The sequence below is a fragment of the Micrasema longulum genome, unplaced genomic scaffold (genome assembly GCF_059751315.1).
Source record: "Micrasema longulum isolate JH-2025_06_02 unplaced genomic scaffold, ASM5975131v1 h1tg000285l, whole genome shotgun sequence".
Classification (NCBI taxonomy): domain Eukaryota; kingdom Metazoa; phylum Arthropoda; class Insecta; order Trichoptera; family Brachycentridae; genus Micrasema; species Micrasema longulum.
In genome coordinates, this window is record NW_028277489.1 from 12468 (window position 1) to 156646 (window position 144179).

Genomic DNA, 144179 nt, shown 5'->3' on the forward strand with positions numbered 1-144179 from the left:
AAATTTTAAAGAAGGTAATTTAGAAGTCTAGGCATCATTTCATATGTTGATGTTATGAAAGAATTGAAGAAATATAAATGTTTAAATGGAGGTGGAACGGTAAATGTTACACAGTGTGTAATGTGACCACTTAAACCAGCCAATGACAGGTCATAAGCCCTGTAGATGCCTAGACTTCAATATTACCTTCTCTAAAATATGCTTCATCTCTATTGTAATTTCAATTTATTTATTTTAAAAACGTTTATGTACATAACCAAAAAATTCAATGCATACACAAAACGAAAAAATGAACAATAAAATTTAAATATACAAAATTGGTAAAATAAAAAATACCCAGCAATTATAGAGAAAGAATGCAATCCTCTCTGAACTTTTTTTACTAATATGAAAGATGTCAATATCCGAAGAGATACGGTTGAGTAAAGACATTGCTAATAATAACTGTAATACCTTCATAATGAAACAGCTTTTTCCAGAATTGTGGTTTGAAGCCTTTGAACTGAACATAGTCGATATGAATGACATTTTGTATCATTAACTACATAAATTGTTAAGTTACTGGGGAATTTATTATCGCGAGAATAATTTAGATTATATGAATTGTTATATTATGTTCACAAATAATAGTTATTTTTATAAACAATATTTTTAGTTTATTCAAATGTTGTAGACATGAACTGGAGTTATCCGCCTTGGGAGTTTTTAATATGAATATTTTACAAAAGACACGAGGAACGTTTTATGAGAGAGAATATAGAAGTCTACGCAATTATATTGGAAGAATTGTAAAAACATGGGTGTTTAATCTTAGGCAGAATAGAGAATGTTTCAGTGTGTAATGCAGATACTTAAACATTAGTCCTGTAAATGCCTAGACTTCTATATTCCTTTTAAGTTTGTAAGTGAAAATTCTTGATGGAAGTTCATTGTAATTTATTATATAAATAAAACACGAGTGATACTTTAATCCACATATAATATAATTTTACTAATGACTTTTTACCCTTTGTTTTTCAGAAATCATTATTTACAAAACCACACTCACGAAGGATGAGACACCAAAAATAAAATAAAATACTTAAACTCATTAAAATAGCATTATATCAATTTATTAGTTAACCCATAGAAAATTTGTTGATAATGATCCTTAAGATAAAAATAACTTTATTTAGTTTACTTACATATTACTTTGAATTATGTATCCTTACCTCTGTTCTGTATAAATACATTTAACTTTTTAATAAAGATACCAGTCTCGAAGATGTCGTGAAAGCGATGAAACCGGTCACTGGATATTCCAAATTTGTGGATTAAAGTATCATTCGTGTTTTATTTATATAAAAAATTCTATATTCCTTTCATTGAAATTTTCTTCTTATCTGCTGTAATATATTATTAGTTTTATTCCACATTTATAATTTTTACCAGTGACCGGGTTTCATCGTTGATGATATCGTCAGGCTGGGTATCAGTCTCAGTCTGACGATGTCGGTCACTACGTAATCCGGTCACTGGTTAAAATTATAAATAAAAGTGTAATGAAATTAAAAACGTATTTATATTATTTTAATTAAAATTCAGGTCCACCAAGAAATGTCAGTAAAAAAACAAAAATATATTATTATTATTACTTTTATAAACATGTGCTTATTCATATTACGTTTTCTGATTGATTTAATTATTTATTTACTTATTGAGGCAATTAAATTACACATTTGAACTACACTTTTTGTATGATTGCAAACATGTCTTTATTAACATATTTAATTTTTAGGGGGTTTATACTTTATACATATTGCACACCCCGAAATACACTGTCGTAAGTCTAAATGCGGCAGTTTTAAGTTATGAATGCAGCAATTATTATGCTACAGTGTTGTTTTCACATTTTAACAGTTAAATGAGCAAATTTCAAAAAAGGTTAAATGAAATTGTTAAAAAGTTTTTTTACTTTCCTGCAAAATGATCGATATACGACAGTGTACTTCTGGGGGGGGTATCTACTCTCTACAATTCTCACTACTAATAGAATATTATAATAGAAATGTTTCGCAAAAGCAAGGTACCTGATGTGGTCTAGAGTTGTGCGGCGGCACGCCCATCCCGTGATGGTACATCATATCGTGCTTGAGCTGGGGAAGGGCGGGCCCGCCCTGGGGCCCTGGGTGCTTGCCCATGTCCGCGGCCGCCAGCGCCTCCGCCCTCGACAGCAGCCCGTCATTCAGCCCCGAGAATATGTCTCCCTGAAAGCACGCGCCCACCTTCAAACACGCCGTTATTAAGATGGGTTGGTCAGTATTGTCATAAAAATTCACATAAAAAACACATTGGTGGTGTTTAGGTATAAAATGAGAGATTTAAAATCTAACTTAATTTAAACTTTTACTCAATTAGATTAAAAATATTAATAATAGGTTTATGAACATTACAATTCCTATAATCTACTGCATTTTTGCAGTAATAGATTTTTCTGGGTAATCATATTATAGAATGCAAATATTTAACTATAAAATATGTAAGTCTTAATTTGTTGCAACAGAAAAAAAAAAACATTTTCAAGAAGGAAATATGGAAGTTTAGGCATTTACAAGGCTTATACAGCCTGTCTACAAAAATTTAGACATACTTAAAACATTTCTGATAGTATAAATAACAATATTTTGAGTTTGTCCAAATGCTTATTGACAAATACTGTATTTTACACCCCAGAGAGTTATCAAGATTATCATATTACAAGAGAGATGTATGTATAATATTTTTGAGAAAGGAAAATACATTTTGCATTCTAACTGTATATTTTTGGACATCTGTTGTTTTTTGTAAAATGAAAAAGCCTTATAATCGAAGAAATGTGGATGTTCAATTAAAGGCAGAATTGTGAATGTTACTCAGTATGAAAAGTGACCACTTAAACCGGCCAATGACAGGTCATCCATCTCTGTTACTATAATATGTTAATATATGGACTGTGTATAATGTACTGGACAAACCCTCTGAAGAATTTACTAAAATAATTAGTTTTAAGTGACATTTGCAACAATTTAAAAAAAGACGGTGTTCAAACCTTTCATGATTAATAAGTATTTAAAAAAATAAAATCCAGTTTACGATTAGCGGGGAGCAAACCTTGGACCTGTGATCCAAAACATTTAAATGTATTATTATAGCGTTTTTAATAAAAAATCTATTTTATTTGGGTATTTTAAAAATTCGACACAAGTGTGAAAAAACCTCAAGTATCATTCTATATCTCACACCACCAAGAACAAAACATTTAAGAAATTGGAAAATATCTACTGAAAATGTAATAATTCATTTTTAATAATTTATAATGTAATTACAACACTCGCTATGTTTTTAACTATATCAAGTTATTTATAAACTCAAACAAATATTACTAAAATAACTATAAATGGTACTATAAATTGTTCAAATTAAGCATATCACATGTATTATACGAGTTAATCAAAATTACGTTTTTTTTTTGTTAAATAAATCGGCATTTATTCCATAAATATTTCATTATTTATTTTTTACTTTTAGTGCTATTTTTATTTTTAGTGTTATTTAATAATGTACATGCTTCTACTCCCCATTATGTTGTATCCCAACTCAACACAGGGCTTTTAGCCTCATAGAGTTTGGGATACGTTATTACTTATATTTTTTTGTAATGCATAAATAAATATGTCATTAATCCAAAAAATTATATTTAAATGTATTTTTCTAAATAATTTAAAATACCGATGTGTATTTTATTTTAAATTGCAATAATAGAAACATTCGTAAGTTCTGCCTTAACGCGGATCTAAATTCAATTAACATGAACATAAAAACTAAATATTGTACTTTTATGTTGTAAATAACAAACAAATACAAAATAAAATACCCGACAAAGATTATAGCCTAATTCACTAATATTGTAACTAAAAGTAGGCATGTCGGAAGTGTCCGGGTTCTGGATATGAATTTTTAAACGAATTTGCTTTTCCGCTAAGCCCTTAGCGTCCGGCGCTTTGGGATATAATCGTATGCTCACAGTGTGTACATATGAATGTAACCGTTGCAATGTGAACGAATTACAGATGATAATTTATTATATTCTAAATATTAAAAAAAGTGAACATTACGTAATTTAAAATGTCGGCGTTGTGGTGTGGCGGTCAGCGCGTTGGCCTACCATGCAAGAAGTCTCGGGTTCGATTACCGACGTGATCAAAATAAAATAAAATTACACTAGAATATTTCGTAGTCCCTGGACTGGTACCTGAAGCGAAAGACTGAACATCTTACCTTCATGTATCAAAAATGATGCAGTTCCCTATTCATCATTAATATTTACATGAATAAAAAAAATGTTTTTTTAAAAACAATTTTCAAATAACTTTGTTTGCTGTGTTCGAGAAATCTAAAATCATAAATTAAACCGACATTAATTTGGATTTTTTGTTATTCTTACATTCAATTCCAAAATACGTACAAATAACCCCCCCCCCCCCAATTGAAAATGTCAATAAACAACAATGCTTAAATTTGAAATACGCAGCAAACTTCCGTCATCATCACCAAAGTACTTTCGAAACGACCCAAATTTTTACCGGACACGGAGCCATGAAAAGTTATCTATATAGCTTTAAATTAAGAAATGATGACTATTGTCCATGCGATGATATTTCTTCACAGAGTATTGAACATCTGTTATTTCAGTGCCCATTTTTCAGTTTGCAACGCCATAATCTTGAAGCAGAATGCAGGTAAGATGGAATATCCTTAACAGATATCCACACTGTAGTTAAACGTAGTTATCACGCGCCATTGTTCTTGAACTTTGCAACAATGGTGATTGGACTCATAAAGGTAATAAACCAAAATCAGTGATCGAACATCCCATTTCCAAGATAAACAAAATCGATTTTTTCCGAGTACCTTAGCCTTGTACATGACACGTAAGGCTACTAAATACTTTATATATATTTTTTTATATATATTTTTAAAAAATGAAATACAAAACGAAAAAAAACACTGCAAATTATGGTTAAAGAATTTGCGTGCTTTGTCTGAGGTTTCAAGTGGAATCCGCTACAGGGTCGACAAATAACATTTATTTTAAAGCGCGAGACTGATCATCTGATAAATACCCTGACTTAAAATAAAAATCATATTTTCAGTTATAATTGTGATATCAAAGTCTTTCAAAGCTGTTACGAGGACTTTTTATAAACATTATAAATATGTACTATTTCGAAACTAACGAGAACATAATTTAAACGGTATAAGTAAGTATTATAAATGTGTGTAAAATGTTATTATCTTCACTTATTTATCATTCTCTGTTTCAAACTTCAATTTTCCACACGTTTTTGGTAAGAACAGCTCAAAAGCTCTCGATCGAAAATTCTATTTCAAATATAACTTGAATGAATGAGGTGACCACTGGGTCGTACACCTGTTTCATTTCGAGCATATGGTTTGGTGAGCTAACACGCTACTTTCCCCAAGTAATCGTAAAAGAGCCGCAGTCGTTTCAAAAGGGGATGAACAATATACATAAATATGTCATATTTTCGATCATTATCGGCACCAGCGTACTAGATACCTACCTATTGGAAATACAGTTTTTCTCAAACTCATTGCAATTTTAATGAAAAATAAAAAATAATAATTATTTTTAATGAACTATTGGCTATTTTTTAGTAGTACTGTATTTTATCGAAGGATTTTACAAGGTTGGTAAATCTTCTTAAATTTATTTGAATCTGCTAATATTTTCAAAATCTTTAAGGCGATGTAAATAAATCAATCATTTTAGTTATTTTGTTTTCACAGAACGATGAAAGATATGCATGTCTTTTAACCTCAGCGTAAAATTGATTATCTTACCTAATTAAACAACAATTTATCATTATAACAACGTATATTCTCTTCAGTTCTTCTTACGATTTTACACATCGTTCGTTAGTATGAAATAATTATTGGATGTTACACATACAATTTTTTCTTTCTAATAATCCCGACGTAAAATGCCGTTTGTCGTTCATACAGTATTTTACTTTATGTTTTTTTTCTTGGTAAAATATCGTTTGAATATTTTACAAAAAATAACGTATTTTGAGTTTTTTACCGAGACGGTATACTCAACTTCTGTACTGTCTCCATCTACCTCTGTATGTTTTACAGGCTTGTCGTCTCGACATCATATGATCCCGAAAATTTAGTCAGCGGTTAGTTACATTTAAAAAAGTTATCATTTATATTTTCAATAGAGTTATGTGTAGAAAAGTAGCCACTTCAAAGCTATTATAAACTCCGACAAATCCTTCCAAATATGTTTTCTAGTATGCATCTTTGTTAAATTACCTTAACTAAAATACTTTGACTAAAATAAACGAATTTAGTTAAATAAATGAAATAAATAAACTAAAGAAAATATATAATACTTTAAAATAAAGTAAAGAAAATACATAATACTTTTAAATAAAGTAAAGCAATGAATTAAATAAATAAAACAGATGCAATAAATGAAATAAATAAAATTAATAAAATAAAAAAAAATGATTAAAATTAATAAAATTAATAAAGTGAATTAAAACAAAATAAATTAAATAAATCAAATAAATTAAATAAATTAAATAAATTAAATAAATTAAATAAATTAAATAAATTAAATAAATTAAATAAATTAAATAAATTAAATAAATTAAATAAATTAAATAAATTAAATAAATTAAATAAATTTAATAAATTTAATAAATTAAATAAATTAAATAAATTAAATAAATTAAATAAATTAAATAAATTAAATAAATTAAATAAATTAAATAAATTAAATAAATTAAATAAATTAAATAAATTTAATAAATTAAATAAATTTAATAAATTTAATAAATTTAATAAATTTAATAAATTAAATAAAATAAATAAATTAAATAAATTAAATAAACTAAATAAATTCAATAAATTAAATAAATTTAATAAATAAAATAAATAAATAAATAATATGAATAAATAAATATACATCAGTTACACCATCGCGCGTTTAGATTAGTTTACTTAGGCGCGTAATTTGCACCGTATCGGTATATCGACAAATAAATATCGCCAATACATCGGTACCGGTTTCGGGTGCATTCCTAATATATTCAGCATCATCATTTACCTATCCGCACCCATATATTATTTAAGGTAAATACAGTTTAACTTTTGGTAAAGACGATCCCGTATACCCTCCGAGGTGTAATGTGAAATGTGGCAATTCTGGCAAATGTTTTAAATTCACACAGAATCGATACTCGTGTCCTTTTTCCTTAACGTCTTGGGAAACTGAAATGTATGAACCGGATTAAAGGCAAACGCCTAAAGATTTTCATTATTTATGAAGCAGACTCCCTTAGGCAAACAATTTTCGTCCCAAGCGCGCCTTTATATTATTCATTAGGAAAAAAATATTTACATGCTGTGGGCAAGTTCGTCTGCGCTGGAACGGTGTTTATGCGGTAAACGTAAACTTTGAGTATGTTAAGATGTGTCGCCTTAAAAGTCGAATGAACATCCGTATTCATTATTTATGAGAATCAAAAGCATTTCAAATAAGTTAAATAAAAATAATTTAAAGTATGCACTACGTTTTATTTGACGCTATAAATGCTGTTGTGTATTAACAACCTATGCGATCCCAAATATTTAAATATTTTATGTCAAAATACGCGCATGGGAATATTTTCATAAAATGTATGTTTTTCCGTGTGGAGTCAACAATATTTACATTTTTTACCGTCCATCAAAAGAGTAGTGTTACTACCAAAAAACATTTGTGTTGATTATTTAATAAAAAACTAACGTGGTCTCACATATTACAACTGACATGGAGAACATAATTTAGGAGAGATATGTAAGTCGATGCATTTGAAGAAATCTCGAGGTCTAAGAAGAAGTGTATAATATTCTCCTAGTAGGTCAAAAAATCAGTAGAATCTCACCCGTCGTCAAAAAAATTTTCCGCTCTTTTGCTTCGCTAAAACGAAAAGAAGAACTGAAGAAGTATAAGTGTTCAAAAAAAGATAGAATGATGAATGCTTCAGCGTGGAAAGTGATCAAGTGATCTTTCTAAACGACGTTCTGTAGAATGTATAAATTAATATATTTATAAATGTTGACTAAACTCCCTCGGGGGTAGAATCGAGAACTCGTCCACAAACATTTGGATAAACTTAAAATAATGTTGAAACTGTCGTAATTAAGCCATGGGGAAAGCCAGATTGTAAATCTAGTTTTAGAACAGTAAAGGTATTGTTAATAATTATCTTAAGGATAAAATAAAAATGTTCCAGTAATGAATAAAGTTTTCACTAAAACCAGCCTGTGATATTACAAGTCATGTTAAAGCTTGGACTTCCATATTCAAATACATGGATCAAACAGGTTTGTATTTAACAAATCTTTGAAGACAATTCCCGGATTTTACCCCCTTGGGTTTTTGTATCTCATCGTCTTTGTTGAGCTACCTTTTTATCTAGATACGCGATGCTTATATTGAATATTGAAATAAATTAGGTTGGCAACACGTTAGATTCTATTTTATTTTCCTCTTCGGAAAATTCTCTGTCTCTATTGAGATGTAAATCCGTTTTGATTGAATATCCAATTATTAATCAAGTTTCCCTGTTTTCTTGTTAGTACTCGTACAATACAACGTGCGTTTAATATATTTTAGTGAATTAACGCCAGCAATACCCAAGATGTCCATGAATTATTGATTCCGATAATGATATTAACTAGTTTCTGGTAAAGTGATCCTAAACAGAGGTATGAACTCCTCTCGATACGTATTGGCAACATTAGCCGTCTACTCGATAGCATATTCTACGGAAATAGAGGAAGGAAGGGTTATATGACCTAGTCGTTTAAAATGACCCAGTCGTGTTATATGACCAACCTCGATAACATTCGTACTCGGTAGCTACTTGGTAGGTCCAAAAATTCTTGGAATAAAAGAGAAGAGGGGAAAATAGAAGGATAATAATATTTTTATTCTATACACGTATTAATTTATCAGATAATTCAATAAGTTTATTATTTTTTTTTGAGATAATTGGTTTGTTTTTTGTCTTAAAATAAAGCTCAAATTGTTGCTTTGACTTCTCAACACCTGTAAAACTCTTTCTTTAATTTATTTTGTTTTAAATTTGTAAATAAATAATAAGCAGACAGAGCCTGATCTGCCAGGGTGTTTTAATATTCGAAAGCAATATTTGTGAAGAGCAGTCACTGCATCATTGCTTCTGTGCGCGCGCACGATGTCCTGGCAAAACATCACACCATAGATAAATTTTGTTATCCTTTTCTCATTTACTTCTTGATTTTAGTGCTTTAAAAGATTAACGTAGTATATTCCGGCTGTAATTAAACGATATTATTTTTAAATCAATCAACATGATATCCCCTAAATCCAATAAAAAGTTGCCATGACCTTTACAGGTAATATACCATGAACTTTAATTATTTAACATGGGAAATTTGTACTTAGTACTTCAAATAAAAACTTAATTTGACATCTGCCAATGTAAATTTTCATAAAACACAACCATGTAAGAACGTTGAATTTTATTTCTTCTTTGGTAATAGACATTTATTATGAATATTATGGTAACTGAATACGGTGGTTCATTTTTTGCGTTGTACATTCTGGGAGAAATTTCATTTTTATTTTATTAAAAAACTATATAAATAGTTTCAACTTCCAAGAATCAAAAACCGGTTTCAATTTAAACCACCTCTCTCATTATATTTTTTGCTTATATACTCGTTCAGACGTAAATAAAATAATAAATTTAATTAACACGACATTTAACTTTTCCCTGGCAATGAAATAAACACTGAAACAAAACAAATAACACGTTATAAAAACATATCATATACTGGGCATTTATAAGGTTTATGATTTGTCACTGGCTAGTTAATTGATCAATTTTACATACTGTGTAACAAACATTATTCTGTTTGCTCAAATACATATAGTTTTTAATTATTCTACAAAGAAAATATTTTCATGATTTTGTAAATAGATAAACATTTGGTCAAACTAAAAATATTTTAAGGTTAATTTTGACTTATTAAAAAAAATACTATAAGTGTAGTGTATTTTCTGCGCATGAAACACAAATTATATCCAAATTTAGTTTCCTAGGCTAATAATATTATGTTTCGTGGATGCTCTATTGCGATTCGAGACGACAGCAAAGATAAATAAAGAGAAACTAGTATTAAAAAAGAGGGATTTTAATTTTTGCCTTTCAATTTTTTAATTTTTTTTTTAGATATATGTATTCCTTGCGTTTTTATTTCTAGTAATCTTTTCATGTAATTATAATGTAATATAAAACGTTTATATTTATTTTAAATTATAGTCAAGAATTCCAACCGTCCATGCGCTATGTACCCGGAGGACGTGTTGTAATCTAGCTACTATTTGTAAAACAGTTCTTTTTTAATAAAAATTCTTCATTGTCACTTTAAAAATACTATAAATGGAACATTTGTTTTACGTCTGTGGCTGCAAGAAATCTTGCTTCTAATTGCAACTTTAATTTACTATAAATAATAACAGAGAACTAGAGATCCATCCGTACATGCGCTATGAAGCTGCAAGCCGTGTTGGGATATTTATTGCAGGTACAGCGCTTTTTAGGCGATTTTAAAAATGGTTCTACGAATACATTTATTATTTGTAATAATAAAAAATAAAAAAACATGCACGTACCTCATTGTTTGAAATGTAGTAAATGGTTACTTTATTCGTGTAAAGGCAGATCAAAAATACAGTTCTGTCCATGAAATAGAACCGAGTCTTTTCGAATCAATGACCACTCTTAATTTAAACCCGGAAAACTAAATTAGGTTGAGAACAGTAAGCCTAATCGTCTACGTTGCTTGAGATCTCAGGTTTGGTTTCTAGATCTTTCAAAGTTAATTATTTGTTTTTAATATGATTTTACCCTGCAATACTGAACTGTTACAGATGATAGATAAACGCTGCATTTTTTTGTCCCAATACAGTGCCTTATACAACATGATTTGCACATTTGCATTTTTGCATGGCATAATAATCCAGAGAAACTAATTATGTATCTAAACGGCTGTAAACATCTTAGAAAAAGTGTTAATATTGTGGTTAAATCAGAAAAAAAAAATATTTAAGACGCGCCAGATTAAGCCAGGTTACCCTACTTTTCCTATTTAGTATGCTTGAGAAACATGAGATACATGTAAAAGCAATCTAAATAAAACGGGATCGTACTGAAGATTTAAAGGTACCACAAAGCAATTTTACTATGTTACAAGTAAATGTTTGTATTCAATAGGAAGTGGATTTGATAGCCGTTTTTTTATTTAACTGAATGTCAATAGGCGGACTAAAACAATATCGGTAATTTATTATTAAATAGACACTCAATAATATTTTTTAAATTAATAAAAAACGCATGCACTGTTTAGTTCTACTCAAAGTTTAATAGTAAAAGTGTGATAATGTCTTTGTAAATTTGACGAGGCCGGGAGCTGGGGCAGCTCGAATAGGCCCAGAGCTCTACCGCGGGTTGCCCAAATGTGCTCATCGAAATGAACTTAGGTTGTGGGCTCAGAAGCAGAGCGTAATGCTCTGGCAAAAAGCACTTGGTCAGGAACTACTGAAGGGGTACTCTCAGAGGTTTACTTTCAACCTGACGAAACTTATCCGAAACCGAGTGAGGGTTATCACTAGAGACCTTAATTGCAGATTGAATAAACACCTTTCTAGAATGAACATTCTAGAAGACGAAACACCAATACACATTTTACGAGAATATGATTCTGTATATCACAAAAGATGTCGCGTCTTTGGGGTACCACTGGTCAAACCAGAAGATATTAAAGCATTTGCATAATACTCGTAGCTCGATACGTTAAGACCCTATTCCTCAATTAAAAACGCTACTTTCATTAGTATATACCGAGACGGTCTATTCAACTTTTTTACTATCTGTATCTTCCTCGGTATGGCCAAATTTTATCTACCGACATGTCGATACGCGTTTTTATTATGTCATAAAAACGAATTTAACCAGTAAGTGACGCTTAAACTTTAAACCGCGTTCAATATAAAATTAAAGTTTCTCTCTCTCGTATTTTTCATAAGCTCTGTGATAAAAAGTGACCACTTAAAAATGTTAGAAATTCAAATTAATCGAAATTAAAGCAAAATATGTTATCTTGAAGATGACTTCTTTACAAAATTTGACAGTTTCTAAGATGGTATAGTTAACTTTTAGTCAATCTCTATCTACCCACGTATTACAATGCCGGCTGTATAGATATATCGATTGATTGATACGTGCTTCCAAGAAGATATAATATGTGCAGGTTTATTTTTCATCTTCGCAATATTTTAACAAAATCTCAAAGATCACGTGGTCCCACGCATGCGCTGTAATTATCCGGAGTTTTCAAATTTCACCGCTAGTGGCGCTGTACTAACTACCAAAATTTTATCAAACCTCAATGAGATTTTAAAATTTTCGTATTTCTCTTTCGTATTTTAAAAAGGGTTTTCAGAAAAAATGTCGCTACCTCAGAACGATTTTTTTTAATTTATATAAATCGTAATATAAGCAAATATTGCTCAATATACCGTGGGGCATTTGAGCCCTCGGTACATACCGATGTACTCACCCCAAAACTTAAAGAAAAACGGTCGGTCGTATATCTTCGTGATCGATCATTTAGAGAAAGCGGAGATATATATCTACTTTCACAGATGGCAGAGTTGAAGAAATATGGGTTTTCAAACATAGTACATTTTCCATAGTGTGCAAAGTGGCCACAATGACAAGGGCAATGGGCTGTGGTCCCGTGGCTAGTGTTGCGGACTCAAAATTCGAGCAAATTCAAGCAAAAAAATTCTAGCACTGATGCATGATTCAAGGTTTAAGGAGATTCTTAACGAAAATATGAAACGTATTGTTCATAGATGGCGCTTTTATCATTGTTTATTTATAAACAACAATATTTTGAGTTTGTCCAAATTTTTGTAGACGAGGACTGGATTCAACTCCCTGGGGAGCTGTTTATATTAACATATTACAATAGAGAAATAACATATAAGAAACGTTAATATAGAAGTCTAGGCATCTACAGGGCTTATGACCTGTCAATAGCTGGTTCAAGTGGCCACTTTACACACTGTGTAACATTCACCATTCTGCCCATATTTGAACATCTATATTCCTTAAATTCTTTCATCTGTTGATGTTTGTGAAGTTAACGAGCTGAAACTTTTATTTGTGCGGGTGAGAGTCATCTAATTGAATTATTTCACCTACATACTAGGCAACGCCTGAAAATGTTATTTTTTTCAATTTTTATACTTCTTCATGGATCGGTGGATTTATCAACATAAATCCATCCATTATAAGATAAATATTTTTTTGTTTTGTACACCATTTTGTGAAAATAACCTAAATTATATTGTTATGGTATTTGCTACAATCAATATAGTGTAAAGTTTCCGCAAACCAAGTTTTGTAAAATTTTAATTGAAAATAAACGTAACAATAGCATTTTTCAATAAAAAAATATAATATTCATAATATATAAAATTTTCGTTTAGAATCACCTTAAGAAACTATTGAATCCGATGGAGAATGCAGCTTGGCAAGCATTCAAAAATGTTACTGACAGTTTCCAGGTAAGTCAGAATGTTTAAATATCGTGCAGTTTAGAACGGAGAAAGTATTACATTTTTTGAAATGATAAATGCCTGCATCTTGGAAACCTCGCGTGATGGGGGAAAACCTATTTCTCATTTTAAATTCAGGAGAACAAATACTATCAGAATAATTTATTTTTTTCTAAGACAAAAAATGATTTTTTCTTTGCTGCTTTGTGTAATATTGCTACACTTCAGAAGAATATATTTTTATTATGTATTTAAAATATTCTAATATTTTTTTGTGGAAAATCCCAATTTTTATTTTAAAATAAATAAAATTAGATTAAAAACAAATTTGACCAACGAAGCGACAAGCACCAGACATGAGGCAGGGAAGCGGCTGGATAGGGGAGCGGTAGGGGTTTGTAAAAGGGATGCTAGTCTGTGATATTAAGAATTTTCTATAAGGATCTTATTAAAAGTTTACCATGAGGAATGTTCCTCTAAACTTTCGCGGTCTGGACGCCGACTTAAACACCGTATACTCGTATATGCTTATAAAAATGTTATCTAACTCGTTAAACAAACTTTGTTGATAAAAAAGTTTAGTTTTTTTTTTATTTCAATTTTGAGTTTATTGAGTTGTTTTAATTTAATATAATCGTTTACTTAAAATAATATCACGAAGTTCTAAAATAAAACATAAACGTACCCGTGGGCAATTGAAAAAATACATATCATCACCGAGTGAAACTCGTAACTCCCGATTTTGCATAAAATTAGATTTGAATGCCATTTAAAAGTTAGAACTATTATACATCTTCGTTAAAAACCTGGAAAATGAAAAAACAAACCTTCAAACTCCTTCACGTTTTTAAATCAAAATGTTATACTCTTAACTCCTTTTTTTTGGTAATTTTGGATTGAAATATGTCAATTTTCGCGCGTTTTGTTCATTGCTACTGCTTTAAATCGAATATTTTTTTACGTTTATGACGTCCAAATCAACTTTGTCTGATTTTTATGCAAATGGTTGATGCAAATCAATTATCTTCATCAACATTGTCAAATGCACTCCAAATAACAAAAACTCGGGATGAAAAAGATGAGTGCATTATTTGTGTTGCACATAAAATAAGAAATTTATCACAATATCTCGATCTAGATTGACAAACTTGGCATTTTTGTCAATCGAAAACGCAATTGCAAAAAACATAAACTATAATATTTAAATAAAACAGTTCGTTGATAGAAAGGCTAGAGAAGTAAAACTTAAATTTAATTAAACCTTGCCTTTTTTCGTATGGGTTTAAAAGGGTGGAAGATCGGGGGCACCTTAGAAATCCCGCCCAGGGTGCTGGTAGTGCTAAAACCGGCCCTGGTCTACCATTATTATTCATTATATACAGACAGCCTTTGCTGATGCGCCTATATCTAGTGTACTGCTTTTTGTCCAAGTTCTTCTTTAAAAAAAGCGGGTTTGGAAGTGGAATGGACAACTAAATATCTAAATTTAGTAAATGGGGTCTAGAATTTCAACCGTCCATGCGCTCAGTAGCCGCAAGACTTGTTGGTATCTAAATTCAAATTTTATAAATTTGCTTTTTATTTCATTTTTAAAATATCACTTAAACTCTAAACTTCATTTTCAAATAAAAAAAATAAAAATAAAAATGTAAATAGGGGCTAGATTTCTTATTGTCCATGCGCTCTGTAGCTGCAAGACGTGTTGGGATATTTATTTATTGTACAGCGCCCTTGAGGTGATTTTCACAAAAATGGCGCTATATAAATTATCCAAACATTATTATTATTATTATAATTGGAATTTAATACACAAAACCAAAAAAACATTAAAGCTCGAAGCAAAAAAGAAAATGATAAAAGTAATTTTAAAATATTTTCGCCATGGCCTTGCAAGCTATATTGTTGAGTCCTAAATATAATGTTAACTATAAAACAAAGTTAATCGTGCATAACAAAAGATGGTCATTGTTATTTATGACACGAATCAAAAGGTGCCCTAAATGCCGAAAAGTTTGCTTCAATTGTATTTGTTTTTTAAATTAATAAAATATCACAAGTATGCCACATGAAAGCAATAAGATTATGTAGTACAGTGATGGTTGTATGTACCAAAATGGAAGCTTTCTAATGTCTAATGCTCTACTCAATGTGGCCATGACTTTCCAAATAATAATTGAGCAGACATATTTGGAAAAGGGGCTCACCCAGATGGAGGCCGATTCCATGCATGCCGCTATAGAAAAACGTTTGAATAAAAAAACATCAAAATTCCAGCAGAGTACTACGATATCCGTAAGACGGCCCAGAAAATGCACAGCTTTATGATGTTCACTATTTAAACCATGATTGAAAAATCTTTTTAGACAATACAAGTTTAACAATTTGATTCGTATTAGGAAAAAAGGTTATTTTTTGGTTACCAATATTTCTGATTTGTAGTATACTCTAGATGGAAAAATCAATTTTAAGAGTCTTTATTCAATAAAATCAATTTTGTTGAAAAAAAAATAATTCGTGTCGGGAATCGAACCCGAGACCTCTTGCATGGTAAGAAACGTGCTGACCACTATGCCACGAGGTCGACATAAAACACGGCTTTTAAACCAACAGCATCATTTTTAACAAACTGTACAATGATCGCAAGACGAATCAGTGGATTGGAGAAAGTACTAAAATTTTTAATGTAGGAAAAATAATTGCGGAGCTGAAGTGGAATTGGGCGGGTCGTGTTTTTCAGCAGATGGACAAAAAAATATAGACTGGAGGCCGAGAACAGGATACAGAAGCGTGAAGAGGCCCCAGAACAGATGGTCAGACGACATCGGAAGAGTCACAGGTCCAAAGTGGCAGAGGGTGGCAGTTGACTGGGAATTGAGGAGGTTCAAATGAGAGGCCTTCGTTCAACACTGGATATGAGAAGAAGGCTGAGAAAGTTATCAAGAACAATTTAAATCGGGTTATGGTCCCGTGGCTAGTAGTGTCGCGGATTCATGGATCGAAAGCCCGAGGTTCAAACCCCACTCTACCTCAACTCGATTACCATTTTCCAATAGTGATAACTTTGTTGACACGAATTGGTTTGTAGCAGAAGAAGCGTCGCGAACTCACGGATCAGAGGTCTGAGATTCGAACCACGCTCCATCACACTTTATTTCCATTTGCAAGCATATTTATCTCTGGCAAGTTGAAAATGGCACCAAAATTAAAATGATTCACGCAAATACATTTTTTTTAAAATACCGATACCGAAAACTATTCATAAAATGTGTGTGGGATTTTATTCATGTTATGTTTTTGCAGTATACCGACTTGTTTCAGCGTGTTAAATTAAGCTCTTGAATTACATTAACAAGCCGGTACCCGGGTGTTCTTCACGGTTCACCCATTTAATATTGTCTATCTCTACTAAGTGAGAAACGTGTATAGTGGGTGGAATTAAAACAGACATTTTAATCCTTCAACATCCGGGGTAAAACTGGAAAGTATTCACCCCGAACAAAACCCGTAGCGCCTCTTCCGGATTTACCCGCATTATGAAATGGGAAATTCTGTTACGCTAAAAGTTTTTTATTTTTATAAAATGACGCTACATTACCAGGCCGGGAAAGTTTTCAGGGAAATAAACTGGCACGTACTGCCAGAGATGAAACTTGACGCGGAAAAATGTGGTACCAACTTTTCTAGAATTCTGTCTGGACGCCGCGCCGCGACGCCGCGCGTCGGGACGCCACGCCAAGATTCGAGTCTCAATTCAATTAGGCTTAGCTAGCTATCGCTAAAGTGTTCCGGGGTCTTCTTCTTTTGAAATACTTGAGAGATTTTACACAGACGCTTGATTAATCATTTAGGATTTATAAAATAATTATTTTATTTTATTTATTTACTAAATTCACTAAATCAATTTTTTCAATACACGTGATAAATAGTTAGGTATTTTTATACTGACATGTTTAAATTTGTTTTTAATCATTAAAAAAATCAAGTTAAATTTGAATGACAACACTACACCTTTTTTAATGTTTCAAATATTCTTAACTATAAAATAATCCTAAAATAATAATACTACGATTTTCATTTTACGTCTTTGAGCCGATTGAATTCATAATTTTTGCATTGTGATTTTATGGTAAATAAATAAGTTATTTGACTAGGAAGATCAGAAATGCTCAAAAGTTTTAAGTTTTTTGAAAATGTGTGTTTTTTCTATACTTGTTGTAATTTTTTTAGTAAATAAATATGTTGTAATTTGCATGATAAATAAATCTAAAAAATAACATTTATTTTTGTCATCTAACCGTGCATATGATAGGAAAGGTATTGAATCGGTACAACAGTTGCAGAGCGTCTCGATAATTTTTTGTTACACGAAAGTCTTACGTTTCAGGTGTCTATCCGGGGACTATGAAATGTCAGTGTTAAAACCGATAAAATAAAGATCTCATCGGAAACCGTACCGAGTCGTCTTGCATGATCGACAAATGCGCTATCCACTAGACGACTAAGTGTAAAAATGGATTTAATCATTGCAGATAAATAAATGATATTGAAACAATTTTAAAAGGAATAAATTTTATGACATCAATAATTATCTTTAGGACGGAATAAAAAAAATAAGTATGAAAATTTATTCGTAGATTTGTCATAATAAAGTTTTTTTTTCCTTATTTATTTATGGTTACATGAAATAACTATCTTGAACCATTGAAAAATCGCGAAGGAGATTCAAAGTGCTATATTTATAATGTTCTCTTATTTTGAAGCGTAGGCGTGGTAAGCACACGATCAACAAAAATAAGTGGCTTTAATTGATTCGCTCCCCTGATCTTATAAAATGGCATTTGGAGAAGACAAATCGCTGAATAATTAAAACCCCCATTTAGTGGGCTTTCGTACATTTTCCTCACAGAATTGCCACAAGTTTTCCATTAATTAATCGATAAAATAAAACAGCTCTATGCGAATGAGCTATTGGTGTATTCAGAGTAACCGGTTTGGGGGACATAGAGGCACAACTAAGTTACTGCTTACAGCCCATTAATAATGCACCCTTCGAATTTTCCAGCGTGCGTATTTATAAAAGCCTTTACTTATTTAGATGTAGTACCTGAATTATGTGTTTGCATTCGGATACAAGTATTTGAATACTCGCACGTAAACCTAGAACATGTTTTAATATCTCATTCATAAAATATACTGCAACACAATATTTGTTTTGTACTGTGTAAGTATAAAAAAATCCAGAACTGTATTCTTCACCCGCCTAGAAATACAAAGTTTAAAAATGTTGATATTAAATGTATAGTTTAATAATAATTTTATGAGTTTTATAAGGACATTAATGTATTATGATTTTTGTACTATTTAAAGATCTAATATCTTATATAAAAAAATGGATCATTTATGTGTGTGTAATAGAACGTGGCGTAGTGATCGATGCATTTGCTTACCATGTAAGAGGTCTCGGGTTCAATTGCTGATATAGTTGACATGAAATATTTATTTAAAAGGTGTTTTTACACTAGAACATTTCATAGTTCCTCGACTGACACCTGATCTATAATATTTTGAATATGCCCATATGTTTAAAGACAAGCTGGTTTTTGTTCCTAGGGAGTTATTTAGATCTAAATTTGTTGCAACAGAGAAGGAATACATTTTTAGGAACGGAATATGGCATTAACATGACTTTTCATTGGCTGGTTTAAATGGCCTCTTTACACACTGTGTAACATGGCGTCGCCTACTAGGTGAAATAACTGCCCAAAGCGTCGCACTCACATTAATAAAATAGATGTAAAGCTAGGGTTTCCTAGGACAGCGGTGCCCGTATCTTAACGGCCGTAGTGAACGGTGATGCGGTGGACAGCCGTCGTAGTGGTGACTAGAGAGTGGTTTTATTTTTTAACGGTGATATCAACACCATTTTTATAGGAAACCACTCTCTAGTCACCGTTACGACGGCTGTCAACCGCATTAATGTTCACTACGGCCGTTAAAATACGGGCACCGCTGTCCTAGGAAACCCGAGCTTAAGGGTTGAGGAACGGTGGATATTTTAACATTGGCAGAATGGCGAATGTTAGACAAGTCATAAGCCCTGTAAATGCCTAGACCTTCATGTGACCTTCTTGTAATTGTATACCTTTTCTATTATAACACAAATAATTTAGATATTAAGATCTACTTATTTTCAACTTAAGAAAGAGTTCATGGGATTGCGGGTCTTTCAGATTAATAGGAAAATTTTATTACGTATAATTTTAAAACAAATATTTCTATGTTTTTAATATTCAAACCATTAACTTTGTGGTCAAACATTTTACTAAATGTTACTAAATATTTGTATATAACCACTTAACGACTTTTCTATGTCTACAGGTTTCGAGACGTACCCGTCTCTTTGTCAGGGCACCAATTAAACCAACATACAAACCAACATGCAAAACCCACTATACACCTTCACCATAGTTGTTGCACAAAAATATAAAACCAACACGATATGATTAGGACAAAATAATAAGCACATGCACTGATTAAACTATAAAAAAAATATTCTGTTGTTTGAGAATTAATAAAAAAAGTAGAGGGGATGTCGTGTTGGTTTTATATTTTTGTGCAACAACTATGGCAAAGGTGTATACTGGGTTTTGAATGTTGGTTTGCATGTTGGTTTGATTGGTGTCCTGAAGAAGAGACAGGTACGTCTCGAAACCGGTAGACATACAAAAGTCGGTAAGTGGTTATATACAAATCATTAATAACATTTAACAAATATTTCTACCTGAACTTGATTTCTCCATATGATTAAGCAGAGAAGATGGAACTCCACGTGCGCCTTTTATTTATTTAGGCTTTATTAAATTATTTCACAACATCTAAAAAACTATAACAAATGTTTAATATTGAACACTAAAATTTACTAAGAACGTATTTTCAGAATTTATTGGAGGAATTTCAGTAGTCTTTTTTATTTTTTGTTAGTAGACTATTAAAAGAAGACAAAGTTTTTTATTTTTATGTATTGTGTTATCTGTACTACGATTTTTACGAAGTTTTGTTTTTCTGAAATTACTCCGCGTGTGACAACTCAAGTTCTCTTCCGCTTTTTCTCGGTAAATTTTGCCGGCCGAAAATCTTCCGCAACTCTCTTATCATTAGTTGATTCATATGAACCAGTCATTCAAAGTAGTTTTATATTTTTTTCGTACGTTTTCAAGAAATTTTGCTTTATAATAAGCTTGTGCCAATGTTTGCTTATATTTTAATTTTCTTTATTTGCATATTTTTTACCTTTTTTTATATTCTGCAAACAGATTATCATAATACTATTTGCTTTGCAATAAGCGCCAATGTATTCGGCACTGAATTGAATTTAATGTTTTAATTTTTACGGTGCGTAAGAAAATATTTTTTGCTTCCAATTTTCCGTAGGACTGAAATATTTGATTGTTTTTTTGTTGGTGAATGCAAAAAATTGTTTTCAAAATTAATAATCAATAAATTGACATTTGTGCAATAGTTTTTTTATCCTCGAGTGCATCGAATGAAGAACAATACTAGCCGATCATATTAATTTATTGTAGGTCTACTTTCGTGCCACTTTAATTTACCTCAAAATAAAAATAATAATTATAATATAATCTAACTGTACCTACCTAATATATTTATTTTTTGTACACTTTAATATTGTAATTATTTTCTCTTGTTTGAAAGAAGAAAGAAGGGAGGACTGATAGCTCCGTATTACTCCGTATGGATCCGCCGGCGAATGGATTTTTAAGTCAGAGTAAACAAAAACTTTTTTTATTTTATTATTATTGTCATATTTTATTTTTATTTTACGCGTAGAATGGTGCAGAGTGGCTATTTCATTCTACGATTTTTTTCTTCTTTTTTGACATTGTATTTAGTAATGTACAGAAAACTATAATTGGCTTATAATTTTGGTTTATTTGTAAATATTTTTTTTTTGCAGTATTAGGCTTTGGTTTTATTTTATTTAATAAAAATAAATACTTCCAACCATACGCAAAGCTGAATGATAGTCCGTTTTCTCAACTTTCACACATCTTATCATACATTAAACCATCAAATAATAACTTTTTTATTTGAATTTCTGTAAAAGTTGAATATTTTAGATAACGTGGGGACTTTTAATATACATAATATATGTTAATACATACAAACATTTTCGGATATTAAAAGTATATTTCTTAAGATATTATGATCTTAAGATATGAATCCCTGAGAGGATTGTTTCTTTTGAATCTACCGGTCTTAGTTTTATGGTTTCCTTGTTGACGGAAAATCCGATTTATTACAGAACTTTCTTTGATATAACTCATTATATTACATAAGCCTAATAATCGTAAATAATAAATTGTACTTCAGTGCTCTTAGTCAACAACAAAATTTTGTTTATTTTTGTACAAAAATGTAAAGAAGCATTAAAACAATAATGTTCAAATCTTGTTGCGTTAACATTTTTTAAAATAAAATCCAATATTTTCATGGTGTGCTGTAAAATAGAATGAGTTTTGTTAATATTTGTATATTTTTTTATTTATTCATAACTTTTAAAAAACCGTAAGGGTTATATGTTTAAGCAGTAGTATAAAGTCTTATCATGTTATGTCACGTCTGGTTAGTTTAGTCGTCATGTACTTTTTCAGGTTGATTTTCAATTTGTCTCCAATGTAAATTTTAAAGTAGTAAGGTAAATCGTTGTAGTGTTTAAGTCTATTTTGCAGTATTTTAAATCGGGTTGTGGTCCCGTGGTTAGTGTTGCGGACTTACGGATCAAAAGTCCGAGGTTCAAGCCCCACTCTACCCCAACTTGATTTCCATTTTCTAATAGTGAGTTATTTACAACTCGTTGAAAATGGCCACCAAAATTGAAATATTTGGGTAAATTATAAGAACGCTAATATTACTAATATTTTTGAAAAAAAAATTTTTTTTTTTTAATATTCTGCGTTTTTTTTTTTTGTGATTATTTACAAAATTTATCACGGAATAAATGCCGACTTTCCAAGTTATTTTACACGTTTGTGCGATGGGTTTTTTCGAGTAAGTTAGATAGGATTATTTTACAGGAAAACACCTGAAAAGTTGCATCTTTGAACATTGAACTACGTATGTATGATGATAAAAAATATTAATTCGACCTGTTTTTAAACACTTGTAAATTCTTAACTGACCTACTGCCATTTTCTTTCAATCGGTCAATATGCATTACTCAATTAAAAGTTGAATTATTACAATTTCAAACATGTACAGATTGTAATTAAATACCCACCTCACAGCAAATTAGCTTTGAAAGTATTAACATAAAAATGCTATTTATTTGAAACTACGTGATGTCACAAAAGCGCAATGGGCAAAACACAATACTTTAAACATATCGATATCGCATTCATGTGAACAACATGCATTTGTTTCCAGCAAAGTAGTTGAAAACGTTAATCTCTAGGATCACAAACGAGGCTATGCTTTCATTAGGATTACGCTAACAGTTGAATTATTGTGAATGCATCGCTGTTTGGTTGTATCGTGGTATGTACTCGTATGTAGGCATATTTGTATATCAACAGAACATGCAGTCATTATCATTACGCAGCGCTTCGTGTGGTAACATTGCGCAATTAATTGGTGATTTCGCATTTGGGTTCAACCCAAGTCATTAAAACGTATATGCTTAATTGGGTGGCTGAATAAGAATTCGATAGTGCTTTGATTGTATTAAACGAATGTTTTGAAATATATAAAAACAATAAAAGAGAATTATGTATAATATAAGATGAATGAAATGTTAATCATCAAATAATTTAATTATACATTTAGTATGTAGCAGAACGCGGTGTTTTCAGAGCACACTGCAAACATTCAAAAGTATGAACATTATTCTTAAATTCCTAATCAAAAATAAAGTTACAACTTCTTTTTTGTGAAATTTTTGACAAACATCAATTGTTTTCAATAATTAACTAATATTATTTTTTTACAAATATGAATTAAGGAATATTATTATTTATATCACTACAGAGATGGGTAGAATTTTTGTTTCAAGATTATGGATATTCGAGCGTTTACAGGGCTTATGACCTGTCATAGGTTGGGTTCAAGTGGCCACTTTTATGTAGAATTCTACAACATTCCCCATTCCGCTTATTAGCGAATATCCATATCGGTGACATTTTTGGTTTTAGTATATATGTCATGAAACTAAAACCAAAAATGTCACCGATATGGATATTCGCTAATAAGCGGAATGGGGAATGTTGTAGAATTCTACATAAAAGTGGCCACTTGAACCCAACCTATGACAGGTCATAAGCCCTGTAAACGCTCGAATATCCATAATCTTGAAACAAAAATTCTACCCATCTCTGTAGTGATATAAATAATAATATACCTACTCCCCCTTGGGATAAAACCCAGAATTGTGTGTGTATAAATATGTAAATATATATACACATACCAAAAATAATATTATGAATTAAGGAAATTGTGGCCGAGTTTTTGTGACAAAATCTTAAGCACCCTGTTAAATTATTATGCTTTCAGTTGTTTCGCTTTAATTATCGAATACATATGTATATAAACATCGCTAAAATACACCTCAAATATCGCACAAAAATACACAAAATGCAATAAGTAAATTTAATCGCAAAAGCACTAAATAACAACACAATTAATTTATTAATTTTATCGATGAACAAACTTTGTATTACGACAAAACATACAAATGCCTTTGAATGCACTCCTGGTTTTATAACAAAGTTTCTTGTCAATGTTTGTTCATCGATAGTTCCTTTAGTATGTACTTACATTATGCCTTGGAGACCAAGAATTGCACATCAGGGACGCATCTTCTAAAATTCTGGTCTGAAAATAAAGGTTGATTATTAGTGTTTAATTTAATTAACATAAAAAATTGGTCACGCAAAAACATCATATTCGTACAAGTAATATTTCAATATATATTATGGAAGACATTCGCAAAAATGCAAATAAATGTATTTAGTTTAATATTGGATAAAATAGCTTAATTAGATTTTGTAAATATTTTTACATTCATAAATATTTATTTGAAATCATTTTTAAAAACATAAAAAAATATGCATTGTCAAAGGAATGTGACATTTGATATTTCATAATAGTTTAAATGACGGATCAAGACGAATGCAAGTTCCGTTTTTTATTTGCAATATTAATCAAAACGTTGTATTTAAATATTTTTTAATCGACAAAGGCTAATGACGTTTTAATATACGTCAGCGGGCCACGCTCTAAATTGTATCATTTGATCAAATGTATTTTATGAGAATAAATAATGATTAGACTCAAGCCGACTCATAGAATTATGATCTTAGAGATGTCGTCTCGGTATACAGTACTTTATTGTGTGACGTTTATTAGAATTTCGCTTGAATAAGATAATTAAAAATTAAGTATTAACAAGACTAGTTAACAGCGCGGCAGCCGGCAGTATCGCTGGCTGCAATTTGCTTCTCATACAAGCATGGAGCCGTACAATGGAGTCCCTGGTCATATTAAAGCTCCAGATTAGTACATGTCAGATTATATCCAAAGTCAGGTCTTCTTCGTGTTAGCGCCCCCTCTCTTAGTACATAGACATTCCCTTTGTGAATTTCATTTCAAGCGCGAAATTATAATGATAATTATACAAATTTCATTAAAATTGTTTTCCTTAAAACAACAGCCCTGCGCGTTGTTTTAATCCTAATTTAGCACACCGACGCAAATATGTTTATTTTGTTTCCTACTTTAAAAACATATTGTCTATATACATTTACAATACCAAAATGATTATAATGTTCACTCAATTTCGTTCGTTTTGCGCGCAGTTCACCACACATATCCTATTATAAAAAACTAACACGCTTTAAATAAACTAACTATTTTTTTAAATATTGGAAGTAGTTTATGAACAGGTATTTGTATCACAAAGCGAGTGATTATTTTATTGTTATTACAGCCGCTATCGTATAAATTAAAATACCTAATTTACTACTTAAGTTCGTTTGAAGAAGAAATTTCCGTTTTCCAGTATCTTAGTACGAAATTGTAGCATCAGTTAAGTAAGAAGCGAGTAGGTGGATGAATTTTCCCCCATTTCTTGCGAAGAGGGGTAATTATTTTCATTGCTTTTATGATTCCCGGAGTGGATTTACAATTATGTATTTGTGAATATAATTCAGAGGCAAAAACAAAGTCAGAGGTGGGGGCATTAGTACTGCCGAAAGGGAAAGAGTTAAATTCAAGTACAAGATTTCAATTAACGTCATCACAACCTCGCCTTCGGATGGTAACTAGATGACGAGATTTACATTTAGAAAGGATTCCTCTCCACTGCTCTGAGGAATCGTTAAATACGTTTTAAGAGGCACGATCCTCAACGCGACTCGCAATAATTTGGAGATTCTGCGATGGGATGGTATTATGTTTTATTCACTTAGGCTACTTCTATTTTTTATTACCTCTTAGGTGTACTCACGAAGCTTAATAAGCTCGGATCGAGAAACAACTCTACTGAGTCCACTTAAGCAGAAAATTGATGGTTGTTTGTTTTTTAACAACGTGAAAAAACATAATTATCATTCCTGTTATAAAACCCACAATTATATTCGTATTACCCACATGTATGTGTGTACACAACGAATTCCTTGACAACATGGATAATTCATTTTAAATTGAATCAACATCTAAGGTCTCGTTTTTCCGGTGAAAAATAAACAAGATGATTGATACGAGGTAGTTACAAGTATTCAAATAATATGTTGTTTTCTTAAATACGTTACATTGATAGTTCGCGATCGATTTAAGAAATATTGACATAACTACGAATTTTAAGCCAAGAAGGTGGGGGTCGGAATCAAATAATTATTTCACCCTTCCACCCATCGGTTCTGCAGGTACCTTATACTTAAGCTAGGCTACACCTACCCTCATAGAGCATTAGGTACGTATAAGGGTTTGGTTGTAAAAGGCAATGGTGGGGGGGGAGGGTGGAAAGAGATTATGGTAATTGAAAAAGCTTAGCGTAATGAGCAGTGGATGAGAGTTTTAGCGTTTCGCCATTCCTTTGTACGGGAACTTAAAAAGAGAGCACTTAATAGCTTTAATCCATAAAATGTTTTTGGATCACTAACGTTTGGTAAATCGTTTCTTGGATGAACTGATCGAAAAACCAACGTTCCTTTAACAAAACCCTAAAAATGTACATTATTTTATTCATCCTGAATTCGAACATTTCATTTGTTCAGTATGTTAATATGTAGATATTATATTAGTTTGCTGGTAAACTGAACACATTGCTTTAACTTTAGTACCAAACGAAATTATAAAGATTTTTGATATTAGCGGCTTTAAAATAATAAAGTATTTACAGACAAATAATTTCATGGAAAAATGATTGTATCGTTCAAAAAGTTTAAATTTATTTATCTACCTAATTATTGTAATAACGTCTGAAATTAATGAGGTCATTGATCATTATTTTACAGTTCAAACTAACTAAATATTCAACATTAAATAAAACGATTCTTTCAATTTGAAGTAAGACTTGGAATTGATTACTATTATCCATTTTTATACATATCATATAAAGCCTTTATCAAACTTAATTTTGTATTTTAACATGTCCTTAGAAGACAAAAATTAAATATTTTTATTCTTATTCGAACATTGAAACTACTGTTATATTTACAAACTTATTAGTTTTCCAAAAATGTATGCCTATTACTTCATCTCACTCTTAACTATTTTGTGAGAATTTTAACTTTCTTTTTCAGACTTGGCTCATACTGGGTGGAATATGAAATACAGTTCTGCTAAAGAAATGGGATTTGAATCCTGGACGAATGTTTTCAACTCTATGATTTTTATACGATTTGTCTTTGATTTCACTCTATTAGCATTTTGACGATATTTTTGCTAAAACATCACGCGTGAAGCGCCCTGTTCGATTCCAGGCAGTTAGGAAGTTCAATGTATTTTTAACTTTGTTTATTCGTTATTAGGTTATCAAAATAAAACGAAAAAAAAACATGATTTTGACAGCGCTATGATTTTTTAAAGTTTTGTGGTTTTATAATTACTCCGCCTGTGATGTCTCAAGTTCTCTACGATGAATTGTCCTGATTGGTGGGTTGGCTTCCCGATTAATGCAAACGTATCACATCACTCTCATTGGTTGATTTCGGAGAACCAGTGGCGCTTATTCATACATTTTCGAGAAATTTCGCAGTACAATTAAATGCTTTAATTTTTAGTGCGCTTATGAAAACATTTCAAACATCCAATTTCCCGTTGCACTGAAATTTAACATTTAAACCTGTGGCTTTAAATTGCAATATACAAAACTTAAGACCGATCATCTTACTTTCACGTAGCAGGTGATTGGGACTTGCTTTTTTTAATTTTATTTTTCCATACATATAATTACATAGAACTTTCATAATAAGAATACACTTTAAAAATACATCTTAAATTTAGCTAAACCGTAATTTGGAAAAAATGCCCGCTTAAACTTCGGCGTTCAGACGTGGGCCATTGTTTTTTTAATAATTTATACATTTATAGTGAATAAACATGGTATGACATAACCATGAGAAGAAAAACAAGATTAACAGATGCTTTCATTACAAAAACATAATTTATTTGCAGTATATAAATACATATATATATATTTAAAGGTGTTCATCTGTTCCTACCATGCTAATCTAAGAATTCAAACTTTCTTTAAACTGTATCAGAGATTTAATGTTTTATAATTCCTTAGGTAGTAGATTGAAGGATCTTGGACCAATGTGTAAAGAGTGCCTCAGTGCGAACTAAGTTCTGCTTCCTGGAACTGACAGTAAACTATCGGATCTATTGCTAATCCGATTTTAAGTATTGCTAAATAATTCCCTATTTATGGGAACATATTTTTCAGGCACTGAAATAAATGTAATTTTCTAAAACTAAGCAGTCCGCTCTCTACATATTGTTCATTACCAGTCCATGTTTTTTGTAGATGATCTTAAATAAACTTTTCTGTTCAATTTCTATTCTTAATTCGGTGTATCAATGCAGTGCCTTATGCGGACAATGCTGATGAATAAAACTTCTGGGTTCGTATGTCATTATTTTTATACATATTTTTATACCACGTAATATTCTTTTGTATGTGGTGCTTCTATTTTAGTGTTATTTGGTCCCCGAAGTCATTATATTAACTCCAACATCCTGAGTCAGTAACGGTTATAATAATCGTTAAGGTCTACCAACGGGTTTTAAACTCGTGAAATTGGCTGCATCCTAGAGTTAATGCAACCCTTAATCATAAACATTTACTGTTATGTCCGACGTTGGGCCTTCATAAAACGGAGGACCGTCAACTTGCAATACTGAAAAGAAATTGAGGTTTTTATTAGGCGACTACACCTTTTTCCAAAATTCATTCAATACTTTTATTAAAAACATAAGAAAATATAACAAATTTTATTAATTACAAGATGCAAATTATTTATTCAACCCACCTTAAAATTGTTCACAAAACTTTACTACACGTCCTTTAATGATTTAAAGCATATTGCAATGTTTTTTTTTTTTTATTAAAACCCGCAAAAATGCTTAAAGGGTGACATTCAAAACCGAGTCTTATTTGACCCAACACCGTCACGTACATATTTGTTTGACCCAGCGGACTTTGAGTGTTAAATAAGAATGTTTTTTTTTATATTACCTGATTTTTGTAATCGGCAATTATATACTGACAGTGACTTCTAACATTCTGTGTCCCAGCGGATAGTACGAGTATTACGTACCTTTAGTTCTGAGTGTGAAATAGAACCAGAATCTGAACAAGTGTTTTCGACTCGCTCGCGACTCTCAGGTAAAACCTTTCAAAAAAGAAATCGAGTGGAGATAAGTCCGCCTCGTTGTTTAGTGGTTTGCGCGTTCGTTTATCACTTTTCAGATCCCAGGTTAGATTTCTGGTAGGAGTACGTGTAATATTGGTGATTAAGGTAGTTCAGTATCTCTCTGGGCTGGCACCTGATGCGTAAGACTGATAACCTAATATTCCATGTAACTGAAAGGTCGCACATTTTCGATGTGTACATATTTTCCGGTTTTACTGAATTTCTGTTTAATCGAAACCTCATCTGTTCCATCAAATTCGCTTATGCGGGACTTTTGAGTACTATAAATATTGTTATTTAATCAAACTAGTGTGAGAAGTATAAAATGTTCGATGTGTTTTCAGGCATTGACTTAGTAGGTGTAATAAATTTTAGTTCGCAAAAGTTGACAAATGAAAGAATTGTATAAGTATGTTCCAACATAACAGGGTAATGTGGCTACATAAAACAGCCAAACTCCCATATTCCCATTGGGATGTTTTTCATCTCTGTTTTAACTGCAGCTCGTGCACCAACTGCCGTGGCCTAATAAGCCGGACACGCAGCGTCACATGCAGACGGGTGATGGGCGTGAATCTATCGTCGATGTCAGACTGTCTAACTAGACTCCACGTGGTAGCGATCAGACCATCTACCGCGGAGGAGTGCAGTCACTATCAGTTTTAAAATTTATGAATGCTGTAACGAAAAGTGACTTTTGTGGATTTTGGTATTGAGGTAGTTTTGTGGATGAAAGTACATAAGTCTTGTGAATAGTGTAAATATTTAAGTACTTTATATTTAGTTTACGTGTTTAAATAAGGTGTCGAGGTAGTTTAGTACGAGAAATAGTAGGATTAGTTAGGATAGTACTCGACGAACTTCGATGAGGCTCGCAAACCATCAAGTCACTCCTCCCGAAGAGGAATACTGTGGAAATGAATGTGAAATGAAAGAGGACGCAAATTTTATCGTTGTTTAATTTAATTACTAGGTATGTATTATTAGGTAGAGAGCGAGCTCTTTAACGTTCCTAATAGCCCGATACTTTACGGATCTGGGCTTGGAGGAGGAGATTTAGCAAAATGCAAACTCTCGCCTTCCACACAGTAGCCAGGCTCTTTATAGAGGGCGAGAACTATTCACGAGGACCCGTCACAATAGATCTTTACAGTTCGTAGTGACGTCAGGAGCTTGCACAGTACTGACCCTGACCTCTAAGAATAAGAATAATATGCAAATGTCGAGATCGATAAGAAATTAGTTTTACGTTGTTTTGGACATGTAGGCTAAAAAAAGGCTAAAAAAAAAGAAAAAAAGGCAAGAGAGATATAAAAATTCGACATATACTTGAAGATGGACATGTCAAAAGTCGGAACGTGTTGATGTAGAGGAATCGAGGTAGGTATGCAAGGACAGATTAAAGTGGCATTCTATCAAATAGCTTGATGGTGTGTTTGTTTTGTTACGTAAATCCATCTAGTTACATAAAATAGATTGACATTTTCTCGTTAAAATTATTTAAACGATACTTTTACAAATAAAACTATTCAAAATTTACAACATATAATTCAGCACTGACTATTTGGAAAACAAGTGTTAGTAAAAACGTGTTGAAAATTTAAATACTAAATATTAGAATCAAATTTTAAAATTAAGCGACAGTTGTTTTGTACTGTTAATGTGGTGTTTTGTACAAAACAAATCTAAACAACAGTAAGAAGAATTGATTCATTTGGTTTCGAGTGTATAAAAAGTGTTTTCGTTTTCGTGAAATTAAAACGATTTAACATTCAATAAACGATTAAAATCAAAAGAAAATTATAACTAATCCGACTTTTCATATCATCAACAACATTGTTTTATTATCGTAACAATATTTAATCCATTTTTAATCTAACTGGTTTGAAAATGTAGGGTTTATAATAATAGTATTTAGTTGTAATTTTATATTTTTTGTTTCGACCACAACATACCAGGAAGTCTTATCACAGCAGTGTGAATTACAGCACCTAGGTTGGAGAAAAAACGCGCTTTATTTCACTGATTTCACCTAGAGTAAAACTCGGGACCACAGTGCGAGAGGCAAGCGTCTTAATCATTACACCACGCGGGCCGACGCGCCTATTTTCATGTGAAAATATTTATTTATTTTATTAAAAGGTTATTCTTATTCTAAACAAACGAACAAACCATCACGTCGTTTTCCCGTAGGGGTAGGCAGAGAGGACAGAACGCCAAATCACTCTATCTTGGCATACAGATCTCGCTTCCTCCACATACATACATCTTCTCATGCACGCACGCCGAATATTCCTACTTTTGACGTGTCCATCTTCAAGTATTTGATGGACTTGCTCTTGCCTCGGCCTTTCTCGTTTTCTACATCCATCAACATTCGCATCGTAGATCCTTTTAGCCGTTATTTCGCTGTCCATTAGCTCTACATGTCCAAACTAGCGCATCACCCCTTTCTTGACGCTGTCGATAATGCATATCTCAGCCTTACACAGTTCACGGATCTCGACATTTGTGCACCTATCATACATCGTTTTGCCACACATTCGCCTGAGGGATCGCATTTAACCTACATTTATCATCATTTTTCCGATTCCATACTTTGCTCGCATACATTAGAGTTGGCACTAGAACTCCGTTGTGAACTGCTAGTTTATCCTCCTGAGATAAACATTTGTTTGCCAAAGTAGATTTCAGTGAACTTGTGTATTCTTATTCCATATCCGTCATTTATAAGTATTTTATGTCACCATGAGCAAAAGCCTAACTCTTTTTGGTGAGACACTATCATATTGTTTTCCCTCGATTTAGTATTGATTTCAGTACCTAGGCATTAAGAAAGTTTTTGTTTAACAAAAACGTACATTTAGAAACGCTGTTTTGTCGTCATTACGTACTTAATTAGTATGTGATAGTTATTATTTGTAGAAGAGGCGAAAGACGCTCACTTTTTCATCAGCAGTGTGTAATGCTCGCCTCAGGCATCGTAGCACCAGAATGGCTCCCCGTGCGCCAGTAGCCGCGTAGCCCGCAGTCGCTACTAGTGACGTGGCGAAGATCGATAATCCGCCTGCTCTCATTGGCCGGGGGGCGGGACCAGCGTGACAGAGGGACGGGAAAGAGAGGGCGCGAGGATCGAGGCGCGAGGGAGAGAGAAGGAGAGGCAACCCCTTGCAAAGTGCATAAGTGGATTCGGCTGTTCGATGTGATACGAAATTACAGCGATTCGGTTTTCAAACTTGATTGTGGTCGTTGCAAAGGCCTCTTTTATTGTCATCTTTACTTTCCCCCGACTGAAAGGTACTTGTAATACCGGAAGTTGCGTGTCATATGATTACCACGTTTTGACAGTATTGATTTTTAACCATTTCCACTATTGAATGACCGTTACATGAATAATAGGGTTATTGGAAATTTAATTCTTTTGATTTGTACGAGACACGCACTTCAATTTGGTCCAAAATAATTCCGTTTTCAATTTTCAAATGTTTCGGATTTATTTTGGGATGATTTTTATGGCTGTCAAATATTTATATTTTAAATTAACATTAAATCGACTACTGTTTTCTTATTGCACTAACAACCTGATTAATCTTTAAAAATGTTTTAAAATGCTTCAATAATACAAAGATTATTGTTTTGAGTTAATCTCCATCATTAAAATTAAAGTTTATTTTTTCTTCTTACCATTGTTTGCACCTTCTGATGTATAAAGCAATGTATTATTTATTTAAAACAATATTTTGAGTTTGTACAAATTTTTGTAGCCAAGGACTGGATTCAACTCCTTGGGCAGCTGTTTATATTGACATATTACAACAGAGATGAATAACATTTAAGAGAAGGTAATATAGAAGTCTAGGCATCTACAGCGCTTATGACCTGTCTTATTATATTTCCTTCTCTTTGATGTTCTTCGTCTCTGTTGTAATATGTTTATTTATTTAAAATATCAAGTACATGAATAAGTGCGCTTTGGCGGACTTATTGCTAAAAACAATATCTTCCAGCTAACGAAAAACAGATTAGTCAAGAGACAAATTGAGAGACTAAAAACTGTAATAGCATTCGAACTGTGGCCCTTCTGACAAATTTGTTACATTAATTTAAAAAAAAAATTAAAAAAATACACAAATTATCAGTGACACAGGGAGCTATGGAAAGAAGAATGCTGAGTATTTTGTTGATAGACAGAAAAACCAATATATAGATTAGAGCGAGAACAAAGGTCACCGATGTGGTCCATAGAGCTGCCAATCAGAAATGGAGCTGGGCCGGTCATATAGCCAGAACAACAGACTCTAGATGTACCAAAAAATCCTGGAATGGCGATCCAGAACGGGTAGAAGACAAGCAAGCCTCAGACAAGGTAGTCTGATGACATAAGATGAGTTGCGGAAAGTGGTTGGATGTGGTAGGCTCAGGATAGGGAGATATGGAGACTAAAGAGGGAGGCCTATGTTCACCATTGTACGAGAGACGGTTGATGATGATGAATGTAAAACAATTATTCTTACGCTTTAGATCATTGATATGTAAAAAAATGACACGGTATTCTTTAAATTTAGCAAATATTACAAAGCCCTCGACAACCCGGCGTTATAGGGCTATTGGTTAGATGGCCATGAGATTGGCGTCTTGGGTTCGATTCCTGCTAGTTGCAAAAAATAAACCGCAGAAGATTTTCTCTCAATCTGCCTGTTTTTGTGTTTTTGATGTTTCTCTCAACTTTCTAAATCCCCACATTTCCCACCTGTATTCATATTTACAACTTGTTTTCATCTCTATTTTCTATTTTATTGTAAACCCATCGGATTCCTCGTATACCGGTACCGATAGGGGCAGGTATGATGGTTATAAAAACATTTGTTTTTAAATGGCAAAAACGTATGATTTCCTAATTTTGCGTGCGTTTTACCAGACTACAGCCTTAACTTTTAACATAATTCAGAACTGGCATACAGTAATAGGTTAGACCCCTATCGATTTTTAGCACCCTGTGCTGAAGGGAGCCATATAATAAACTCGTTATCCATCCGCAGTTGTTACAGAGTTCAGAATAGTAAATTGGTGCAAAAAATAAATATTAAAAAAAATAATTGCTGAATATTAAATTAACGTATTACGGATACTTGAAGTCAAATTAAAAATCTTTACAATATTCTATCTCTATTCTCGTAAATGATCAAGCGCTTTATCCACTACACCACCGGGCAATTTATTTGTTTACACTTGAATAATATTCTTTAGATCGGGGTTGTGATAGTTCGATTCGGACATTACTGTTAAGTTTGGTTCGTGAGATTTCGGTTGCTTGATTCCTATCGGCCCTTGTCGGCACGCTTCGGCCATTTCCGCGTGGTAAATGATGTACTTCCGGAAGTAGCGCACGCGCCATGCACGTGTGTGATTTAGGGGCAAGTACGAATAACCCACCTCTCACGGAAGCGCATCTGCCATTACTAACTGGTCGACAGGTGTTAATGACAAAATCTACCTGTTTCACGTATACATATTATGCATATTTCATTTTCTATTATTTTAAAAACGTCGTTAAAGAATCGAAATTTACTGCGTGATACTTATGTTTTTTTTTATTGGTGTATTTGTCTAAAAACTTAGCTAGAGTATTTAACAAAACTGATGTATTGAAGAATAATTAGTGGTGTTAATCATTTGTCATTTGACTAATGCATTTCTAACATTTTACTATATCGCATAGTCTTTGAATCATAGTGTAGTGATTGGCGCGTTTTCCTACTAAACTTTAGGCCCAGGGTTCGATTCCCGGAAGATTTAGGTGAAGTATTGGTTTTCAAGGGCGGAAAGTGAACTTTGTATTAAAAGTAACACTTGGGCATAGAATTAAGAACGGTTCAGAAACCGCATACGCGCATCAAACAGAAGGTAACGAAATTACTCTTAAAGGAGTAGTTTTACGTTTTAACCCATTAGTTTCTTTGTAGACGTCGCCCAGTACGGAACTCCCAATTTGAATTTAATTATGCCGTATTGTGTCGTTTTAAAGTGTGTAAAAACTGCTGGGGTCTTAAAGAAACAGGGTGGGATCACATTTTATGTGTAAATAGCAAATGCATGTGTAAGTAGCAAATGCATTTCCCAAAAATTTTTTTTTTTTTATATCTGTCAGATTGTCAAAGAAATCAAGATAGACATTTTGTTAGTGCTGCCCTTACTTATCTACGCTGTTGTGTCAATCAATGATTCCGAGAATACAATAAAATTTTTGAGAAATTAACAAACCGTTTTTTTTTTAATGTAATTATCATACATTTGTGTTTTGATTATATTTTTCTCGGTCTGGCAACCCAAAGCAGCGCACGCATGCGCGCGGCAAAAGTGGGGAAAAGTGGGGTTTTTTTGGATAGCGTCCGATGTATTCAAATATGATTCTACGCTACTTCTGGACTATTCTTAATTCTATGCACCCGGTCTTTAATGTAAAAAACTGGTTCAATGAATTCGAGCATAATATTACGGATTTATTTTGATACGACGCCGACGGGGTAAAAGGAGAGAACAGTGTATGGGATTTGCACAGTTCAACATATATTTAGAATAATATACTAACGAATTATTTTTAATATAATATTCAGCAAGTTTCATAACTTATCACTTATTGTTGTATGATTGTTTCCGTCAGACGGGCCAGAGGTCCGAGGTTCAAACCCCACTCTACCTAGACTTGATTTCAATTTTCTAACAGTGAGTTTTTTTTTAAATGGCCGATAACATTGAAATATTTGGGTAAATTATAATAACGCTAATATTTCTTTAAAAATACTTTTTTTTTTACTTTTAAAACATTTTACATCGATCAAGTAAGATATTTCATGTTCTTTTTTGTGAGTATTTTTTATTTTGAATTGTTAAGTCAAAAATAAAAATGGTATATATTTACGAGTAAACGTTGTGGTAGTATCATAGTAATTATTTTATTGCGTTTTCTAATTAAACGTACATTATTCAAAAAAGCAGCCAGTCATAGAAAAGTAAAACTGAGATAATAGCTTTTTTGTGAAAAGAATCAATAATCAAATCTTCACAACAATAAGAATATTTTTTTACTTTCGAAAACAATAAATAATGCATTCATTCGTTTTTTAAAGTACAAAAAATAGCTTAATTATGTATTGTATTTGACCAGATTTAATGATTTTCATGACAGCATGATCTAATATTTAATGAAACCCCATACAAACTCTAAATGCTTGAGGTGACATTAATTTTCATGACATTTTTACTTCATGAAATTTTCAGAAGGTGATTTTTTCAGTTTTTTTGTGTGAAAGCGGCCGGTTGTTTTAAACAGAACAAAGAATTCACCCTCTTGAATTCGATAACACCAATATTAATTGTTTTCAAAATTATGGACTAGCTGCTTTCTGCATAGCTACGTTCAATTGAACGGTGCCGTTTTATTTGTGCTTTAAAAATACAATTTATCTATTTAATTTAAACAAATCAACAAACAATTTAATTTAAAATGAAGAGGGGCATTGGAGCATAAACTTAAGAAACAACTGCACCCGTGTAAAACCAGTTAATTCTACTGGAGTATTTGCTCAAAATATATAATCCGGGCAAACACGTCGTATGATCCGGCTTATAGTATCAATTATTTATTCACGAGTGATTGAAGCTATCACCTATTATTACTAAGGAAATAGATTGCGTTTGTGTAGTTCTAATATTTAAATATTAATTTATTATACTTATAAAAATTCGCATATAGTTTTATTCCACTTTTATTTATAAATTTTTACCAGTGACCGGATTTCGTCGTGACCGACATTGTCAGACTGGTGGGAGACTAAACAAGTTTCCATGTTATATACAAGTGCAAACAGGGGTTGTAAATCATGGTTTAATGTAATTATGGAAATAAAATAATTTTAATTAAAATCATTTAAGTATAAAGTAATAACAGTTATAAGAATATAAGTTTTGTTTGAATGTATATAATAAAAACTGGTGTAAATCATATAATGTTATAATGAAAATGTATTTGAATGGTATGTTGTTAAATTTATTTAAAACTTTAACATATTATACTGTACACATTATAACATATTAATAAAACATATTTATTAAAAAATTGTACAAATTGTATGTTAAAAATGTTTTTTTTCGAAGGACTTTTTCAGTGTACAATATAAAATTAAAAGTTACAGATTACACAAACATCACTCTGTCAGAAGCAAAATTTACACTAAAAACGCATTATGTAACTTAGTTGACATTATAATAATAAATATGTACATCTCCCTTCCCCTCCTTATCCTTTCTTCAAGCATTCTTGTCCTAATCCCGCCCAATTTACAATAACATACTGTTCCCAAAAAATATTTGATTGTTGAAAAATATTTACGAGTACATGAAAATAACATATTTATATATATAAACTTATATGAATTTATTTTATAAGTAATATATTTTCTTTACTAACTTTGTATACTTTGTGGAAATCTGTTATTAATTCTGAGTTTATCCACTATATCTGTTTGTTTCGGTAATTTTAAATTAGGTATTTCAGTTGAAGATATTAATTATTCATACTTAAATCAATATTTAAATGTACAAATATTAGAAAATAGAATAAAACTGAATGATTTGTTATTTTAATTAAAAATATTATATTCAATTGTTCCGAACTGTTACAACTGATTAACTTGCGAGTTCCGGGCCGGGTTACCCGATTTAATAAACTATTCTATGTAAATGTATCTACAACAAACTACAGTGCATTTTCGCCAATAAGGAGAATTCGTACATTTGCAAATAAATACGCAAATGACGTAGATATATTTAATATAACACTTTCGAACTTTAAAAGGCAGCGTATCAATTTACTATCTTCAAATTGTAATACCTAAATAATACTGTGTTGATTTCAATTGTTTACCGTTTATTGACTTATACATGTATTCCAAATAAGTATTTTTCTAACTTCTTCTAATTTTAAGATTATTTTAATACAACTTATAAGCAAAAATGTACTCCTGTTCTCCACTGTAATACATGTATGTATTATTATATATCCTCATATATTTTCGACGAATATGTAATGATTTTTTAGATTTTTTTTTATTTAATTTTTATTTTTCTTCCTCTTCTTAATTCATTTTTATTTTTGCTCCTTTCTTTGTATACAATGAATTTCTGTCTTCATATTTAAAAATGCACTTCTGTTCTTTCCACTTTTATACTTATGTGTAAAAATGATTTTTTGATATTTTTCTTTTTCTTCTAAAAATCATTTATATATTTTTTGCTACTTTTTTGTAAAATACATGTGTGTCTTTATTTGTATATATGTATGTAAAACATGTTAAAGCTTAAAAGGCGTTTAAATAAATAAATAAAGAAATGTCAGTAGAAAAACTCAATATATTATTAATTTATTATTTACAGCAGTAGGTGTATGAATAAAGTACATAAATAATGTCATGTATCCAAACTACATGAGACCACAACCCCTGTGTTTAGGAATACAATAAAGAAAGCACACAATAAAATAAGTACATAATGTAAATTATACATTGGCGGGCATATATGCCAGTTTCTTCCAAGAAAATAACAAAAAAAACGTTAAGACATAAAAAAATATAAAAAACTGTAAGTTCTAAATATGAAGCACTAACTTTGTGGTTATTCATTATACTTAAATAAAAAACAACTTTGTTTTTAACCATTTTTTTTTCACCTGCCGGTTTCGAAGCTAAACAAGCTTCTTTCTCAAGGTTCACTTGGCTAATGATTTCTTTCATAAAAAAAAAGTAAAAAAATAAACAATATTTCTTTTAGTCCACTCCCGTCTAGTTGCGAACGTATCCAGCTTACATTACCATCCTTTCAAGTTAAAAGACCCGATTTTTTTGTTTTGTTGAGCTTACTGATAAGATAATTTATTTATTTTAATAATGCATTTGTTACGTAAACCTTGAGAAAGAAGGTTGTTTAGCTTTGAAACCAGTCGGTGAAAAAAATAATAAATAAGTGGTTAAAAACAAATTTATTTAATTAATTTTATTAGAAATAACTGTATTTAAATCAATACTAATGACTAAATGGAAAAAAAGGAATAAAAAGTAAAGGAGGAGAGATTAAACAAGAGAAAGGAGACGTTTCTTCAGACGTGATTTAAACAGGGATACTGTAGTAACATCTTTGATGGTGGATGGAAGATGATTCCACAGTCGAGCCGCATGGAAACTATATGAGTTAGAGAAGAAAGAGGAATTGAATCGTGTGTTTCAGAAACATCACACAAGCCAGCTTTTGGGGTCTCAACTTAATGTTGCCATCTTGTTTTTTTTTAAACCTAGACGCATCTTTTCATTAGTGAATTAAATTAAATTTAATTTAATGTAAATCACTAATAAACAGATGTTTGTTATTTCTGCTCAGAACGTGCGTCTAGGTTAAAAAAACAATAAGGCATCATTAAGTTGAAATCACAAAAGTTAGCTTGTGTGTTGTTTCTGAAACACACAATTCATTTGTGGATGGGTATTAAGAGGGTCCTTTAAGAAATGTATATTTTTATAATTATCCAAGTACTGTAAGTACCCCAATTTGTCAGCCTTGTGGTATAGTGGTCAGCGCGTTTGCCTACCTGCGAGAGGTATCGGGTTCGATTCCCGGCATGGTTGATTTAAAATATTTATTCAAAATGGTGTTTTCACACCAGAATATTTCATAGTATCCGGACAAGTACTTGAAGCGTAAGACTGATCACCTCACTTCGTGTAACCAAAATAATCAAGATACGCTGCGATTGGTGTATTAATGCAGTGCCCTATGCACCATTGGGTGCGGATAAGGAATGATGACCGTAAGTATCCTGATGTTTTTTCTAACATGGAATTTTTCAATATAAGTAGGTACTATTCAAGAGGAGGTTCTTTGGTTTTATTTTATTTGTTAATAGACCATCAAACTAAGTCCAAATTTAAAAATAAAAAAAATATGTATCGTATTATTAGCGCCATGAATTTCAGAAGTTTTGTAATTTAGAAATTACTCCGCGTGTCAGAAGTTCTCTATTTTTTAAAAATCCTACAGACACATATACAGACACAATTTTTCATAATTCTTCAACAGAGAGGGAAAAACATTTTTGAGAAGGGAATATGGAAGTCTAGGCATTTACAGGGCAGATCTGTTATTGGCTGGTTTAAGTGGCCACTTTACACACTACACTCCCTAGGGAGTAAATCCAGCCAGTCTGCAAGCATTTGGACATACTCAAACACTGTTCCAACTGTTGTTTAGAAATAATAATTAAGTATTTTCACAAAAGCGCAATAATCTCAGTTTCACTTTTCTATGGCTGGCTGCTTTCTGCATAACCGAGTTCAATTGTTTATGTAAACGTATTTATTTTTAAGTAGGATTAATATTCATGTGTGTAAACTTCACCAACAAGCCACATAAAATGGCTTGATGAGGTTTTTGTATTTATTAGGGGTATTTTTTTTTTTTTTAACTTAATTTTTATTCGAGTGAACTTTTATAATTAATGAAAAAATAAAATTTAAAAGGCAAAAAAATGCCAGCAAGTGGAAAACATCGATCAAGGGTTCGGGGTCCGTATTACAAAGGGAAGTCAACATTTGCCACCAATTTTATCTACAAAGTAAAATTAAGTTTTCAATCATAGGTGTCCAATGAAGATACTTTAAATGTTCATTAAAATATACTTAATTTCGTACACAAATATAATTTTTTGTATATTGACAGTCTAAGATAACTCTGTCAACTTCCCATTGCAATCGGGGGCCTGGTCTCATCTCACGCACATAAGATTCGGCTTTACTTCTGCAAGCATTTGTTTAACGTAAAGACTACGTTGGTTACTACTTTTACTATTAATATGTATATAATTGTACTTTTATTTTTTCAATACACTGTTTTATCACTTATGTGTATTGTAAATAAACAAAAAAAAAGAGAAAAAAGAAGTGTTTAAGTGAAATTTATTGGCAAAAGTATTTAATTAATTCCCCCTTGTTCCGTTTTTTTGTTGCTATTAACCAATTACAGTAAAGACCCTAATGTTTTTTAGAGTCTTTTTCTAACATGCTAGTTTTCATAAGTGAAATCGTATTGCATATTGGAAGGACAATAATTGAACTCAACAAAATGTTACGTTTTACCATATCATTATAACCGCTTTACTCTCCCCACGGCGCGGTGCGGCAAGGCGAAACATACTGGTTTAATATGCATGCGACAGTACCTGTACGAAAGGGACCCTATTAACAAATTGCGTGATACAGGCAGAACTAACTCAAATTAATACATATGTTTATCTCTAAAACGTATAAAAATAAAGTTTTTAAGTTCACGAACATAAAATATGATAGGAGTTATATATGTAATTTAATAATCAAACATAGTTCCCAGGATATAAATATGATATTTCTATTTATATAAAAGGGAACAGTTATCAAGTAAATGTATAATAACGATTCTAATCATTACTTCCATCAAAATATTGTATGGGTATTGTGGAAACCAGGGGCGAATCGTCAAAATATGCGATTATGCACAGCTGACCATTACATTTGACTTTCAATAATAATGTTTTGTAGTAAATACATTTATTAGAAAAGAAATGAAATAATTGTTATTTATTGTAGATCGCCACAACCGTTTATATCATTCTACAAAAAAATATCTATGAAGCGCCTAGCCCGTCCTCAGTTTCCGATGAAACCAGCCGATTACCTCAGCTTATTCCTCCATACAAAAAAAGGCACTATGTTTTACGTCTTTTACCCAAGCTTTTTCTCAGCTTTTTTAGTACTAAAACAAATATTATTTGAAGATTCTTTATTTGGAAACAGGTATTTCGAACATTTTAGCCGAAGGACTATTTTTCTTTGATGGGATTCCATTGACATATTGTGTGTGTTCGCAGTGGCTGTTTTTGGCATTATTCATTTTATAAGTAATCGGCCAGTGCGCAGTGTTGACAGTTTAATCATAACGGAAATATCTGCTGAATGTCATTGTGGTATTTGTTTATAAACATTTGTACAATTATTATATTGAAACACTATAGAATAAAGCTACGTATATCACGTGGTTAATATTAATTGTTTTTTTAGTTGATTTTTATAAAACCACAAAAAATAGTCTTTTATAATTATATTACATACATATTATGTACTTATTTGCAGGTACAAATGAATAAACATTTTTTGTAGGTTACTTACAAAATTAATCACGGCTTGCCACTGGTAGAAACGCAATAAATTTGACACATATTGAAGAAACCATAAACACATTTAAATTGATGTAAGTTATTTTTAGAATTGTATGCTCAGTTATGAATATACAAATGCTCAAAAATAATCCATCAAGGAATTAGAAAAATCTAGGTCTTATTTTTCCTCTAATTTAAGTAAAACACTGTTTATTTGGTACTCAAAAATATTTTTTCAAGCCAGGGTTTTATGTGCTGCAATTTACTGTTATTATTGGGTCATCTAGCCTGTTCTAGTGCAAAAAAATAGACACGATATTGATATATACCTAGACTTATAACTGTTATTCCAATTTGAATAAAATAAAAATTGGTTTATAGGTGTAATGACAAAATTTGAGGGGTTCCACCTCTTTCTAATTTTTCTCTTTCAATTTAAACACAAATATTCAAGGTCCTATTCAAAACATATTGTCATGATCGTAGGACAACGGTGCATGTAATTTTCTTAAGCTTTTTATGAGAGCGGTTCAATTTTTTTTTACACTTTACATTTGTCACAACTTGATATACCTAGTTGTGGTTGTTATTTACTTGAATAACATTTGAAACATGTGTTAGTTATACGAGTATATTATTAATTATTTTTTAGCCTAAAATATAAACTCTTTGCATAACGTAAAAGAATCCATAGTTGTTCGACGATCACTACGATATTAGTAAAACAACTTTAATATATTGAGTGTTTCTACTGACATTTCTTGGTGGAACTGCATTTAAATTATAATAAAAAATTAGTCTCCCACTAGTCTGACGATGTCAATATTTAAAGTGGAATAAAACTATAAAGTATTTTTTATAATTATAATTAAAACAACTTTGGCTAAGAGGCATTTCTCTGTGGTAGGTCCATGGATCTTAAATTTACTGGATCAGGTGACAAAGGAGTCTTAAGTCATTTTCAAAATTCAAATTTGGTTTGAGTAATTGGTTTGGTCGAACGGGAATGTAGTACTACAATAGAATGTGGAATAACTGGTAAACGGCCAATATAGATGAAAATATCAAATGTAATAGGTAGTATAATGTAAAATGTATAGTATATAATGATGTCTATAAATTTAATATGATTGTTTAAAATATAATCTGAATATGTATATGTGAATTTTTATGTTTAAATGTATGTTTATGAATGCACTACAATAGCCCCTGCTCAACGCGGATTTTGTAGCGAGTCGGGACAAGTTCACAGGCATGAGTTGTTTCTGATTTTGTCGTTATTAACTCGTCTCTGCTCCTAATAAATTTATGTACAATGTGATTATTAAATAAATCAATAATGTTATCTAACACTATTTACAATGAATATTATTGGTCCAGAGTACGAACATTTTGAAAGGACCCTTCGTACAATAAATAAATTATTTGAATCGGGGCCGTGAGGTACGTAATAAATTGACAAGTTTCATTCTTTAAGCCAACAAGTTCGCCAATCAAAAGATATTAAATTTTGTTTCTACCTTAATTAACTTCTTTTCTTTGAGCCAAAATATCGGTAGCGTGTTAAGGAAAATTTTACCGGATTCAAAGTGCCCCGAGAGCTAAACGTAGTTTAAAATTTAATCTTAATTATGGGTTCTATTTGTATAAGAAAGTTTGGCTTTCCGCATAGTGGATTTTCACCCGAGGCAAGAGGTGAGAAGCTTCAATAATTAAAGCTTTCGGGAGAGAATTCAATAGGCCGAGCTACCTGAGGCTGCAACCTGCTGCGGTACCCTTGTTCCACGCCGCTTCGTCCACTCTCATGGTGGAACTACGCCGGAGGAGTATTTACATTAATTAAGGAAGAATACCGGAAAATCCAATATAGATTTCTGGATACTACGAGTTTGTGCCCTGGGTGGAGCTGTTCTAACAATGGATCTCGTTAAATACTAACATCGAACCCTTATCCGAACGGAAAAGTGCAATGTTATTACATCAATTGTTACCAATTTTGGTAGCTTGTTGCATGTAGGTAAGATTATCAGTATACTTTTCCAGGGGCAATAAAAATATATCTATTACAATCAAATAATATATAAGTCGACCTCAGCAAGAGTTGACTCTGAAACTCGTGCATATTGCCTAACCAAAACCAAAGTTACTAAATCAACCTTTTTCTGTAGTCACGTCTTTTTTATTTATTTATTTTATTTTACAATACGCCTGAGGGACTTGAGTTGTTCCTTTATTCTTCTTCTTTCCTTCCCATCCGGTTTCCTCTCTTCGTAGTATAGTGTAAATTTTTTGTTTTTTTTATTTTCTTAATCTTCGTTTTTAATTTTCGGATAAAATTATAAGGTTCAATATGTCCATATACTTGCAATTTTCTGAAACTGAATGGTTTTGGTAGGTTGGAAGAAATTGACTAAAGGTAAAATGCCCGCCCTTATATGTTTATAAACTGTATATGTATAAAAAGTGTTAAATAAAATAAAAATAAAATAATAATCATATCCAATGTTTATAACCACACGACACAGATTCCAGTATAAAAGGAATAAAGAAGTTATTTTAAAAGGGCCTATGTATGGAATGTAACATTATTAGTTTATTTTTTAAAACAGTACGTAAGATAAAGTGTTAGAAGTAAAAAGCAAATTTCATATATTAAAAAAAATGTGGTATTAACACGTGTTAAAAAAAAACTTAATTACAGTTAGTGTACAAGATATAATATATCTATATGTGGTATTAATGCAAATTGAAAATAAAAATAAAATTTCAGTGAAAGTATCTGTTACTTAAAAACGGAGAAAAAATTTCATGACAACAAAGTGATGTTTTATATCGACTTGAATGATTAGCACTAAACAAATTAGTTTTAAAAACGTTTAAAAATAAATAACTGTCGAATAAAAAATGTCTACATGACGAGAATGTTTGTTGGCTAAGGTTGTGTTTAGCTATTATCTTCGTTTATAGTTGCAAACAGCTAAGTTTTTCTATTAACTCGATACGGTATTTTGAACTTTATTAGATTTAGGAGTTCATAACAATTGAGCTAGTATAAATATTGAACGTAGATCTTCAAGAATTGAACACGTGGCTGTTTTGCAGTCAAACGCGGTAACTACCCTATGAGGCGGGCGAGTGTGTTTAGAATTTAAAACCTCAAACGCCAAAAAGTTCAGATGCTGAACAGAGCCGGTCCGATAGAGAATCGACAGTCGGCCTGCGGCGGCGGCGCTATCAATGTGTCCCTCAGTTCCCCCGGCGTCATCAAATATATACAAGTGGCAGCAATCGCTCCGGGTGATGCTGCTAAAGAATGTATGGCCATGCGACTAATGTCGGCGCTGACATCTCGCCCGTGTTTGTCAACAAGTGGGTCTCCTTCATCCCTCGTGCATGTTTCATGAACTCCGGGCGGGCGTAACTTGCCCCAATCTGTTTCTTGACTATTGTTCGGGTTTTTTTATTATTATTCTTTCTTTTTACCCGAAGATCGCTTCGGCCCGGTCCCGGGGGAAACGCCACGAGCGGAGATGCGACGATCTTTTTATTCGTGGGGTCGTCCCCCGGTGGATTCGTGCGATGCGAGCGTGTAGCGCTCAAGACCGGTCAACTGATACGAACGCTTAAACTATTCAAGGAAAATGTTCATCGCGGTCAATTGGTTCAGCTCTTCTATATCTTTTTTTAAGTCATCAAAATTTTAAAATACATCTGTCACAAAAATATATCTAAAAAAGTTTGTTTTTAAATGTTTACAAAAAACATTCGTTTTTTATAGCCCTCAATTCGATTCTCTTTTTAAATTCCTTAAAATTAAAAAAAAATATATTTTTTGTAATTCTAAAATTATATTTTCTTACATTTAATACTCTTTCGAAAATCGCATTCCTACCTAAAGTGCACCCCTGTTGGTAGAAGAGCAGAGTTTGACATTTGCGAAAATAATTATATATTTGAAATTTAATTATTTGAAGTTTTGGAATTCAATCATAAACAAGTACCTAGGTGCCTACTTACCAAAGAAAAGTCATACGATTTTTTTGAAAATTTATCCGAAAGGTATTTACATGCTTTCACGACACAATCCATTTTGGTTTCGAATTAAATGTCAAGATCATGTCAAAACCCGGCTGGCAGTTAGACGGCTGAACAAGCGTTGGACATGACTGAAAGTTTGGGCTTGTGTTAAGTTTCATAATTTTCGATGGCTCAGCGTGCGTTATAAAGTAAAGACTTGTAATAAGTATAATTAATTATGTTTAATCTTAAGAGGAAACGTGGTCTGATGTTTCTTCATACAAACGTATTCCCGTATTTTCTCTCTGGATTTTAGCACTCTCAGCAGTTTTTTTACACACTATAGATATTTACTCTCGGCGTGTTCCTATTGTTTTGTTTTTTTGATCAATTAGGAAGTTCAGTATCTATTATTTATTTTTTTATTTGTGAATAGACTATTAAACAAAGCCAAACATTTTATTTTTTTATGATTTTGTATTTCTGAAGAAACTCCACGTGTGACGTCAGAGAGTCTTCCCTGTCAGTTTTTCCGATCGGTTCGTTTACGGTAAGCCAACCGGATATCTTTCACAGCTCTCATATCATTTGTTGGTTCATATAAACCAGAGACGTAGATCAAAGTAGTGCGTATTTATTAAAATATTTTTTAATTATTTTATGAATTTTTATTGAATGTTCTTATTTTTACCGCGCACAAGAAAACATTTTTTGTATCGAATTTCCGGTAGGGCTGAAATTTCTCTTTGTTTGTCATGGAAACTAAGACAATCCAAAAGTTCGTTAAAATGTCCAGTTGAATCCACTGCCCCCGAGTTTATTGTATACAAATATTTGTAACAATAACGATATCATATGATAACTATTTTTAAAAAACGAAAGACGTCACGGTACGTAAAATTTTATTCTGATGCTGCCTGCAATGTTAAAGTTTAGTAAAATGTCAGGTTCAGGTTTGAGGTGCGAAAAACTAGACAGCGAAACGTACGTCGATTTTGTTTATTTCAGTTAGGCATAATAGGTCCGATATTCGGTTGTCTCTTTCGCATAGTATCAGGGAGGCATCTGCAAGACAGTGACTGAAAAACAATGTTCAAATACCTATTTATCATAAGTCCCTGTCACTATATATCTTCACGATTTATGTTTACTAAAATAATGTGCTGTATAAGAGTATGTTCATATCTTATTTGAACTAAATGCAATAATTGAAATCAAACTTTCGATTGTGTTTATTTAATCTATATACTGCTATATACTCAAATCTAGCAAAAGCAAAACATTGCCGGGTTCAGCTCGTGAGCACATAGACTACGATTCTAAAACATACTTGAAATATTTGACAGACATCCTGACTTTCCTGTGACATATTGTCGAGATACACTGAATTTGATTTATCAATGAAGTGTAGTGATGATAAATCCTTGAAGAAATTAAATAAAACCACTATAATATTTGAGTTTGTCCAAATGTTCTTAGACAGAAGACTGGATTTCACCCCCTCGGGAGTCATTAAGATTAACAAATTACAACAGGGATGGAGAATACCATAACTAAGGGAATATGGAAGTCTAAGCATTTACAGGGCTTATGACCTGTCATTGGCTGGTTTAAGTGGCCACTTTACACACTGTGTAACATTCACCATTTTGCATATGTTTGAACATCCATATTTCTTTAATTCTTCCATCTGTTGATTTTAGTGAAGTTAAAGGTTTCAACCTTTATTGGTATGAAGAGATTCATCTGAAATCATTCATAAATATTGCAATGAAACCAACTGGTCCAAAAAGAAGTTTAAAAATTGGAAAGTTATTTTCAGGCGTTGCCTAGTATGTGAAATAATTCAGTCAGATGAATCTCTTCACAACAATAAAGGTTTCAGCTCTTTAACTTCATTTAAATCAACAGATGGAAGAATTGAAGAAATACGGATGTTCAAACATAATAAAAATGGTGAATGTTATACAGTGTGTAAAGTGGCCACTTAAACCAGCCAATGACAGGTCATAAACCCTGTAAATGCCTAGACTTCGATATTCCTTTATTTATGGTCTTCTCCATCCCTGTTGTAATTTGTTAAATAAAACCACTACCATTATTTAAATTTGTTGCAACACAGAGGAAAAACATTTTTGAGAAGACAATATGTAAGTCTAGGAATTTATAGGGTTTATGACCTGTTACTGGCTGGTTAAAGTGTCCACTTCACACACTGTGCAACATTCACCATTCTGCCTATGTTTGAACATCCCATCCTGTTTTGTTTGTTTTTCCTCTCTGTTGCAACAAATTTAAATATGTATAACGCCCTAGGGAGGAAATCCAGCCAGTCTGCAAGCATTTTGACATTTAATTTTCTAATAGTCGTACCTAATTACCTGGACATTTACGTTTAAGTTGAAGAAAATCGGTGTTTCAGATGGAAGTGATAACGAAGATTTGGATGTTTTCAATATATCAAAAAACTTTAAATAGGTTGCTAGATAAGACGTATTTTTTGTTGATGGTTTTGTTGAAGTAAGTATTATCCCTAATTTGTTTTTGATGACAAACGATTTATTTTCTTTTTAACAATGAATTAAATGATAGAAAATATTAAATATTCAAGTTTATGAACGAATATTTACACAGTATTTACGTATTATACTTAAACACAAACATTGGAATGAAATAATAACGTGACACCACACATTATTAGTTGGTGAATGTAATGTTTTGTAGCGACAAATTCCGCTCTTTCCGGTGGTAATTTTAAACTAGAAAATAAACCAAACCGAATATCAAACACAGAAATTCTAAACGCAAACATAATTACGGCATTAACATTATTCCGACCCAGGTGAAACAGGTCTCCTGCCGAGCATGTTTGTGTTGTGCTTGAAAACATATTTATTCCATGATGCTTTAAAAATACGGAATATTACGAATTAAATGCTTCTATTGACACAACTTGTTTATTCTGTTACTTTTCAGTACGTTCACGAGTATCTTCGACCTCTATCGGAATTTTTGAGATTTGATTGACAACATAATATTGCCACCAATCGTCCAACGAGAGATTTAATCCCTTACTGCTTTAATGTCGTGTAAAACAACGATGCCCAAACTGAGTGGTGTGGACTAGTTTGTCGAAAGTCGTGAAGATTTTGAAGAAGAATTTTGTTGGCTTTCTCGATGCGATATTTTGATTATACTCATATTTTTCAAAAACTAACGCATTTTATTTTCAAATATTTTAAATACAAAACTAAATTATACTATTATTTTTTTATTTGCGATTTAACGAACCGGTTACAAAATTATAATGACAGCAGAGGAAAAAAATTCTCACATCAAAAACCAAAATTTTAAATAAGTCGTTATTTGAAAGCATCAATAATAATTGAATATCACATCTGTAACAAATAAAAATATTTAAGATTACAATAAAATAAAAAAATTTACTTAAAAAAATTTATGTTTAGTAGGAATGTTTACATCAAAACAAATATCATGAAAAGGCGAAAAAAACTTACGTAAACTTAAATAAGTAAATAAAATAATGAGGTAAAAAAGCCGAAAATTCTAAGAAAGAAATCAGAATGTTGAATCAACTATTTATCTATTGATTAATAATGTGAAAGGAAACGAAAAAATAATGGTGTGGACATTTTGAGAAATTAAAGAGGTCCTTTATCTTCGTCGTAAATTGTAATACCCTTATGGTTTTTACATCATGCTATATACATGGTTTATATACAAATACAAAAATAAATAAAAACTCAAGAGTGAGTATTAAATTATTCATAGAATTCTTAACTATTAATTCTTTTCCAGAACACAGGACTCGATCAACAGCGGTGGTATAGAATAAATCTAAATCATCACTGTATTGATTTGCAAGCCACTGCGTGTGAGTTATCGGTGAATTCAATAAATAATCGGAATGATGGTGACTATTAAACAAAAAAAAATAGGTTAAGGAAAAAAAGTTATGTTGAAACTTAACAGCCCAGAACAATCTATTTCGTTAATTAATAATTTACTAATAAATTAACTAGAGGTAATTGTTCTTCTGTTTGTCAGTAACATTAGATTAAGATTAGTCGGCAGGGATTTATATGGTACATCTGACACAGTAGATCTTATTTAAATGTGTATGATATACATAGGTATCTCAAAAACATTATTTGCACTCATTCAAGATCATATTATGAGTTGCTGTAAATAAGAAGGGTTCCAAACTCTAGCTGTGATCTTATAAAAAAACTAAATAAAATTATGTTTGTTTCAAAATTTTGAAAATGTTGTCTGTTACGTATAACAACACCTAACATTTGCATAGCCTTATTGAAAATTAATTCATTGTGATTCGTACTCAGATAAGAGAAGTAACTTTGTATTTGTATTTAAAATATAAGTATAAATAAATTGCAGAGTCATCTGCAGGCGATTACTAGTACTTAATTTAACTCGGAAGAGTCTTAAATACATAAAATAAAGTAATATGCTAATTAAAAATACTTAACTTCAATATCAATACATAGATGGCGCTCCAACACGCTTGTGAATGGTTTCTCATTTAATAACATATATACAAAAATCAAAAAAATGTTACCTGTGTCGATATTCTCTAATAAGCGGAATGAGGAATGTTGTAATACGTAAAGTGGCCACTTAACCCAGCCAATGACAGGTCATAAGCCCTGTAAACGCTCGAATATCCATAATCCTGAATTTGAAAAAAATTCTACCTCATCTCTGTAGGGATATTAATAAAAAATAAGTAACTTTGTATTTAAAATGACACCTAGGTCTTTAATAAAATAATTTTATTTAATGAATATAAAATTAGGAAAATATTTTCTCAAAGCGTGGTTTTTAGATCGACAAAAGGATATGTGTGATACTAATTTTTGTAATTCAACATCGTCATCATCATTCCATGTCCGCTTCCTCGTTGGAACGTATGGTATCCACAAAGAGCCTCTATGCACCTGTATTGACTGCCAGCTTCTGTGCGTCCTCCCAAATCCAGCTCGCGTCCCACAGTTCTGACATAAATTGCCGATTAAAAGTCAGCAGTGAACGTCCAGGACGTCATAAACTTGATGCTTTGTAAAGTAAGCAAGCGTGGTTAAGGCTCTCAGGAGGCATCCGCAGTATATGGCCCAGCCAACCTTATTGCTTCCGCTTGATGACAGTTGTCACCGGAGTTTGCTGCGACCGTTTTCTTGTTACTTCATTCCTTACAAAGTCAAACCATCGCACACCCAAGATTCTTCTGAGATACCTCGTAGCAAAACTCAGTATTTTGCTTTGGACCCTCGTGAGGTGTCACGATTCGCATCCATAGAGGAAAAAGATTGTTATGCAGGCGTTATACAGGCGGTATTTGGTTTTAACTGCGTAAATATTCTATGCCCAGACAGCCTTCATTCTGTTGAATGTGGCGCCTGCAACTTCTAGTCGCACTCCCAGTCGTTTTAAAAGCTGCCATTTTCTGTAACGTATACTCCCAGGTATTTGAAACATTCGACCCTTTCGATGATTTGGTTAGACAGAGTCTGGAGATTTTTTGATGTACTAACTGTTTTAAAAAATTACATTCAGTAAGTTTCGTAATTTGGTACTTATTGCAGTATCGTTATTTTGCTGGCTGCTTTATTTTAATTTTAATTATAGTTGTGATACTTACAATATGTTTTATTTTCTCAAATAAAACATATTATTTCTTTCACTAAAATTGTACTTATTTACTTTTAAAACATTTTTCGTCGATTCAGTAAGTAGTGTCAAGTAGTTAATAATGTCAATCTTTAGTCATTTTGCTAATGCGATTCAAACATTTATACTGCATAATATTTTAATCGTAGTGTAGTGATTTGCGCGTTTGCCTACTATTCTTGAGGTCTTGGGTTCGATTCTGGAAGATTTAAGTGGAGTACTGGTTTCTAAGGGTGGAAAGTGAATATTTTGATACCACGGGATAAAAGGAGAGAACAATTTATATTAAGAACAATTACAATTTCATTTACCGACCCGAACAATTTACCACTTGAAAAATAACATTCATTAAGTTCCTTAACCTGTCACTTGTTGTTCTATAATTGTTTCGCTTGCTGCTTTATGTAAATTTAAATTTGTAATGGTGATACTGACATGGAACTTTTTTTTAAATATAAATAACAAATACATATATTAATTAACACATACTATTTCTTTCAGGAAAATCGTTTTTTATTTTAAATTTAAAACATTTTTCATTGATCCGGTTAGATATTTTTTGCCCCCTTTAGACGAGTGTTTTTTTAATGTTTTGCATTATAACGTTAAAAATAAAAATGCGTATGTATTAACGAATAAACCTTGTTATTCTAAGGGTACTTATTTTATTGCGTTTTCTAATTGAACGTAACCATTTTATTGACGGTTTCAAAATAAAATTGTTCTATTTAATTTAAACAAATGGTACGAGAGGCGTCGAAATATCGTATTTTTAGAGAGGGGCGTAGAAGCAAAAAGTTTGGAAATCACTGATGTAAAACAAGTAAATTCTGCTGGAGTATTTGCTCAAAAGGTATAATCCGGGCAAACACGTCGTGTGATCCGGCTTATAGTATCAATTATTTATTTACGAGTGATTGAAGCTATCACTTATTATTACTAAGGAAATAGATTGCGTTAGTGTAGTTCTAATTTAATTATATTATTTTATTATTTGTAGCAGTTAATATATAAAGAAAGTACATAAATAATGGTATGTACCCAAAATTCGTGAGACTACAAGCCCTGTGATGAGAGAGACAATAAATATATTTTTTTGTTACATTATACAATTTATTTATGTGTTTACATAATGCAATAAGAAGTAATTTGTAATGTTTTATCTATTTATTCAAATAAGGATAAATATTACAAAAAAAAACGTATCTCTAACTCTATGAGACCAAGATTCCTGTGTTGAGTTGGAATACAAAAAAAATAGAAAGTGAAAGCATGCATGTTATTAAAGAATACTAAAAATTAAAATTATTACAGCTATAGAAAAGTGAAACTGAGATAATAGCACCTTTATGAAAAGAGTAAATAATTAAATCTACACAACAGTTGGACTGTTTTTTACTTTGGCAAATAATATTAATAATAATAATAGTTTTTCTTATACAACAAAAAACATTTAATTATGCGTTAAATGAATTTTGGTGACTTTTTAAAGTCTGTCTGACCACAAAATCTAAAATATGCATTTTGCAGAAAACAGCCATATCTAATATTAAATGATGCTTCATTCAAACTTTAAATAAATGAGATGACATTCTGTATTAAAACATATTTATTTGCTGGAAATATTTTTAAATTAACGAATAAATAAAACTTTAATACGTATATATTTATCCACGTTAATTTTTTAAGAGAACTACATTTCTGAAGGCATTAATCTTCCATCAGCATCTTTACCATAAGATTTTTCTAGTGCTGTAGGTGTTTGCTGCAAATGGAGAAATGCCGTTCTTGTGATCAACACTATTTTCAGTAGGTGATTATAACAGTTTTTTGTACGAAAGCGGCCTAGTTGTTTTTAGGAAAACAAAGAATTGATCTTACTGCACGCGATAACACCAATACCTTTCTAATTTTTCTTCCACAATATCATTATAACCGCTGCGTTCTCCGCACGGTGCGGCAAGGCGAAATATACTGGTTTTATATACAAAGATACATACGACAGTGCCTGTACGGAAAGGACCCGATTAAAAAATTACCAGATACAGACAGAACTAACTCAAATTAATACGTATATTTAGCTCCAAAATGAATTACTCAATTTTTAAGTAGACAAACATAACATATGAAAGAGTTTTATATTTTAATAATTAAAAATAGTTTTCGGAATATAGAATATACTTTTACCAATTTTCTCATTTGTAGCGACAAAAAAAAAGTGTTCTAACATTAACACTCATTTTTTAACTTTTTGATATCTATCGTATTCTTTCAGTAGACATACATAGTATACATAAGTTACAAATACAAGAAAAAAACATTATTTTAACACAAAAAATACCACAAAGCATGGCCTGTGTGTGGATATAAATTTGATTTTTTTGTTTTTTTTTAAATTTTTTTTTTCTATACATATATTAACTTACATAGAAATATAATTACAAAAATACATCTTAAAATAAAGCTTTAACATGAATTGAAATTAAAACATAACATGTCACATCAACATGAAACATAATAATATTTCAATTAAAAATCAAATATATTCCCACACAGGGCATGCTTTGTTTTTTTTTTTTTGTTAAAATAATTGTTTTTTTTGTATTTGTAACTAATTTATACCTTTTGTTAAATTGTATATTCTAAAATATACACAATTTTCTACTATACGGAGTTCAGGATAGGGCGGGTCTCATGTTTTTTTTTTATTTAGATTTTAAGATTTCCGGAAAATTATCAAAGTTTTTACACCCGCAGTTACGTTACATCTATGCAAAGGAAAATTATTTTGAAATCTAGGGTTTCGAGAATTTTGTAAATTAGTGGGTTTTATTTTTTTGAAAGTTTGTGTGATAGATGCTATTTAAATGTGTTATCAATTGACGGTATATCAAGTTCTTTAAAAATTTAATTTGAAATGATTACTTTATGTACTGTGTACCTATTAGTCATCCCGTCGATTTATAAAGCCATAAACTCTGTAAATGTTTAGGTTTGCACATTCCTTTTCCTATATTTCGTTTCTGTCGAGATCATCTAAATAAATAATTATTATCCGGTTCGGTTTTCCCGATTTCAAGTACCCAATTGACTTAGCAGTACACTAGAGTGCTTTAATTGAATAAGATATTGAAGTCAAGTCAACCTTCTAAACCCCAATGATCTCCACTGCTTCATGCCACTTCTTATTATCTTCTATTACCTTCACCCTACTGGTGCCGTCCTTCTTCCCCAATCGCTACAATTTTTTCATTCTGTAATGCTTTTACAGCATTCTGTCGTAAGACCAATTAATTTTTTGAGCGCTAACGACACGAAACTTATATGTCAAACATTCAACTAATACTTCAAGTATTTAATATTAAATTCTAAATTTATTAAACGAATCGGATTACGGTCCAATGATAGTTTGTCAAGCTCATGGATCGCAGATATGACGTTCGAACCCCGTTTTACCACAACTTACCTCGTTTTTATATATTTACGACTTATAAATCTTAAAAACGCAAATGTTTATTTTTATGTAAAAAAAAACCTTACTCAAGAAAAATTGTTAATTTATTTTTTGAAAATATTAAATAAATAGTTAATGCAAAAATTAAATCAATAATTAATTATTGGAACACAAATTACAGAATTTGTAATAATAAAGGGAAATTTATAATTTAATATCTATGTAAATACAACTATCTTTCTCCATTAGAGAGGAGGCAATGTTATGCGATTTTTATTTAAAAAATATATTTTATTTGTATATTAAAGATTATTTGCTTTTTTTTGAAAACGTCACTACTTTTTAAAAAAAAAAACATTAAGAATGAAGAATGAGTCCATTCAAAAAAACTCAATAGCTCTAACGTCACCTGACGTTTACAGATACACGATGTATTTATTTCTTTACAATTTTTTTGTTTACATTTGTTACATTTGTTTTGCATGATATATTAATTTTTATATAAAAAATATAAAATTAAGTTTTATATTCTATAGAGAATATAAAACTTAATGTACATTTTTTATAAATTTTATAATACCGTCTTTTAAACCATTTTTTTTCAAAAGCTGTTAAATTATTCCTCTTCAGATGGGTAGGGTGAAACTGATTAATCTATTTAAATTTACTCTTAAAAAAAAAAAAAATCAGAAAGAAATATGGATGTCTAGGCATTTACAGGACTTGTGACCTGTCATTGACTGGTTTAAGTCGTCACTTTACACGCTGTATAACATTCACCGCTTTTCCTATGTTTAAACGTTTACGTTTCCTCAATTCACCTATCCATTGACTTTTTTGAAGTAAAAGAGCTGAAAACTTCATTGATGTTGGTGAGATTCATTCGGCTGAATTATTTCACCAACTAGGCAACGCCTGAAAAAAGTTTTTTTAATTTTAAGTTTTATACTTATTCTGGTATGCCTGTGAGTTTAATCAACAATGTTTTCCTGGGTAGGAAATCCAACCTATCTACAAACATTTGGGCATACTCAAAACATCATTGATTTGATTAATCTAATTATATAATAATTTAGAAGTGTATACAAACTGAATAATATTAACCTCTATTGTAGCAGCAATCATAAACCATCGTCGGAACATAGATAATTAAGTTACTACTGAAGTTTAATACATTTACGAACGCAGCCGTTATTTTAGTTCACATAAGTAAAGGGGTACCCTGAAAAAGTAATTATTCCACTCACTGAAAAGTGAAAACTACCCTTGAGTTCTACGACCCGTTAAATATATGGAAATATTTGTATAGAGGTATTTACCTAGTATAGTGCGTGAGGTAGACAAGCTTGCATCGGTCAGCCAAAGGGCAGGGGTGGATTTGGTACTGTATCTCAAAGCGTCCTCTACCAATATGTAAATTTACTCACTGTTCAACCTACCCTCAAACGACTAACTACCGTACATTAGGTAAAACCAACGAAATGATTTGCATCTTATTCTGTGAAACTTGCCTGGGTATTTTACACGATAATTATACCCGCCAAACTGACTTGATCAAAAATTTATGCCTATCATCGCTATAGAACACGTAAAGATATCAGAATTATGGCGACTATTATCAACAACTCAGTATAGAAGCAGTATATTATCCTATTTTTTCCATAAATGGTGGTGTTTAGTAGTGAGGGACCAAAGTTTCGGTTTCAGCCAGTTTCAAAACAAAAAGTGGTTGAAGCTTTGATTCAGCCGAAACCTGCTGTCGTGACGTGTCGGATTACGTTCGGCTGTACTCGGGTGCATCTTATGTCTCGTGACTCTAAGCTCCCGCGAGTTCTAAGATATTTTATATTTACGTTATAGTAATTTCATTTGCTGTCAATAAGTTAAAGTTCTTAAAGCGTTCACGAAAGAACTGTTACATCTAAGTTAAATAAATAACATAAAAACGAACCATAAAACGCTAAAAATAAACAAATTTACTAATTGAATTTACAACTTTTATTTCACTGTGTATTTTATTTCTCACTTATTTTAATGTTTTCGTAAGGTTTAACACTAAAAACATATAATTTTGGACGCTTTGAAGTGACTTTTAACTTATTTGAATAAGTTTCTAGAAACTAGAACAAAAGCCGAAATGCGGTTTTGGTTTCGCCTGAAAATTTTGTATCGGTCGGTAGTGTTTACTTTTACCTACCTTAGAAATTGCATTTTAAAAATGCTTTTGATCACAAAATATGAAAATTTAATTGTATTTTTAATAAACTAAAAATTTTTAATGTACATTATAAAAGGATGGTTTTATGCAAAAATGAGTCACACCAACCTCAAACTAAGATAACTGATGCTTAAAATATGACGCATTTTTTGAAAATTCGGCATATAATTTATCTTGGTAGCTGTTAAGTTTAATACACAAAAAGGTGATATTTTTTTATAGAAAAAATTTACAAAAAAGTTAAATAACCCATTTACAGCACACGTTAAAACTTATTACGTTTGTAATAACAGTTACGCAAAAATATTTTAAACAACGTTACGTCCCAAGAAAAAACTTGTAATTTTAAATTTTTTTCTTTGTTAAATAATAAATAGAATACGTTTCATTGTGATAAAAATTTTGAATAAAAAAAATAATGAAACTTCATGTTCCAAACCAGACTTCACAAATTCTTTAGGACTTACTATCAATATGAATCCCTAAATTACAAAAAGTAACGTAGTTAGTAAAAGTAAGTAGTCGACAGTTCTGGCAAAGAAAGCGTCTATTGCAGGATTAACACATTTTTTCAATATTGTCATCATGTTATTCACATATTGTTCTTTATTCACAATGTTATGTTAAGCATCTTAAAGCAGTGTTAAATTGTTTTTAGTCCAGTTTCATGGTTTTGGTTAACATATCGAGGTATTACAGGGAATTTTTAAGTTTAAACTATTTACAATGTAAGAACCTTTGGATCATAATTCTGACACCGCCATTTTTTTTCAATTTTATGTCTCGGCACATTTTTGCATAACACAATCCAGTTATGAAAATTTTCAGAAATTAACACTTTAAAAAACAACCAATCAAAAGCGCCAGTTTGACCGTATTAAAAAAATAAGTCTTAGTGAATATGAGAGGAGATTCTAACAAATACTTAAAATTATTTTTGAATTACGTCTATAAAAAAATATACCTGCGTCAAAACAACACGAAACACTATTTTTTAAAAACGTATATTTTTGTGATGTTTCATCACAAATCTAAACAAATAAGAAAAAAAAACAGTTTCTTCGAATTGTTAACCTTTATCTTACTGTTTCAAAACTATTTGTGGATTACGGTGGTGTGTAGTCATTGCACATGCAAAAAAATGAGATTTTAAAAATGTGAAAAAAAATGCTTTCATAGGCAATTGCTTCAATAATTTATAGCTGAAGTCAAAAGTGATAATATTTTTAATCTAATGTTCAAATCATAAAAAAACCATTAGCTTGTGCTCGCAACGTGGGCGAAAGAACCACCCCTGAAGAAAGTTGGGTTGCTACTAACTGGCATCTGGGAAAAGTACTTTGCTGTTCGCGTGTGTGATGCGCGAAATTGTCATTCACGCTCAGAATATACCCGTATTATTGTGAGTGAGATGTAAAGAGTGTGTAAGACAATTATAAATTAGAATTACTCTTTTACTACGTACTCCGCAAAATGTGGCTCATTAGTAAACTTTCCATTGCATTGGTGATTTATCTTTGATTTTTTGATAACATTATTTTTCTATTTCCAATAAGCATTAATTATTTAGTAAAGAAATTCACGCTTGTGTTATTAGGATTATTGGATGCAATGTGTACTAGCGACACATCACCGTGAAGGGAGAGTAAATGCGATGTTAATGTGTAAGTGCATGTCAGTGAACCACGTAAACAAACAAATTTCGTTTGTATTAGTGGGGAGATATCTATATAACTTTTATTTGAAAACTATCTGTCACGCACACATGAGCAAACTTTATTAAATATCTAAATAAACTGTACCTGCCTAGTAAAGTTTACATAAAAAATATGCATGTATTATTATTATCCTCAACAGAATAATTTTTAGTCATTGTTTAGTTATTTTTTTATATCACTCATACGTTATAAAGCTTTTAAAGTGTCAACATAATATTTTAATTATGGTGTCAACTCATTTATTCTGAGCTCACGTTATACATGTATTAATTTCCTTCTCTTATGTATTTATTTATTTCATATTTACTTTGTTTTCATTTATTAAATATAGAATCCCTTCCAAAGTTTAAAGCGGCTTTGAGGACTTGGATCAGCATGGAAAATACAGATATACACCTATTGTGAAAGAGTCGTACAACAGCATATTCTAAACTTTGATGTCTTAATTACATTGTTTATGTCATTTTCCTGTTATTACTGTATGATTTTTAGTGGCATTGTCATATTTGTGTTTGTATACCAAAAAATTCACCAAAAACAATAAAAAAGGAATGGCCCACGCTCAGACGTTTAAGTCTTTGTGGGCATTTTTTCCAAATTTAAGGCTATGTTTATTTTTAGAATTTGTATTTTTTCTCTTTTTCTCTTCTAATGTTTAATAAATATAATGTATAAAATATGTAATTTAATACATGCATAATATGTAACAGTATGGAAAAATAAACAAAAAAAAATAAATTTTGAAAAAATAAATTAGGTGCAATGTTTCGAGCATTGCATAAATTGTTTTAGTAGTGGTAAAAATATATTTTTAAAAATATTTTTCAAATGCAATTTACGGGTCAGTAAACGTGCTTCAAAATAAAAAATAAAAAAATGATTGTGGGTTCTTTGTTTCATGTATTTATTAATCGAGCAAATACTTCATATTAAAGAAAAAAACTTCAAAAAAAAATTATGTTATTAAATAAAACGGGTTGTTTTTGTTTCTTAACTTTTTACAACGTATTATAATTCTTATTCTTAGAAGTGGAGGTCAGCGCTATGCAAGCTCCTGACGTCACTGCGATCTGTAAAGGTCTATTGTAACGGACCTCCTGAATAGTTCTCGCCCTCCAAGCTCAGGTCTATAAAAAGCCTGGCTATTGTGTGGGATGCGAGAATTCTCATTTTGCTAAATCTTCCTTTTCAAGCCCAGATCCGTAAAGTATCAGGCTATTAGTTAGGGAGCGATCTCTTCAACATCCTCGGGTTTAACCCGTGGTCCACCAATGATGAGGCTTCTTTATGATGTAAAGCATCACATTCACATAAAATGTGAATAGGCGTTTCCTCATCTGCACTGCAGAACCTACATCAAGAAGTTGCGGAAAGGTTCATTCTAATAAGGTGTTTGTTCAATATGCAGTGCCCTGGGCAGGCTCTAGTGATAACTCTCACGCAATTCTGGCTGAGCTTTATTAGGTCAAAAGCAAACCTTCGAGAGTACCCTCTTATCAGCTCATTCGCATGGTGCTGACCTGGTACTTTTTGCCACAGCATTACGTTATGCTTCTTTGCCCATGACTTAAGCTCGTTACAAGGAGCACATTTGGGAAACCCACAGTAGGAGTCAGGGCCTATTGGGTCTGTTTCAGCTCTCAGTCTTGGCAATTCATCAGCTGCCTCGTTACTGTCGGTGTTTGAGTGTCCAGGTATCCAAGTTAATGTCACACCGTTACACCCACCGACACATTTAAGCGCCCTTAGACACTCCAAAGTAAATTTAGAATTGATTTGGACAGAGCTTAGTAAAGTTAAAGAAGCTTGTGTGGCGTTAAAAGCGGTCGATATAAAAAAATCATGGTAAAAAACAAAGTTGTTTTTTATATATTTTATTAAAAAAATAGAAAAACTTGTTATTGTTAACAATTTGTGTTTTTTTTATTTAATTTGTGTGTTTTACTACATTGTGTTCTAAACCAAGTTTCAAATAAATAATTCGGATATCCAATAACCGCGATAAATATATATATATATATATATGTACATCAATCTCGTATGCCTCCGCTTTATAGAAGGAAAGACAAATGTCATTTTACCCCTTTCCCTTTGACAGGAAGGGTATTTTCAATTTCCACCGTCCGTCCATTACGCCAAGACACTTTTATGTACTGACTGTAAGGGTTGTTTTGGCGTACAGCGACCCTAACCAATGGCGTACTAGCATTTCCCCGTGCTGTCACGACTGCCAAGCGGTTTCGAACCGCAAGCGCAAGTGAGAATTTCTCAACCATATAATTTAAGATATACCCTCATATATATGGGTACCTACCACGCCTTAAGCAAGGATGTTCCTTCCATTGTTCTAGTCACGCTAAATGAAAATATATCCGTATCGTTGGTTTGTGGCAAAAGTCACTAACTCATTCATATTAAATTAAATTGACATAAAAAAATCACCATATTCGTCTTTATCACCGTGTTGTAAAAATTAGTTCATCTTGTTCATTTAAATCTTTTCCGCTTATTGTAAGTAATATTGCATTTTTTAATTGTGTAAATGTGTATTGTGGAACATATAATTGGTTAAGTATTAATATCAAATATGCATCGAAACGTAATTTATACTGTTTACTTTCTAAACAAAATCAACATAAATAATAATGTAGCGTATACTTGTACATCGGACATTCCAGAATGTGCCTAAAAAGTTGACCTCAAAAAATGCATTTGAACCATGTCAATTTTTTATAGTCATTGCCTTTTCTACCAGACTCCTTTTTTACTAGACTTTTTTGTACTTGACAATTTTCACACAAATAATTATGTAGGTGTAGTACATCGGACATTTCGGAACGTGCCTATAGATTAGACTAAAAAATACATGTAAACGATAGCGATCTGAATAATAAAAATATTTTTTGCCTTTTTTTATATTTGTGTTTTCAAATAAATATACTGATAACAAATTAATAATCATATGTGTTAATCTCAATGCACGTCAAACATTTGTACCCAGTTGTATGGAATAATATGACAATAATGGTTCAATCCTTTTCGCGAGTCGTCAGACTAGGGTACAAAAGAAATTGATAAAACTTCATATAGAACTGTCATAAAAATACGTAATTTACATTTTAAGTTCCAATAAACCACCACTCTATTTGGTTATGATCTACGTTTTTTTTTTTAAGAATGTATATTAGATGGTAACATAAATTTTGTCAGTCTTTTTTACTAATTTAAAAATGAGCACCCAAAGTTAAGCAAAACGATAAAAGAAAGTCATTTAAAATCTAATTTCCTGCTCTACAGGATGTTGTGTTTGCTTTAACGTTGCATAACTTGTTTTATTTTATTATAAGCCTTCAAAATGGATTGTCAAGTAGACGAAAGTGAGCATTTTCATACCTCATCCCGTTTGCGTTCAACTGAGGGAGTAAAGCTGTCAAAGTTGTTCGCGATTTTTGCAATTTTTGTGAATTATTGGCTGTTTGTTGAATTTGTTTTTAATTTTAATCAGCGTGTAGATGAAGGTGTCGAAAATGCTTACTTTTGTCTACAATACATTTTACTTTAAGGGCTTGTAATAATATATGTAACGTAAAAACAAACCCAATACCTTGTAAAGCAGAAAATTTTCTTTCAAAAAACTTTTTACTATTTTGTTTTACTTTTGGTGTTCATTTTCCAATTTGGAAAAAAACGGACCAACGTTTGTTGTTAACACCCAATATATTTTTAATAATAGGGACCGTTACCTCACAAAATAATTGCTTTTTATCACATTGATTTCCATAACTACAAATTGTAACCAAATGTCTAACCTGTCAACTTAAAACTATTTTTTTTCCAAATAAACTTACCACTAGCACAAGTAAAAACACTCCGCTAAAAAGTAAATCCTCACGCCATTTTTCCGTGAGGAAAAACGGAGAGGATGGAACGCAAAACCAGACCACTCTGGTTTTTATAAATCAGTAAATTAACACGATGTTCTTTACTATTTGTTTACATTAAAACACATTTGTCCTTACGAATAACATTAATTTTTAAAAATGTAAACTTTTGAATGTAAGACCTGATAAACTACTATACAGTTTATCGTTGGGGGCTGAAAATATAGAGTAATTAATATTATAAAAAAATAAACACCTGGATTAGTAGATAATATTAAATATATATTATGGTAGAAAAAAATAAAAAGTGAGAATTACATACAATGTTCATACTTGAAACAACAAAAGAGAAATAAAATATGGAAAATACAAATGTGTTCGACGTTTATTTTTTTAATTTTTTTTACTTAGTCACTTTTTGCAGTAAACCGATAAATATTCCGTTTGTTTTGCAAACGTGTCTAGGTGACTACAATATACATATGTATACCAAAGAAGAGAAAATTGATGTACCACCAGAATACTATTACCTAACTCGATAACGTGTTCGATACTAGAAATGGATATTCATACATTTTAAATGAGATTTCTCAGTCGATATAATAGAACAATACATTTAACCGAATTATCAACTTCCAACTACATATTCGAATTAAGTGTGTTTTAAATTTAACTTAATTTATTCATTTAATTTATTCAAATTTTTCACATTATAAACAAAGATTCATAATGAAAATAATGTGACCTCACTGGGGTTACCCGTGCCGAGGACACTTAACAATATACGTTTTTTTTATTTATGTAATCATTTTACCAATCCGAGATTATGAACAAATGTGTTATTTAGTATTTTATAAAAATAAAACTCTCATCGCTTAAAACAAAAAATATTACTAGATTCTTGAAAAAATAAAATCACTAACAATGTTTGTGTTCTACGAGGTATAAAAAAACATTAAAAAAAAGTATTTTCTTTCTTTGTTGTTGTATTTATACAACTTTTGATTAGCGTCTATAATAGACTAGAAACATTTAAGTAATTTAAATTTTATTTATGTATTAAAAAAAATTACAAACTAATCTTTACATATTGTAACTAATAATGGATAATGTAATAAATAATGGAACACCTTATACTTAATATATAAGGTGTTTTATTATTATATGTCTATAATTTACATATCATTTTCTTCGAAATGGTCTTCATCTCTGTTGTAATAAATTAGTCTTGTGAAATCCAATAGTCTATAAACGTTTAGAAACAGTAAAAATATTGTTCATTATATTTTTTAAATCTTTGAGTTTAAATTTAAACAAATTTTCCGCCGAAAATGAAAATAGATGGCACCCCTTAACATAGCATGTCTTGTATGTGCTTTTGGGGAAGATCTAGTTCGTAGCGTACAAGCAATAAAACCTCAATGGCCAGTTTGGGAGCCACCCCCTTCATTGTGACCAAGCTACTACTTACCCTACCCTGTATCTGTATATGGAGGTTCACTTTTATATACATAAACTCAGCGCTAACATAACGTGTTACACGTAAAATATGGGTTTAGAGGAACTCAAAGAGAGGAAATACGACATAAAGACACATTTATGGCTAATTACAAGACTCAATATTCCTCCTCCTAAGCCCCCTGTACTAATGCATATATTGCATAATACAGGTTGTTTTTGAAAAAAAAAATACAACCGTAAAATTAAATAACCAAAGGAAATATTTGTTTGAATGAATTTGTTTTTAACATGTTCAAAACAATTGAAATATTTATATAATTTTTGAAAATGATATCCGACTAATGTCCTCAGTAGCGCCTTCAGTCAGGCTGATTTTTGGCCAATTTTTCAAACAAATCCGGTGTTATTTCTAAAATTGGGCGTTTCATCTCTTACTACAGTTGGAGATTGAGAGAAGAAAACGGTTTTGTGGGTCAATGGAATATATTTAGTTTATGGCTGTCTGACAGATTGAGTGCTGAAGTGATTGACTGACTGATTAACTAAGGATGCGACTTCTTATATATAGTAATTGTCAAGTGTTTACTTTACTTCCTAGTGGGGTCTTAAGGTCGTGTACCATTTATGTAGCTGTCAACAATTTGATATTAACGCGTGTTAGCAATTTGTCTGTAAAACTCACCCGGAAACAAACGCCCATTGTCATCTAACTTACCATTGTCTTAAGGACAGGTAGGAATCGAATCATGTATTTATTATATGTGAACAATATATTTTCAAAATATCCTAACTGCTGGCAGCCAGGAAAATAGCACATGACCTCAAGACTCCACTAGGAAGTAAAGTGAACACTGCACAATTACTATATATTGGAAGTAGAATCCTTAGTTAATTTGTCAGTCAATCAGTTCAGTACTCGGTCAGTTACTCACATAATATTTTTACGAAGTTACCGTCTCAGTTACTCTGCTTATTTAACATTCAAGAAAAATACACCCGAAGCACAACATTATTTTTTTTTCAACTTCTAACTGCGTAGGAGCTCCTTTCCTCCCATAACCATAAAAATCTTACATTGGTGACCCCGACGTGATGTTCCACCGAGATACTAGGAAAATAGCCGATGGGAGAGGCGTTCAACTGCTGCAGAGTTCTTCTCCAAACGACGAGATTGGAAACACCGATCTCTACGCCGTATCTACGAAGTACGAAGACATCCATCATGCAGCGCACCAAGCGAGATACACCTCAACGCACATTATATTTTTTTTTTATCACCTTTAACTGAGTTGGAGCTCCCATGCTTTCTACAAGCATAACTCTTACATTCATTCATAATTGGCTTCTTTAGGGTTGCTAGTTTTAGAAAACTGACATCAACGGGACCGTTCCTGAAAATAATACTTGCGCCAAACTTGTCGCGCAGTAAATTCATTGTTTCACGAAGAGCCCTATACGTACGGCGAACTGGACAATGGTTTTTAAACTAATTTTCCGCGATTTGCATGTTCGATTAGGCGTCTTATTATTATTAATGTAAATATGATTACAGAGCACAAATGTATAAAAAACTGTCATTTGTTTGACCTACAAATAGTTTGACAAAAGACAATGTTACCAATCGAAATTTCAATTACGACAAAGAAGACAATAAAAAGAAGACATTAAAATATTCAAAAATAAGACTCTTTGCAGACGATGCCTTAATATATATATCGGGAAAAAATTATAAAACAATTATGGACAGACTAAATCATGATCTTAATAGTGTATCACTGTGACTAAAAATTAATAAATTAAAATTAAATGTTAACAAAACTAAATATATGAATATAGGAAACAAAAGAATAGAAATTACACCATCAATTGTAATAGAAAATGAAAAACTTAATGAAGTCACTGAAATTAAATATTTAGGTGTAATGTTGGATTCAAAACTTACATTTTACCAAAACGCTAAGATGGTAATAAATAAGATTGCAAAAAAAATATCAATTTTGGGAAGGATCAGAAGATTTATTGATAAGGACTCCTGCAAAACTATATACAAAGCAATTATTGAACCACACGTTAACTACTGTAGTAGCATTTTATTTTTATCAAACAAAGAAAACATAGATAAACTAACTGTATTACAAAATAAAGCCATTAGAATCATTTTGAAAAAAAAACAGATACACGAGGGTAAAGTCGATGGTAAATGAAATGAAATTATTAACATATAAACAAAGAATATTTTACAATACAATGATATTTTTTCATAAAATTATAAACTCTAATAAAAAAACAGAATTTTGGAAAAAAATTGATCGGAACCAGCACGAACACGATCACAATACTAGAGAAAAGAACAAAATTAGACTTCCATTTAGGAAAAAGACAAAGTCACAAAATTCAATTTTATTTAAAGCAATTAAAAAGTATTACGAAATGGAAAAAAATATTTATGAAGAAAAAAACATATCAAAATTTAAAATAATGGTCAAGACATATGTGATAAACAATTTATAAATTAAATATATTTGCAATGTTATTATTAGAACACACATAACAATATGTATGATATGTGTGCCCTACTTTAAGATTTAAATAAAAAAAAATATTAAAAAAAGACAACCATGATGGTACGTATTTATACTTGATAGTTGGTACTTAGTCTGAATTCCTACACTGAAAGTGATTGTCTTTCCATCGTTTAGCAAATAATCTAAACACCCTTTAATTTAATTTTTCAATTTTACAGAGTTCATTCGTTAAAATTTGAGAGAGTGCAGATATTTTTTTAAAGTTTTATCGATTACAAGCTATGTATTTCTATTAAACTATGATTTCTTAATGAATACACTTGATTTGTAAAGTTTATTTAGAAGACGGAAACTGGGTGATTCAATGTTTCTCTTTAAGACTAAAAATGACATGTTGGACTCTCCTGACTTGCTCAATATGATTCAATTCTGAATACCTTTTAGGATTACTAGACATAATGTGCCATTTCATATTGATATCGCTGCTACTAATTTTGCTTTTACTTCACCTTTTCCAAAATTGCACAGTCTAGGAAACCAGATCAGTTGTATTGACATTTTTCACATTAGCCAAATGAAGTTTAAACCTGCTCTTAAAGAAATAGTTTAGGATTCTGACTGCTGTTTAAATATTTATGTTAATTTGTAAAAGAGAAAAATTAATGTATTAATAAATACAGGTCAAATATATATATATATATATAAACGTATGACTAGATATTTGAGTTTAATTTTTTTTTTTATTAAATTTTTTTTTTCTTATTTTTTTAAAAGACTTTATAATTATTTTTTTTTTTATTATATTTTTTTTTTAAAACCGAAGAACCCCTGAACTTTTAGCAGGAGACATTAAGTATTATACCTAGGCCATTCAATATACATTGCAACAATACCAACAAATCAATAATTTATGATTTTTGCTATTTCAAATATACCGCGATATCTTTATTTTTTACCTAAGTATGTTATATATAAAAATCGCTAAACTATTATATGGTACAATGTATACAATATATACAAATATGTTATATGTATAGATATATTATGTGTTCTTGTATTATTTGGTAATTTTGTAATAGAATACTGTTATGATAAATGTTTTTATGTTTATGTTTATGTTTATAAAAGGTCGGCCTATTGGTGTAATGCTCAGCAAATTTGCCTACCACGCAAGAGGTCTCGGGTTCGATTCCCGACATGGCTGCTACGAAATTTTATTATAAGGATGTTTTCACGCTGGAATATTTCATAGTCCCTGGACTGGTACCTGAAGCGTAAGACTGATCATCTTACCTTCATGTATAAAAAATCATCAAGATACTTTGCTATTGGTGTACCAATACAGTGCCCTATGCACCATTAGATGTAGAAAGGGAATGATGATGATGATTATAAAAGGCATTTGTTTGTGTAATATTATTAAAAAATCATTGGTGTATCAATGTAATGTATTATCCGCTATTAGGTTTAGAAACGAGAATGATGATTATCGAAATGATAAATTCGCACAAAACTATAGATGCTAGGCCCTAATGAAGAATGTAAATTTTTGTTTAGTGATTCCTCTTCAGAGTTAATAATCCTCTAGAGAAACCCTTAAGCTTTATTTTATCGAATAAAGCGTTTTTAATTTAACAACAAACGTGCAATGGACGGTTTCGATTTGCGCTTGCGATGCTTGCGATTCTCAACGCAAGTATTTATTATTTGACACTTTATATACATAAACAAAATATATATATACAAATAAGGGCGGGCATATTGCCTTAAGGCAATTTCTTCCTACCTACCCAAACCGTTCAGTTTGAGAAAAATTATGTATATACATGGGCATATTGAATGTTACAATTTTATACAAAAATTAAAAATAAAGATTAACAAAATAAACATATGTATATTCAAAAAAAATTAACACCATACTATGAAGAAAGGAGAGAGGATTGGAAGAAAAGAAGAAGGATAAAAGGAACAATTTAAATATTTAGATGGTGACATTTTAATCTTGACTTAAATGTAAATAAAGAAGGGGGCATGTCTAACATTAATGGGTAGATTTTTCCACAATCGAGCGGCTACTACTGCGAAAGAGGAGGCAAGAAAATTAGAGCGATGACAGGGTATTACAAGGGTTCTCTCGTTACTAGAACGAAGAGATAGTCCGTGTTGTGAAAGAGGTTGGATGAGCTCTCTCAGATAAGCAAGTACCTACGGCCCGTTGTATTGCTGCAATCTGTAGCCAAGTTTGTGGCCAATAATCATAGAATGTATTTTCTCCATATGGGCGACTCTATTAGGTTATTACTAAAAGGTTTAATTTGTTTTTAGTTTTTTTAACTGTGATTCGCTCACCCACTAATCCCCAAAATGGGGGAAGGCATTCTTAACAAATGAGAATAGCGTAATTTATGAGTTGGTATTCACTATCGTCATTTCAATTCACAATAGACCGTTGATACTAAAAATTACTCGCCCAAGTTTCTGGTTCTATTTCACACATAGGACTGTATTTTTCATCTGCCCGGGTATAATTTTTTCAATGTATTTTTTAAAAGGAATAACCCAATAAACCTCTATTTTAAACGCTTGTCAGCAGGAGAAATAGAAGAAATATAGAATAAAGTAATGAAGAATGCACCACAACACCCAGACCAATTTAGAAAAAATCTGTCATGGATTTTTTTCTTGCAATTGGCGGGAATCGAACACGCTAGTTGCACAGTTGACCGTCTAACCAACTGCGCCACGGCGCCAGTCGATGCCTAGATCCTATATTCAGCTTACTTATTACAAGATTATTATTCAGGCAATCTATCGCTCTCAAATTGATCTTTTTTTCAGGGTTTTATACCAGTGTCAAAAGAGTCCAAATTCCGGTTCCATTTCTAACGCTAAACCGTATTCTTTATTCGCCTGGACACAGTCGTAAATCAACTTCCTGTTAAACTGATGAATTCAGTGTTCAAGAATCGCATGGGGTTTATATGAATAATAAATCGCATGTCTTTAAGTGGGAAATGTTAGCCTATTACGAGACCAGAAAGTTATTTCGAAGTACCGAAGGAGAACCTACCCGGATAACTTTTACCGCGGATGTATTGTGTGAAGTTAGCAAAAGTTGCTCGCTTAGCTGTCACTTCTTTACAAGGCAGGGTCACTGGCTGATAGAAAAATTCAAGAAATAAAACAAAAGTAATTAGAAGGAACAATATGTGTCTTTTTTGGGCGATCCCGAGTAAGTTGGATTCATTCCGAAGTTTCAGCTACCATTGCAGGAGCCATCTTCAGGGTAAACTGTGTGTTTTCTAAAAGAATATGTGTTTATTTACTAGTAAAGTATACCGTGTCGCAGTCGGCTGCACGAACATTCCTTGTCATTTTTAAAGTTTGTAGTGCCAGAAACCATGTTGAATTTAATTAAGTTTTCCGAAACGTCGGAACGAATCCAATTAACACGGAATAAAAAAAGATACATATCGATTATAGTCGCGATGAAAACCTACGCATTTATTTCGTTAAAACTATGCGTATTTTATAATTACAATATGGAGGTGATTTATACATTAAAAAAATATATATTTTACACTCGTTGTAACACCGATTTTTATTGTGCACTTAAAAGGATGATGATATGAGACGAAATTAAACTTTACACTATTTTTAAAATAATTAAACGGGTTTTCAAAATTGTAAGATATTTAAAGTTAGATGATATTTCTGGGAAAATAATATGTATGTTTAGGTATTTGCAAGATTTATGATCTATCTTAAGGGACCATTTTACAAATTGTGACATTCACTATTCCGCTGATGTCTGAGAATCCGTATTTCATTTCTATTTGATCGCTATCGTGAATTAAAAGAGCTGAATTTTTATCGATGTCGGTGAGATTCATTCGATCGATTTCAGCTAACGCTCTTAAAAGCTCACATAATTAAAAAGATGGAGGTATTACCGTTTGTGTGTACGCTCGTGACATTTTTTATTTTGTGTATGTTTAAACATAATATTCGTGTTTTTTTTTTACGTATTTTATCCGTTGATTTTTATCAAGTCAATAATGATGCATTTAAATATATCTCATAAAATTCCTTAACTCAAGAGCATGGGTGGCCAAAGCGTCAACTGCGTATCCATTCCTAGTCACCGGCCTGTTTTTTTTTATAGAAAATAACATTGTGAAGAAAACAACACGCTCAACAAAGTTTTGAGTATGTCCAGATGTTAACAGACTAGCTGGATTTTTTTGAATGCCTAAACTTCTATATTCCCTTCTTAAAAATGTTTTCCCTCTCTGTTGCAACACATTAAGACCTAAATAACTCTCTTGGGAGGAAATGAAGCCAGTCCGCTAACATTTGGACATACTCAAAACATTGTCAAATTATCTAACTGGTAAAAAAAGAAGTACGAAAATTGGAAAATTCTTTACAAGCGTTGCCTAATAGGTGAATTGGTTTAGCCGAATGAATCTCACCCACATGAGTTCAGCTCTTTTACTTGACAAAAGTCAACAGATAGAAAAGTTGAGAAAATGTGGATGTAAGGAATGTTAATGTGTAGAGTGGCCACTTCAATCAGCCAATGACAGGTCATAAGCCCTGTAAATGCCTAGACTTCTATATCCTCCACTCAAAAATGTTTCCCTCTTTGTTGCAACAAATTTAGATCTAAAAGACTTCCTATGTTTGGGGAGATGTGAAGCATCTTTGGTAACTTTTTTTGGATCCACTTTCTTTTGCTAATTTACATTCTTCACAATGAATGCATTTTTAAAATTTTATTTTATTTATTGGGGATATCAACAGTAATACATGTAACAAAAATACAACAAATAAAATATACAGAGAATAAAACCAATGACAGATTTCCACAGAAATACATTAAATACACGTACAATACATACTAGTGTGTTTGTGTGAGTGTAAGTGAGTGAGAGGGTGGGTGTTATATCGGAATGAGGGTGGACATGTGTGTAAATATTGCACAAGTGTCAAGTGTCGAAAATATAAATATATAAAAATATTAAGAATTAGAGATAAAATATAATAAAATAAAATAAAATAAGATAAAATAAGACTTTATTATTGAAACTAAGTATAAGACAAAAAAGTATGTTTTAAGACGCGCATTTTAAATGTTATTTTTTAACAATCAAATGGATCAATAAGGGGAAAGTTCAAATTATATTCACTGACAAAACGTATAAGTGGAGAGTTCTGGGCATAGTTCGTACAAACTGCTGGCAGATGAAATAGAGAGCTCGACGTGTGACGGGTGCGGTAGCCGGGGACATTTAATGATAACTCCGACAAAAGAGCCGGACTATCAAGGCGTCCACTAAGTATGTCATGAAGCACCCCCATGTCCAACAGTAGACGGCGATCTTCTAAAGTAAGAAAGTTGTGTTTTTAGCAGGAAGACATATAATTGAGATCGGTATACCTGCATCTCCAGTTAAGATGTCTAAGAAATGTCCATTGAATTTTCTCGAACTTTTCTTTATGTGTGACATATTGTGGAGACCAAACAGAAGAGGCATACTCGAGCAAACTGCGAACATGAGCATAGTAGACCATTTTAATACACGCGATATCTTTAAATACCTGACATGTACGAAGTACAAAACCAAGGTTTCTATGTGCACAGGTCAGTATGTCATCGAAGTGATTCTCAAATGTAAGTTTGCTATCAAGAATAACACCCAGATTGCGTACGGTATCAACTCTCTGAACAGGTTGGTTTTCTAATATATAATGATATGGGGTGGGATATCGACCTCGCGAAAAAGAAATAAGCAAACACCTTGATACATTGAAGGTAATACGAATTTTCAAATAGTATTTAAAACAAAACATTGCTTCTGCTTGACAGATGATCCTTGGCAGCATGTTTATGAATAGCTATAAGCATAAGTATCAGGAAGTTATTTAGATCTAGATTTGACACAGAAGAAAATCATTTTTGAGAATGGATAAGAAAGTCTAGGCATCTACAGGGCTTATGAACCGTCATTGGCTGGTTTAAGTGGTGATTTTACTCACTGTACAACATTTACCATTCTGCCTATGTTTAAACATCCATGTTCTCCTACCTCTTTCATCTGTTGACTTTTGTGAAGTGAAAGAACCGAAACTTTTATTATGTGGAAACATGGGTGTTTAAAGATAGGCAGAATGATAAAGGTTACACAGTGTGTGAAATGGCCACTAAAACCAGCCAATGACAGGTCAGGTTCTGGACATTGTCTAGTTTAAATGGCCACTTTACACACTGAGTAACATTCACCATTTTGACTAAGATATTTACGTTATAATAAATAAAAATCGACTATGACATAAGGCATGAATTGCAGTATGTTTGGTTGCAGCAGAAGGAGCGTCAAAGGTGTTAAAGGAGTCAGTTTTTACAGGTAATTGATTTCGAATATTTTCGCATGATTTACATTGATTTTTATAGACATAGAATTCTTTCGTCTGCTCAAGGACGTGTATAAGGGAGTGGGGGTTTAAATTCAATATTTCACGTCCACTCCACTAGGAATCAAACACATGACCTCAAGAATGGTAAACTAACGTACCAACTACTACACAACGAGGTGGAATTATTTCCACAATATTTTTTTTTTCGGGATTTTTACACAGATCTGTATTTTTCATCTGCCTGGATACAGAGAGGTCCCCATCGAGTCTTTTGTACTATTTTTTTTAAAAACACTTCCCATGTGGAAGCCGTAATACGCCCGTGTATCTGCTTGTTGTTGATGTTAAATTATAATGCGCCCTTAATTAATATCTGTATGCAAAAGGTGAACCACAGAATCCAAAAAAAAAAAACAACTTTTCAGGAGAGACAAATTAGTGATTTTTTCATATTTTAAACAAATTGTAATATTTAAAAAGAGGTTTTCAAGTAAATTTTGGTTCTAAAATATATTAATCAAAAAATATAAAAATCATTGGGAGTAGTATGTTTTCTTACTGTCCTCAACCTCAATTTGGGTGTGGATATACAATTTAAAAATTGAAATACCTATCTATTGGAGCTCAAATTCAAATTCATGACCATGCAGGTAAAACAATCTCCTTTTTGCGGGTACTTAGCGGGCATACTGTATTTTACTTTATCCCAGCTTGACTCAGCCGCGCGCACTGACCAATATATTGCTGTCTCTTTTTAAAACTCACCGCCGTCTTATGACGAAAACGAAATTGTGTTTGGCTGGATGAACCGCCTTAAAGAAATTAGTAGTTGTTGAAACTATGTTTGGGTATTCCGAATTTACTGTTTACCATATTGATGTGCCATATACCTATATATTTGTTTTTATTCTGATTCTTTATTTGTGGTGATATACTCATGTGTCTGTGTCAACTAATTGCTCGTCCCATCTGAACACAGAACTTTTAGTCCTATGTAGTTAGATCTTATGTCTCAAATAATATACAATAAACGTATGTATGTAAATAAATAAAAAAAATAGAGGGTGAAAATTTTTATTTCGGCATAGAAATAACTTAATTTTATGATACCTCTAACACACAGATATATTAAATTATTATTTAATTCAGGCAGAGGAAAACTTGCTGAAATTTGGCGCTGCCCAAACACTAGATTCGGAGATCGGCCCCTCTGCCTGGCAGTCAGTTCAGATCCCAACTAAAATCTCACTTCGTTAGTTTATCATACCTTCAACTTTATATCAGAATATATAATATGCAACTTTAGCTTAGTTAGAATAAAAGTTGGCGTATAAAACTGTAATGCGCTCTTGAGGTGATTTTTTACAAAAATAGCGCTACATTAATCAAGCAAATATTATTATTATAAGTTTTTCCTTTGGTTACTTTCTCTAACTCGGTTTTTGTTCCCAGTTTGGTTTCCTATATTCGTCTTCCTACTCTTCTAGATAGACTTGAATATTTTTGATTTACACAAAGTACCCACATACATTCCACCGTTAATCTTGAGCAAGTATGTTTTCCGCCTTTTGTTTCAAATTTACTACAATTTTTTACTTGCAGACTGGATGGATTTCCTACCTAGGGAATTATTCATATTGAAATTTATTTCAACAGAGGGAAAACATTTTTGAGAAGGGAATACTAAAGTCTAGGCGTTTACAGGGCTTATGACCTGGCCTAGACTTCCATATTCCCTTCTCAAAAATATTTTCCCTCTCTGTTGAAATAAGTTCAAATTTACTAGCTTGCCCCTATGTCAATGTATACAAAACAAAAGGTTTTTTTAGGAAATCCATACTCCCGTACTAAATACTATAAATGCGAAAATTCATCGCAACGGAGCTATCGATTGACTTGATTTTTTGCATAACGATAGCCATAGAGCTGAGACGTGAATCAAAAAAAATATAATCCCTTAGGAAAATTCTTCGTAAAAAAATAATTTGTTCTTTCACGTCGCAACGGAAGAACCAATTGACGTGATTTTTTTGCATGAGGATAGTCCGAGAGCCCAAATGTCACAAGCTATTTTCTATTTTGATAAAATCACTCTCTCGGGAAATTTCTTGGTGGCAAAATGAATTTTTGGTGCAAAATTAATCAATATGCAAACAAAATAACGATGCTACGTCGCCATAGACAAAAGGAAAATGGTTTTTTTGCGTAGCGATAGTTGGAGGACCGGCAATTGATACAAGCCACTTTTTATAATAAGGAAAAAAAATGTAAATATAAATACATACATAATGGCACTGGGAAAAGTTATTATTGCTAAACGACAAAATCAATTAATAAACTAATTTCTACCATACCACGGGAACAAAACCTTGAATAAATGCCAGTAAAGTTTTGTACAGAAAGAATAAATAAATATTCTTACTGATCAAATATCTAAGGTTTACACCTTGCTCGAATAAAATTTAATTTCAATTTTCTTTTGGTAATTATATTTGTCGGTCTCGTGGTGTAATGGTCAGAGCATTTGTCTACCATGCGAAAGGTCTCGTGTTCGATTCTCGACATGGTTGACATGAAATATTTATTTAAAGGGGTGTTTTTTTAATTTTATTTATTAAGGAAATCATACAGTCTTGATATAAATAAAAGGTACAAAAGAACAATCGAAAAAAGTAAGACCAATTACAGACTTCACACTAATTTATTATGAATGCAGGAGGAGAGGGGAAAAAATTATTAAATTCTAAAAAAAAAACAAATAATATTAAATAAAAAGTACATAAAAGGGAGAAGACATTGTATAGCTCCAACTTTACTTTCCTCCATCTCTCTCTGCTTCCATGAACATTTATATTTCTTAGTAAAAATACACAACCAAAATAAATTAATTATATGAAGGTAGTAGATGAACATGTGAATAAGTATAAATTAAGAGTTGAAGATAAATGTTAAAATTAAAATCAAAAGTAAAAGTTAAGACTAAAATTAAAAGTTAAAATTAAAGGTTAAAATTAAGAATTTAAATTAAAAAAATAAAATTGAAAAATAAAATTAAAAGTCAAATTAGTTTTTTGGTCCCTGGACGTGTACCTGAACCGTAAAACTGATTAGCTTACCTTCATGTAACAAAAATGATCAAGATACGCCGTGGTTGGTGTACCAACGCAGTGCCCTATGCACAATTAGGTGCGGGAAAAGAATTATGATGATTATATACGACTCGTTAAAAATGGCCTCGAAAATCAAAATATTTGGATAAATCATATATATATATATATTTTGAAAAGTTCATAAAATCAAAGTAAGGTTAAATATAAATGAAAATAAATATTTAATTGGTCAAGAAACAAATGACTGCACATTTTCTCAGGAAACAATAGAACGTAGTTTTACAGAAATTTGAAAAAAATAAGAAATTGGTGTTATCGGGTTTAGGAAGATTTTTTAATATTTGTTTTGCTTACAACAGCCATGCCGTTTTCATACCAAAAACTGTAATCATTACCTTCTGAAAATATTAGGATTTCAGAATGGCACGAAAATGAACGTCATCTCATACATGCAGAGGTTGTATAAGATATTAGATCTGGCTTTAAAATTAAGATCTGGATCTGATTCTTTAAAATTAAGTACCTCATATAAATATTAAATAATTTGGTCAATACATAATGACCCAACATATTTCAGAGTTTTACTAGGGCTGGCTCTTTTCTGTAAAATCCACACCTTAGATTGTGTAGTCAGTCAGACTTTAAAAAACATTCAAACTGTTTAGTTGTTTCAATTCTTCGTTATTTTCACAAAAGTGCCATTATCTCAGTTTCACTTTTCTATAGCTGGCTGCTTTCTGCTTAACTACGTTCAATTGTTCGAAACAGTTACGAGTCATATAATGTTTAGTGATTTAAGTAAGAATATACATACTAGTATAAGTTTTATCTTTACACAATGCAAGCAGGTGTAAGTTATTTCAGAGTTCGCGACTTTTCAGGGGGAGTTACCCTCTTGGAATAAAAGAGGTTTGATACAACCCCATTCTACTCCCTCCGAGTTTCGCTGGCTTACTCGCCAGAATAAATGCGTATCCGGAAAAGGGAAACTCACATCGCTTCCGCTTTGTTACTTGTATTTATACACAAAATGGTTTTAGAGTAATACTTACCAATGTTTGAAGAGTATAACGAGTTCTATTTCTGTGCGCTTAAATGTAACTAATTTATTATTATTTTATGATAAAGATTTTTTTTTTAAATATTACGAAAATAATATTTGAAAAAATGTTTCACGTATCAATGCGCATTTTTTAAATCATATACGAACGCTACTAATATGTTCGCCTCGTCGCCTAGTGGTTATCGAGTTTGGCGTTTTCATAGCCGCCATTTTAATTTCTCTATTCAAGAACGTGATGAACCAGTATTTAAAATTTGTTATGGTTTAATTTAATAACCTTTGCACCATTAGGTGTGGTTAAGCACAAGTCACTTTACATTTTTTATGTTGGATAATTTTTTTACGTTCATTCTATGTATATAAATATATATATATTTGGATAATTTATATAGCGCCATTTTTGTGAAAATCACCTCAAGGGCGCAGTACAAAAAATATTCCAGCACGTCTTGCAGCTACACAGCTACAGAGCACATGGATGGTTGGGATTCTAGTTCCTCATCTCCAATTATGATATATAGGAGCTAGATTACAGCACGTCTTGAAACTACAGAGCGTATGAACAGTAAGAAATTTAGCCCCTATTTCCATTTTTTTTAATTTTTTTTATTTGACAATGAAATTTAGAGTTTGAGTGATATTTTTAAAAAAACTTTTTTTTTTCATAATAATAGAAGTTAGATTATAACAAGTCTTGCAGCTACTGAGCGCATGGACGGTTGGAATTCAAGACCCCAACTGAATTGAGATATTTGATAGTTGATAAATTTTACCAATTGAAGCTAGATTACTAATCGTCTTGCAGCTACAAAGTGAAATTCTAGCAATAAAAATTATCAATAGATTTACAAAAATAAACATTGAGCATAATAGTAAATTTGTCAAGGGTTAATGCTAAAAAGTCATTATGATATATAGGAGGAAGATAACAGAACGTCTTGTAGCTACAGAGCCCATGGACAGTAAGAAATCTACCCACTATTTACTGTTTATTTTAATTTGCCAATGAAGTTAAGCGTTAAGTGATAATCGTAATTTTTTTTTCTCAATAATTTTGAAATTAGATGTATAGCAAGCAGTTGTACCCTGCCGCAGTCGCCACCGATACAGCTCCGTGAAGCGCGGCAGATAGCAGTGCGGAGCGGGTCGCCCCTACATGTTCGCTCTACCCATGTGTTCCGTTCAGTGGATTTTTTATGATTATTATTTTCTTTTATGAACACCGCGCTGCTATGCTGGGAATAACAATGAGAGAGCGCGTACCTTTCTTCCCATTTAAGGCAGCCCGAGCTGTGTTTGCGGAACCCGGGAGGTTTTAGGTTTGCTTCCGTATATTACCGCGAAATTGTTGTTATACCGGAGCTCCTGAATGGGTTTTTTATACAATTTAATAATACAGCCTGGCGCGTAGGTGTGTTTTAGTACTACCTTTTTTGCCATTGAATATATTAAGATTTCGTCTATTTTAATTCCGAGACGGGCAGCTTTGAGCACTTTGCTAATTAAATGGATTCTAAAACTCGATCTCACTATAAAAATACGGTGCATGTTTATTGATTTAGATGGCATCACTTTACAAAAATATTTATTTATTTATTTAACTTTTTGTATATAATGTTATTTGTACATTAGCGGGCTTATTACCAAATGACAATTTCTTCCAACCAACCAATAAAATAAAAGTTTTATTTTTATAATTCAAGTTACAGAACATATTCAATAGAATAAAAAGATTAAAAAGCTAAAGATATATAATTTTTTTTATTTTTTTTTATTTATTAATTACATTATACATACATTTGTTAAGGACAGAGACACAGTTTATAGCGACACAATCAGGAAAGACCCATATCTGTGAACTTGCTCCGACTCGCTAGAAAATCCGTGTTGAGTCGGGGCACTTGTAATGCATTCATAACCATACATTCACACACATATATACATATATATTCGCACGTACATATTTATTTTATATTTTATACATACATATACATACATATTAAGTTTAAGTTTATTCACATCATTGATACTTTATACATTACTACATATTACAATAAACGTATTTGTTTATAAATTACCTTAAATCAAAACTATTACTCAATGGGAAAAGGGAAAAAAGAGGAAAGAGGAAAAGGGAAAGGGGGAGAGATTAAGGAAGAGAAAGGAGATGTTTCCTCAGACGTGATTTAAAGATAATGTAGTAACATCTTTGATGGGAGATGATTCCACAGTATAATATAAATATACCAATTTTACTTTACATAATTATTTTATGGCTTTGATTGAAGGAAACTGCGGCAAATTGGTTACGAACTGACTCAAATCCTCACTGGCCGCGGTGGTTTTATAAGCTTTTTTCGCCGTTTTAAGCTATCGAAAATCAATAGCAGTCTCCGTGATGATGAGACACCACAAATTCCTCAATCGTTGATGCATTGTCTTTTTTTTAGCCTGCAGTGTATGCGGGAAAGACGTAGAAGTCAGAATGAGGACCTGGGAGGTATTGCAACCGTAATAAGCTATACGGACTCATCGCATGAGGATATATTATGTATGGTAAAAATAAAAAAGGTAATTGTTGAAATAAATAAAAGTAGGACACAAAATGCCAAACACTATCAAAGTGGAACGGAAGGTTAAGTGTTCATGTTTGTCAATAGTCCTGTGTCTCTTATTGAGTTTTCTGTGGTTTTCTCTTCAATAAGCAAATGCTTATACTATCCCGCCAGATCCTCACACAATAGTTAGAGCAGTTAGAAAGAATATATGAGTACCTATTGCAGTAAACATAAGTCTTCTAGATAGTAAGCAAGGAAAAAATAAGCAAATCCCATTAAACAAAAAAAAAGAGAAAACATTCATTGAGTTCTGAGACACAATAGTGACACAACGTGACGTTTATTTCGTGAAATTTATTTTATATTTTTTAAATCTATAAGGTAATGCTGTAGTCCCACGGTAGTGTCACAGCCTCTGGACACGGAGATCAAAGATTCGAACCCAGATACACAGTTATTTACGACTAACAGAAAACGGCTTAAAATTTAAGATATATTTTATTTTATTTTATTTTATTCTTTTTTATTTTATTTTATTTTATTTTATTTTATTTTATTTTATTTTATTTTATTTTATTTTATTTTATTTTATTTTCTTTTCTTTTATTTTATTTTATTTTATTTTATTTTATTTTATTTTATTTTATTTTATTTTATTTTATTTTATTTTATTTTATTTTATTTTATTTTATTTTATTTTATTTTATTTTATTTTATTTTATTTTATTTTATTTTATTTTATTTTATTTTATTTTATTTTATTTTATTTTATTTTATTTTATTTTATTTTATTTTATTTTATTTTATTTTATTTTATTTTATTTTATTTTATTTTATTTTATTTTATTTTATTAGGGAAATCAACAGTTCTACATACATATTTTTAGTAAACAAACAGATATAGTGTATAAACTCAGAACTAATAACAGATTTCCACATAGTATACAAAGTTAGTAAAGAAAATATATTACATATCAAATCAATACATACAATTTATACATATAAAAATGTTATTTTCATGTACTCAATAATCAAAGATTATATATAATATTAACACAGATATTTTATCAACGATATTTTCAGTTTGTCCAAATTTTTGTAAACAAGGACTGGATTCAACTCCCTGGGGAGCTGTTTATATTAACATATTACAACAGAGATGAAGAACATTTAAGATAAGGTAATATATAAGTCAAGGCATCTACAGGGCTTATGACCTGTCAATGGCTGGTTTAAGTGGCCACTTTACACACTGTGTAACATTCACCATTCTGCCCATATTTGAACATCTATATTCCTTCAATTCTTTCATCTGTTGATGTTTGTGAAGTTAAAGAGCTGAAACCTTTATTTATGCGGGTGAGATTCAACCATTGACAGGTCATAAGCCGTGTAGATGCCTTGACTTCTATATTACCTTCTCTTAAATGTTCTTCATCTCTGTTGTTATATGTTAATAACAAATATTTTATTTTATTTTTGAAAACAGACTTTCTTACGATACTTTGCTTCTTGCATTATTTAAGAAAATGAAAACCCACGGATAATTAATCTCAATAAACACTGCCGTCTCTGATGTTTTGTGAGAATTGGTGTATACATTGTCATTTTTAGTAGAAGCATAAACTAAACGTTATTTTGTAAGTTAACCCGGTGTCCTGTAATGGTTTGTGGTAGATCTATTTTAGGCAATAATGAACAACAAACATTTGTTCAAGCCGTGACAAAGAACTAATTAAGCCAGCGCAGCGAGTGGAATAAGCATAGAACACACACGACAATCGTCCAATATACGGTCGACTGTGGCATGCGAAGTAGAGATACTATCTGACCTGTGCAGTTTGTTTATGTATCAAAATGAAAGCGTATAATGAAGCCTATTATATTGGACGCGACTCATGCACGGGCCTTTGTAACCTGGTCCCTTTGCATATTTTAGGTTCTTGTGAAATTTTCTTTACGTGGGTAAAAGGCGAATTTTCCGTAGTTATTATATAGCTCTTTGTGCCAGCGCTATCGGTCCGTCTGTGAGGAAAGGAAAGTGCTTTCGCATGGTCCCTTGATAGTATCTTCATTCTTTTCGCATACGGAGATAATAGTCCTTTCTTTTGTTGCTAAATTGAACTTTCTTACTCGAGATGCTTTAGATAAAACTGGACGCGTCCCAACTTTTATTCAAAGAAAAATAATCTTAATACGTTGAATCGCGTTGCGGTTCCGAAGTGATTAGTAGTGGGGAAATCAGAAGTCCGAAGTTTGAATCCCAGTCTTCTGCAATCGGCTCCCATTCCGAATCCGGCTGTACGATAATTTGATTTGACCCGATGTTTTCAATATTTGATCGAATCGCAAAAACGCCAAATTTCAACAAAAATCCACAGAACAAAGTATTCACAAAATACACTTTAAACATTGGCAGAATGGTGACTGTTGAGCAGTATGTATCGAAAGCACTTTCAATGTCTTGACTTTTATTTTCCCATCTAATATTGTCAGTTTTTCTAATTTATTCCCTTTTCGCACCTAATGGTGCATAGAGCACTGCATCGGTACACTGCAATCTAGTGTGAAAACACATCAGCCTTGTATATGCCTAGACTTCCACATTTTCATTCATTACTGGGGCAGGTGAAATTCTACATTCCGACACGTGAGTTGAGATACAATAATGTACTGCTCATCAATCAGCATAGAACAAACTATGGCCTTAATTCTCCAACGATCCGTCTTTGTCGTATTGTTAACTCAAGACAGGATCTGTACTTTTTGGTTTAAGTTTACAACGATCTGAACGAGCACCAAATAAATGGTTCAGATCTTGTATTGATGTCTCTTGCGTTTGTTTGTTTTATTCTAATTTAATATTCTTAACCGTTTAATATTGTAATATTTATCTTTATGAATTTTAAAAACGGACAATGTCCGTAAATCAATAAATTCTCCTTTCAAAAAAAATCCCTCTCTATTGCAATAAAATTCAAAACTATTGTGAAAAAATAACTTTTTATTGAAAAATTGTTCACTTATATAGTCCGTTAAGTACATACTGATTGTATGCAGTACAAACTCCACACGATAGTTGTGATTTTCGATCGGTTTGCGTTATAAACCCTTCCGTGTATGTCACATGGGTTAAGTGTGACAGAGATTTTCCGAATCATTGAATTAACGTGACTACAATGTTTTTTTACACTTAACAGTATAACTGCCATAAAATGTTTATATTTTCATTTTCTTCTTCTTCTTTGGTCTAGTTCTCTCCATTGCTGGATAAAGGCCTCTCCTTTTGCTTGTCATCATTTCGTCTCGCCAGGTGTCCCGCCCACAGCCATTTTAATGTTGCAGTACGATCCATGAAATCTACGACTCCGGTTCGGCGCCTTATTTCTTAATTTCTTATTTTCTCTCTTAAACATTCACCGATCATCCATATTCTTATTTATCTGTGTGTATACAATATGACTATTTCTCAATCAATATCATTTTTCCAATACCGACAGTAAATTTTTGCAACGTGACAAATAATTAAAGTTTGAAAAAGTATTATATTCAAAAATATTTTGTGTGTATTCAAATGTAAGACAATCAAGAATTGATTCGTTAGGAATTTTATTAAGATCGACATTATATTATATAGAATCAGTTTATCGGTCAATCGTGGTGGCCTCCGTATTGTAATGGCTAAGACGCTTCATTCACACACGAAAGGCTCCTGGTTTGATTCTTGGTGAGAACACAGAAAATTTGAGTTATGTGCTATAGCTTATAATTTGCTGCTGTAATAAGGCCTCCAGGTGAATTGTGGTGTTAAATAAACGTTGATTTGTTTTAGTACTTAATTATATCAGGGAAGTTTGAAACAATACATGTATTAAATATAAAAACTGTATTATGTATATAAGCACATGTCATGGTCTTGGGGTAATGTGGCGGACTCTAGATCATAAGTTCGAAATTCATTTCCTACTTTAGTACAAATTTAGACAAGTACCGGATTTTACTCTCTAGAGAGGTATTATGATAAACATATTACAACAGAGATGGAGAGCATTTCTGATAAAAAATATGGAGAAATCAATATGTGAAAGTATTGAAGAAATATGAATGTTGAAAAATAGGTGGGATGGTGAATATTACGTAGTGTGCGAAGCGACCACTTAATCCAGCCAATGATAGGTCATAAGCCCTGTAAAGGCCTAGACTTTCATTTTTCTTCTTTATAAATATTCTTAATCTCTATTCTTATATATCATCACTGTTTTGATCTGATAACAAACAATTAATATGTATGTATTGTGAAAAATTGAATTGTGCCCACGTAGAAGGGCGTGGGCGATTTCTTTTGTGTTTAGAGTAATCCAACAGAAGCTTTTAGGCAAAGCTAAAAAATAATGCTTATTTTACAAAAATGACCATTGTTAATGGTACCTCGTCGCTATAAATATCGAAAGTCTAAAAACCTACTTGAATAATTGACGTTGTGTCAAACATGGAACGCTGATATTTTGCAGTTTTCATCAGCTAAGTTTGAGGTAAAGTCGGTGTTTTTCAGTCGAGCAAGGCATAGAAATTATAAAAATTGACTACCGAAATGGGCGTTTAGAGACGGTTTCTTTGCACCATCTTGACCCACTGCGCTGTGGAGAATTAAATTAATAAATTTGGAATTGTGGGCTCCGTTAAGGATGTCAAAGCAGGTGGCCGTCCTCGTCCGGGTTGATGACATTGCAGTATTCCCCAGATCTGGCCCCCGTGACTTTTTCTTGTTCCCGAAACTGAAGAGGCCCATGAAAAGACGACGCTACGCTACGATTGAGGAGATAAAAACGGCATTGAAGGAGGAGCTGAACAAGATAACAAAAATGATTTTTTGTAGTGCTTCGAGGATTGAAAAAAACGTTGGCACAAGTGTATAATATCTGGTGGGGATTACTTTGAAGGGGACAAAATAGAAATTCATGAATAATAAATAATTATTGAAAAAACACAAAATTTGCGATACTTTTTGAACAGACTACGTATTTGTTTGCTACTTTAAATAAAATAAATTAATAATGTAGGTACAAAAAACGTTACTAACACACGTTCCAGCAATTATTTAAAACTAGATTAAAATAGCATAAAATTAAAATATTTAAATTATTGTATAGTGGTCAAATATCTCTCTTTTTTGCGTAAGTTGTTAGTTATTGTTTTTATTTAACGTAATGAGAGCGCTCAATTCGGTGAGAATTTTAGTATGTATCGAAAGTTTTTGAGAGCTCATCTACTAACTAAAATGTAATATTGGAATTGATTACAAATAGTTAGGCACTTTCGACAAGATGAGCGTTTATGTTTTCAAACTAATTATAGTGCTATGGCATGAAATATTTTTATGCTCATTATAAAGTTCGGGTGTATGAAAAATGGCTAAGTACCAGGGGCGTGCGGTGGGGTTTTTAATTAGGGAAAAAAATAATATATAAGTAATTGGTACATTATAATATACACTGCCCTTAAGAAATTAAAAACACCCTCAATACATTATCCATATGATTAGAAATAAAAACAATAATTTTACATATCTAGTAATAAATTGTAATGACAAATCAACTAACTTCACTTTATATACCATAATAAAAAACTGCGAAGTATTGTGTGGCATTATATTTTGTTTGACTAAAATGCAATGAAACCAAAACAAACATTATCTTGTTAAAAAACATGACTTTTCAACGAAAAAGAATTGGTCATTATTTGAACCCAAAAAGTCAACATATGTAGTAGATTATAAACTTTTTTCTTATAACAAATCAACATTATGATGTTATGTTTGAATTAAATTCTAGATTTTACCTTGTATTTCTACACTACCATAAAATAATAATTTAACTATTATGTCCCGCGCCAAAATACCAAAATCGCATCTATGTGCTGCGTGGCGCGGCGCGGCGTTGCGTTCGCGTCGTATGTAAACTACATGGAAAATAATGTATTGGTTTGTTTCGACTGCCTATATTGCCTAGTAAGAAATGAAGTCTGCGCCTGCGCCCAGACTGCGCGTTCAGTACGGCGGTGGAACGGAATTTCGAATATGCTTCCATCTCGATCGTTCTTTAAATCGATACCCAGCCAGCGGGTAGCAAGTACTCGCAGATCAGTACGCGCATGAAAGCGCTGGTAAATGGATGTGTGGGAGGTTCCGTAGCTTTTTAACATATTTTTATAAGGTGATAGTAGAATTCCTTCACAATTTATCTCGATTATTAATCAAATTATTATTACATAATTTGTTAATAGTAATTTAAATGTTAGGTATTATGCCTGATAATTAATTTATTAAATATGCTATTTTATTAACATTATTTGCCAAAATGTAAGGGAACTAATGGTTCCCTGCGTTCTATGAACGGACCGCGCATGCTATGTACATATATGTAGTTCTGAGTAATGAAATACTGATTCTGGACATATTTATTTATACATATTTTATTGTTGGGAAGCTAAAGACATCATACCTTCACCACGGTATAGTTAAAGATAAATTCTCCCTTTAAATGTCGATGTAAGTACATAGGTTTGTAATAACGGGTCTAGTACCCTTCAATACGCATATCAACGCATTAAAAGTGACAAAAATTTTACTTCGCCGAGCAATTATTCCTTTTATTAATTAAAAAAAATAATCGCTCGGAGGTTGGCACTTTTGAATTGTAATGTAAATTTTGAAGTTCAATTGAATTCTAAATTAAACTTATTAAAAACGAACGCCTAAATGCACAAATAATGTGCCTAGATTCTGCACTTTAAAATGTAGCCACTGTAAAAAAATATTTACTTATTTCATATTAACCATCTGTGTTTCTAACCTCCTGAGTATATATATCGAGACGTTAAAAGAACCGGCTTTGTGATCGCTCGGTAGATAAATACAGACAATCGTTAAGAATTCAAAGAAAAGTGATACAAAAATAATGTTGAAGCAAGCAATGTTTGCTTCAATTGGTATTTAATAGAGTTTTTAATCGCTGTAAAGTGGGCACTTTTACAAGCCTATTTAAAATATGAATAAGAACTATTTTTCATTTTAATGAAGTAAGGAACGCGGACTAAATTTTAGAGATCATTCATTGGTTGGATTCGATCATATGACGTCGAGATGACAAGTCGGTTCAGCCTACCAAGGTAGACAGAGTGTAAGGTACCGTACCGATATGTACAGATGAAGATAGCGTTCATAATCGCGGCACTGGTATTAATAACTCACATATGAGTAATATATTTCACATATGAGAATGCATTTGATGTTACTAAACATTATTGGTGCACATTTTCACGATTTTTAATTGTTTTGGCCATTATCAAGTAATAAGTTCGAATAAATAACTCTACAGAATTAGTTTTAGTTAGTTTTATTGTATAAAATTACAACTGCACAAAAAAAAAAAAAACAATAAACCTCAATATTAAAATTTTGATTACAGGTAAGTTTTTTGCTTTGATTTTTTAAATTATTATATTGGTTCTTCATTTATTTTTCTTAACAAATCTTATTGACAGAAGAACAGCATTTTTATATTGCAATTCCCTGACAATACAAATTTAAACCCATTTTTTTTAAATATGGAGTTTTAAAAAACCAAGCAAAACATGTAATCGTTTTTAATCCATAAATGATATATCTTTTTTAAAGAAGGTTTAAAAACTCTACTTAATATATGTTCAGGGATCAAAGGATTAAAAGCAAAAGACGAGATAGTTTGTAATATAATTATTTAAAAACGAAAAATAACATATTTAGTCACAGATCTCCTTTTTGTTCCGCAAGTTCTAGGACCAACTATTACATGCACTCACCTATCCTTAGGCTCCACAGATATGGTAATCAGTATGAGGATAAGGCTGTTACATGTGGTTCTGGAATTGATAGGTATAAAACGAGTTTGATTTGATTATATTTCGTTACTATTTTTAGTTACAACAACAACAAACCATCACGCCGTTTCCCCGTGGGGGTAGGCAGAGGATAGAACGCCATAACACTCTACCTTGTCATTCAGACCTAGCTTCCTCTACATTCATACATCTTCCCATGCACGCACGCCGATTATTCCTACTTTTGACATGTCCATCTTCAAGTATTTGAAGGACTTGATCGTGCCATATCTTTCTCGGTCTCCCTCGTTTTTTGCATCCATCAACATTTGCATCGTAGATCCTAGATTCGTAGATTTTTAGTTACTTATGTGTATTTACTTGTAACTATTGTTATAGTTATGAAATTTTATCATTTTTATTATACATGTACTAGTATATACTCATATATATATATATATATATATATATATGTTTATATGTTTATATCATATATATATATATATATATGTTTATATATATATATATATACATGATATGTTTTTTTCATAGTTGTGTTCAATGTACATGTTAAAGGCAATTTATGCCATTCATATAAAAATAAATAAATATTTAAAAACCGTTTAGTAATATATTTTCCATAATTTATTTTTAAAAACATATAACTAAGGCCTGTTATAGCAAAATACGACTTCATTATTTATAAAACAAAAGAGATATATCAAGTCTTGTATACTATGTAGACTCATGTGACATCATAGCCAAACAAGAGTAAAATGAGTACGAATTAAATTTTTTAATTTGTTGGGACGGAGAGTGAGTGAGTGAGAGTGAACATTTTTGAGAAGGGAATATACACAATGTGTAATGTGGCCGCTTAAACCAGCCAATGACAGTTCATTAAACCTGTAAATGCCTAGACTTCCATATTTCCTTCTCAAAAATGTTTTCACTCTCTGTTTCAACAAATTTGGATCTGAATAACTCTCAAGGGAGGAAATCCAGCCTGTCTGCATACATTTGGACTTACTCAAAACATTGTTGGACGGAATAAATAGCTCAGGTTAGTAATCTAAATGGAGAAATAGTAGCACCATCTTCATCGGTGCATAGCGAGACGGTATAAAGTTAAATCGATATGTTTGTACGAAAATGAGTATATTTGTACGAATTTTTTTAATGTGTTCACCGGTAAGCTGTAATTTAATGCTTTAAAAAAAATACATCTCATATTTTTCATATAAAAAAAAATAATTTACTTTGTGGATAAAATTTAAGATAAATGTTAACTTCCCATTGTAATACGAGCTCAGATCGTGTCTCATATCGTTGATTGTTTTGTGAAATTATTATTTGCAATTTTGATTTTATTTCAGATATACCTGGTAAACCTTTATAAAGGGTTTTTAATTAGCGCGGGTAGATTTTAAACGGCTCGTGGCGACCATTTTGTTTTGATGACATCTGTCAAATATTTTTTTATTATTCAGTTACTTATGCCAAATTACCATGGCAAGTTTTACAATTGAACAGCACATTCAAATTATTAAATTTTATTTTTAAAATTAGTGTTCGTTTGTGCAAACGTTATGCGTATTGCGCCCATTTTCCGGTAGACGTGGTGGCCTTCCACAGTCAACTCTTCAACGTTTGGTGGCCAACTATAAAACGACTGGTTTGGTAATCAATCAACCAACATCCGTACGTTCAAAAACGCAAGATTGGCCAAGAACATCGCCACTGTCTGTGAAAGTGTACAACAGAACCCGAGGCAGTCGATTCCTTGCCGTGCACAAGAACTCGGCCTTTTGCAGACTTCAACTTGGCGAATATTGCATCGGAACTTAAGCCTTCACCCGTATAAGATTCAATTGACCCAGGAACTTAAAGTTAATGACCATAGACAACGCCGTTTGTTCGCTGACTGGGCTTCAAATCGTTTGGAAGACGACCCTTATTTTTTCCGAAAAATCATTTTTAGTGACGAGGCGCATATTTGGATGAATGGCTGTGTTAACAAGCAAAATAGCCATATATGGGATCACACTAATACACGCAAAGTTCACTAGGTAATAATGCATCCTCAAACAGTTACCGTTTGGTGTAGATTTTGGGCCGGCGGCGTTAATCGACGTTGGTGAGACGATCACCGTTGAACGATGATAACCAATTTTTTTTGCTCAAAGTTAACCGTATAGACCTAGACAACACGTGGTTCTAGAATGACAGTCAGATTGACATTCTGCATGAACGATTTGAGGGTAATGTTATCTCTTGCAGGGGTGATCTGAATTGGCCACCAAGGTCATGCGATTTGTCCCCGCTAGACTTTTTCTTGTGAAGTTTCCTCAATTATCACAGGTCTACGCAAACAAACCACAACTGACCCTTAAAGTGAACATAACACGAGCCATCACTCAAATTCAGCTGGACCTACGCGGAAGAGTCATTGAAAATTTGACCACTCGGATCCGTGCCACCGTAAGAAGCCGAGGCGGGTATTCAAACGATGCCATATTTTACACTTAACGGCACATATGGGTCTTTTAAATAAAAAAATATTTTTTTTAATACCTCACATACAAATTGTTTTATTTCATTTTAACATCTACCCGCCCTTATTAAAAAACCCTTTACATGGACAATGGTCCGTTATCTAATAATAAATTTGACAAAATTACACCCGTTTGCGTATGTTCATTAACTTATTTAGGTTTTTAAGGTTGTGCCCGTGTTCAGCCATAAGAATTAACAATGAAAAAAAATATTTAAAACAATAAACATGTGATGCAATAGAATAACAATTCAGAAAAACAAAATATAAATAATAAATAATACAACTCCAAAAAGACAAATGATAAAAAAAATATCATTAATAAAAATAAAAATTAAATTATTCAAATTTAATTACATGCATAATCAAATACACATAATAATAATATCATTGAAATCAATAAAAAAAAACAAAAATATAATTGAAATGATAGTTGAGATAGATAGATAGATAGAGAATAGATTAAATAACAGTAAGCACTAAATGAAATAATACAAAAATAAAGTTCTACTAAGGTTGAATCTTCTACTAAGGTTGAATCTTCTTCTCTTAGTGCCCTATCAGGTATCAACAACGTTGGCAATCACTCGGGCAAAAGTCTCTCTGGCCTGTGCTGCCCGGAAAGTCTGCTCCATGGTCCAGTCTCGTATATTTCGCAGCCAGGATATCTGTTTTCTTCCAGCCCCTCTGTGACCCTCAATCTTGCCTTTCAAAATTAAATCAAGCAAGTGGTACTTTTCTCCACGCATTACGAACTTTTATGGTGGTTAAGAGGTGTTTGTTCTAGCTTGACTTAAGACTTCTGAGTTCGTTATCAGGTCTGTCCAAGATATCTTATGCATTCTGCAATGAAACCACATCTCAAAAGCCTCCAGCTTATTCATAGTGTTCACTTTCAGAGTCCAAGTTTCACAGCCATACAACAATACAGACCACACATAACATTTTACTAATCTTTGCCTTATTTTCAAGTTTAGATTAGCACTAAAGAAGAGGAATGTAAATTTATTGAAAGCAGCTCTTGCTCTCTCAACTATGCATTTTATTTCTATATCTGGGTCAACGGTTTCTGTTAAAATGCTGCCGAGGTGTTTAAATTTGTCCACCTTTTCAATGTCATGACCCCTTAATTTGAAAGAAAATGCGGAGTAATCAAGTCAACCTAATATTACCTTTTTTGTTTTGCCAGTATTAATTGTTAAACCCTGTTATTTGCCAAATACATCTACACTATTCAACAGCTCCTGAAGATCGGTAATGGTATCCACCAGCAAAACAGTGTCGTCGGCGTACCTGATATTGTTAATTACAAATCCATTGATCTTCAGGCATCTTTCATTGTTGTTCAACGCGTTCTTGAAAACTTAGTCAGAATACAAGTTGAAAGCAAGAGGGACAGGATACAACCTTGTCGCACTCCCCGCTGAATAGGTATTGCATCTGATATTTCGTTTCCGCGTCTGATTTCAGCTGTTTGGTACCAGTATAGGTTTTGGATAAACATTTGAACTTTGGTGTATATATTACCTCCCTCAACATTTCCATCAAAATATATTTTTTTACCTTGTCAAATGCTTTCTCATAATCTATGAAACATGCATAAATCTCTCTTCTCTGAATCACGGCACTTCTGCAGCAAAACATTGATAGCTAATAAAGCATGTCTTGTACCGAAAGCATTTCTAAATCAGAACTGCGTATCATCCAGATCCTGTTCGCATTTATTCCGAATCCTCGCATATATAATTTAAAGGAACAATTTCAGTATATGATTCATCAGACTTATTAATTTGTAGTAACTGAATTTTTTTAGGTGCTGTTTTTTGGGCAATGTCACAAAAGTAGATCTCAACCAGTCTTGGGTTGAATAAAAAAAAAGTGTTTTTTTAATGCTCGTATATTCTTACAAAATAATTGTTAAAAAAAAATCGTGTATGATAGGTAGTATTATCATATGGAAGGTTGGCGATGGTCGTTGGCGGTCAACGGCGTTCTACTGAAAGTGGCGGTGAAGGTGGTGACGCTGGTGACGGTGGTGTCGGTGGTGATGGTGGGGGTGGAATTTGGAGTGGTGTGGATTTTTCAGCTGGCGAGCTAATCTCCGGCCGAGGGTCTGGTCCTCCTCGCACCCCCCGAGCGGAAGCGGGGAAGACCCCTGCTCCTGTTTCTCTAGCAGCATGTGCAAAAGCTCGTTCTGTTCCTTCAACAACTTGCGAATGTGACAAGGCTTACACACAACGCACTGAAAGACAATGCATTATTTAGCGGAATTATCATTAGAACTTGCTATTTTAAAATTTTATTTTTGGCGCTAGGCACACAACAAACGACCAGCTTTTTTGCTATTTATGTATATTATTTTAACACGAAAAACTAAGAAGTGTTTTCAAGTAATTTGATTTTTTTCGTAGTTTAGGACGCTGTGATTCGAGATTTTAAAACCTGAATATTTAAACTCTTTGTTTTACTAACTTTGAAAGATATGTTCTTATCATCAGAAATCGACATTGCCACTATGGTTGCAAATAGTTTTCGGCTCATGTATTATTGAGTTATAAATGTGTTGAACTTGCTTGATTTCTTTGTTGTTATAAACAATTGCTGAATAAAAAAATTATAATATTATTTATGTCCTAAATTGAGTTGTAGTTAATCTTGGGAGTGTAATTTCAATGTATTAAACTTCGTAAAATCCTTTGTATTATACGATTTATAAAATAAAAAAAAACATATTTATATACTCGTTTCAACTTGGGATTTATATTAAACAATGAAATCGTGATTTTTAGAAAAAACAAACAGCAAAAATATTAGTTATTACAATCCCTTTAGGATGTACAATATGCGTACTAGTAGTAAATTAATCACAATATAATTTGCATTAACATTTTTTCATCGGTTATTTACAATAAACACCTACGTGACCCTTTCATAATGTCCTGACTTACTAGAAATAAAATCCGTATCAGTCGGGACTTGTACATCAATTATAACCATTTCCCTTTGCGCACGCAGTGGTGCATATGGCGTTGCATTGATTGTCCAATTTCAGCGTATCTTGATCAATGAAATATTGTAAAGTAGAGGCTCTTTAAAAACCAATACTTTATATCCCTCTTTTAGGGAATCGAACCCCAACCTTCAACATCCCCACTCGATTTTCTTTTGTCCTGGGTAAGAGATCTAGTCAAAAACACCTAAACGAGGTTCTGGTTCTTGAACTAAATTCTTTATCCACTTAAGCGCAGAAATAATACAACATTTAAAAAATAAAAATCTTCGTTTAGTGGTATTCAAAATTGTTTTAATTTTTTTATTAATATGTGTTGCTTTCTTACTTTTTTTACAGGTTCAAAATATTTCTATGACCAAACATTTTATTTTTCAAGTATTTTTATAACTAGTAATATAATTTTTTAAATGTGTATCTTTTTTTGTGACTCCTTAATTTGTAAATAACTGTTCAGTAATATTTTTTTTTTTATAGTAAAAAGAAATATTTGCGTTCTTATGATTCACCCAAATATTCAATTTTGAGGGCCATTTTTAACGAGTTGTAAATAACTCACTATTAGAAAATGGAATCAAGTTGGTGTAAAGTGGGATTCGAACCACGGAACTTTGGTCCGTGAGTCCGAGACACTAGCCACAGCACCACAACCTGATATTTTAAAATACTTGTTTTTACTTATTCCACTTACATGTATGTATTTTATTGTATATGCAACTTTTATGTAAAAGGCACTAAGTGCTGTTTATTATAATAAAAAATAATAATAAAAACTGCACTTATTTTATTTTTTTTAAATACGGGAATTAAAAAATATAATAAATCCTTATTTTTAATTCAGATAAAATAATAATTAAAAATAATACATAAATAAAGTTACAGGATAATAATGATAGTCAAAAATATAGAAAACTTAAAAATTAAATATATTTTAAAATAGTGCTTCAACAAGCTTAGACTTATATTTCACGCAATTAATTTAGTACAGGTAAAAAATATTTTCTTTTGATTTATAATCGCAATGTATCATTTTTTATTTAAAAAGAATAAAAATCATTAATGCTTCTTAATTTGAAATTAATATAATTTAATTACCTGAATTACCAGCAGAAGACTCAGACAGCGAACCAATCCTGATGTAGAAACCATTGCTGCTGTTTTCGTTGGAGTCGTTGGATGTGGAGTGAACTGACGCATTTTCTTGGAAAAAACTTGCTTTTTATATGAATTAAAATAGAAAATAACCACGCGCGTACGTACGCCTATCTTTGAATGCGTGAAAATATTAGCTAAGCATATTAAAATATTGCTACGTGTGAAAAATAAACAATTCGTTGTGAAGATACAAAACGTTTCGTACGATGATAGACAATAGTACGCGTGTCATTAATTTAATTTAAAGTCTAAATTTGTTTCAACAGAGAGGAAAAAACTATTTTGAGATGGGAATATGGAAGGCTAGGCATTTGCAGGGCTTATGACCTGTCATTGGCTGGTTTAAGAGGCTACAATACACAATGAATAACATTCAGTATTCTTCCTATTAAAAAAAAAACAATTTCTTAAATTCTGTCAAGATAAAGCACTGAAACCTTTATTGATGTAGGTGAGATTCATGTGGCTGAATTATTTCACCTACTAGGCAATGCCTGAAAACATTTTTTACATTTCTATTAGTAAATAACTCACAAAATATTAATAAACACTGTTTATTTATTTTAATTTAATAACTACATAAACTTCCAGCTCTTTTAATTCACAAAATTCAACAGATGAAAGAGTTGAGGAAATGTGGATGTTTAAACATAGGCAGAATGGTCAATATTACACAGTGCGTAAAATGGCCACTAAAACTAGCCAAAGGCAAAGCATGAGCCCTGTCAATGCCTAAGCTTCAACATTTCTTTCTCAAAAATGATTTCCTTCTCTGTCGCAACAAATTCATCACGTTTTAAGGTAAGCCCTTTTTTTTATTCAAATGATAACACAAAAATGTCTTGACCAATAAAGATATGTCTATATGTGTGTAGACAGCGGTTCGGTGTGCTGGGTGGAGCAGCGCTGATTATATTGGCCCACGATCGTGATGAAATCAGAAAGATGGTGCCCACGTACGGTAGGAGCGCCATAAGAAGAAGAAGAATTATGCATTTGTTTTAATTGAAAAGTTTAAATACAATAAAATTACCTAAAAAATTTTTGGCTGAGTCCAGGCAGATGAAGAATACAGTTATGTGTAAGAAATATAACCATAACCCCATGGTCTACACTAGTGTATATAATTTGACCTTTTAACTAAGATCAGGAATAAAATCCTGGGAAATATTTATTTGGACATAAATTAATTTTATCAATAAAAATTATGTATTTTTTTTTTCATAAAACCTATTTTTTTAATGTTAATAGAAGACTAATAGTTTGAGTAAATTAGTAATGTTTTTACGTGATTTTTAAAGATATAATGAAAATGTAGATATTTGTTCTATGAGCTATGTCTAAGTCTAGTATATATGGATGCATGCAAGAAAAGTGATTTGCTAATGAATGTCGATAAATCTAAGGAAAGGTTTTTGAAAGGGGTGAAAGTATAACTAAATGTGAGATCAGTGTGAACGGAGATATTCTGAATCAGAAAGAAAAATCTGTGTATCTGGGAAGTATGTTTACTAGGGATGAAAAGACTGAAAAAAATATTAAAAGGAGGGTGAGTGCCGGGAACAAGGTGAACGGTGCACTTAAATCCACCTTTGCAAACAAATGTTCAAATGAGTTCTAGTGCGGACACTAATGTATGCGAGTGAAGTATGGAATTAGAAAAATAAAGGTGAAAGTAGATTGAATGCCGTCAAAATGCGACCTCTCAGGCGAATGCGTGGTAAAACAATAAATAGTATAAGAAAAAATGTCAAGATCTGTTCACTTTGTAAACCTGAGACAAGCATAATCGAAAAAATCAAGAAAGGGGTGATGCGTTGGTTTGGACACGTAGAGCGAATGGACAGCGAAAGAACGGCTAAAAGGATATACAATGCGAGTGTCGATGGATGCAGAAAACGATGAGACCAAAAAAGACATGGCGTGATACAATCCATAAAATACATGAAACATGGACATGTGAAGAGTAGGAATAATCGGCGTGCATGCATGAGAAGATGTATGAATCTAGAGGAAGCGAGGTCTGTGTGCAAAAACAGTGATTTAAGCGTTTTATTTTCACCGCCTATCCTTACGGAGAAACCGCGTGATGATTTGTTTTTTGTTTTGTTTTGTGGTATGAGCTAAGTTATTTTTATAATAAAAAATATTTTTTCCTTCGTCGATGTTTTATTATACTCTAAATGTAAAAATTCCCAATTTGTTATATTTTATTGTATAAATATGAGAGAAAATGAAATAAATCAACTAAAATATTACTGACAATAGTTTTCCCGGCACGTCACAAACGTTCGCGTCAAACAAAATCGCGAAATTGAATCAATACGTATCCGGTATATCCACTACTAGCATGAGCAAAGAAGGGATGCTAAGTGGCTTATTTGGGGATATTTTGCGCTTAGGGGCTGTAAAAGCCTAAATCTGGTTCTTTTCCGCCGCCCAAACATCCCTTGTAAGCCTCTAACATTTCATATACGCATACGTTCTTCCCTACAATCTTAGATATTATTTATTCATTTTATTTTTAGTATAAAAATAATAAACATAAAAATAAACTGAAATTTGCCCAATGTCTAATAATAACAAGGAATGGTAATTGTATAATTTATTTAACACCTACACTTAGGGATTCAATTTTCAAATTCTCCTTCTTTATGCATATATTGCACATAATTAACAATTTGATGTTTTTTTTTGCATATTTGTAATCTATCGGGAAAATGTTATAATAATTTGTTATTTTTCAGAAGATCTTATATGAAATCTTATTTAATAACCGTAATAATTATATTTATCAGGCATTAAGAAAAAAATCACATCTACATATTAAATTTAATATTTATATAATGCGTGTTTACAATAAAATATATTTATACATAATCCCTAAGATGTTGTCTGTGTAATTCCATTTTTTTTTGTTGCATCTATCTATGTAGGTAAACCCGTACCAAGATAGATGCATATTGTACATTATGGTATGGTAACGGCTGTGGGTGCGATACCCTATATCGTACCCACAGGCAGCTCAGCAAAAAGCGACAGCAAGGTGATCCACGGTCACTCGCTTAAATATTTTTATATTTACCCAAATGTCAGCGGACCACCTCGCTATCACCGCTCACTATACCTCCTACAAGTGCATAATCATATACATAATCATAATTATAATGTATGATTTAAATTAAGTAGAATGTCATAAGCTACCGAATCATTTCATATGTGTCTAAAATTAAATAAAAGTCTCATTCTATTATTAATGAACCAATAAAAAAGTTCATGGCTACAGGAAATTGGATATAAAAAATGTTTTATTCCACGCGCTAAAAATTTAATAATACAACAAAATTTCTCTAAAGTGTTTTAAAAATAAAAAATATAATAAAAATAAACTGCTTTGAATGACGTCACAAATTCTTTAAAATCAACTAATGCAAGAATGTTGTGATAGAAGTCTGGTTTTCAGGAAGCCAACTCAATAATCAGGACAACTCACCGAAGAGAAGTAGTGACAACTAAAAAAATATTGTCTTGTCATACACGCCATGTTTCGTCTGATTTCGAGATGACCAGACTGAAGATTTCGGTTAATCCGATCGTGCCACGTTTTCCTTGGTGGTCCTCGTCTCATGTTAATTTTCATTCTCGCCGTATAGTTGTTTTACCGTTCTCTCGTCATCTATGCGTTCCATAAGACCAAACCAATTCAGAGACTCTTAAACGTACTAATTGATAAAACAATACACAAAAAGAAATCAAAAGGATTGTTTTGAAAAAAACATTGAACATCCTGATTTGAATAAGCATTTTTGTTTAAAAAAAAATTCATTGAAATATGAAGTACTGTTTTTTTCGGTCTCATGTAGAATTTGGAATTTTGTCACTAATGATATGTCACGGTTCCATAGACGATATGCTTTTTTGCTCTTCGTGTTTGTTTACTAAATTTAAAAAAAAATAATTTTGTGACCTTGTCTTCTTTTCTAAATAGGCTTTGATATTTTTCTTTTCTCTGGTATTTTAATATTGTTCATGTTGACTTTCATTTATTTTTTTGTAAAATTCTTTTTTTATTTAGAACGAGAACCCGGCAATGTTTTGCTATTGATAGATTTGAATTCATACTCGTTTATATTTATTAAATAAACTTGTTATCAATAACTGTATTCAGTTAAAATTAGATATGTACATACATACATTATTATTTTTGTGTTTCGGATTACATAAGTTATGAGGATATGCGGTGAAAGAGAATTTTGATAAACAGGTATTAGAACATTCTGTCACTGTTTTAAAGCTGCTTTTCCAATGCTATGCGAAAAAGATAACTGTATTTTGGACATTTTATGCTTGGCAAAAATAAACAAAATCAACGTTTCGCTGTTCCATTTTCCGCACCTCAAAACTGAACCAATTTTATAATTTTTTTAAAACAGAGTTTTCAAAATAAAATTTTCTATATCAGTACGTTTCGTGTTTTTCAAAAATAGTTATCATAATTGTTTACCGTGCGCCCAAAGACCGCAGATAAAATTAGACGTTTTTATGGGTTTTTGGATAGTTCTAGTTCCCAAAGAAAACTGTTTTTCAATAAAGAAAAACTATTGAGGCACCGATGGTATATATTTATATTGCCATAATCCAGGGTGAAAATACGGGCATGCGTTTGTATAAAAACAAAACAGACCGCGTTTCCCCTCAAGATAAAACATAATTAAGTATACTTACAAAGTTTGCTTCATAATGGTTTTACGTAACCAAAGAAACAGGTTCGGATTTCTTAAATAAAACTATTGACCTATTAGTACACATAGACGCACCCTGAGTCCTCTAAAATTATGACACTTAACTCATGCCCAAACGCTCAGTCATGGCCAACGCGTATTTAGTCGCTCTTTAACCACTACCCGGTTTTGCCTGATTGTGCGTGAAAGCGTATAAAAACTGTTTAGATAAAAGGTAAAAAGATGTTGTAATTTTAGTTGATAAGTAGGAACCTAGGCACTTGTTTATTTTTTAATTCCAAAACCTAAAATGATTTTTTTTATTTTTGTATATTTTTTTGCAAATATTAAACTCTGCTCTTTTACAAACAGGGGTGCACTATTATCTACGAATGCGATTTTCAAAAATGTATAACATGTCAGTTAATATTATTTTATCATTACTGAAAATCCATTTAAATTAAATAAACAGGAAGAATTTAAAAGGAATTTAAGGAAAGAATTTTTTTTTTATTCACAAAAAAATATACTCATTCCATTTTGTGTGCATATGTATTCTCGGCAAATGCAACCCTGGTAAACAATGAAAAAAACATTTACGATCCTAAATTTTTTTCTATTTAACTGATTAAAAATTTCATCAGTTAAATTTTGTGACTTTTGTTTTACTTCACAAAAGTCAGCAGATGGAAGAGTTGAAGAAATATGGAAATTTAAACATAGGCAGAATGGTGAATGTTACAGTGTGTAAAGTGGCCACTTAAACGAGCCAATGACAGGTCATAAGCCCTGTAAATGCAAAGACTTCCATATTCTATTCTCAAAATGTTTTCCCACTCTGTTGCAACAAATTTAGATCTAAATAACTCCTAACGAAATAGGTAGGAAATCCAGTCTGTCTGCAAACATTTGGACATACTCGAAACATTGTTGACCTTTAAAGGAAGATACTGCATGTTTATTTTTATAGTAGTATTATAGGGAGTGTTATAATACTGAATTCTAGGATTGACCAAAGACTTTAAGAGCTTCGCAACGAACGTACCTCAATATCTCGCCGTTATTTTGATTGATGCATTAAATTTTCTATTTCACGCATGTGAAAAACTCTCGTTATATTGCGGGAGAAAGTGTAGAAATAGGTTTACCGGTTTCCGTTCAACTGACATCCCATAGGAACTCAATCAATTATGCATTGATGTGAAGTCGATAACAGTCGCATCCAACGAGCACGTCTTACCTCATGTTCCTGGGAGGGTTTCCTTAAGTCCCCCGCCTTTGGGCATTCCGTATACGTTTGATGAAAGGCAAAGGTCAGAGTTTTTGAATCGTGTTTCCATGGCTATTGGGTCAGGGATGAGATATCAATGTTAAATTAACACACGTCAACAGTACACAGCATAACAATAATTAACATTTATTTATGTTTTCGCCCTACGGGCTTTTATATTTATTAGTACATTTACATTCAAGTGCAGCAGTGTGACAAAATTATGTTCATTAGGTTAAAAGTAAGAATAACACGGGAAAATCAAAATGAAACAATTATAAGTTAAAATAAGGAAATGTACACACATAGGTATAGGGGTATTTAGAAAGATATTTTATACATTTACATACACAAATACAGACACATTCGTACACGTGCATACATACACACACACATATACATACTTGTATACAGATAAATAAATATATATACACATAAATACAAATATATATATATATGTATTATTATAGACACTAAAAAAAATATTAAGTATTTTTTCACAAATTAATTTATAGCCTTTAGAATACTTAAACAATAATTATTTAAAGATAAACGAAATATGTCAACTTCACAATACTCGTTACTTAGCCAGTGTAGTCTAGGTACTGGTGAATCGTAATATTAATTATGACTGCCAGGATATTCAATTTAAAGCATTTGGATTGATATTTTAACTATAACTGGTAAATATTAGTCTATATCCACTTAACGACCGTCATTTATAGTATTTACTACTATCTACCCTCAGCTTCACTCACGTGGTAATATGGAAAATTATTTAGGTAAAATTAATTGGCTGTGCCTTTTATCGAAAAGAATTTTCCCGATGGAATAATATATATTTATATGTTTGATCATTCAACTATCGGTATGAAAGAAATACGATGTTCCGTTTGAATGGCATCGTTATTCACAAACCCAAAATCCTAAGACAAAACCAAACTAGCCATAGATTAAGCAAGTAAATTATAGATATTTAGAGAATTCAGTTCAAATTAATATTTTTTGACATCCCTTAATTTAAAAATAATTTTGCCATTGGCATATTAATACACATAGACATGCTCTGAGTCCTCAGATTTGAAGACACTTAACTCATGTCCATGAGAAGTTCCTTACCAAGGCCACAGACAATTATCCCACCAGATTCTCACACTTTATTTAGAATAATTAGAAAGAATATACCTTTTTCAGTTAATAAAAGCCGAACACATGAGAGAAAAATGGTAATCTAGGCATTTAAAGGGCTCATGACCTATTATTGGCTGGTTTGCGTCATTTTTACTAACTAACGATAGGTCATAAGCTACTTAAACCAGCGAACGACTGATCACAAGCTCTGTATATACCTGCACTTTCATATTTCCTTCGGTAAAATGTTATTTATCTTTGTTTAAATATGTTAGTGTTATTAACGATAGAAAAAAAAAAAAACAATTACAAAAGTCATATTAACCGTCTACTTTTCACTCTGTCCAATTATTTAAGATATAAAATCTAACGTTTTAGATATAAAATCGTTATTAAAAAAGATTTTTTTATTTCAAATCCATAAATGCAATATAGGAGGGAAGGCTGATCTGGGGTTACTTCGTATGGATCTGCCGGTGAAAGGATCTTTAAGTCCGACTGAACAAAAAACTTTTTCTTTTTTTTTAAATTATTTTATTGTAAATGTATTTTTTTTTACGTGTGGAATAATGCGGAGTGGCTTTTCAAAGGTACCCTTTTTAATAATTGACCCATACTTTTGGTTTTTTGTAATTTTTTTTTTTTTTGATATGGCTGTTATTTTCTTTTAGTAAGTAAAATAAATAAATAGTTCTGTTTCTACGTCACAAAATGTAAGTACCTGACCTAGAACAACTGGTAACATCTTAATTCCAAAATGAAAAACAACATCACAACATCATTATACTTACAGAGGAATATTTTTCTTTAATGAAATGAACAAAGGAAACAAAAAATGCAGGAATAGAACATATTTTAAGAAATTATTTGTTGTATATATATTTTTTTTAAATATCTTTAAATAAACATAATTAATTGAATCGGCATTAATAATAATAATTTATAAAATAAACAAATTACTGTACAAAGTCACTCCCCATTATGTACACGAGAATTGTATTTTTTTCTTTTCCGTAATGGGAATCGTTAATGCAAGTATATGTATTAAATTTATTTGAATCGTGTTTAGTTGTAATATTGTATACTTGTGTAATCTTAATAAACTAAAAAAAAACTCCCTAAACGATTAAATCTAGTCCTTGAAAATATTGTTGAGTGAATAATACATTTTAACAATAAAACTCGTATTCATAAGTGATAAATCTCAAATTATAGTACGGCTTTTAATAAATGATGTTGCTTTTTGTATTTATCATTATTCCTTTTCCATACCTTATGTTGAATAGAGCACTGCATGAAGGTGTGTGATTAGTCTTACGCTTCAGGTGCAAGTCCAGGGGCAATAAAACATTATAGTGTAAAAACACCTTTCTAACCATTTACAACAGAGATCGAAAACTATAGTAGTCTAGGTATCTGGAAGAATGTTACACTGTGTGTAAAGTAGACACTTAAATCAGCCAACGACAGGTTATAAGCCCCGTAGATGCCTAGACTTCTATACTCCCTTCTCTAACATGTTCTCCATCACTGTTGTAATATGTTAATGGGGTTGTATACAGTCTACAAAAAAATTGACAGACTCAAAACATTGTTGATAACATATTTTCATATAAATATTTCATATCAACCATGTCGGGAATCAAATCCGAGAACTATTGCATGGAGAACAACGTGCTGACTAAAATCTACAATATTCATAAAATATCGTAATTATACACGAAATTACGAGTATAAGTAAACTTTAGATATTTAAAAATATGTTTTTTTTTAGAATACTACAAACTTTGGACCTTCAAGTAGGTATATGTTATTATATATATATAATAACCAAATTATCTTTGACGCAGATTGCATTTAATTATTCAAAACGGTTTCTAAAGTATTTTCCGTGAATAAGTTATATTATTCAAGAAATGCCTAGAAGTTTAGTCAAACGATAATATAGGTAATCATATAACAAACATAATAATCACGTCATCTTGTGTTTGTGAAATTAAAATGCTTTGTTTTGTTAGATGTCTGTACGCTTTATTGGGAGACATTGTCGATGGCAATAAGTTTAATATTTACATACTGTATTAATGGAGGTGTTCAGTGCCGTTTTACTGTATATTCAATTGATTTAGTGTTATTTTTAATACCAACTCACTCAATGAAACAACGCATAATTCGTGTATTTATTTATTTATTTGTTTTATTTATTTATTTATTTTTTTATTTATTTATTTTTTTATTTATTTATCTATTTAATATTTTTTTGTTTATTTATTTATTTATTTATTTATTTATTTATTTATTTATTTATTTATTTATTTATTTATATATTAATTTATTTATTTATTTATTTTTTTATTTATTTATTTATTTATTTATTTATTTATTTATTTATTTATTTTTTTATTTATTTATTTATTCATTTATTTATTTATTTATTTATTTATTTATTTATTTATTAAGGGAATCATACAGTCTTTATATAAAACAAGGTACAAAAGAACAATTAAAATAAGTAAGACCAATTACAGATTTCACACTAATTTATTATGGATGCACGAGGAGAGGGGAAAAATAAATGAATTCTAAAAAAGGAAAAGTAGAAATATTAAATAAAAAGGACATAAAAAGGAGAAGACATTGTATATCTCCCACTCTACTTTCCTCCCTCTCTCTCTGCTTCCATGAACATTTCAATTTCTTTGTAAAAATTTACAACCAACAATCATTTATTAGATAGAGGTCGTAGATGTATATATGAATAAGTATAAATTAAACATTACTCATCATATTAAAGAACAGTTACGAGTAGATCCTTAATCTGTTTTTTTTCTCCATTTTCGGTAACAATATTCCAATTCGGAAAACATCACAAATTATCAAATTAATCTCCGACTTTTTTTTCATTTCAGTTTGTTTAACGACCGTTGTAGCAATTTTTTATTTTTGCTTGCAGTTGCATTCGACACGCAAAAGAAATAGATTTATTGCATTTCTCTCGGATCGAAAAATTGCGATTTCATAAGATTTTCTCTAGAAATAATGATCATTACTATTTTCATATTGAATCTCACGACTGCCAGCCTATTCTAGCAGCTCGACTGTGGAATCACCTGCCATCCACCATCAAAGATGTTACAACAGTATCTCTGTTTAAATCGCGTCTGAAGAAACATCTCCTTTCTCTTCCTTAATATCCCCTCCTTTCCTCTTTCCTCTTTTTTCCTTTTTCCCGTAGAGAAAAAGTAATAATTTTAAGGTAATTTATAAACAAATACGTCTATTTCTATTTTTATATATCTTTAGTTTTTTAATCTTCATTTTCTATTGAATATGTTTAGTAACTTAAATTATAAAAATAAAACTTTTTTTTCATTAGTTGGTTGGTTGGAAGAAATTTCCATTTGGCAATAAACCCGCTAATGTACAAATAACATTATGTACAAAAAGTTAAATAAATAATAGTATCAGGGCTGGTATTCTGAACGGAATTGCGCGCGAAGAGATCGCTCTGTTAGCGTGTATTTAGTACGTAAATACGCGTTTAAAATGCGTTTTCTACGAAGGCTTTTGCGTTCAGAATACAACCCCTGGGCTAATGTGATTTGAAACGTTTGCAAAATATGAAACGACTTTGAAATACGCCATCAACAAAATTTAAACACATTATTGATTTTTATGGCCGCACATGAAGAATTTTATTTACGTATCGCTATAAAGTTTATTCAGTCTGTGAATAAAATATTCAAATTACTAGTATATGCTATAAAAAGTCAGCGGACACAAATGGTGTCCCTGCGGCAGTCCTAAAGTCTAGCAAATAAAGTCCGTACTCTGGTCACCCACGACTGCAGCTTGGCATCTTGAATACGTAATTTTATCTGCACCTGTGTACACTATCCTGAACACTTTTATTTTGATCAAAACATTCTCCTTGTAAAACAGCTATTTGATAGACCGTCTGATATGCAAAACCTCGGGTACTTTAGTAAGGTGAGCGTAGATAAATACTTTGACAGAGATTAAAATAACTTTTGTTTCAAATATGTATACATATAGAAATCAGCTTAATATATAGCTCTGAGAATGTAAAATTAGAAAAATGGAAATAAAAAAGGTGCTTTATAGACTATTAGTGAGAGATTTAATTTATATTATAATATCGTCGGCCTAACTTCTAAAATCGTAAGTCCTTAATTTTTTTTTGTTCGGGGAGAATATAAACCGTTTTGACTTCAGTAGCTAAGAATGAACTTCAGCCCTACGGGAAATTAGAGACAATAAAAGTTTTCTTGCGCGCGGTAAAAATTAGAGCATTAAATTGTAAGGCAAAATTTCTTAAAAATGTACGAAAAAAATTATAAAAATATTTCATTTAAAACGCACTATTTTGAACGTCGTCACTGGTTCATATGAACCAACCAATGAAACGAGAGTTGTGAAAGATATTTGGTTAGCTTATTGTAAACGATCCAATTAGAAAAACTGACAGAGAAGAACCTCTGACGTCACACGTGGAGTTATTTCAGTAAAACAAAACCTTAAAAAATCATAGCGCTGATAATACGATGTATAGAAATTTGTTATAAAATTTGTCATATTTGGTAAGAATTTAAATTAAACTGATACGAAGAATTTAAAACGCGTTTTTCTGAATTTGATTTTATTTTTATTTATTAGTAGAAACGACAATTACGTTAGCCAGAATATTTATGGTAATGTATATGTTAAAATCCTCGGCTTTAAATTGGCATAAAAACGGTTAAAATCTGTCGGCTTCATGGTGTCAGCGCGTTTGCATACCTTGCAAGAGGCCTCGGGTTCGATTAGCAACACGGTTGAAATTAAATATTTATTAACAAGGGTGCTTTACCACTAGAACATTTCATAGTCCCTGGGCTGGTACCTAAAGCGTATGACTGATCATCTTACCTTCATGCTTCAAAAATGATCAAGATACTCTGCTATTGGTGTACCAATGCAGTGCCCTATGCAACAGGTGCAGAAAGGGAATGATTATGATGAAATGTTAAAATGAGTATCATAATCATAATTTCACTATCCGCATCTAAAAATGTCAAGGGCACTGAATTTTTTCACCAATTGCGGAGTATTTCGATCATTTTTGTTACGTGGTTGGTAAAGTGATCAGTCTCAAGCTTCAGGTGCCAGTCTAGGAACAAACAAATAATACAGTGTTAAACCACCTTTAAAACTATTTTTTCTTGGAGATCCTGCTGGGAACCGAATCCAGGACATTGAGCATGGTAGGAAAATAGACCAACCACTACACTACGAGGCGGAATTATCTCCACTGAGGGTAGCCATCGAGTAGAAACTCTTGTCAAGAGTTCTGTTAGTATAGGTAAAAATGCATAAACACATTATTAATTTTGGTATAAATATGTATGTAATCTTGGTCAATTATTATTATCATTTTATTTTTAAAAGAAATATCAACGGTCTCATAACTTACCCAAATATTGAATTTTGGTGACCTTTTTTTAACAAGTTGTAAATAACTTACTATTACAAAATGGAAATCAATTTGAGATAGAGTGGGTTTCGAACCTCGGACCTCTGATTCGTGAGTCCGCTACGATAGCCACAGGACCCCATGATTTTCATTTTAAAGATAACTTTGTAGTTTTGTATGTATATAATACCACTATAACAAAAAACATATTAAGTAAAAACGAAAAAAAATATTTCTCGACCACCCTTAATAACATACTGGTATGTTTCAAAACTTTTTCTCTGGTCATCTACGGTCCGTTATTGATTCATGATTGGCCTATGTTTCTTTCTTGTGTGTTAAAGTTGTATATTTATGACTTGTAAGTGAAAAGTATTTTTCTTCAATTTGGTCTTTTAGAGTTTATTGGTAAATTCAAAGTTTTATAGTTTTATAGAATTCTATATGTCAACGTGTACGAAGTCAAATCAAAACAACATCACAAGTTAATTTTTTTTACACAAATTTCAATAAGATTATATTTTTACGGTGTTTATATTAAAAATGTATTTATATTTATACGATTGTATACGTACATTTTTTATCCATAAAATATTATATGCATACTAATATTATAAATGCAAAAGTGTGTTTGTATGTGTTTTTTCACGTCGCAATGGAGCGACCAATCGACGTGATTTTTAGCATTGGGATAGCCAAAGAGCTGAAAAGTATCTATTTTGGGTTCACTATTATATATTTATGATTTATCACTGTACAATTTTAAAGGAAAAATTATTATGTATGCCTACGACATTGGACTATTCTATGAAAATTAAACTGACGTATTAACAAACAATGACATAAACGAAGACCTTACTATGTTGACTAAATAGACAAACACAAACTTACTTACACTTAATGAAAAAAAATGCAGTATTATCCATTTTACGTCTAGAAAAAAATGACATAAAGTAGAAGCTTACATAAATAATGAACGAGTAACTGAAATTGAACTTGTTTAATACTTAGGACTAACAATAGACAGACAATTGACATAAAGAATTCATATCAACAATTTAATTAGGAAAGTGGCGACATTATCGAGTCGTTTTTTTTAAATCAAAAACATTGTTCCAAAAACGGAAAAAATTCTAATGGAAAACTAAAATATGTTATATGCAATTACTATGGGGAATTGGAAATCAAAATTACATAAACAGACTACAAAGACAACAAAATAAAATATTAAAGTTAGTATATGACCTATCCTATCTAAGAGCAACTAAAAAACTTGCAATTAAATGTTAATGAGCTCTTTAAACTAGACATAAAAAGACTCACACAACCTTTACAAAAGACGTAAAAAATATTATCATTAACAGTAGAATGTGAATTAAATGTATGTAACCCGTAAGGGTTAATCAATAAATTTTTAAAACAATAAAAAACACGAAAAAAATATCACATCTTCGGGAAAATTCTTAGTGAACACAATAAATTAATATTAAAACAGAATAACGATGCTTCGTCGCCAGAGACTAACGGACCGTCGCGCACTGGGGTCAAATTACTAAAAGGTGTCGTTAACTCATAAAGCTATGTGCTAAGCTAAGCTATGCCATGCTTTAAACGAAAGGTTTTAATGTAACTAAGTAGGTATATGAAAATGAGAAACAAAGTCATAAATATGTATACTTTATTTACCATTTCATCATCATCATTCCCTTTCCGCACCTAATGGTGCATAGGGCACTGCATTGTTACACCGATAGCAGAGCATCTTGATCATTTTTGATACATGAAGGTTAGATGATCACTCTTGCGCTTTAGGCCCAGGGACTATGAAAATATTCTAGTGTGAAAACACACTTTTAAATAAATATTTCAAATCACCCGTACGTCAGTTACAACATTCTTATTCATTTATATTTGCATATCAACATAAAAATATTTTTTTAGACAAAGTGCAGCTAAGTGTATATTTTAAAGTTTTTATTTTAAATGTCTGCATAAAATCACACCAACACTTAATTTTTACACATCATTAAATGTTTTTGTGTCACCATCATCATCGGAATCATAATTTTCGCTTTGGCTGGCGGACCCTACAGATGGAAGTATTATGAGATCCATAGCGTCTTTTGGGAGTGTAGTTAGTTTTTTTTCGTAAATTTTCTCTTTCATATTTCTCATTAATGGATTCGATGCGACTGAAGAATAAACTTTAAAATATCCCTTTTATTCAGCTGCATTTTCTCGAGTGGTACTCTCTAAGCTTTTTTAAATCATTGTTACGTGCTTCCTGCGCCTCTTCGGTGAATTGACCTATGGGCAATGTTGATTTTTGTAATATTTCAGGTCCGTGTATTAAATATTTGCGGGTGGGTGGCATGTTATACCACAGATGTTTTTCTACGAAATCCCTGGCTGTATGTAACACATACTTTGTTTTTTTTCCACATGAATGTGTGGATTTTTTTTATTCATTCCATAAATTGGTTATTTCCGCAGACACCGCCGCAGGCATTATATCCATCATTCTAAATAACAAATTCATTTTTTTTTGTTCATAATCAAACCCAGTTTTTTTTACACTGATCTTTAATTTGTTTGGTTTCTGTCACAATTTTTATGTCGGATTTTCGAGGCTGCCATTTATGGATAGCCAGTTTCTATGTCAAATGAAGAAGGCGCTCGAAAAAGCTTACCCGTCCGTGCAAGACCGAAAATCATTTTCAAAAGCTTCATATAACTCCATGTAAGTTTTATCATATTTATTTGAACCTGGTGGATCAAATAAAATATATTTAACTAACTTAGAGCATCTGCGTGTCCTGCAGCTTAGTCTCTTTTGCGTTGGGAAAATCAACTAGGGCAGGGGTGTATATTTCTATAGGTTAATGTTATTTTGCCGCTTCATCCTTTCGGTACCTCCTCAAATGGAATCTTTGGCGACTGCCATTAACTTGTGTGACGCGAATAAAGGAAATCAATGTCTCAAGCCACGTTTTATTTATATCTAAAAAAAAATATTTACCCGCTTTATTTGAACCAAGTAAAAAAATTGTGAAAGTTTTTAGAGAATCAATCTGACCCCCCATTTTTTTTCTCTAGAGCTCTTTATTATCGTAATTAATTATTACCTGGTCATAAATAAAGTATTGGAACTGGTACCTTTATAAAAATTAAAAAAAACAGATTATTATTCAAAATCTGTGCCCTTTTTTCTCATTATCAGTCATTCGAAATATATTGTTATTTTAAAGTGAGGCAAAAACTAGCAAAAAAATAAACATATAAACAAAAACCAAAATAATTACTTATTGTTAATCAATTAAAATATTAGGCAAATTCATTTCGATTCATTACTAAATTTCTTATTGTTTTTTGCATATAAAAAAATCACTATCATTTTTATGAAAAAATAGTTCTCGCTGACTTGACATAACGAACGAGTAACCTTTACGACTTATCGGCTTCGACTGAACGGTGCCTTGGCAAACCTGAAGGATCTAACTCGTCTGTCTGCTCGCTGCTATACAACGTGGGTATCTTAGTCCCCAAATCATAAGAAAGCGAATAGCGAATCACGTTTTTCATTTTCTTACTTTTTGTATAAGAAATGTGAATGCTGCCCCAGAGAGCGTCAAATTTTTTGCATAGCATTTCGAAAAATTATCTCGTTCCATCGGTAATATTATAATTATTAAACTATAAAACTAATTTCTCCCTTATACTACGCGAGTGAAGCCTCGGGTATAAGCCAGTATTATAATATGTATCTGTCAAAATTGTACTTGTGGATATATTTCTCAGATAAAGCGCTCATTTAATTTTTTTCTCAAACTAATGTTTATTCTAATAATTATTGAATTATTTTTATTTATTCGTATAATTATTATTAATTTATACTAATTTTAGTAATAACATAATGATTAGAGGATATAATTTTGTAAACTTTTTTTTTTTAGTAAATCCTAAAGTATCTTATTACATTTGAACAAATATGTTATTTTCTAAGAATAATAATTATTACAGTAATATGTATACTCTTTTTTATTTCAAGTTGTATCATTTTGTACATAAAGTACAGTTTTCTTTTTTTAATTCCTTAGAGTAATTATCAATCGAGTTTTATTTACTTTATTTATGCAGACCGTCATTGATTTGTGTTGTTTGTAACTAACAGTTTTACAAAAAAAATATTTTTTCCAAATATTTCATAAGCTACATTGACATCGAGAAACATTTATAGAATAAAATACGTAGTTTTGGATATAATTAGATTTAAGTGTGTACTTAAAGTTCAAATTAAAATAACCTATTTCAAGATTAATAAACAACGCCGTTTGATACAAGTTTCACGTGTAGAATATGTGAAAATTGATATTTTTACCATATCATTGGATTGTCTGAACTTAATAGTACTTCCTGTACTTATGCTACCCTTGTTGAAATCGTTTTTATCAACAAACTTTTATTTATGATTTGAAATATTTGATGCAAAATATGTTCATATCGAATATTATCCCGCCTCTTTGCATACATATACAATGCGATTAAAACCCTGGCTACCTGACTAAAATGTATACTTATTTAAATTTTCCTATATTTATTATTTATATTACATTTCTAAAACCATGGAATGTTCGTAAAGTTTTTGATGAAGGGGAGAATTATTGAATACTAAAAAGTTTGTCTGAGAATTTAAAAAAAAAATAATTAAATTGAATTATAAATATTTATATTTTTTATAAATATATTATTTATATCACAAGTCTTAAACAACAGAACGTTTGTAAAGTGTTTGGTAAAGGAGAAGAATTATTGAACACTAAAAAGTTTAATTTATGTTTGAAGCACTAACTTTGTGTTTAATCATTATAATAAAATAAATAAAACAACTTTGTTTTTAACCACTATTTTTTTTTTCCATCGACCGGTTTTAAAGCAAACAAGCTTCTTCGTCAAGTGAATTAATTCCTATTTTATTTTTATCATGTTCACTAAATACTACACGTGGACCCAATATATCAAGTCTTTTTTTTCCTTACAAAGGATGATAGGGTGATGATTTGATATTAATATTTTCGAAGCTAGACAAGAGGACTACAAGAAATATTATTTATTTGGTTATTAATAATTTTTTTCCTATCATGAATCCTTTTTTTAATTTCTAAGATTTCTAAGTTGTCCAATTTTAAAATTTAATTTTAAACATGAAGTACTTTTAATCATTTTTTTTGCTTGAAACCGGTCGGTGGGAAAAAAATTAGTAGTTGAAAACAAAGTTGTTTTATTTATTTTATTACTTAAGAGTTTGTCTGAAAAGTTGGAATTTTTTATTTGTAAGTATATTAAAAATATTTTTTATGTACTACAATTAGTAGGAAGGAACTGTGGTTTCATCTTCGAGGGATAACAAATGAAAATATGTATTACATTTACAATTTAGAATTAGTTTAGTGATCTATAAAATATTTTTTAATTCAACTGCTATTATGAAAACAAAAAACGTGAAAGATAAACAATGTTTTGAGTTGGTCCAAATTTCGGTAAACAAAGACTGGATTTTACCACGCTGGATGTTATTATGATTAACATAGGTATATATCACAATATTTGTTAAGTTTTCAAATTAAAAAAACATTTTATATTTTTTCTAAAGATCTTAAATACCATATTATTTTTATTGTTTTGTTATATTGAATTAAATAAATATACGTAGAGAAAGCATTTTGAAATATGCCGTACTACTCGTATTGGTCCTGTCTAAAGTGATTTTATTACAGCATCTGTGCACTTATTATTTTAAATACTTTTGTGTGGGTTTAGTTTTGATAGTGATCTTCTTCTTTCTGTGCCATATCAAGTCTCCCCGACGTTGGCGATCACTCTAGAGTAGGCATTCCGGTCCTGCGCCAACTGGAACAGCGCATCAACCCCACGCACTCCCGTCCAGTCGCGGATGTTTCTCAGCCAGGACATCTGTCGCCTTCCAACCCCACGCTTTCCCTCGATCTTTCCCATCATAATAAGCTGTAGAAGCGTATATTTGCTTCCGCGCATGATATGGCCCAGATATGCGAGTTTTCTCTGTTTCGTTGAGGACAGTAGTTCTTTTTCGGCACTGGCTCGTCTCAACACCTCCACGTTGGTCACTAAATCTGTCCACGGGATTTTCAGCATTCTCCGGTGAAGCCACATTTCAAAAGCCTCTAATCGGTTCATGGAGTTCACCTTGAGAGTCCATGTTTCAACCCCGTAGAGCAGTATTGACCACACATAGCACTTGACCATCCTCTGTCTCAGTTTTAAATTAAGACTATCACTGCAGAAGAATGATTTCATGCCATTGAATGCTGATCGTGCTATTTCTATTCTGCATCTAATTTCCTTATCCGGATCCAGATCAGAAGTGATTTGACTGCCGAGGTATTTAAAGTTAGTCACTCTCTCTATTGTTTGACCATTTATTCGCAAAACAGCATTATTGTGAGGGTTTCGGCTAAACACTATCATCTTTGTTTTGGCCACATTGATGTTCAAGCCCATTACTCAACCAGCTTCGTCAATTTTATTAAGAAGTTCCTGAAGGACACATGCGTTGTCAGCCAGGATAACGGTATCGTCAGCATATCGGATGTTATTGATAATTTTGCCGTTAATATTAGTGATATTTAGATAAATTAATGTAACTAAAGTTTTTTTTTTAATTTCATTGGTCAAGGAATGTATAAGTGGCATTAAATTATAAGGAACGTCTTGTAAGCGTGTATTTTTATTTAATATTACTATACAAAAACAAATACCGACATACTGCATACTTAGGTAAACATTAAATTGCGTATGACGATATAGATATGTTTTTACCATATTTATGTAGGTAGGTATATTTAAATATTGGTCCGTCGGCAGCGCGGCGCGGCGCGGCCTCGGCGTCGCGGCGCCTCAGAAGAAATTGATTTCAATGATAAAATAAAATAACGTTAGTTGAATCGGAAAATATGTAAAAGTACATTTGATTTTTAAATTTACAAATTCAATTTTTGTGATAGTGTATTTTTTTGTAATGCATTTTATATTTAAATTATTGTAACTGTTAGCAGCGATTGAAAGAGTTATTTAATTTAATAATTTACTGATCCGACGGAAGATTTAAGTTTTTATTAGAAGGTAAAAGTTTTTTTTTTTTTTTTGTGTTTGTCCAAAAAAAATCTATGTTTTTGCGTTCGCGTAGATATAAAATAAGCCGCGTTACTAATATTTTTGATCCAAAAAAATATAACAGCATCATAAAACTGTGGAAATTGTTTGATAAAAGGTATTTAAAAAAATGCTTATCAGTTATTCATAATTGCGTCTATACAAACTAAACATTAAAAATTTGAACTAATAAAAAGGGTTCTGACCTAACATAGGAAACATCCAACTAGCAGAAAAAGAGAACAGAAACATAAATTGTATTTACCTAAATCTTTATCCAAACTAAATAAAAAATCGATTATTTCAATCTTTGTACGTAACATTGATATACTTGACCTTATCTTGGTTAGTTTCAAGCGAATGTTAACTTTGTATTTTATTACTAGTTTCTTATTTTTACAGTAAAATTTTTCTTATACATTTCAATAGTGAATGTAATAAAGTGCGTTGTTATAAAAAAAAAAATTTTAACCATATTAATTTCAATACAATTAGCACTTAAGTTTTTAGGTTTAATAAAAACAGCGATAAAATCTGCCAAAACTGTAAATTTATGCATTCAAATAATACCGGTTATTAGATTTTTTTTTATAATTTTGATAATAACTGAGCACAAATGCAAGCTGATTCACAAAATCTATATGAAATAGTATTTATCATAATTGATCAGTTCATTTTCATGCAGAAGTTTAATAATTTAGTTCTTTTGTATAATAAAGTACACACCGCACAGTCGCGACGCCGCCAAATCTTTTCTGACGCTAAATAAACTATGTAACTACAAAATTATGAGCAAAACTTAAATAATTTTTTTTTAATGATTGAAATTCGAGAAAAAATGATTTCGGCATTCACACATTATTATTTAATATTCATTTCGATTGATACATTGCATAAATAAATAAATAGCATCGATTTAATCAAGAAATTACTTCTAGTTACTAATTTAAAAATACCGACCCGGCGCGATAGTTTTAAAATCGAAATTTCCTAAAATAATAACTTTCCAAACAATTTGCAAAACTTAATTTTTCGCTTCATATTTACGAAAAAATAAATTTTCGATTATATTATCCGCCATCTTAGACGAAGAAAAATAAGTTTTGTCATATCACAAAATTCTTGAAGTTTATCTGAATTTGTTTTTGCAAATATACTTTCTTATAATTCTTAAAATATATCCGCGTGCTACTTTATTTTTAGCGTAGATAAACAATTTATAGTTTTAGTATAAGGTTTTAAATAGATATTCATGTGGACATTTAGTAAAAACATGAATCTGTCTTCTACAAAAATGTGAAATTTAAATATCATATATTATCTTTAGGTATTTTTAAACGCTTTAAGTATTTTAAAGAAATTTACCTAAATAGGTGCAAGCAGTACCTACCAATCACAGTATCCACGATTATAATTTATCAATATTTCTAACTGTTGCTACAAAAATCGTGTAACAGAGATATGGCGTATGTATTTGGTTAGTAGTAGATTAAAATTATGATTTTTAATGGAAAGTTTCAAGTTTCATCAAATAACGAAACTCGTACAAAAACGGCATCCTAATATGATAAGGCAAAAACTAAACGGCAAGTTATTGTAAAGTTCATGTAAGTAAACAAATAATATAAGTAAATTTCAAATATCCAAAGGAAAGTTTGACAAAAAAATATATCGACAGTATTTTCAATAATAACGTTATTGTTTTATCAATGGTTACATGTTATATGGAAAACAAACGTTATTTTGTATCATATAATCACCTGTACATTTTTTTTCAAATCTTAATTTTTTCAAATCGGTGCGAAAGTATCAATTTTTTTTCATTAATTCATTTTTTTTAAATAAGGTTAAATAAATAAAAACTGGGAAAAAGTTTTTGTATTATATTTATCGACAAATATATAATTAACTGATATTTTCATGTTAGATATATAAATGAAATCTAGTATGAAAAGTTATTATGAGAATAATCTTAATTAACTTTGCATAATAATATTCACCAGTCTGAAGAGGTCCTTCAGAAGGCGAAATCTCATAAACGTCAAAGAAACGAGTGGTTTACTGTGATAATATTATTTTTATTTATTGCTTTTTAATCTTAAACTTATCCCTATTCATGACACACGTGTCATTTTTGTCTGAATGTCGATCATTGAAGACACAGTTATTGTTTTTATTTGTGCTTGATAGCCAAATAAATAACAACATCACGTGTATTATAATAAAATGTCATCAAGCCAATCAAAAAATGAAACCCGAATTATCCAATTTAATATAAAAGAAATTCACTTATAGTGTAATTCATTTACACCATATGCGTAAAAAAAGGTTTATTTAAAATATTGTTTGAACATTTTACATAATAATATAATTTTTTACTTTAACATTCATTGTTCACTGCCTGAAAATACTTGAATATCAAACCAAAACGGAAATCTCAGTTTTTATTGTTTTTTTTAGTAAATTCAAATAAATTTTGTTAGTTACCATTTTTAAGAGATAAACTGTATTACAAAAATAATAACAATACATCAGGTTTTTATTTTTAAGCAGCTGAACAGCAAATCAAAGCTTTAATAATCAGTTATCTTTATTAAATTTTAGCATAACAGGTAACAATGATGAATATTTTTTTTGAATAATTTTATCCAAAAAATGTACCGTAGATTTCTGTTTTTTTTATTATACCTGTCAATTTTAACGTTGCATGAAATAGGTTTGTTGAAGAGCATAACAAATACATTTATTTCATGTGTATTTGAAATCAGTTTTTTTCTTTTTTCCTAAGCATGCACATGTATAAATTTGTTTTTTAAAGAAACATCGATTATTGCATAAAAACCTAAAATAAAAATAAACCATAGGTCAACGGAAAAATGTAATTTGAATTAATAATTATATTATATTTAATCAATACTTTTCTATGTCACCTCACTGGACACAACGCGTATTGAGGCATTCATTTACATTTTTTTTATTTTATGCTCCTAGTTTTAGTAATAGTTGGTATTTAAATAATACATATACACAAAAATACAAGTACATTTATAAAACGGAAGTAATATTTTTTTTAATATTATATTATAGGCACAACACACAAGTACTTTGTAAGTATTGAGCCAAGAAACAAGCCTCTGCACTTTTATACCGGCAAGCTTCCAATAGCTCAACATCTGCACAAATACTTTTATATTACAGCGAAATACATATATTCATTAAATTAATATGTGGATATAACCAGAAATGATAAATTTTATGTTTAGCAAGCAACAATAATTTACTGAGATTGTATTTCATCAATTTATTTATTTTAACGGCACAAGAACAAAAAATATATAAATATCACAGTGAGTAGCATTTCTAAGTATCGTCTTTTCTCGTCTATGTTAAAATATATAAATAAGAATATTTTTTCAAATAATATATTATTGCTATGTTTTATACTAAAAATATTTAATATCTTATTTCGATGTGTTTATGTTTCTTCTTGGTTTTTTTTATGCGTTTACTTCTAAAAACATATTTTACGAAATACGATATTTTAATTTTACTTAATGTAAAAATCTCTGTATATTTATAAAAAATAGTAAAAATTATTCTCAATTGAAAAGGGTACATTTTTGTTTGTTGTTTTCGCTGTAGAAGTTAGAACTGCAGTGATAAAGATAGGTAGAACTGTCTTACTCACCGAAGGATTGGGCACGCAGCGGCGCGGGTCGGGGCTGCGGTACGTGGGGCTGTAGCGGGCGGGGAAGCAGCCCGGAGGCGCCATGAGCCCCCCGCCCGCCTTGCCCTTGTCGGGCGAGTACATGGCGCAGCTGCCCCACGGGTCCTCCTCCAACTTCAGCACCTTGGACGGTGAGTGGTACTGGCGGTCGAAAATTTTGACTTCTTTCTTCTACGGCTGGGGAAAAACACGAGCGTTACGCTCTCGACTCCTGGCTCCCTGTCGCGCTACTTCGCCGACCTATCCAGAACCCCAGTGGGTACCACTCAGTTTGTATATTTTTAAACGAGACCAAAAACGATTGTCAATTTATTTATCTAGTAACCAGTCGTTTCACTATAACAAATCAGTTTCGTAGAATCGTCACCTTCATCACGTATATATTTGTCTACGAGCTTCCGCGAAATGGGTGAACTACGCATCGGCAGTCATATCAGAGCCATATGAACCGCGAGCTTCACACGGGGTCGCTGTCTGTTGTGAAGTGCTCCGCCAGCACCTGTTTCAGTCGGATAATACTGAGGCGTCCACAGGCGTCGTGACGTCACGCCGCGGCGGCGCGCCACGCCCCCTACCCTGAAAATAAGGGGGTTAAATGTCGACGGCGCTTAGGCCGTTTCGGGAACAAGATATTCGACGATTCTCGGTGAAACGGAACGAAGTAAATCCTCGCTCACTCGTGGCGCTTACCGCGATTTTTCGCGGGGGTTCTCGTCGGACGCGGGCGGCGAAAAGGGTCGTATGTGCGTCGCATTTCGCAGCACTTAGGTCTTTCTTACACGGCGCCCCCTAGGGGTTGGTCTCTGGCACAATGCCGCGTATTGTGGCCGCCGCTTTGTTCTGCTATCCTTCTCCCACCCCCGCCGCCCCGGCACCCGCCGCCGACCCTTTATGAGCTAGACCGAGCGGAGCGTGTTAAACCTACTTCTGGCGTAATTAATCTCTTTACAAAGTTTTCTCAAGACGTTAAATATTGTATTAAAGTTCTCTCGTTTTTCGTTAAATGTTGTAAATTATAACTAATGGTGATACATTTATCCATGATGACACCACGCGCCGCGTTGTAACGACTTGTTTACTTTAAATTGTTTTATTGAAATGCTCACATTAACTTGATATATTATCACCTTACCGCTCGTTGTGAAGTATGCCCGAATAATAGTAATCATTTTATTTGACTACATATTTGTAAAAGCTATATCGACGAACATAAATTGATTGAATTTCTAGTATTGAACTAAAGAGTGTGAGACTTAAGATCATGTTTGTTATTTTTACTACACTGAGTAACACTATTGATATTCGTATTGTTACATAATAAAAGTAAAATGACATGTTTATATCTTATATTTATAACTTTTATTACTTATCTATATAAAAGCATGAAACGTATTATAAATATAAATAACTACAGTAAATTTGATCATTCTTTTGAATAGCTTTTTTATTCTTTTCATTTCGCATGTGCAAAAAAGACATAAATGTTATTATTCTTAATAAAAAGCTTAAATAGTTAAAACTTTATGTTTTCAATAAAACTCTTTGGATAAATTGTAATATTTTATTTTGTCTGACCAACATGACTAGTCCTTAAGATGCCTATTTAGGCGAAAGTGGTTGCGGGTCAAATAAAACAAAATTTTAAATAAAATCATTGTCATATTACGATAATGTAATGTAATGTAATATTAATATAATGAAATATGTGATGTTAGGTATATTAATTGTAATTGATGTATGCAAAATTTTATACCACAGTATTTTTTCAGGGTATATCAATTTTCATTAACTTTATTGAAAATGTACAAATACTTTTTTATTCTTGTTTTAATTTACATTTATCACGTTACTCTGCATCCGAACTTTAAAAAGCCTACGTTAATGTCCCTAGTCTAAAGCAACAGTAAGATATATCTCCAAAGAACATTTTAGGAGATAATCGGACTTGAGAGATGTGCAAAAGGTCTGACTGAATGAAACAAATTGAAAAATATTACTAATACTGTATAAAGATTCGAACTTCGATATGTTTTTATTTGAAAACATTTATTTATTTAATTTATTAACATATCTGCATGTATAACTCAAAATCGAAAATTTCCGATTAATCTTGCTGTTCCTTTGGGCTGGCGATATTTTTTTAATTTAATTTTTGTTTATTCAGAAAAACAACAGCAATACAAAAAAATATACACAACATTAAAAAAAAAAACATAAAATAAAGCCAAATCAGTTTTCCACATAAATACAATTATAAAAATCCAGTTCAGTTAGATATTAATTCATAGAAGTGCATGTGTGCGAGTTTTTTTCTGTGTGAGGATGCGTGTGTAAAAAAGTGGAGTTTGGTTTTGGTAGGTATGTGAATATGTGTGTGATTGTATATGGGCGTGAGGGTAGGTTTATGAATAGGGTGAGTGTGTGTTTGATATGAGTGAATAGAAACAACATAAATTTATAATTTAAAAATATTATTTTTTTTATAAAGAAACAAAGGTAATTTTTTTCATAAAATAGTTTTTTAATTTTGGTTTTAAAAGTGAGTTAACTGCAGTTAAATATGTCTATGTTATTGAAAAATACATTATAATTACGCGTCAAGCGAATCGGAGGAAAGTTCTGTGCCTATGTTAGTGCTAGACGGTTAACCAAAGCATGCAAATTTTGTTTGTTAGTAGGCACACTAGAATATTTTATTTGAAAACACAAGATCACGTACACATAAGTAAAGGTTTATTAAAGATTGAATTGATTGCATTTTTTTACGCATAAGGAAAATAATTCTTATTACAGTTATCTCTAAATACTTCGTATTTATAATAAACAATTCAATCTAAAAACATTTATATGCTATAAGTATAATATTTTGATATTTCGTGCAAAAAAAAATCTATTGTTACCCAATGCAAATCCGCTAACGATGAGGCCTTTTTTTAATAAATGGCCGTAGTCAACGAAAAATTGTAAATTCGTTATATTTATTTATTTTAGAGAAACAAAAAGTCAACAACGATTAAATTACACAAAAAGATAAGGTCGAAAGACTGACCAGCGAAGTATATAAGTAAAAATCATTTTTATTAAATAATGTTACATTTTTTAATGTGTGCGTGCGTATATATATATAAATGTAAATGGGTGTGTTTGTGTGTATTTGTATGAGAGGAAGTGTACAGGTATGATTGTGTGTATTTATATGAAAGTAAATCTTCAGGTGTGTGTAAGCGGTCAGTCTAGTGGTGTAGTGGTCAGCGCGTTTGCCTACCACGCCAGAGGTCTTGGGTTCGATTTCCGACATGGTTGATATGAAATATTTATTTAAAAGGGCGTTTTTACACTAGAATATTTCATAGTTCCTGGAGTGGTTCCTGAAGCGTAGGACTGATTATCTTACCTTCATGTAACAAAACTGATCAAGATAGGCTGCAGTTGGTGTACCAATGCAGTGCCCTGTGCCCAAATTGGTGCGGAAAAAAAATCATGATGGTGTCTGTAATCGTGTGCATCATTAAAAATTAAGTGGGAGTGTATCGCAGTCAGATAGAATGAGATTTAATATATTTTTTAATAAATTAAGGGGCATGTTAAACATATCAATGGATGAAAAAAAAAGCATTATAATTTGAACAAGAATGATAGAGGAAAAAGTGTTGTGCATTATAAGTGCTACAGACTGGCAGATGGAATAAATATTTATTTCGTCTCACGCGTAAAGGTACATGAAAATTTATTTTGCAGTACATTTTCATGTATTTTTCAATTTTTTTTATTTACTAACAATTTGTACAAAATGTTTAATTTAGTTAAAGATATAGTAGAACATAGTAATGGTAAAATTTTGTTAGTAAATACTCTATAATGAATATACTTATGACATAAACAAATATTTTAAATATTGTAAATTCAACAATATTTTGAGTTTGTCCAGATTTTTGTAGACAAGGACTGGATTCAACGCCCTGGGGAGCTGTTTATATTCACATATTACAACAGAGATGAAGAACATTTAAGAAAAGGTAATATAGAAGTCTAGGCATCTACAGGGCTTATGATCTGTCAATGGCTGGTTTAAGTGGCCACTTTACCCACTGTGTAACATTCACCATTCTGCCTATATTTGAACATCTATATTCTTTCAATTCTTTTATCTGTTGATGTTTGTGAAGTTAAAGAGCTGAAACCTTTATTTATGCAGGTGAGGTAAAGGTTTTTCTGACAATATAAGTAAATTTAGGTCAAAAATCATCGAATATTGAAAGACGCAGATATTTAATTAATTTTATTATTTAATACTAATTTTACATTTCTTATCTTTTACATTTATTATATTTAACGTATTTTAAATTATTGTATTTATTGTAAATAATTTATTTGGTGTGTGCATGAGTGTCTTACACTAATATACAAAGAAATTGTCAATATTTATGTACATACTGTTTTTTACCCAATAAAATAATTGTTAGAAAAGTAATAAAATACAATGTGCATATTAAGTGTGTAAAACTTACATACATAGGAACATTGTGCATGTTGTTTACGATATAATAAATAAATTGAATATCACATATAAGCTGTTTGAATTTTTGTTCCATTGGTTATTGTTCTAATTTGACTTTCATTATTATATTTTTTGCTATTGTAATGTTACAGAGTAGCCCCATGATTTTTTAATGTTGTATTTAAGGTTATGTAGGAAACTGTAAATGGAATTATGATTTCGGTATATTTGTAAATATCACAAATTTAAATGCCTAGTGCTATTTAATTTTTTTTTTTTTTAAATATGTATTTTTATTATAATTTTCATTGGGAAAAAACAACAGATTTTATATAAATAATAAAATATCAAAATTAGTACAAACATCATGTAAAAGTTGTTCACAAATAAAAAAATAAGCAAATAAACAATAGTGTCATGTCAATAAAAAAGTTTATGGTCAAATAATTGTTGCGTTTTCATCGAAATGGGAAAAAGACTGCGCACGAAAATGTAAAATAAAACAACTCGTTTTGGTCCATAGGGCACTGTGTTGGTTCACATGTTACATGAATGTAAAGTAAGCAACCTTACAATTCAGACATCAGTCCATAAACATGAAATATTGCAGTGTAGAACCACCTTTTTAGTCATTATTTCATATCGACCTTCCCAGGAATTGAATTTGAGACCTCGAGCATAGTAGGCGAACGCGCAAACCACCACACTAAAAGGTGGACGTATCTCCACTCGATTTCCTTATTTATGATTTTTATCTGAGAGCAGCCATCGAGTCGAAAACACTCGTCAATGATCTGGTTCTATTCCACACACATAACTCTATTCTTGTTATTTATTATTTCGTAGAGTTAATTTTACCATAACAAAATTTTCTGACTTACGTCCAGTGTGATGATAATTGTCACCGGAGGCTGGTGAGTTCTTTTATTTCTACGTTGTCTACAAAGTCAACGACCCCAAACGTAAAATCCTTTTTCGTTCAATTTTTACACGGGTACACAGTCGACGTAAATATTCCCAATGTTTTTTTACGAAAAGTTACTGAAACTTTTTGTTAATTTTTAAAATAATTGTTAACTTTGTTAACATCAATCAATCTCATGTGGTAAGTGGACATATCAACATTTAAAATGATGCCAACAATATTTTAAGTTCTAAATTTGTTACAACAGAGCGAGATTTTTTTTTAAAAAAGTGAATATGAAAGTCTATGCATTTACAGAGCTTACATGGCCACTTTACACACTGTCTAATATTTACCATTCTGCCTTTCTTTAAACATCCACATTTCCTCAACTCTTCCGTCAGCTGAATTTTTTAGTCTGTTGAAAGAAGTAAAACAGCTGAAATCTTTATCACGTGGGTGAGATTCATCCGGCTGTACTTTTTGTGCATAATGCATTGGCGGGTTTTTTGTTAAATTCTTATCTTAATTATTGACAGGCATCAACAGACCTTTCGTTCCACTTTAAGAGCGTTTGGCATTTTGTGTCCCATTTTTATATATTTCAACGACTACCTTTACTTATAATAATAAAAATACTTCATAGTTTTTATGTATTCAATAAAATATGCAATTAAATCATGATTAAATCATGAATTAAATATTGTATAAAAATATCATGAATTAATAAATTAAAACATGAATTGGAAAAATAATGATGAAAGTAGGTTGAATGCGGTTGAAATGCAATCCCTCAGGCGAATGTGTGGTAAAACGATGCATGATAGGTGCACAAATGTCGAGATCCGTGAAGTGTGTAAGGCTGAGACATGCATTATTGACAGAATCAAGAAAGGGGTGCTGCGTTGGTTTGGACATGTAGAGCGAATGGACAGTGAAAAAACGGCCAAAAGGATCTACGATGCAAACGTTGATGGATGCAGAAAACGAGGAAGACCGAGAAAGACATGGCACGATCAAGTCCATCAAATAATTGAAGATGGACATGTCAAAAGTAGGAATAATCGGCGTGCGTGCATGCATGTATGAATATAGAGGAAGCGAGGTATGTATGCCAAGATAGAGTATCATGGCGTTCTATCCTCTCTGCCTACCTCTCTGTCTGACAAAGTCGGTCACGACGAAACCCGGTCACTGGTAAAAAAAATAAAAAATAATTTTAAATAAAAGTGGAATATTAAGTATTTTTATTATTATAATTAAAATGCAGTTCCACCAAGAAATGTCAGTAGAAAAACTCAACTACCTTTACTATTTTTAAGATCTATGATATTACGTCATGCAATAAGTCCTTATTACTTATTATCTACTGTTACAATGTCTTCTAGGTCCTCATCCATTGAGATAGAGCCTTTGATTACGTATGCTTGAAGTGTATGACTAGAAGCTAATAATATACAAAAACGGTATTTGTTTGTTTTGTTGGAAACAACTGTATTTGTACATAAATTACCTTAAATCAGTAATAATACTAATGGAAAAGATGAATAAAGAGAAAAGAGGAAAGGAGGAGAGATTAAAAAGGAGATGTTTTTTCAAACGTGGTTTAAACAGAGATACTGTAAAAAAATCTTTGGTAGTGGGTTTCACAGTCGAGCCGCATGGACAGTTCATAATATTTTTATATATCAGATATTATATAAATAAAAATGAATGTAAATCGAACTTTCTAAACACGAGTTTTTACTCTATAAAAGAGGTAAAATTATTGATTATGTATGTACAAAACAATTCTAATTATTTACTTTTTTTTTCCATAAATGCTTTTTTTTGTTCCAGGACCATTGTCCACGTGTAAACAGCAGTTTGTAGCTAAAACATTGTCCTGAGACATCGCCACCGAGATAGACGCGGATCTCAGCGGAACAATGATTACCCCCATGACCAAAAGCAGCCGCCAGCAGCCACATTATCCTCGTGTGAACACGTACGGACAAGACTTTGTGACTATTACGATTTGGTTGACGTTAGAATGTTGAAGCAGAATTTTTTATTTATTAATTAGTTTGTTTTTAAGCAATTTCAACACATTTCGGTATAAAAATAACAATATTTTTCGTGAATTCGCTCTTAACAAACAAAAAAAAAATTGCAATTAGGGATCAATATACACGATAAAATATCGTGCTTTGAAAATAACTATAAGACTTTGATATTTTAACCTCGTTTTTAGATTGTATTGGTGAATTTATTTATGAGTGATTTTTCAATGAGTCCAAGTCAAGTAAAAAATTATGAATTTCAAAGTAAGAATGCCGTTGTAATCACAACCAAAAGCGGCATAACCAGATTTTTTTTGTTTACTGTCACTAAATCCACTAAATCCGAGGCTTTAAAATTTCACATATTTCCTAAAAATGCCCTCAAAAATCCATATTTTTATAAAAATATTGTGGGTGATAAATTTCCAAAGTGTATTTAATTGATTTGATTGCGTGACTCGAGTCTAAAATCACTTTAAAAAACTTGGTCTAATAAAATCAGACAAAACTTTTGACTAAGAAAAAAATACTCTTCAATAAGGAAATTCAGTGTCTTTTTTAATTTCAATTTAATTTTAAGTATTACATTAAGACAATTTTTTCAATAAATATTTATATTTATCATACTATCAGTGCTATGATTTTTTATAGTTTTGTATTATTATTAACCAGTGGGGTCGTTCAAAGCAGTGCGTTTTCATTAAAATATTTTTGATTATTTTTTTCGTTCATTTTTATGAAACTTTGCCGTACATTTAAATGCCCTATTTTTTACCGCGCGCAAAAAAACATTGTTTGTACCCAATTTTCCGTAGGGCTGAAGTTCCTTATTGTAGAATTCTTATTTTAAATTTCCCGAAATGACTAATCTGAATATCAAATTGTATTTATTTCACACGTAATTTAATTTAATTATAAACACCTCTCACTCGTTTCCTCTCCCACCAAGTCCATTATATACCGTTGTGTTTTTTTTACTTTCTTTTACAATAATTTACCATGTATAAATATGTACTTAAAAATGCCCACTGGGCGTATATACAAATAAATAAGTATGGCTTGTGAACAAAAAACGTTTTTTTAAAATAAATTCTTAATTTTTCGGAAAAAAAACAAAGAGATAATGGAGTCGAGAATTTATGTTGATTGTAGATATTCGTAAAGGGTTAAAAGCGGTTCAGATGACGGCATGAAGTATGCAATATCAGGCCGGTTTTTACAGATTTCCAGGGAGCTTGACGCGCCGACACTTTCCACATGTGAACTCGATACATCCCCCAGAGAATGGGCAAAAAAATCCCTACTATGCTATATAGTGCCGCCACGAAATCTCTCGCGGATATATGTACATCCATAGATACATAGGTACATGTATATCCTTTGATCCTGGTGCTTTATTCTGTTGCCTCGCCTACTGCATTACTCTGCACGGAGCCGAATCAGACACTAACCATTGAATCTGTATTGTTTTTCTTTCGATTTATTAATTTTACGAAAAAAAAAATTAAAACATCTCAAAATATTAAGAATATACTTACAAATGGGATTGGCCTACTACTTGGTTAAAGTGTACAATCTACTTCCATCACAATATAAAATTGCTATTAAGAAATGGATAGTGGAAGTGGGTTGCACACGGATCGATGAGTGGATCAAGTCAAATAGGTAAAATGTGTGTACTGTTTATGAAATTTAATCTATTGGTCTATAGAAATTTGTTATGTTTTTTTTTATTATTTAAGTTTAAATTGTTTATTATGTTCATGATAATTAGGTTAATTGGATTAATTACGTTTTTTTTTCATTATAATTATGTTAACTTTGTTAAATAACTAATTTAAGGCATTTTTCACATTTTCTAAAATGTTTCCTCGGCACGGACACCCCAGTGAGGGAACATTTTTCTGTATAAAAAAAGAATACAAACAATGTAAAAGTATAAATAAATAAATAAATTTAAAAATATATGAAGATTGTTGACACTCCGGAATATAGTGGAGTTCCTACAGCCACCAAAAAAATGTGAATTGAAAAACAAAAAAAACGTATACTATTATTTTTTTGTTGTTTTTGAATTACTAAAATAAAAAAAACAGTAAACGAAATTCTGCTTCAAATTAACCAGTAAATAAACTAAGCCTTATGGTGTAATGGTCAGTGCGTTTGCCTACCATACAAGAGGTCTCGAGTTCAATTCCCAACATGGTTGATATGAAGTATTTATTTTAAAGGATGTTTTATAGTCCCTGGACTGGTTCCTGAAGCGTAAAACTTATTATCTTACCTTCATGTAACAAAACTGATCAAGATATGCAGCGAAGATATGATTGATGTACCAATACAGTGCCTTATGCACCTTTAGTTTCGGAAACAAAATTTACGTCTAAAAAAAAATAATAACTTAACTTAAATAAAAAAAATTAAAAAAAACTTTTTTTTATTTCTAATCGGTTTCTGAGCCACCACATGCTTCATTACCAAGGTTAGAAAATAATATAAGCCAATTTAAAATTGTTACTTCTTTTTTTCCACATCTCTTCCTATGTGGAGCGTGTGGACATCACCAGGCGCCTCCAGGAGACCCTGTCGCCAACCAGCCCTCTCGCTTCCTTTAACGTCAATCCCGCGTCCCTTAGTTCCGCCGAATAAAGCTGAAAGATCGTCATCGATGGCCTTCCAGGACGGCGGGAGGGTACAAATGTAAAAAATAGACAATTAGGGTTTAGATTCTTTATGTTCAAGCCAGGTCCACCGCCGCACCCTTAAAAGACTCGTTCTGCACTGTTCAAATTATAAAATTTGATTCTGTAATTTTCAAAAGTATGCCTTGATAATGAAGCGTGTGGTGTCTCAGAAACCGGTTGATAATTAAATAAATAATAAGTGGTCACATCAAAACGTTTTTTTGTAAGATGGATGTGAGATCAGATGAACAATGGAACGAAGAGTTTTCCTTTTGAAGCTATGGACAGGTTGCAAAAACCCGTGCCAACACAAAACTCGATAGTTGGATAATATTGTCTAGTGGAAAAGTTACCTCAATATAACTTACAATATCACATTAATATTTTTTAATTTAATTCAAATGTCTATGTTTTATTGTAAGTTAATTTTAATTGACATACTAGTAAAATATATTTTTTAACCGAACTCAAATATACTTAACCTAAATTTATCTATAAATCTACACAATAAAACAAATTATTAATCCCTATCCCTGCCAATCAAAAAGCATTTTATTCTACGCTTTCAGCTTCCCTGAAACTTTCTGGGAACTAATTAAACATTTTTAACTTCTGTAATAAATGTTATTTTGAGTTTCAGTCAGTCTCACCTTGTGCAAAATGCTCTTTATCATAAAAAAATATATTGTTTTATATTATGTGATTTATGTGCAGGCATTTTTTTTTTTTTTTTTTATTAAATCATACAATTTTTTTCTGTACTCCTAAGAGTAACAACAAACTAAATTACAATTTAAATTATAATTTTGAAAATGTCTTACTATTTTTATGACACAAAATACGAAATCGATTCCGAAAACACATTATACTCGTATGAGCATTTCCAAAGATAAAAAGGAGTAGAAATTACAAAGAAATTATCATGTCGTACTTTGAGAATCTTTGAGAGAAGAAAACTAAATTAACGTACGAACATTAACAATATTTCATAAATTGATTAAGACATAATTCAAACGTACTCGTAACATCAAAAACAATGCGATTTTCAAAAACAAAACTCATCACAACAAAAACGTATTCGTATAAAAGATGAATGAATGTATACTTTTATACTTTTTTATGTATACTTTTACTGACGTCGAATGCGAAAACCGGCCTTGTTTGGGACCATAGTCACGCTAGGATATGTGGTAAGAATTAAAGACCTCGGTATGTGTAAGAAATGTGCAGTCCCCTCTATAAAGACTAGTTTTTGTTACCTTCGGAGGTAGTCTTTTCCATACGGAGGTATTTAGAAGGGTAATTTAGTTTTAATGATTTTGAAAATGCATTGTTTGCACTGCGCTGCCACCACTTGACTGAGGCGGGGGCTAATTTAGTCTAGTATCTAAGGGCGTGTGGAGTACTGGGTCTGTTTGGACCCCCTGCTCAAGTGATATGTGAAGATTTTCTAACCTGAGGGGTAGTTTTTGACATGGACAAGGATGAGTGAGATGAGACGGCGGCTGGGATCCTATTTCATTCTATATACTGAGATGACTAAATAAGATTCGGCGAGTTCTTCAATGATTTCTTCTTCTTCTGTGAGATCGGTCTTGGGCTAAAGCAAATGCACGGACTTCTTTTTTGTTCTTTTTTAGAAGAGTAGAGGCGTTTTTAAAGTCAGGGATAGTATTGAGTTGAAGTTTGAAGCCTTCCTTGATATTTGTAGTTTGTTTGGGAATAATGCCGATTTCGTTTAGGGATTGACAGATAATGGTTCGAGTCGGGCCTTTTCATCTGATGAATACAACTGGCATTTTGAAAATGATTTATAGAGTTTAAAGGTCAAAAGGCACTTCTGCGTCACCGCGCAGTGCATCGCAGCTGTAACGCTGTTTTTTTTAAAAAAAATTATGGGAGTTGCTTTATTATTTACCTTGCTTATAATCTACAACGTTTATATTTAAAAAAGTGGATTTTTCTGCAATTGTTTTACTTTAAATTTTACTTAACTGTTGGGATCAGGACGGATATACAAAAGTGGGCCAATCAGGAACTTCTCAGCATTTGCTCATATAGAGAGGAAACCATTTAAGACTCTTCAAGCGAAGCCGGCTTGTTGACAGTAGTCAACGGCCTTCTGTTCCACGAGAAGAGTGTTCGGCATTTTGTTCCCACTTTGGTTTATTTGACCAATTCCCTGCACTATTTTGACCATGTATGATAATACCTCTTGTGTGAGTCCTTTATTACCTATCACCGATGGGATGTCGTTAGTTGTTTACCCAGGCTTCTGCATCGTGCCTCCAGCTGTTGTCTCTGTTAGCGCTGTTTGTTTCATCCAAAACAATGAAAATACTATTTCGTATTTTCGTGCCGCTCTAGTGGGGATTGAACTTAATTTCAAAATGAGCAATTACTTCTTTGATGCTTGGGTTTTATTTATCTCGACTTTCTATTCCGCGACCCGGCTTTCTACTTGACTTTACTTCGCCTTCGCTCGAGACTTTCGACTACGGATACCTGATTATTGGACCTGAAATAAGAGGCCCTTCGGAGGATACTTAGACCTTGACGAAACGCAACTGGGTCGTCTAGACGCCACTGCCTTACAACCAGTGAATGGAGTGGTGTGCCAGTGACAATAGCAGAACCGATAGCTATCTTTGCAATGTCCTGCCGTTGAAATATCTAGTGACCGACCTAAACAAGATTTTCAGCAGAAACCAAAACCAAATTTCGGCTTCTCTTCTAGGTTCGGCTGAAATCAAAACAAAAATTAAAATAATTTGAATAGTTTAAATATCACTTCAACCCCCAAAATCAATCTTTTTTATTAATCATACGGGTTCATTATAATAAGTGTTCAATAAAATATACTGAAATTAAAGGCATAAATTTAATGAGTAAATTTGTCAATGGTCACGTTGCTTACCATGCATGATGTCTCGGGTTCGATTCACGACATGGTTGATATGAAATATTTATTTAAAATTAGAACTTTTTTGCACCCGAGTAAAAACAGCTTTCTATTTTAGTTAGTTTTATTGTATTATTATTTTTATTTCGTATGATTTTTTTTTCTCATGTTTATTCGAAATTATATAACTTCAAATTACTAAATGAACAAAATAGTTTGGGTTGCTCAACAAGCACAAGATCTAGTCTTTTTTTGGAAAGTAACAACTTTGACATTGAAAAATGGTGAAAAAAATTAGATTGTATAGTAAAAAAAACTTGTACCAATTATGTCATTATATTAATCAATAAAAAAGAGTGTTTTCACACCAGAATATTTTACATTCCTGTTTTATTATTGAATGTGTTTTTAAAAAAACTGATTTTTTACCCTCGATCTGCCCCTGCGCTACAGTAAGGGGACGAAATTTCGATTAGCCCTCTAACAAGCTAGCGATCTCCGGGTATTCCCCGCGGACGGCAAATATTGCGTACATATGATATTACTACACTAATGGTTGGAACAATAATACTATGTTTATAGTACATTTGTAAAGACGAAGGCAACATAACTCGCATACCCTATCGAATTGCATTATGCCAAAATGCATGCGAGCCAACAAAAACAAAAGGAAAAAACTGTGTGGACGAATATCCATAAAACTGAAAAATAATTCAAGAAAGAGGCACAACTTTATTGCAAAGAGAATATTTATGTAAGATTAGACATTTGAATTTTACTTTGACTGGCCACTTTACAATATTGAAATTTACGCAATTATATTTTACTTGCAATAACATAAAAACTTTTATTGGCTGGTTAATGTTATGAGTTTACCCACCGTGTGGCATTGACCATTCTACCTACGTTAGGACATTATTTTTTGATTACTCTAATTTTAACATCTGTTGATATTTTCAATTCTCAGATTCACTGGGGTGCCCCATAGTTTAGTAACCGATACTTGCAAAATTATTGTCTTTGGGAGAATGTGCAGAATAGTTAGTTAATTTAAGTCTTAACGTCTGCTTGTAAACTGAACTAATAACTTGTGTCTTCTATTTCTATAAGGAAGTAATGCTGCTAACCCTCGATTTTGAAATTGTCGAACGTAGTACATACCTACTAACAATCATTTTGCTGTAACTTGAATAAATTGATGTAGTTAATAACCTTTAAATAAGCGGTGCTACAGGCGTGATTGTAGGATTTATCATTTAATGAATTATATGAAGAGCGTCGTTATCAAGAAATTTTAAAATAATCTAATCTGACGTTTTTAAATTTATAAAATTACTAAAATGGACATAGGTTATTGTGCTATAAGTCAATCTTGTTTTAGCAACCATTCGTGTTTGCAATATGGTCATGAGGATGAATGACAATATCCGACAAAGGTTCTCCATATAATTTGGTAAACTCACAGTTAAAGTAGTAGAGTTAAATGAAAGTCGCGATATACTCGTACAAAATTGAACATTTCAATAGAGTAACTCTTGTATTGTCAAAAAAACATTGCCATTTTGTACGAGTGAAACCGTTAGGAAGACCGCGGTCTTGAATGAAGTGACCAGTTGAGATGCTTGTCTACAGTTACACCTAATACCTTAATAGAGTCAGCAAGAGCTAGCTTTACACCGTTCATGAATAAATTAGGAAGTGTTTCTTTTCTTTTGGTTACTAACATCGCTTTTGTTTTTTTCTCTGAGAAGTTAAGTTTAACCTTTTTTCCCCAATCAGCTATTGTCAAAAGGGCACAGTTTGTTCTTTCTTCGGCTTCAGACATAAGTTGAGCTCTGACTGTCAGAAAAACATCATCAGCAAACGCTTTTATGTCAATTCCAGTTTCAAAATCTATTTGTAAAAGATCATCCAAAATTATATTCCAAAAGCTTGGACCACAAACTGAACCTTGAATACATCCTTGTGAAGTCTTTTTGTGTTTAGTTATATCTGCGTGTGTTATTTTGACCTCTCTATTTTCAAGATAGTCGATAAACTAGTTCCAAAATATTTTTTAGGGCAGTTTTTTCGACGTAGTTGACATATTAAGAATGGCCACCAAGCATAATCAAAGGCTCCACGGATGTCCAATGAGACAGCTATGACGATTTGGCGGTTATTTTTTCCTTCATTTATAGAGCTGATGGCTGCATTTAAGGCATCTTCAGTAGACTTCTGGGGTGTGAAGCCATATTGTTTTGGGCTTAGCTTTTTATTAAGATGCCAAGAAATTCTTTCAATCATAGGTTTCTCCAAAACCTTTCCAAAAACTGGAATGAGCCCAATAGGTCTATATGATTCAACATCGTTTTTCTCGACTTTGCCAGGTTTTGGTATAGCAATAACATAAGAGCACTTCCAACAGATAGGAAAGCAACGAAGTCGTAAACATGCGTTGTACATTTCTGAAACTTCATTTTCAAATAGTTTTGTGACGTTAGTGCATATATCTAATGTAAAGTAGTCGTTGCCCGGTGCTTTTTTGGGGCTCATATTCCGTAGTATATCAACTATTTCTTGTTTGGTAAATAGTGGTTCGTCTGGTTCAATCGACGAAAGTTGAGCTTCGTTTCTTATTTCAGAGTGCAGCACTAATTCTGAGGTGGCGTCATCGTCTGGAAAAAAATGTTCCAAAAGACCCTGCACAGAGTCTTCAGCAGTTTTGAAAACTGTGTCTCCATTTTTAAGAGACATTGGAGGATTCTAGTTGTCATTCTTTGCTAGGACCCTGTATATAGCATTCTTACGCTTCACGTACCAGTCAAAGGACCATAAATTATTCCAGTGTAAAAACACTGTTTTTAAAAATGTTTCACATCAACTATATCGGGATTCGAGCCCAAAACTTCTTGCGTGGTAAGCAAACGCGCTGACCATCGCACCACGAGGCCGATAGTTTTGTATTGTGTCAAAGTTGTTCGATTTACTTTAACTAATTTATGATTTCAAAGGGTTTTTTTTCACTACAATATTTATAGTCCCTGGACTTGCACCTGAAGCGTAAGACTGATATTTTTTTTCATTACATATTTTTTTTCTTTTATTCAGGAAAGATACAGTGCGGTTACATAGTTTTATATTTTACACAGTAAAACTAAACTCTAATGGACCAGTGAAGTTTCCATATTATATAATAATTATATGTAAGGTTATTAATGAAAAAACAAAAAAGAGAAGGAAAAAAACATAAATGGAAGTTGTTTAAAAATTAAAACTAAAGTAAAAAAGGTTATTTTAATGTTTATATTAGTATTGACAAACGGAAATAATATTTAAAATAAAGAAAAAAAAAATGTAAAAGTCTTTTCACCTGCATGTAAGACGATCAAGATACACTACGATTGGTGTACAAATGCAGCGCCTTATGCACCATTGGGTGCGCAAATGAAATGATGATGAATCGTTTTGTTTGATTTATCAGCATGGCAGATTTTGTTTATTTGTGTTTTCCCTTCCGTGTATGGAGTTCCTTATGTACCGAGCTACGCATTCTGACGTACATTCCTTCAAACATGGATTCCCAACAATAGGCTTTTGTATTGCGTCAGCATTATTGTGCTAATATTGTAACTTACGGCAATATTGCGAGCACTCTTGTTCACCCAAATAATGGCGCTAGAGGCCGTCATGCAGGTATTGTTGGAGCACCGCAATAACGCTAGGCCAATGGAGTATGGGGAGAATAATAGTCTACACCCCGCTCAGAAAGCATACCGAAGAAATTACTTTCTTGTGGCCAAACTTATTAGATTATGCGTTCGTTTTACCATTTCTTGTACAATTTATTTTGTTAAAAAAATAATTGTAGGCATGCGCAATACGTCGTTATTTTCACCGTCATTATGCCTGGGAAAATTCATAATTTTGTTTCTGTGCCTTGTACCTGTAAAACATAACATTATAATTTATTCTTTATTCATTTATTTAATCCAATATATAAAACAAATACACAGTTTACAAAAAAAAATGTTTTTATAATATGTACATTAATTTCCATATTACAACAGAGATGCAGAATTTAAGAGAAGGTAATATAAAAGTCTAGGCATCTACAGGGCTTATGACCTGTCATTATTTATTATAGGAGCGAAAATTCATTAACATTTTCTTGTATATCCACGAACAGGCCATGCCTTTCTGGGATTTTTTCGTTTACTATTTTTACTATTAATATGTATTTCATTGTCATGTAATTATGCTTTATATTTTTAATCCTCTGTTTTATCATTTATGTCAATTGTAAAAAAACAAAAAAAAATGCCGGGTTTAAGTGGCCACTTTACACACTGTGTAACATTCACCATTCTGCCCATATTTGAACATCTATATTTCTTCAATTCTTTCATCTGTTGATGTTCGTGAAGTGAAAGACCTGAAACCTTTATTTATGCGGATGAGATTCAACTAATTGAATTACTTCACCTACATACTAGGCAACGCCTGAATTATTATTTTTTTTCAATTTCTATACATTTTCATGGGCCAGGTGGATTTATCAACAATATTTTGAGTTTGTTCAAACTTTTGTAGACAAGGACTGGATTCAACTCCAAGGACAAACTCAAAATATTGTGGGCATTTCCTTTTTATTTATGGATGTAGCCACTCCACTGGCCCACAGGTACGTTCCGGAGTGTCAGTGTATTATTTATTTTATACATAGTACACAATTTCACATCAATTGTCAAGAAATATCAAAATATTGTAGATGTAAAAATTAAAAAGTATATAAAAAATGATTTTATAAACATACCTACATGAATAAAATGAGATAGGACTTTTATGAAATTACATTATTACACGGGAGTAATTTTACAGCTATTTTGTAACGTTCTAATAAACTATTTTAGGTATTTTTAATTATTTTCAATAAAAAAATTGCACTTCTACATAATATGTGAGTGGTAAAAAAATACATATTTTAATTGACCCCCTCTATCACATGTTGGCAAGAAAAAAAAAACTTGTTTATACTCAAGCCATAGATTTATTTAAATATCAACGCCAGTAAGGCTTTTTAATTTTTATTTATTTATTCATTCAAAATTACACTAGTTAAAATATTAATGAAATTATAAAGGGTTTTTAGGATATGCCCGTGTCAAACCATAATAAATAACAATAAAAATACATAGTAAAATTAATTAGATTAAATTATAATGACATGTGATGTAATAGAATAACAATCTAGATAAAACGGTATAAATAATAAATGATGAAATTCCAAAGAATACAATGCAAAAAAGAAAATCAGAAATAATTTTGAAAATAAAATTATAAAAATCACACATAATCGAATATACAAAATAATGGTATCAACAAAATATTGTTAAATTAAAAAAAAAATAAGAGTATTATTTAAATCAACAGAAAAATAATGTATATATAAAAACATAATTGAAATGATACTTGAGATATGTTTTCTAGAGACTAACTCAATACTATAGTAAGAAATAGGAGCAATAAATCATATGCCAAATAATAGTACGTACTAAATTAAATAATACAAAAATACGTAATGAAAAAACATAAAAATATCAAGATATATAAAATGCAAATAAAAGTAAAAGTATGGAAGGAAAGCAGATTTGTAAACTTTTAATTTGTAAATTGCTAATCTCGAACTTTAAAAAAATTCACAACCCCGTCCCTATAAATGATATAAAATGTAGAAGTATAAATAATACACAATTTCATCATCATCATCATCATAACCTTTAGCACCTAAGGGTGCATAGGGCACTGCATTGGTACACCAAACGGAGAGTATCTTAATAATTTTTGTGACATGAAGGTAAGGTGATCAGTCTTACGCTTCAGGTGCCAGTCAAGGAACAATGAAATTTTATCTTGTAAAAACACCTTTTTAAATAAATATATCATGTCAACCTTGTCAGGAATCGAACCTAAACGGCAAATGTGCTGACCACTACACCACGAGGCCGACAATTAAATTACGCGTCCATGTAGCTAAAGAAATATTATTTTTTCCGTTGTTAAATAGAATTTTCAGCATTTTTCGAGTGCCAATCTCCGCTCACTGATTTTACTAATTTGACTTTAATAACAAATAAAATGTCTTGTGCACAATTTGCAAAATGGCATATTGAACATACAAGAACTAGAGCAACGATTACAGTCGTCAAGTGGAGGTGATACGGTTGGCTTGGTCATGTGCTGCGGATGCCTCCTGAGAGCCTTAACCACGCTTGCCTACTTTTCAAGGCATCAGGTTCTCTACGTCCGGACGTCCTCTGCTGAATGTTCTTTGGCAGTTCGTGCCAGAGCTACGGGGCGCGAATCTGCCTTGAGAGGATTCACGGAAGCTGGCAATCGACAGAGATGCTTGGAAGATCTTTGTGGACACCACATGCTCCAACTAGGGAGCGGACATGGAATTGTGATGATGACGATCTGTTATTGGCGGGTTTAAGTGTTCACTTTTTACACTGTAACAATCACAATTCTATCTGTTGTTTGTGGATTTCCATAATTTTTAGAAGTTATTTAAATTTAATGATATATCTATGTTTATATTTTTGAATAAACAGAAATGCATAAATAAACTTCCTTAATTCTCGTGGCCTTTCCACAAACTTTCCAGTTCCTACTCAAAAAAATATTGATTTAACAGGATTTAACTAACTAGCATCAGTAGTATGAAAATAAAAATATATATTTCCAGGCGTTACTTGGTACGCGGGGTTGATTTGGCCAGATAAATCTCACCTACATTAACAAAGGTTTCAGTTTGTTTATCTAACTAAGATCAACAGGTTGGAGAGTTGAGAAAAATAAATGTTTAAATATAGGCAGACGGATAAATATTCTCAAACGTGGCCACTAAAGCCAGGCAATGACAGGTCATAAACCCTGTAAATTCCTAAATTTTCGTATACCTCGTTCAAAAATGCTTTCTCCCTCTCTGTTGCTATAAATTTTGAATTAGGCTCAAGCTTGTTGGTCGTTGAATTATGAAAAATAAAGTGATACATGCAAAAAAAAAACTAATTTATTTCATTGTAATATATTGAATAATATTGTTCCTTAGTGCTTCGAAAATGAAAAACATTTTTTTATTATTAACATATTACAACAAAGATGAAGAACATTTTAGAGAAAGAAATGTTTTTTTTTTTTAAATTTCTATACTTCTGTGTGGACCAGGTAGATTTGTCAACAATATTTTGAGTTTGTCCAAATTTTTGTAGACAAGAACTGGATTCGACTCCCTGGGGAGCTGTTAATATAAATATATCAAGTACCTTCTCTAAAATGTTCTTCATCTTTATTGTAATATGGTAATATTAACAGCTCCCCGGGGAGTTGAATCCAGTCCTTATATACAAAAATGTCGATAAACTCAAAATATTGTTGATAAATTTTGATGCTTAAACGTACTCGATAAAATACGTTTCATGTTTTTTTTACTAAAATCTATTTTGAATATTAATCTATACTTGTGCCTTCCAAAATCAAAGCTTTCCACTATTGATTTTACGGATTCGCTACTATGCATAGCCATTTGAGTTTGTGGTTTGATAATTTTATAACCGATCAGAGAAAAATTCAGTAGGGACATTGCAAAATTCACAATTAAATTAATTACACCAGTTTTACGTTTTGGTTTGGTTACGGCAGTTTAATTTCATCCCTTAGCTAATAATACCCTTATCGTACCGCGTCAGTTACCGCTAAAGGTGTAATTATTTTAAAATAATAGCTTCATTTGGTTAATCCTTATTATTCCTTGTATTTGAATCTACTAAACGAAATTCATCTACATGTTTTTGAATCATATAATTCCCAAAAAAATACTTAATGCCTAATTATTTTTTATTTTTTGAAATCAAAATAAGTATCTCCGTTGTTAAAACTTAAAAGAGCATTTCAAAACGTGTTGTAAATTACTAAAAATAGAAAATGGGAATTAAGTTGTTTTAGAGCGAACATCAAAACTCGGACCTCGCCATTAAATCACTCCCAGTGCTAATGAGTTTTTATTTATTTATTTATATAAATACTATTTTATGTTCACTTTTCCCAGCTAACATGGTACATACCCGTTCCAAGCTAGGCAATTACATTTTAATGCTTGATAATAGTTTACAAGTTAATAGAAAGCACAGACTAATAAAATATAAACTTACATTTAGTCAATCTAGCTATTGCATTTTAGAACCCATGCCTGTCTAAAATTCGTATTGGTTTTATGAGGGTAAATATATTTTTTTAAACCAGTTATTAAGTTTTAGTTTGACAATTGTTTCAATTATTTTAGAAACAGTATTGAGCAATGAGATAGGCCTATAGTTTTCAATACGTTTTTTGTCACCACTTTATAAATTGGTATTACAGTCGATTCTTTCAAATGTTTCGGGAAAGTTCCTAAAATAAAACCAAGATTAAATATGAACGCTATTGGTTTTTCTGTATCCGTTTTAATTGATTTTATAACATCCGTTTTAGTTTTTTTTATCTAGACCCTTAGCTGTGCTCAACTTCAAAGAATCTATAGTTTTAATTATTTCAGTAGGTTTTGTAGTAATTTCTTCAATTTTATGTGCTGAAGCAAGAGATGGTTCATTATAAGCAAGGGTGTCTTCGTCAAATTTTAATTCACTTAGAATATTTTGGGCTATTGTGTTTTTAACAGAAGTAAAATAGTTAGCGGCATGGTTTGTTATCGTTTTAGTGTCGGATATTAAAGTTGTGCTATTTATTTCAATACTGTATTATTAAGTAGTTTTCGATTTTGAAGTTCTTGTAATTTCCCTAACTATTTTCCACATCTGTGCAGGATCGCTGTTACTATTTTCGTAAATCAGTTTTTGTCATAGTTTTGTTTCGCCAATCTGATGTTCTTTTTACAGAAATTTATACATTTCTTATTCTCGTATTGAATAATTATATTGTTAGGATTTTTTCTGGCTTTTACTTGTAATTTATTACGTTTATGAATAGCTTGTACTAAAGTATTGGTTATCCATGAATATGGTATGATTCCAACTTACACGGGATGACAAAAAAAATTACGTATCAACTCTAGTCTATCTTTGTTAGTTTACTACATCAAATTGAGTTTTACCAAGGTTAATCAATAATCCCCGTAGACCATTATTCGCACGGAACAACTTAACATGAATAAAAAGAACGCAAATTTACCTTTTTATTCCTTGTTGCTAAAGTAAAATATAATTAAAAATAAGTTTGTGTGTTTAACAAACCTGTTTTACGAAATTACATCCCACCAAAATGTCTCTAGACTTTTAGAAACGGTGTTCCGCAGCACTGGAAGAAAGATAATGTATTAATGCTTTGTTACGCTAAACATTTTTAAACTTTTTAAATTCTTCTTTTTCCACATCTGTCCCTAAGTGGAACATGTGGACATCACAAGAAGACCCTATCGCCAGCCAGCACCCTCACCTTATCCCACGTTAATCCCGCTTCCCTTAGTTTCGCCGAATAAAGTCGAAAGATCGTCATCTTCGGCCTTCCAGGACGGCGCGGGAGCCCGCAAGCATAGAATTAAGAATAGTCCAGAGGGAGCGTAGAATCATATTTGAATACATCAAACTGTGTCCAAACTTTTGCCGCGCGCATTCGTGAAGTCACCGCGTAATGTTGCCAGGTGGGAAAAAAATATAATCATAACACAAATGTAAGGTTAAAAAAAAAATTAATTTGTTAATTTCTCTAAAATTTTATTGTAGACGCGGAAACATTTATTGACACAACAGAGTAGATAAATAAAGGCTCATTTAATAAGAGTAATTATACTAATTAATTTTGAACTTTTACGTTACTTTAGTATAAAACAAATTTTATTTTACATAAAACGGATATGTTTATATCATGTAAAATATTAATTGATGTTTTAAAGATAATGTCGATCAAATGTCCACGACAGCCTTGTTTAATCCGAGATCCAATTTTCATTAGTTCTCTCATTAGATGATCAAAGTAGGGTAAAAAAATTTACTATCTTGGCAGCACTAACGAAATGTACATTTTGTTTTCTCTGACAATCTGACAGATAAAAAAATAATTATATTTTTAAATAATGCATTTGCTACTTACACATACATTTCTCAATTACACGTGAAATGTGATCTCATCCTGTGTTTTAAAGATGCCAGCAGTATTTCTACGCTTTAAAATGACACAACACGGCATAGTTGAATGTAAATCGGGAGTTGCGTACTGAGCGACGTCTACAAAGAAACTAATGGGTCAAAACGTAAAACTACTATTTTAAGTCGCCTTCCGTCTGATGCGCGAAGGCGGTTTCTGGACTGTTCTTAATTCTATGCCCGCAAGTGTAAAAAGGCCACTTGGGTTATCTCTTGTGTGGCTGTGATGTCACACTAGTCTACATACGATACAAGACTTGATACATATCCTTTATTTTTTTCAATAGTGGAGTTGTATTTTTTTAAATGTTCAAATGGACATTTTTACGCCGGATTTGAAACGCAAAATTTGTAAAAATAAGCTGAATTTCAATACAAAATATTTTTATTCTCGCTACACAAAACATGAATGTGACGCTAATTAGCGGTAAACCTGTTTAAAAGAGAGCATCAAGATATAACTCATAACAAGGAAGATAGAGACACTGTTCTGTGGCCAGCGTTTGTGTGAAACAGATTCAGTCGGTTTATGACAGTAACGCACGACAGGGACGCACGCATGTAAGATGACTGATGAATCAATGATTTGAAATTTGTTTTATTATGGCAGGGTTAAATTGTATGTCTATTTTTATAAATTTTATAAAAGAAATCATTGAACAATGTTTTTCTTGTTTATTTTTTTCTTCAAATGTCTGAATGTTAGAATATTCCATCTTTTGCTTTTTGTAACACAATGTTACTTTAACGTTCGCAAATGAATTATTTACTACAGTATTTTTAGAGTTAGGCATCCTCAGCTCGTGCCAAGCCAGGTTTTCAAAACGCTCATAATAGGAGGTTGCTGCGCCCGTTTTCGAACTTCAACGAAATCGAACCACCTTATCCCTAATGTTATCCTCAAGCACTTACTTTCAAAGCAAAAAAGTTTGAGGTTTCGAGTTTTGGTAAGGTGCCTTAATTTGTTCAGTATTTGTTTTAGAAATAACGTATTACGATGCCTCGCTCTGCAGAGAGTAAAAACTACTACAGCCAAACATCTTTATACATATTCGGGGAGGAAGCTTTTTAATAATTTCTCATAAAATTTACCAGAAAAAAAAGAGTACCTACCAATAATTTAATAACGAATTAAAGAAACGCTTCTTGTAAACAGTTAACTTAAATAATGATTTTGATAAAATTATGAATAAAGTTATCAATAAAACTTCTTGATTTAGTTTTACTTTTTTATTATTTTGACCAACGAGCGCTTTCACCTAGGTAAACATATTTAAGACAGGTGAATTTTTTACAATGTTTACAGCTTTTATACTATTTCTAACATATTTTGGAGATAAAAAAATCAAATAAGTATTTTATCTGGAGACAGAAAACATAAATATTTACAACTAGTTTGCTTGTTAAAAAAAGACATCAAAAAGGTTACTTAAAGATGTATATTTATATAAATATGTTTGTAATTAATTTTCTGTGTTTTTTTTTCACCACAACAGGCCAAAAAGCCTAATCACAGTGGTGAATTACTTCATAGAACACGCAAGATTCAGGAAAAGCACATTTGATTTTTGTGTTCTCACCGGGAAACTGGAAACGAACCCTGTACCTTCCCTGTGTGAGTCAAGCGTCTTAACTACTACACAATGGAAGCCGCTAAAGGCATGTCTGTATATATGAAAACATATGTATGTAAATGTACATGCATGTGTGTATATGCTTATAAGTGTTACACACACTACAGTACGTACCCATATATCGTGTATGCCTGCATTTTATATTGTTTTCTAATTGTTTCCATTCAAGCTTTTCTTGAATTTATTGTTGTTTTTAGATGTTATTTTATTTATATTTTGTATTATTTTGTACACTTTCCA

The 144179-nt window shown here is 31.6% G+C and overlaps 1 pseudogene across 1 annotated transcript; it reads right to left on the minus strand.

The window, feature by feature from the left end:
- Positions 1-2069: 2069 nt before the first annotated feature.
- Positions 2070-119290, minus strand: LOC148282840 (inhibitory POU protein pseudogene; annotated as a pseudogene). The gene is made up of 3 exons (XR_015822011.1): positions 119059-119290; positions 24542-24598; positions 2070-2246 (listed from the first exon to the last, which is right to left on the minus strand). The product of XR_015822011.1 is annotated as an inhibitory POU protein pseudogene (transcript).
- Positions 119291-144179: the final 24889 nt, after the last annotated feature.